This window comes from Anguilla anguilla, chromosome 5, assembly GCF_013347855.1.
Source record: "Anguilla anguilla isolate fAngAng1 chromosome 5, fAngAng1.pri, whole genome shotgun sequence".
NCBI classification, from domain to species: Eukaryota; Metazoa; Chordata; class Actinopteri; order Anguilliformes; family Anguillidae; genus Anguilla; species Anguilla anguilla.
Window position 1 is genome coordinate 21,016,205 of NC_049205.1, and position 144,179 is coordinate 21,160,383.

General features: G+C 42.4%; 2 protein-coding genes across 7 annotated transcripts in view; both read left to right on the plus strand.

Moving 5' to 3' along the window:
• The window catches only part of LOC118227025 (myocyte-specific enhancer factor 2A-like), a 125,073-nt gene extending 107,398 nt beyond the window's left edge, over positions 1 to 17,675 (plus strand). For 3 of the 5 annotated variants that reach the window (XM_035417082.1, XM_035417084.1, XM_035417083.1), the window contains 5 exons: positions 3,754 to 3,938; positions 6,396 to 6,419; positions 13,645 to 13,762; positions 14,786 to 14,912; positions 16,199 to 17,675. In XM_035417082.1, coding sequence (XP_035272973.1) covers positions 3,754 to 3,938; positions 6,396 to 6,419; positions 13,645 to 13,762; positions 14,786 to 14,912; positions 16,199 to 16,565 — 821 coding nt within the window. In that variant the 3' untranslated portion in view covers positions 16,566 to 17,675. The remainder of the gene's footprint in view (positions 1 to 3,753; positions 3,939 to 6,395; positions 6,420 to 13,644; positions 13,763 to 14,785; positions 14,913 to 16,198) is intronic. The other 2 variants (XM_035417085.1, XM_035417086.1) reach the window with 1 other exon arrangement.
• Positions 17,676 to 25,327: 7,652 nt separating this feature from the next.
• Positions 25,328 to 101,321, plus strand: LOC118227815 (multiple C2 and transmembrane domain-containing protein 2-like). 2 transcript variants are annotated; one of them, XM_035418748.1, is made up of 23 exons: positions 25,328 to 25,454; positions 38,573 to 39,086; positions 44,257 to 44,313; positions 45,525 to 45,621; positions 55,428 to 55,570; positions 57,079 to 57,155; positions 58,128 to 58,239; positions 58,588 to 58,620; positions 63,079 to 63,246; positions 64,325 to 64,455; positions 66,635 to 66,821; positions 66,957 to 67,050; positions 67,166 to 67,268; positions 67,383 to 67,485; positions 67,731 to 67,832; positions 71,392 to 71,466; positions 73,198 to 73,317; positions 85,768 to 85,887; positions 86,547 to 86,588; positions 95,930 to 96,039; positions 96,335 to 96,444; positions 98,907 to 99,004; positions 101,231 to 101,321. In XM_035418748.1, the coding sequence occupies exons 2-23, from the start codon at positions 38,628 to 38,630 to the stop codon at positions 101,297 to 101,299; spliced, it is 2,610 nt and encodes an 869-aa protein (XP_035274639.1). In that variant the 5' UTR covers positions 25,328 to 25,454; positions 38,573 to 38,627; the 3' UTR covers positions 101,300 to 101,321. The 2 variants fall into 2 exon arrangements, with proteins under 2 accessions (XP_035274639.1, XP_035274640.1); XM_035418749.1 differs by having other exon boundaries at positions 58,591 to 58,620.
• The last annotated feature ends 42,858 nt before the right edge of the window (positions 101,322 to 144,179 follow it).

Consider the following 144,179-nt stretch of genomic DNA (forward strand, 5'->3'; position numbering starts at 1 on the left):
ATCAAAATCAGGAATGACGCAAAGAACACCAACAACAAACTGTAACAGTCTACTGCTTAATTGTGATATGAAAATCTGCATGTGAGGTTACACTGTAGGTGGAAAAATATTAACCTATCAACATGACGTCCATACAGTGTTTCAACAGTTCAGCCTTAGCTGGAGTTTCACCCTGATGGGGTACCATTGTACAAAAGGAAGTGATTGTCCTCGTGATGTGGCAGTGTCATACGGCTTGTTAATTTCCGACTGGAGGCGGTACAGACTTCAGTAGATGGTCACTTTATCGCTTCGGTTTAGAAATGAGGTCCATCTTGGAGTGAATTGAATGCTTTTGTGTTCTGTGCATTGGAGTTGCAGTGACTAACTGCAGGCTTTCAGTTTGGATTGCTTCCATGCAATGACATCATAGCCCTGTGATCGTTATCCGACACCTGTTTCTCAACCTCTTTACGGTAATCTAAGGCTGACCCCACCCCCAAAACGCAGCTCATGACCATCATTGTTTTTTTCTTGGTTTATTATGTGTTGCAGCTATTCACACTTCCATTGTAAAAAGACATCACTTGTAGGCATTCAGTCTTTTTACTGCTGAGTTTAACTGAGCCTGTTCTTGTAACTTTACTGTTTCTCATGCTTTTGTACAGCCTGAAACTCAGTTGCACTAAAAAAATGCACATATACTAATTTGTATGTCCATAATATAGAAGTTTAACTTTATAGTATGTTCTATAAAGTTTTCTGGTACTCCTGGTTCCTGGTACTAGGGACATATAATTCTTTCAGACTCCAACTGACGAAACCGGGTCAGTATAATGAATATAGACTAAATGGCAGGTTATTGCTGAATTAGAGGTGATATTTCAGTGGGTGCCATATTAAAAAATGAAACATGTATTTGAGCTGCAGTATGGTGATTGAATCTAAATGTGTATATTGAAGAAGGGGGCAAAGCTCAAAGTGCAAGCGCGCAGTAAATCAGAGCTGTAGTCATGTCTCCAGTCCATCAGGATTTAAGCAGTCCAGCGCCTCATTTGTCAGACTGAGAAATGACTGCATGTCTTGATTCTTGCACGGCTCCAGAGTTTTGGGTTAGAACCAACCAACAAAATCTTCATGTGCGGAGGGTGGAGAGAGGGGGAAAAAATCCCCATTATGTCATCAAAACTGTGTGTGCTATCCTTGTTCTTGTCTGGAAATTGTCTGAATCCCCATCAGATTCAGATAAAGCTCAAAATTCTTAGCCCCGAAAATTGAATGCCAGCAATCACTGTAACTGTCCTTGTATTTGAGTTTGAGTTGAGCCTGAGTCCAGTCTGTGCCAGACAATAGCCAAGAGTTCTGCTAGGCGATGCCCAGCTGGCCAGAGCGGGTTGCATTCAGTGAGGTGCTGTACGGCCTTCCTCGTTGCACGAGGTCTGCCCCCCTCTGGCCGATCAAGGACCTGCTAGCCGACTCTGGCAGCTGTTCGTGAAGCGCACTGCGCATCTCAGCAGGTGGACCGCAGAGTCAAAGGAACTGGACGCCGGTGTCGCTAGCGTCAGAAAGCACGCTCGCCGACGCTTCCAAATCGATGGCAGACACTGCATAACTGCCAGCTGAGCGTCGCCATTTCGAAGGAGGGTGTAGTTTTTTTTTTTTTAATTCCTAAAAATAATGTTAAAAACCGTAATACATTTTTAAAGCAAGGGTGCTAAATTATTTTGATTTTGAGAATGCTTTTCGGAGGACCATGTCCTGCCACGCTGGCTGTGACGGAGGACACAAGGCCGCTGTGTTCCGTGTAGCGTAGCGTAGCCCGTCTGACAGAGTGGCAGGCCGGCCTCCTGACTAATGCAGGAATGTTGGCGGGCCCCTGGCAGATGGCACTCGGTCTGAGAGCCGCCATAGGAAATGACTTCGTTGGGCGGAGGCGAAAGAGGAAAAAAAGCCCAGTGAATTTAGCGCATTGTTTCACAAGCATCACAAAGGGAAAACAGGAAAATTATGGAAACTCCCCTCGTTCTCGAGATACATATCAAGAGCAGCACTGACTTTCATTGACGCAGACAAAAGAGGTCTTTTTTAAAAAGCTATCTTTGTTTTTTCCACTTCAGAAAAAAAAACATCTTATTGAGGAGAAACATCTTCAGGTGTAAAGTGCTTAATGTGACCTTGTCACACAATTAGTACTATGCTATTCATTTATTAATTTTCAGTAGTCAGGCGCTTGTATTTCTGTAGTTGTTTATGGAAGGATCATTTTCTGTGCAGTTTAAACGTACTTAAACTATGCAAAAGTATGCAGCTGTGTAGCCTGAAGGAAATTCAAACAATGCAGATTAGCAGTTGGTGTCATGACACCTTTTTAGAAAAGAAACTGCCTGATGCTGGCTTTGTAGCATGCTTATGAAGAAGCCCATTATCACCTGTGCACAAGCGTTTGTGATGAACTCAGAGAGATATCAACACCAGGCATCCAGAAAGCACAGCAACGTACAGAGAAAGTATGGCTCTAGGTAGGAGTTGTGAGAACAACTATGTAATGGCGTACAGTTAAAACCAAAGTTTTTTAAGGAGAGATGACAGTCCACCCTCCTCTTGTATTTTTTTATTTTTGCTTTATTCAGAGAGAGATAAAGCAGAGAGGGTAACAGAGAAGGGACCACAGGTCAGAATCCTATACAGGGAAATCATATTTGGCTGAAGAGTTGGCCATCCTACTGTGACACATCAGCTGAATTGCATAGAAAAAGCAGACTTTTCCTGTTACGTTCCGTATTTGTGGCATGTATACGTTCACAGTATTTTCTTTCATGTCACTTATTCCATTGGAATATCGGTGTTTTGTTCTTCAGATCTGTTTATTCATGATTTTCTAATGCAGAACACAGGCTGAAATGCAGTGTCGAGCGGACGTTTGTTTCGCACGACTAAATTCCAGTGGACGAATGGCGCAAACGACACTTTTCGGCCCTTCGTTTTGCGCTTGCAGAAGAGCGGTTTTTTAGAGCGTCCCAGCTGCGCGCGCTTTCCAAAGCCGCACAAAGGAGGGGAATGGCTCTCGTCGATTCAACGTGACACGGCCGCTGTCAGAAATAGCACAGTGAAGCCTGACAGCTGCATCTGCAATCGCTCGGAGGTCCCGAGTTTGGCGCGATGCGTAAGCGCAAGCTTCACGTGAAAAAGTGACGCGGCGTCTGTGGACAGCAGGGACTGGTCACCTCCGTGGGTGGAGCTCACCTGGTGGAATCATGTTTATTAATCACGATTCTCTCACTTTTTTCAGTACTATTTCATCATAGTAATTTTCACAACAATTTTTTACATTAAATTTTTATTAACATAGTAACAGGTTTTATTTCAAAATGGCTTTTTTTTTTTAAAAGACTACATTTATTTCATAGTGGTTCTTCCAAATAGCATTTTGAGTCACTTTTTTCACTTCATGGCAATACTTTTCATTTCATGACACTTTCATTTTGTGGTGCTGTCATCTATCTGTATTACGAGTGGAGCTGAACCTATTCAGTGATTGGCTAATTCTTTGCGATTCATTACTTTGTCTGGATCTGTCAGTACTTTTTTAGAGCCGGATTACCTGCTAGCAAACTTGTCTGGCAAAGTTATGCTAGCTTTCAGGCTTTTCAACTCATCAGCATTGTTCTGAGATGGATGCAATGCTCAATCAGTGATTCCCAGTTAATCAGGAAAAATCACAGCTGAGCTTTCTCTCAGTCTCTGACCTCACATACTCCTGTTTTGTTTCCACAGGCAACGGCTTCTTAAACCCGCGGGGTTCCCCTGGACTCCTGAGTGTACACAGCGGGAATGGGCTGGGGAAAGGGATCCCCAACAAGTCCCCACCGCCCCCCGGGGGCAACCTGGGCATCGGCAGCCGCAAACCCGACCTGAGGGTGGTCATTCCTCCATCCAGCAAGGGCATGATGCCTCCTCTGGTGAGTCCCCCCCATAATCACCAATATGCAGTGTGGATGCTCTCCACCCCCCCCCCCCCCCCCCATTCTGTTTCCATGGGCAGCGAGCACTTGACCCCGCCTCTTTCCTACTACAATTGCTCATGGGAAAATGGCAGTGCTAGTCCACTGTAGTACGTGTGTGTTGTCACCCCACCTTCACCAACTGCTCCTCACACCCGCCCCTGAAACCTATCCTCCCGCCCCATCTCCAAGAGTGACCAGCAAGTAGCCACGCCTTTTTCCTATGTCTCCGTCACAGTATTTATTTGTTAGTGTTTGCACCCGACCCTCCATACCCACCCAAAAAAAAAGGAACAATAACAAGCCTGTGCCAGGACAGTTCTGATTGTGGAGGATGTATGCAGCCTCTGCGGGTCTGTTGCTGTAGGTCTTCAGGCTTTGTTCTAATCAGCAGCACGCAGCCCAGGAGGAAAGTCCAGAGCTCATTGTTGGTGGGAGAGGCCCTCGAACTGAGCCAAGAAACACAGAAACGCTGGACAAACATGGCGCCGCGGCGGGCCTCTATCTCTGCAGCCCAGGTGTTCTGGCAGCCAATTACTCACATTCAAATTAGAGGGTGTCTCTAATTATTATAATTAAAGCGGGAAAGAGTCCTGACCACACTCTGCACCTGAGGCAACCCGAGACCGTCATCGCCATAAATCAAAAATCAGACAGGGTGGCGAGAGAGAAACATGCGTGCACACACACACGCACCACACACACAAGCATCCACACGTGCATGCACACACACGCAAGCATCCACGCGTGCACGCATGCACAGACACACACACACAAGCGTCCACACGTGCATGCACGCACAGTCAGACGGACTCAAACACACTCATACCACACACACTCACCTTAGCAGATGGTCAGCTTCTTTCAGCTTGCATGCCGCTGCAGCCTAGCTGTACTGTTTTTGGTAAATATTAGCTGCTCCACCGCTGAGTAACCATGGCAAAATTTGAGATCACATCCTGGTCAAAATCGGACAAAAAGGTAAGATCAGACTACTACTAGGCGTGGGTATAACTGTAACTTTGACTGTGAAGCATGCAAACTTGCAGATTCCCAACAATTTCTATGTTAAATATGTTCATGATTCCAAACATGTAAAATAACAATTTTGCCCTGCGTATTGGTAAAGACAGGTGTTTCTTTTAAAATCATCAGTAATCTGTTGGGGAAGTTGTACTGCTCTCTGAAGGGTTGAAGTATAACCAGTGTGACGCAGATCTGGTGTGCACCACCGCAGCCGGCAGCGTCTGATCTCATTCATTCGTCGGGGCCAGACAAATACGGCTGCACGGTACTGTTCGACAGACCAGTGATTGCTCAGCCTGGCCTGTCATTAGGCCGTAGCCCAATAAAATGCAGTCACATCCTGCAGTGACAGGAATGACATGGAAAGTCTGGGTAATCAAGGCCGATAACATCTATCTGCTCGCGCTTGTTTTGGCGGTCTGTCTTTATTCCCGGTCTTGCGCTGGTCTCAGGATATCCTGCATGGGGGGGGGGGGTGATGGGGGATGGCTTGGGGGGGGGGGGGGCACGCCCCTACTGAGTGTTTCTGCCTATGCAGCAGTGTTGATGTCCCACCCCATGTCCGTGTAATCGGGTGGTTCGGTTTTGTCTGATCTCTTTAAGTTGTAGCCCCCCCGCCCCCCCGCCCCCCCATTTCCAATTAAAGTAAGTGGTGTTCCCTACAAATGAGCGGGAGAGACTCCAGGATTAATAACATTATCAGGCTCACTGTTAAATGTATTGACAAACCTCCCGATGAGAAGGGCCTCGGTGTCATCAGTTTATCAGCTCATGCTGTGAGACACACGTGTACATACACACGGGCTTCACACACACACACGCACACACACACACCTGCACACACACATACTACATGCTGTCCAATGTTCTGCGCGGATACATATGCACGCTCATATGCACAAGCATGCATGTAAACACACTCACACACTCACACACACAACACTCTCCCCCACTTGTCCAGGTGCCTGTTTGACCCCTGACCCCATTACCTCATTGTTTGTCTTCAGGTCTAATTATGTGTAATGACCACCCTTATGTGGGCTTATGAGGTCGTGACCTCCAGGATGCAAGTCACTCTACTTGAGTCTCCCCTTGAGTTTCAGTAAAGCTTTTGAGAAGTGATGTCATGGCTACTCATTCAGTCTAAGTGTGAAGGCCAGGTACAGTTATGGTGTGTTCTCAGCCTGTTGCCAAAACGTATGCTTCATTCCTTTCAGAGGAGCAAATTCGCTGCAATGTGGTATCCTAATGTGAGAGCCAATAGGGAAGCAGGGTCCTAAAATAAAAGCCAGTAGGGAAACGGGGTCCTAAAATGAGAGCCAATAGGAAAGTAGAGTAATTACCTTTTTAACATGGCCATCTTCTCTTCTTTTATTTTGTGGTGGGCAGTCAGAGGAGGAGGAGATGGAGCTGGTGAGTCTGGAGGAATGCCTGGACAATTAAAAAAATGCCTGAAAATGCCTGTTTTCAAACACAATATTGTAACACCCACTGACAATGAAAACATTCCTGGATAAAAACAGAGCTTGAACTGGAATGGGTAAAAGTCGTTGAGCTGCTTCTGAAGATAAGCAAGCAAGCAAGAAAGAAAGAAAGAAAGAAAAACCAGAGTTCCAGCACTGTGCTTATCCTCTGCATCACAATGCATGCTGGTTGGCAGCTTCTTGCTGGGTGGAGCCTCATCATGCCACAGCCAATGGCAGTCACACTGACCAGTGCTTCCTCTCACCCCAGCCAATGGCGGTCACACTGACCAGTGCTTCCTCCCACCTCAGTCAATGGCAGCTATGTTTGGTGGCGTCCACTTGCGTGCAAGTTAAATCGAATGCAACCAAAACAACCTCAGGGGCAGTTTGTGGCCTTGAAACAGAATCAATACCCACATCCATCTCACAGTTACAGTCATTTTTTATATTATTAATTTATTATATTATTAATTACAAGCATTGTGTGAATAATTTTGGAAGGCATGGTATACACACACACACAAACATGCATATGTGTGTCAGTGTGTGCATACCATGCTCTCCAAAATGATTTGCACCCTTGGTAAAGATGAGCAAAGAAGGCTTTATGAAATTGTCAAGGCAGGTGATGTCCTATATCATATGTTAATTAAATTGGAAAGTTATAGTGTTTTATATGAATGCAGTTGTTTGGTTTTTTTCCAAAAATATGTTACAATGGATGTATTTGTGTATTAATAAGCAAGTATATGTGGATCCTCCATTCACAATGATAACACCCCTGAGTTATGTTCTATACTGTTTTATGAGATTGGTGAACTTATTAGAGGAGATCTTTGACCATTTCTCTGTGCAGAATTTCTCAAGATCCTTCAGATCCTCTGGTCTATGTTTGTAGCATGTCCTCTTCAATTCGAACCACAAATTTTTGATTGGGTTGAAGCCTAGAGACTGAGATGGCCATTGCTTGGTTGATTTTGAGATGTGCCTCGAATAACTGTCTTACTGAACGATCCATTTGTGGCCAAGTTTGAGCTTCCTGGCTGATGGAACCAGGTTTTTGTTTGAAATGTCTTGGTACTTGGTGGAGTATAAGGCATTTTGGAACTACTACAAGTACCTGGAGTATGACCATGTACATGCTAGAGGTATTGTGTCCTTTTCAACAAAGGCATCCTTCTTCCAGTTCCAAGCCCTCAACTGGTTTGCATGGCCAAAATCTCAGTTTTGGTCTCATCTGCCCAAAACACTCGATTCCAACTGAATTTCCAATGCCATTTTTTTGTTGTTTCCCCTCAATAGAGGTTTTCTTTCTGGAAACCTTTCCAAAAAGCCTATTGGCACAGAGGCACCATCTGATAGACTTTGTGTCATCAAGATGCAACCAAGTTTTGAAGATCTCCATCTGTGTTGCCTTGAACTTTTCTTAGCTTCGTAAACCATCTGTCTCACTGTGTGTGGAGGCAAGATGGACTTGCATCCTTTTAACCGGCATGCTTACTGGAGGTTTACCAGTGGAATAGTGGTTTTGAACTTCTTAGTTATTTATGTGATAGTAGGATCAATATGTTTTTTTGTCTTTCCCATGATGATGGATAACACATGCCTTTTACTTGTGTTACCTTATTTTTATACCCCAGTGAAACAGTACAGTGCCCTAAGACTGAAATGAACATAAAGTAGCATGTCAATGTAGATTTAGTTTTGTTGAATTTTTAAAAAATCATTAGGGGTTTCAATAATTGTGACAGACATTCATGAGAAAAATACTTGTGAAACAAAAATCTGAGCATTGTATTAGTATAATATAATATGATACAGATTATAAGATTTGAGAATACAGTACTCATTATGTGTATTGCTTGTTTTATACATCCTTCTTTGCATATTTTTTTATCAAGGGAGGGCACCATATAACTATATATCATATTATATTTAAAAAAAGATACTTCAGATAGAAATTGTATTGGGCTCTTGCCGATCGGCCTACTTCCTGACGGGTCAGAAGTCTTGCAGGGAGCTTTGTTTACTTACCGCTAGGAAGGGGAGCGCTGACAGCCCACATTTCTCTGCTCTCTCAAGACTCACATAATCATTTCTTTACTGCTTTATGGCCACTTTACGGTTCAGGTATAAATTAATCCGGCCGGAGACAGAGTCCTCTTTCATATTGGCATGTGTGTGAAGAGCGGCATCATTCACCTGCCGTAACGGAGCAAAAACAATACAAATCTTGTGCACAGAGAGTGCTCACGGTTCAGTGAGCTTTACTTAGGATGTAATTCTGCTTTTTAGCACTGGCAGTGTTCTGCTCAGGAACAATCAGTAAAAAGTAGATACAAAAATAAAATAAAATAAAGTGGATGACTTCATTCTGAATGATGTCATCCACGGAGAGACTGGGCTGGATGATGTCATTTGGTTACAGAATGTGAAAACCATGGGGTGGGGGTGGGGGTATTTGTGTGCTTGTGTGTACTTGTGCCTGTGTGTGTGTGTGTGCGTGTGTGTGTGAGAGAGAGTGTGTGTTTCTGTGTTTCTGTGTGAAAGAGCACATGTTCATGAATTCATATGTGTGTGTGTGTGCGTGTGTGTGAGAATGTGTATGCATACCTTTCGTATAACTGAGACGTAGTCAGTCTGATGATCTTTAATACATTCTGGCCACATTAGTGCTGGCAGAGTGACATTTCATGAACCCATAATGGGTTGTCAATCACTCACTTAAACCAATGGAATAATTTTGCTCTCTACAGAATTGTCATAATTGGTCCAAATGAGCGAGCCACTTATAGGACGTGGTGGCTCCACCCATTGTTGATCTCATGAAGCCTCACTCTCCCATCACACCACTGTCTGATCGCTTCTGAGAGGTGAAGAGAGATGAAATGCTGATATATTGATCCTATCTGAATATCAGAATCCGAACAAACACATTAAGGACTGACTTGTTTTAAGCTGAGGTCACTGTAACACAGCCAGAGTCTGAGAAGTTAGCAAATGCCAAGATTGTACTCTATATTGTAGTTAGATAAGTGCTTTCAGTAGTGTCCTGTTTTAGAAGAGAATTCCAGCCCTGCTGCTGCTGCAACAGAACTGTTTTTTTAAAATTATATCTTCTTTTTGTTCAACCAAGTAGGTCAACTGAGAACTCAGTTCTCTTTTGCAGTGATGACCTGGGGAATTACAGTCGGTAGGGAATGCAAAGAATTGTCTACCCAGACAGATGTAGGGTGTTTGTGTGGCTAGACCTTAAGAGCCAGGATTTGTGAGGCTGCAGTGATTCTGCTGGTCTCTGTTGTCTCTGAGAACTCCTCGTTCGGGCCGACCATTCCTCAACTGCGGCCGAAGCTGGTTCGGTGTTGGCACTCTAACCCTCCGCTGCTTGGTCCTGCTCGGTTTTGGTGTGCTGTGACTGACCCCTGACTGACCACTGACTGACCACTGACTGACCGCGTCAGTGCATGTGCGCCTCCCAAGGTAGCAAGCAGTTTAAACCCTCTGTCCAGTCTGAAAATCCGGTCTGTGCTCTATTTTCAGTTTTTATTTCTTTGAAATTTTCTTGGTTTGTCAGTGGGAGTTTTATTACCAGAGAAAGAGTGCTTCTGTTGAAAGTTGTAATCTAAGAATTAACTATCTCTCTAATAGCTCCTGACAGAGACAGAGGTGTCTTTTTTCAGTCATCTAAGTGCACAGACTGGATTTAAACAATCCATATTAAACAGCAGCTACATTTATTATCCAGCTATAATCTCAGCATTGAGATTATTCTCTCTGTTTTGAAATCCCCTCTGTAAACATATCATTCTTTATTCATGCATTGGGGATTTTACTGGACATATCTATTGCATAAAATAGTTGTTTAATTGGGGGTTAAAAAACCCCCTGCTCAAGCATATTTTCAGATTAGTTTTGCTTTCAGTCTTACCTCAGTGTCCCTTAAATCTTTTAGCATTCAAAAGAATTAACCCAGGGAAGAATAGCTTTCTCTCATGAAGCAACAGCACCAGTGAGTGGCAAAGGAGAGGATTGCACTAAAAACAGCCCATCTGCTTTTTTTGTTCCTTCTCCAGGCTGTCTCTGGGAAAAATCAGATGCAAACTGACCTTTAATTTTTACTGGGCCAAGCATGCAGTCTAGTAAATCTGCGCAAGTTTTATTGCATTTTTGAATAACACTCAGGTCATGCAGTTCTAATGTGTTTATTGTCACTTCCATAAATATTATGGATAGCCCTTCATTGTTCTTTGGTCTTTGTTTCTGAGTAATGAACCACATACTTCAGGGGAAACTAAGATCATAGCAACTAACATTTGACTGTTACTAAATTTCTACCATGGTGTCAGCCTTTTTCGTATATATGTGCGCATACACACACACACACACACACAAAAACAACACACACACACACACACACACACACACCACACACACAATGGAGTATGAGGTGATGTCCCTCTGTCGCATTGATTTGTGGGAAGATGCTTTAAGGTGGTGGAAGATCACAGAGCTCAAGAGTTCGAGAGTTTTGCTTTTTAAAACAATTAAAATCAATTATAAACTTAGGCTTTTATTTCCCCACTTTAAACTTAAGTTTTTATCTAAGCTTTTATAAATCTATTTTATTTTATCTAATTATATAACTGCTTTATATTTTTTTGATTTTCTATCTTATTTCTGAGTATGTTTTCGTTTACCCCATTGTGTGCTTTTATTTTTAATTTTTAGTCCTTTTATTTTTTACTTTAAAAACTTTCCCCAACATGGACATTTTATTTATATATGTCTTATTTATCATTAATTTATACTCTTTGTTTTGCTTATTGTTTATTTGTTTATTTATAATTAACTGCTGAAGTCTGAATAGCTTACCCCACAAAGTTTAAGGAGGCTGAGGATATTGAGAAGGAGGCTGCTAGTAGCTGCTCGAGTTGTCTTGGAACTGGAAGGCCAGATGCATCAAACCAGAGAAGATGAACAGCCTGTTGATTCCCTTGTGGTCGAGGCTCATGGCGTTTGCTGAAGCTGGGGGCTACCGCTCCATGGCCCAGTCCTAAGGATGCCCCAGCTCAGGTGGACGCACACGGCGGAGTTAAGCTGGGGTGCGAGGCTCGAGACCCCAGCATGCTCTACACCGCTTGGCGTGCAGCCTTGGACTGTAGGCTAGGGGTGGACTGTAGGGGTGGAAATCGAGCTGGGAGGCGCTCCTCACTTCTCCCTCCAGCCAAGTGATCTTCAGCTTAACAGCCGATATCAGGCACTGGAGAAACGAAATGTTTCCAGACCTCTCTGTCCACCGGCCCTTGGCCAGGGTGAAGCACCCTCTCTTTCTCCTCTTCCCTATTGGGCCAAGGACACTCAGGCTATGGGAGCAAGTCAATCGCTTAAACACTGTACCTCGCTCCTCTAATGGATCCCAGCAGCCTAGGTGGACAACTTGTGAGGACCGTCCCCACCGTGCTTGCGGTGGGCTCATCTGTGGTTTGGGAAATCTTGGTCCCTCCAGCACGTACTTTTTGCTTTCCAGGTGCCTGAGTCCAAAACATTCTGCGTCCACTATAGTTATCCATGTGGGCTCAAACGACATCAGACTTCAGCAATCCGAGAAACTCAAGGAGAATTGTGTTACTCTTGTCGATACTCTCCTGGATTCCGGTAAACAGTGCATCATCTCTGGCCCTCGGCCTGCCCCTTGCTTCGGTGATGTTAAGTTCAGTCGATTATGCCAATGTTACGTCCGACTAAATGGATATTGCGGCCTTCTGTTCTGTATTGTTGTGCTGAATCCGTACCATCTGCTGCCAACAAGTTACAAAATTCTTCCATTACTCTTCAAGAGCATCTTGCTAATCGTAAACTTGTTCTGAACACAGATGAAACAAAATTTTTGTTCTCTGGAGTGAGAAAATTGACTATAGTTTTGTTTCCAAATGTATTCTTTAAATGGAACTACAATCGAGAGAGTCCCCCATTACAAATACATATCTAGGCATTGGATAGATGACAAACTTAACCCAAGCATTCATGTAGATAATCCTGCTAGCAAATTAAGGTCAAAATTGGGCTTTCTTTATAGAAATAAAATATCCTTTCCAATATCCTTTTTCTGAAAGAGAGTAATTGAGGCAGTTTTTCTCTCAGTTTTAGACTATGGACACATTATTTACTGGAGTACATCCATTACTACTCTAAAGCCATTTGATGCCATTTACCACTCTGCTGAAAGATTAGTTACAGGTGATAAATTTGGCTCACATCAGTGTCTTTATGAAAAGGCTGGCTGGCCCTCTGTGAGACTGTGATCACTACTGCTGTTTTAATCTATAAAGCCCTGCTGGGTAGGCTACCATCTTATCTGTCTTCGCTTTTGAATTGGAACACTGGAAGTTATCACACACACTCGCAAGACCGGCTTGTACTCCTGGTCCCCAAGACAAAGACTGTCCTTGGACAGACTGCTTTTTGCTTTTATGCCCCTCATATTTAGAAAAATTTGCAGTGGGGGCTATGTATAAAAAGTGCTGTAATTTCTACATGGTGAAATCAGAACATATAAAAATGCCATTTAATAAAATCTGAGAATGTGCATTTTACCCACCTGTGAATTGTTTACAATTACAAATTAGAAATTGTGGAGGACAGAGAAAGAAAGAAAATATGTCTAGAAGAACTAATCTAGAAAGAAAATATGTCTTTGTCCCCAACATTATGGAGCTCATATTAGCACAACTATATCTTAACACAATTAACAGTTCTCATGGACTGTAATTTCATTATCAAGTAATGCGTTATACAGGCTGTGCTCAAATGGTGTTGGAACACTTTAGCTCTGGAAGCCATTATGCTGTAATCCCATGTTTGGTTGCTCCATTATGTGTATGTGAACGAGAAAGAGACAAAGCCAGAGAGAGAACTAGAAAATTAGTAAGCATGTGTGTATGCATAGCAGTGCGTGTGTGTGTGTGTGTGTGTGCGTGTGCATGTGTGTGCGTGCGCGCGTGTGAGCATGAGTTCATTTTTGTGCATATACGGTATGTGCACATGTGTATGCGCAAATGTATTTATGTATGTACATGTGTGTGAGCGTCTTTGCATGTGCATGTGTGTGCACATGTGTAAGTGCACATGTGTGTGGGCTCACAGTGTTGGACCCTCTCTTCTGTTCATTGCAGAACACCCAGAGGATAAGCAGCTCCCAGTCCCTGGCCACGCCGGTGGTTTCAGTGGCCACGCCCAGCCTGCCCCCGCAAGGCCTGGTATACTCAGCCATGCCCACTGCGTACAACACCGGTGAGTCCTCATTCCGTTACCATACCTCCACTAGCGAGCGCTCATTTCGCCCACCATACCACTGTTCGTGAGCACTCTTTCCACCATACCTGTGAAACTGTGTGCCGACCATGGGGTGACCGCAAGCTGGCCATGAGGAGGCGGCGAAATGACTGCAGGTTGAGCTTTGGGTAACCGCAGAGTGACAGATGATTGTGGAATGACTGTAGGTTGACTGTGAGGTACGGATGTACATTAACATTTAAATATTCAAATACTCACAGAAAATCAAAGCTTGGATAATGCAAACGAACAATGAATATTTCTTAATTTCTTCTTAAATTAAGTTCTTATTGTTATTTCTTATTTTGTAGTTGATGATAAAAATGATGTTTGAAACGCACTAATAATGTGGACATTATACCTCCTGAATACAAGGGGATGACATTAGAAAAAGAAGTGATAGGAGGTTGACAAATCCATGTGAGTGTCCTAGCATTGCTAGCACAGTCACAGAGCTACTGCCATCTCAACAGTAATCTCTGACCTCATTTTTCAGACAGGAACATGTAATCCCCCAGCATTCTGTGGTCATTGCAGAGCGAGTCTGCAATATGGTTTCCAATGATATGTTAAAGCTTTATGTGGTAACAGTCCAAACTGAAAACAAATTAATTGACATCTTAAGTTTAGATTACTGCCATTCCATCTTGGTGAAAAGATGCTTCTACACCCCTATCCAAACACTGTTTGTGTAGAGGACGTAAGTTTTTTGCTGTGAGGTGACCATTGGGCATGGTTAACATTCAGTGACTGTTGAGTGACTGGGATGACCGTGGGCTGACCACTGAGGGATAATGGAGTGAGTTTGGAGTGACCGTGGGGTGACCACTGAGGGATAATGGAGTGAGTTTGGAGTGACCGTGGGCTGACCACTGAGGGATAATGGAGTGAGTTTGGAGTGACCGTGGGCTGACCACTGAGGGATAATGGAGTGAGTTTGGAGTGACCGTGGGGTGACCGTGTTCTGCCTGTGTATTCCAGATTACTCCCTGAGCAGCGCGGAGCTGTCCTCCATCCAGGGCTTCAGCTCTCCCGGCGGCCTCTCTCTGGGCTCAATGTCGGCATGGCAACAGCACCAGCTGGGGCAGGCTGCCCTCAGCTCGCTTGTGTGAGTAGCACCTGCACCCACCCCTCCTCCCACAACTCTATCCACCTGCCGCCCCCAGTGGAAGTCCAGAATTTTGGGGTCTCTGAAACTGTAAAGCATATTGTGAGTGTAAGCATGGTCAGCAGTCTCTGGTGCTCTTTCTATTTCATTTCAGTTCAGTTCAATTCACTTCAGTTTGCTTGTTTGCATTGCGAAATTGTAATACAAAAAGGATGCATAAAACTAGGCGGGTGCATTTCCTGACGTATACTGTAAGTTCCAATGCTGTTTCAGATGACCATAGTGAGTTTTGTAGCAATCGACCACACCCCGTTGGACTTATCCATGTGTAAGCAGCTATGCCCACTTGAACCGATTTCCACAGAACTTGATATTTTGACTAATACATGTCCCACAATCATGTGTAGCTATTTTTGTTTAATTAAATCACTTGGTTTTCAAGACAGTATACATTTGTAGCGTCTTTATTGGCCAATTTCAATAATCCCTTCAGTTGTCGTATGGGGAGTCTTTACATTTACTTCAGGTTTCATAGCACAAACTGTATTACGACCAATATCGCCATGGACTACACCCTTTTTCAAGTGTATTGGTCAATAGCGGCCATTTTTTATTAGATTGGACTGGTTTATATATCATATACTGTATGTATATTGGTCCAGTGAAGCCATGCAGTAAATCTGGTGCTGATTAGTCCTCAAACTTTATACCTTATGCAATACTTTGTAAATTTGTACAGTTCCTTCAAGAGATCATGTGTACCGAGTTCTGTGGAAATAAATCTTATGGTGTGGGAGTTATTGACTTTTAAAGGTGTTAAATTTGGATCTTTAATTATAGGGCCACCTACTGACTGCTTGGGGCACCTAGTGGCCAACTTGACCATACTGCCAAAGCTCATGTCTTTATCATTTACTATCTCAAGGAAATTACTTTCTGAAATTTCTGCCATTCATCCTCTATGGGAAATTTTTTAAATAATTGTTATTTAATAATTTAATAAATATCTCTGAAACTATTAAGAATTCTATACAAACACACTAACTGGGGCCAGGCTGTACAGTGCTTAGTTGATTTGATGCATCTAGCTCGAAATCAGTCCAAGGAGATAGTGGACAAAATTTTGGAAAAATAATAGAAGTTCACTATTAGATAACAATAGTGTGTTGCTTCGCAATCACAGTAAGAACAATCTTACTTAATCTTTCCTTCTGTCTTTCTCTCTTCCCCTCCCACTCTCTCTTGCTTGCTCTCTCATTCTTTCTCTCTCCCTTTCCTCCCTGCAGAGGTGGTGGTCACTTACCTCAGGGTTCCAGCCTCTCCATAAACACCAATCAGAACATCAGCATTAAGTCTGAGCCCATCTCTCCGCCCAGGGAGCGAATCACACCCGCCGGCTTCCTGCACCAGCAGCAGCAGGCCCCGCCCCCTCCGTCCTCCTCCTCCTCCGCCCACCCGTCTCGGCAGGAAGTGGGACGCTCGCCCGCGGACAGCCTGAGCTCGTCCTGCAGCTCGTATGATGGCAGTGACCGCGAGGATCCTCGTACCGATTTCCACTCCCCGCTCGGGCTGGGCCAGCCAGCAGGGGGCGGTACTGAGGGCCGAGACAGCCCATCTGTCAAACGCATGCGCATGGATGCCTGGGTCACATAGAACTGCCCAGGCAACCTTCTGTCACCTGTCACCTGTCACCTGTTACAAGCTAGTCCATTTGAGGAAAGGGAGAAGGTGGGGTGGGGTTTATGGGGGGCGGGAGCATCTAGATCTCATTATTATTATTATTATTATTATTGTTATTATTTAACTTTATTTCATTATGTAAGTAGCAAGAATGGCAGAGGAAGATTAAAGCCTATCTAAATTACGTATATTTCACAAATAAAAACATAACTAAGAAACGGAAAAACAAACAAAAAGTAATAGGACTGAATTATGCTCTGAAACAAATTTCATGAGGTACTCAGATACAAACTGTTCAAGTTTGGAACAGTCCAGTGTATTTTTAAAAGTAAATTCACAAATTCACCCACATGCAAAACAATATCGATTATTTAGTCACTTGTCCAGTCTGGCACTTACACTTATATTTGCTTCTTTTTTCCTGTACGCACATTTCAGACAGAGGAAGTGAAGGCTTGTTCTCCGGTGGAGAGCAGAAGCTCACGATGCCCAGAAGGAGGTTTCATGGTGTAATCAGGGCCACCTCCCAACCTCTAAACCAGCCAGTGTTCTAGAATTCCATTGCTTTCAATTGCCATTAGGGATTGTTAAATCAGAATTAGAATTTTCAAGGACACTGTAATCACATATTTGTGATCTGATACCTTCAAGGGTTAAAAACACAGATTGTGTTGTGACATTTTTAAGAACATAAGAAATGTTCTTGAAGTAGAGTTTGAGTAGTTCTAGAAGCCTTGACCCCTCCTGTTATCTCCTGGGTGAGATTTACATTCAATTACACATTCTGAGTATAAGTCAAAATGGGTGTTTCATCTTTGCTTGAAAGAAAAATAATTTTTTTTTCCCGTCCTAGGCAAAAGAGCTGACCACAAACGTGAAGTTAAGTTAATTAAAAATATACATAGATATTCAATTGAAAAAGAAAAATAGACAATGTATATTTAATATATAATTGGAGATATTAGTAAAAGTTATTCTGTACTCAAAATATACCAATAATTTGTGTTTTGAAAACCAAGCAAAGTATTCGCTGCTGATATATATATTTTTTGTAATAAACCTTTGACCCATTTGAACCATTAATTATGTCAAGGCCAAGTATCTAATATTAGATCAACAATTCCTTTTATTGGAAGCCAAAGCTGTATGTTCAATATTTTTTCTTCAAGCATAGGTTTTTATCATTTCTTTATAAAAGTTTGTTGTTTTAATTTGATTTTTACATTGTGCTTTATCACAAACAATAAAATCACATTCAAGCAACACATTGAAACAATACCTAAAGCCATGAACAGGAGCCCTTCTCTTTATAAATTTAAATTTGAGCCAAACATTTTTTTCTGTTTTGTACATAGCAACTTTAATATATTATACTATATATATATATATATATATATATATATATATATATAATGTCACCTTTGGTGTAAGTATGTATGTATTATACCTTGCACCAGATAAAAGAAACAAAGTATATTTTTGTGGATTACTGCCAAGTTTAAAAGGCAAAGTCCTTACTAAGTAGAGTATTCACTGGTCGATATGGACTATTTTGTTAAATATGCTGTACTTTCTTTAAAAAGGAATAACTATGGTTAGATTTTTCAGAGGATAGCGTCTGGGTCGTCCTCCCTTTAATGGTAGTGAATTTGTGTCCATATGAAATCATAATAGAGGTGCTGTAGGGTTAAGCTTCACTGTATATTTCTGTAAAGGAGAACTGTAACGCTTCGCAAAACACGGCGCCAGTTGGAACAGGAATTCTGTCTCTCAGCCGACAGAATTCCGCAATCCCCCGGCTGCTGACTGCACTGCCATCTTTAAAACCGGTAGGCCACACATCATTTAACGTGCACACAGACACACACGCCCATTCAGAACTGTGTATCAGATACCTCAGTCAAATGGAATTCAAAGCCAGTGGTGCACAGCTTAGTGAGTTGTTTAAGATGTGTGTGAGCCAAGAGTGCACACATGCACATTATTTCAGAAATGCTGTTGCATATGACCACAGGTCTAGGAAGTGCTGAGAGCTTTCCCAGCTTTTAAAAATGGATGGAAATAGACTTTGACAGTGGGACAGGTTGAACCCTTCAGAACAGACACAGGAGGCGGGAAAGTGTTTTGACACTGGACACCAGACGGTGGTGCCCGCAATGCTCTACGGAGTTCAGCTGCACATATTTAATATCAAACCATGCCAAGCCCACAGGGAAGAATATCGTGCCCTTAACATGTGATTCGCATTTTTGGATCGTACCTGCCCTCTCAATTCAGCAGGGCAGTCAGAGGGATCAGCAGCCCAGCAGAATAAAAGAACAGAAGCTTTTTTAAAATGTTCCAGACTTTGTTATTTCCTTGCTAGGCTGTGTGATAAGTTAACACACGGTGCTCAGCCATAACAGAAAAAAACCTCTTTCTTTGCATTTGCTGTCTGTTTCCCCATGTCTTAACCCATGCTATAGGCATCGCTTGCACCCCATTCCTGAAGCCAGTGTAGCTGGTGATTGGCTGATAAAGACCTATGCAGTCTCGGCCTCCTGTCAATGCCACAGAGAGAGAAGCTGCGAAGGTTAACGCTAGAGCCATTGCACAGCGCGCTTGCCTGCTTACGCTCACGGTTACTTACGTAGCCTCTTTTTAAAAGGCCAGCACAGTCTGTGATGAATTCTGCTTATGACTGTTATAACCCCGCTTAGCCCTTAAGTTCTGACACTTGACTCCACTAACTGACAGGACTCTGAGGAACACAAGGACAGGCGTTTGCACTGCACAGCGGAGTTAACACTAACCTCAGCCCCTTTCTGTCACTCAATGACTGTGAGATCACAGACTCACTCACTCACTCACACACACGCACGCACACACACACGTACACACTCACACACATACACACGCACACACACTTACATGCTCACTCACACACACACTCACGCACACACTCACTCACACACGCAGACACACTCACACATACACACACGCACGCACGCACACACGTACACACTCACTCACACACACACTCACACGTACACACTCATGCACACACACACGCACACATACACACACACACACACACAAGCGCATGTACAGGTACGCTCGCGTTCAGGCCCGCCTGCCCCCTGTTTTTGACTGTTGGCTCAGAGCATTTACACCTGGATTGTACCAGCATGTAAATAGTCACCAGACACGTTTTATCATTTTCTTCACCATCTGTTCATAATGAAATAGGCTAATACAAGGGCATTGTGTTTGGTACTTTGTTCCAGGTGGTTCTAAAATAAAATGCAATCACAAGTCATTTAATTTTAGTGAACAGCTAAAAAAAAAAGAGCAATAATAAATAATGTGATAATTAAAATGGTATTAATAAAATATTTAAAATAGTGACAGCAGTAACACAAGCAGAACAGGATAATGTCTCAATCTGGAATCAGGGACTTATTTTTCCTCCTGTTATATGTACAATTCAATAAAATAACATTGTTCCAAAGAGTTACTGGTATATTCTTGTTTCAGGACAAATCGAGCACCTCATATTAACATCTCGATAACCCTATGACCCAGATCTAGCCAATGAAATCACCCTAAGAATGAGTTACGATTCCATCCTCCACCAATCCTCCATGCTGTCCATACTAAGTGGTGTGCACACAAGAAATACATAGTGAATATGAAGAAAATGTGTAGGCTGATAGTCGCTGCTGGAGTTTCGTGCTATTTCTGAGAACTGAACAGGGATACATTTGTTTGAATGTGAAAGAAAGGGATAAATGGAAATAAACAAGAAAAATACCTTTGCAGGAAAAAAAAAAACAAACTTACTCACTTTGCTGTGCAGGAGTACACTGCATTGCGTCATGGCTTTTATAAACAGAACTATGTATTTGGTAATTGTTAGTAGTTAATAGTTTACTCGAGAAGCTGTTTGCGGTTTGGAAGCTCAAATCGTTTGGCGGCACAAGCTGGACTTTGTTGCCATGGAGACGAAACAAAGCGTTTCAGAAATCAAGAGAGAATTTTAAGTTAATCTGAGTTTTGTTTCCCTGAATGTGTTGTTTTATCTTCATTATTCAATAAATATAATAGTGAACTTTTTATTGAATGACTTAAAGAAATATGCTAGAGATTGTTGTACAAATTTGTATTCTGCATTCACAAGTAAAGATATTGGCTTTTACTGTGTGCATTGTAGGCTCTCACTTCTTATACACAAAGCAGATGAACAGATACATACAATATGCATGTTCGTTGACAGTGTTTATGCCATTGTTAGGCAAACATCATGTGGCTGTCATTTACTTTGCGTATGTGCACACACCTCTAGAATGACAGGGAGTTATAGACCTTGCAAAAGCTCATACAGTCAGAAAGTTTGGTAACACTTGAACAATAATAATTCCAACATTACACTAACATTACACATTCATAAGCATAATAAAACACCTGTTATAGTACATACAACACCTTTATATTTGGAATATGCACCAGCACTTCATTAGCTACGAGACCTAATGGGTCAAGCACATCTGGTGAGAATGGCATGGCTTGGCCCCGGAAGTGTGAACTGACACGTGCCCTGATGTGACATGATATGATCCTTGTCATGAGCTGTAATACACTCTCATGGCTGGGAATGAGGTGCTATGTGATTACTATGGCAGAATTATGTAGGCTTCAGGGCATATAGTTTATGAAATTGTTACTGAAATTTTCAGTCCTTGCCTACAGGAATGGAAAAGTTAAGTTACACCACACTGCCACTAGAGGTCACAATGCACAAACGTGATTGCATCAGGATCTCTCACACACGCTAGATATGCAGATTTACATCCTGTCACATTTTGATAACCCATAAACTTGCATTTATGATTTAGCATACAGTAGTTCCTCAATCACTTACAACTTTTTGGTGCGGTTATTATTTGGGCATTACTTCAAAGAAGTTTCACTACTACTACATTGAGAAATGTGTGTGTGTGTGTGTGTGTGTGTGTGAAACAACTCTGAGAGGGAGAGAGAGGAAAGAGATAGAGAGAGAGAGAGAGAGAGAGAGAGAGAGAGAGTGAGAAAGAGCGAGAGAGACGCTCCACACATCTCCTTGCTGCAGTTGAGAAACCCCCAGCGGAGGCGGTGTCTCTCCTGTGCAACTGGCATTTTTTTTGCAGACATCACACTCACCACAGCTCTCTTGCAGGTCTTGACATTCACAGACATTCACAGTTAAAGGGGAGTTGCCCTATGAATGTGCATTGCACGTGAATGTGAAGTGTGTGCACATCAGAGAACGGATAAACTTCTGGAACATTTATTAAAATAAATCAGCACTAGTATAGATACCTCTAGACATGCTGGGAATACTTTTCTATTCAAAATGACAAGATTAAAAAAATAATAATTAAATAAAAATAAAAAAACACATTATACAGTGCCCCGTTGACCTGTACACAAATGTTCTGGGAATAACCTGTGATACATCATTTTAAAAAGAATATGTCAAAGATCCAGTACCATCATTCATGTGTTATTATTTTCAATGACATATTGAACAGTACAGTGCCTAATAGTTCCATTTTAGCACCCTGAAACATATCCCTGGATCTCTCTGTGGAAATGCTAGAATGGAGATATGATACCCTTATATTAAATGAAGCAAGTTTTTTACTGAACCACCTATTGTTGGATGATGCAGATGTAATTTCATAAAAGTCCAAAAAGGAAAACTACTGGGGTCCAGCGGAATATTATAATATTTATATTATCCTTATCTGTCTGACCGAGGAAATCACTGCCAGTCTCCAACATACCTTTCTCTCTTTTGTCATGAAATTAAAAAAGTAAAAAAGAAAGATTGGATGTAGCCCTAGCCTGGTTACTGCCATATAACTCTATCCAACTGCTTGGTCTTTTCAGGGCAATGACCAAATCTTTAAAAAGTTTTGAATTTTTAAAAATCAGCTGAATATCTCACAGTTTCTCCCCTCCAATACTGTTCATTATTTATTAAGAGCTAAAAGGCTAATTTGATGCTCACCAATCAGCACTGCACTATGTATATTCTCTGAGTGCTAATCCCAAGAAGAATGAGACCTGGAGGTATGATGATATATGTGGCTGTGTGTTGTGGATGATGTCTGATTACCCCATTCACCACTGCTACCTGAGTGGATTGAGACGTGTCTATGATTGTGATGGTGTTCCTTCCACCATACCCCCAGTTCTAAATACAGCTGAGAAGTACCTTTCGTCCAACAGGTGGAAGGTGTACAACTGCAACTCATATAAGAGGGCAATACTTTTCCAGGCCATGAGATAGGCCTGTGGTGACATGGCATGAATAAAGTTATTGATCATGACAGTACACATTTGTGGTTGCTTTGTGCAATTTCAATGCTCTACACTGTAGAAATACCTGTGAGGTGTACATAGTTTTGATGCCAGTATTTGTTGTTTATGAAGATATTATCTGAAATGAAAACAATGTTTCATTTTTTCAGTTGAATTGGGCTTTTTTACAAAGAGAAAATCTGTTTAGATGGCTGTTATGATATGTTAAATCTGGCAGACTGAGTAAAACTTGTTTTTTTTGGCAATTAACTATGCTGGATTATACCATCAGCCAGAACAAGGGTTCCCAAGAATTTTACATCTCATGATTTCCTAAAAATCGCCTCCCTATGGCAGAAGAACCCCCGCCTCTATGAAATGGTTTCTTTTCAGACCCTACAAGCTGTACTGCACTGACTATTTAACACACTAATACATGGGAATTTATGATTTTCAGATTTTTCGAAGTTATTTCTATTGTTCTGTCATACATTAAATATGCTGATATAAAATTATATGAATGAAAAGTAGTTTTCCCATTGTAAGGACTACCTGTGACTCCATCACACACCTGTTTGGAAGGGCATAATCAGGCTAGCCCCCTGACCCGATTTAACTTTCCATTTTGCCATTACACCAGCAGGTGGCAGTTAACTCCCATTGCTTATAGTTTTTCTCAATCGTAAACTCACTTCGAATGAAACTGGTCCACATAATCATGACTATAACCTATAGGCACACAATATTTATTTAATTTTTTTTGCAAAACAGCAACAGCTAATATTAAGTACATTTTGTCACAACGGAAACATTTGGACTGAACTGACAGAAATTACTCTCAAAACGATTACTCTCTTCTGCATCTATGCTAAATATCTTTGCTCATTTATTCAATTAGCAACCGATACTCATACATGCATTAAAGAGGACATGTCTAAATTGGCGTTTGCAAGAATGGAGCGAATAGGTTATGGACAGGTTCAAAGAACAGAAAGAGGAAGACGGGACCAGATGTGCAGTGGTACAGCAACTCAAAGAGGAAAACAAGGAAGCAAAACAATATTTTTTTGGATAAGGATGAAGCAGGCTTCAGCATGTCAAAAGTAAAGAGCCATGTAAGGAAGATCATTGGCTAAAGAACCACAGTAAATGTTTCAGACCAAAGAGGGCCAGCATAACCATGTGTGCAGTAATATCCAGTGAGGGCAATCATTCCCTCAACAGGACTACACACTATGAGGCATCTAATTACATTCATCTATGCACTGATGTTTTGGTCTTCGGAAAAAAACTTTTCGAAAGAAAGAATAAAGGCCATACATACTGTGGTTATGTTTAGGACTACTTGCCATTGCATTCTATAATTATTGTATCCAACATTGGAAAAATCAGATAATTGTTTCTGAAAAGAAAACACTTTCTTAAAAAAGACTTCAAGTTGAAAAAAAGAAAGAAATTTTATTTCCTGTTTGAGCACTTTGAGCATACAAAAAAGTGCTATATAAACGCAGTGGTTCATTCATTCATTCATTTTCAAAACAGTCAAGTAATCACACGTTTGGACCTACTATCGTTTATTCGTGATTTTTAAAGTTAAATAGACTAAAATTAACAAAATATTCAAGGTAGGCCCACAATTCATATATTTGCAATCCCATATCTTGCCTTCCATTTGCATAGATTTTCTCTCCACAACAATCTAGATATTCTTCCTGGCCAGCCACCCATATGCAATGACATTTTTATTTGAATACACTTAACTAAATTGCACTTAAATTAATAATTATTTTACAAATCTTAGCTCTTGTGAGATGTAACTTGTTTCTGTAGGGTAGGCTATGCGAACTCACTCCAATGGTTTCACTAATATTGCTGTGCTTAGTTGAAGCGAGTAGGCTACGGTATATACCTACTGAAAAACGTTCCCGACAGCTGAAGTCTAAAACCTGCATAACCGCCGGGGAAAAAATCATTCTTTGTTGTAGATTGTCTTTGCAGTCTGCATTAGACAATATTTCGAAATAATTCAACTCATGACAACATATAGTCATATGTCCCTGAATTAGATGTCAAAAAAAATGAGCGAGAGGGGCTCTGGATATTTATTGTCAGTACTGCTGACAGTACTTGAAGTGTAGGACCTTAACCTTTGGTCATGGCCATTTTCTCTCGCCAGGGGCACATGGCATTATGTTTTCCCTATGATTTTCATCGCCACTGTCCAATGTAAATTAAGATTAAACAAACGTTTTTTTTAAAAAATTTTGTACATGAACTCAAATGAACCATTCAATGATTTGCGTTTTCCAAATGCGACTGTAGCCTATTTGCATACAATATTACTTTTTTATTTTATGTCGTCTCAAACCTGCTCCGCTTGAGCGCGTCCCCTTTAATCGTGTAGTCATCCCACAAGTTTACGAGGAAGTGCCGACGTTTGCAGATGCGTTGCAACTTCGATTGATTAAAACTCGACCCCTCATCTTCATTTGTCTTGGACCTAGCCGATTTGAGCATGTTACTGCCAGCGGAATACAGGTAAATCGATTACAAAAGTGTTTTTAGAAGCACACAGGTTTTTGAAACTCTTCAGGTGTAGCCTAGGCGCGGTATAGGTTACTTTAGATTTTCCAGGTGTGAAAGCTGCATACCTGTTGAATTGCAGAATAGAGTCGTAAAATCCTCGTATCCCTGCTAGTCCATCTAGAGATTCACTTTTTGTCAGCCGAATTGTGGGCATATTTCATACCTTGGTTTTCTTTTGCGTTTAGGCTTCCTTGTTCGGGTGATGGAAGTGACGAGTGCTTTTTCATGTTGTGTTTTTGAAGCTGCTGACGAATCCCCTCATGGCTGTGCTGCTAAAATAAACCGGTTTTCCTTAGATGTTTGGCCCAATACAATTCTTACCAGGGCTGATTCGTAATAAACTAATAGACCTCAACACACGTATTTAACATGCGGAGTTTTACTAAACCTTTTAGTTTAGGTTACTGTTGACACACACAGACCGTTGTCTATTTTCATTTATTTTTTGAGACCCTTTAGAAACTACAGTACTAGTGTTCGCTTGCTTCTTTGTAAAACCCCGTTTTTTGCATATTTTAAAAAAAGTTTCTGCCATCGGATTAATTTTTTGTTACAGCATCATTCGCGGTCCAATTGACTACACATGGCGCTTCCCTGCTGTACAAACCTTACTGCAATATTTTGTTACAGTGTTGCTGTAAGGTTATTGTTTCGCTTGGTTGAATAACACCGTTGTAGCAACGTTTTTATAACCCCCAATCACTAGCCTTCAATCTGTGTTGTAAATTGATCACTCCCAGCTGGTAAGAAAACGTTTAAAAAGGACGCGTATGCAACCAAAAACAAGCCGGGTTGAGACATGCGGACACGCACACATCTGTAAACAAGATATTGCTTTCGCATTGGACTATGAGGAACTTTAGGTGTTGTGATATGTTGCCCGGGGCTATTAATTCCACAGTTTGATTCCCTAACCTCTTGAAGTAAAACGTATTAAGACCCCATTTGATACAAATCTAATGAAGGGTTCCAAATTATGTTTAAGTTCAACTTTTTTGTTTCCTTCTAGGAACTTCTAATTTAGTGACTATGTATACTATATAGATGGGATGATAAGAATGTGTCTTAAGACATGGTGTTTTTCTGTTGTATGGATATTCTTTGGTGAAGAAGCTAATTTGTAAAGAAGGTGGGCCTATTGCTAAGCTTGTAGGTGCTAGTTAATTTTTCCTCAAGAGACTCTCAACATGTCTGAACATTTTAATCCTTTTTTTTTTTTTTTACGTCCAGTTTTCCGAAGAGAAAGGTGTGGTTACCAGAGAACCGTGTGTATGCTTTACCACGGGAATCACTTTTAACACAGTTGTGGAAAGGACAAGCTTTTTGTTTAGCTTGTCTGTGCCGTTCCTGTTGTTTATGTAAAAAAAAAATGTGTGTTCCCTTAAATATGTTTGACACTTGTGTCATCCAGTGTTTACTGTAGACATATTGTGCAACAGACAGGTGGTCTCCTTGACCTGTGCTGTCGATGGGGTGCAGTATGGGAAAGTATGCAGAAAAGCTGTGTGTCTGCATTGAGTCACAGCTGATGAAAGAAAGGCAAACACTCGTCCCAAAATGGGTGTGTCCTCTGCGATAAAGCCAAGGCTGCAGTAGACTGCAGTGGAGGACGTGACCAGGATGCGAAGGACGAGCTCCGCCTCTTGATGCACTGGCCTTCTTCGCCCAGGATTCGTGCTGTGAGGTGTGTTTGGGGTCTTGTTGTGTGGGTAATGGGTCCCCAAAGTTGGATCCAGGAACTCTGTGGTTCTGCACAGGGGTTCTAGAGGGTTCTCCGCAAAACCGAGGTATTACCTAAATATTTTTTCAATTTTAAAGAATATGTATTTTATTGATATTTATGTATTTACAAAATCACATATTTTGGACTTTCTAAAAAAGGCAAATCATGGTTGATATACACATCCACTGTGATACTCTAATTGTTATATAGTTACATTGCACAATACTGTGTATCCATGTGACTTCTATTGATCCTTTATGTAATGACATGACAGTGTTGTCATGCTTCCATGTACTAGTGCTTAAACAAAGTTTAAAAGGCAGTGTCTGTTTCTGGTTTTCATACCAACTACTGGCCTTAATTAGTTAATTAGCCCTAACATTTGCGTCATTTGATATTTTAGCTACATTTCTTGATAAGCACATGCATGACCACCAAAGACTGTTCTTGTGTCCCTGTTTGAATGGTTTTACTGTGATCTAATCAACAAGTGAGCCAGTGTTAGTGTATACAGCCAATTAGCTCTTTTAGCCAGGATAATTGGTGGAAAAAACCTGCATACACATGGGCCCTCCAGGACTGGAACTGCCCACCCCTGGTTTAAAGTAATCACTGCATTGCAGCCCATCGTGAGTGGCTGGATACATTTGCCAGGTGGAGGGTCCACACCTGTAGGCTGTCCATTTTTCAGTGCCTGAGACAAAATGGTTTGAGAATCCCTGGTGTTAGAATGCTGGCCTCTCGGTTCCTCCTAATCCTGCTCCAGTCCTGACAGGATTGGGTTATCATCTCTCTTGAGTGAGGACAGGGTAAAAACTGCATGAGCGTTCACAGTGAGTTATGAGTCACTTTTACCAGTATTAACTGAGATGTATGTGGTGCTCTTTTCTGATATCTACTCTCTGTGGGAGAACAGTGGTCCATGGGCAGCTTGTGGATGGTTTAGTGACCCCTCCATTTGTATTTGGGGGTGCAAGGGAGGGGGTGGCTTCAAATCCAGCTGCGCCTGAATGCTGACTGGATCTCTATATTTTTTCATTGGATTACGGTGGTACTGCACTTGCACTGTATAATCTGTGTGCACACGTGTGTTTGTGTGTGTGAAGGAGGATAGTAGGTTGGAGGAGAAATGAAAAGGAGAGGGGGGTTGTGTAGTTTTTAATAATATCATGAAATGTAAAAAATATACTGATATGCAAAATGACATTTTGCACATCAACTGATATGCAAAACGTCATTTTGAGAAAGAGGTTTGTTCATGAGAAGTTTTCCTCAATGGAAAATCCCATTGTTTCAAATGACTTCCTAGGTGCAGAACTGTCACTTTTTTTTGCTGTGGGTGGGACTTTATGGCCAGGAATATATATTTATAATTTTTATATGTACATTTTATTTTATTTATTTATTTATTTTGGGGGGGAAGGGGGGGTGGTACCATGCCGTGCTGTGCCTGTGCCACGCTTTCTCTCAGTCCCCTGTACCTCTGTATTTGGGTGCTGTAGTAGGGATTCCTTGCCTACGGAAAGATGGTTTCTGAACCAAAGGCATTCCGTCAATTCTCTAGCGTCCCCTCCTCTTGCTGCACTGACTTGCAACACAGAGGCTTTGGATGCCGATAGCGTCTATTAATGACATCAGCGTTAATTAAGTACAATGGTTTTGTTGTGCTGAGTAGAGGTGCGATGATGTCAAAGGGTGGTGGGGGCCTTTTATACCTTATACCATGCTCTGACCACATGTTGGTTATTCAAGTGCAGCCTTTCTGAATAAGAACTTCCTGGTAGACATTAATGGAGGCTAAATTTTCATTTAAATGTCCACACAGCACACAACAGATCTATTTTTGCTATATAGTTCAGTATGTTTTCATTCTTGAATTGAAATTTATTGTGAGAATGGGTGATATTTTTAAATGCACATGCCAAGGCTTAATATTGACATTTATTTACAAAATGAAGTGTTATGTGCAATATTTAATAATTTGTATAGAGAAACAGAATAATATAAATTTATAGAAATATATTGCAATATACACAAATTATTGTCACCTTTGTCTCAAGACATCTGGATATAACCTAAAGAAAGTATTTGTTTTTTAGAATGCCAATATAATTTCACTTATTGGAAAATGTATTTGCACTAGAATACATATATTAATCAGTATAATATAGTATATGTTCAATATATGGGAATATATTTTAGGGGTAATGGGTGTAGTGGTTAGGGCATCACTTTGTGCATTTTGCGTGGCTGGAAAAGGGGGGGGGGGGGGCATCCCATAAAAAGGTCATGCAGCCAGCCAGCATTCTTGCTCCTGGTTCAGTGACATTTTTGCCAAAGACAAAACTACTGAGCCCGTAATATTCTGGTGAGTGACACAGCGTTTTCTCCAGCTGAAGTCTATGATTCATCTGCACCCCCACAAGTGACAAGTGAATTCCTGACATTCCCCTAAAATTGTTGTGTAAAAGTGCTGTGGTCTCATTTCCAGTTTGCGAGTTCCCCGGTTTGCACCTTTAATATTTTACCCTGAGGCCAAATAAAAGTCTCAAATTAGCAATGTTGCAGTCAGCTTGGACAAGAGTTATGATTAGTGGCAGGATTTGTTAATGTGACAAGGTAATAGTTTGGAATTCATAGCTCACAGGGGGGCATATCTACCTTGACGGTGTCTCTGAGGTAATAGGAAGCCTTATGCACCCCAATTAAAAACTCACTTGGATGCAGAGAGTGCGGACTGATCATTTCAAGAGAAAGGTCATGACCTCAGAGGGCGTTTTCCTTTCCTATGAGATCTTTCTGTAAGCCCCAACTTTTGTCTGATCCTGCACTAGGAGTGTTTTGTTCCAGGTTAATCCTCTGCTCTGTTCTCAGGAAAACCTTAAACAGAGATTTTTGTTGAATTGCCTAGCTGAATATCTGCCCCAGTACCAAAAGCCTCTTGATGTCTTAGTCAGTCTGAAAGGTTACAGATTGTGTATGTCATGACTCATATGAGCAGTTCATTCAAAAGCGTTAATGTTTTACTTCAATCCGGCATTCCCTAGGTGTGTGATTATTTATGCTAATATTTCCACACCTTTTCCATTTAATTCGGCAATCCGAAGGAGTGACATGTCCCCACCCAAAGACTTTCAGTTAAGCAAATGGAGTTATATGAAATCAAGTTGTGTTGTGTTTTCCAGCCTGTTAAAGTCACAAAGTCTTCAATATATGTGCTGTAAATCATTGGCCTTATAGTGCAGGCCACCATTGTGAGAAATGAATAAACAATATCACACTCGTAAGAGGCTTACGGCCTTAATGCATTTTGAAATTGTGTTTGTTGCCATGGTGATCTGGCATACTGTGCCACGGTTTTTTGGGGCGGGGGCTACGATTCTACCCAGATAGAAGCATGGAGACCCAACCTCTCGCTCGGCCTTTCAGCTTAAAAGATTACGCCTCATAATCCCCCCCCCCCCCCCGCGCCTCTCTCATCTCTGTCCCCTATCCCTCCATTCGTCTGTCCCTCTGTCTCCCTGTTTACCCGGCCCCAGTTCATCCCATTGCCTCCGCATATCGTGTGCGCTTCCGTGTCTAATGGGAGACGCAGTGATGTAGAGAACGCATCGTTACCCATCCCTGATGTGTCCGTGTCACGCATCGCTCTTGCGTAAGTGTCGTACGACCCAGAATATCCCTCGTCTTCTCTCATCTGGTTCCTGCAGCACAGATGTTGGTGCGTTCGTTCAAATTCACAAATGGCTTTTTCATAGCAACGGTGCTTATATAATCACGTCGTTTACTTCATGTAATCGTGGGAATCAGAAAGCATAGATGGGTTTGATGTGAAATGGGCTGCTACACTGTGGGACATTATGGTAAACGACACCACCCAGCCCCCATTGCAATACATAGCAATGAATATGAACCCTGGATTTCTTGAGAGATATTGTTTTGAAAAAAAAAAAAAAAAAGTTAAACAAACCTCCAGCATGTTGTGGGCACTGAGCTCTATTCAAACCCAAAATGGTCTCCCTTGGTTTGGTACTCGGCCATGCTCGGAGTGGAGCACATTCCAACTGAGGCCACTGTTGTTTTTGACAGACCTTCATGATAAGATGTTTTATGTAGTTTTACTTTGATATTGCTGAAAAGGTAGCCAATGTTTTTTTTTTTTTTTTCCGACCCACAATGAAAAGGCAGTCTCTTCCTACAGAACCTCCTAATTTTAGCCTCTTGCAGACACAACTGCTCATAATATAGTCAAATGTCAGTAATTTGTTTTGCTTGCTTTAAAACTAACTGCTGCTGATTGTCACCTCGATATGATCTTCAAATTGACATAACCCGTGACTGATACAGTGAATGTAGGTCAACATTGTGTTTAGGAGCTGCAATTATGTTGTTTCCAGTGACTGATTGCTCCAAGGTATCCTCTGTATATGGGGCTAATTAGCCTACAGTGTGTTCTTATGCTCATGCTTATATTTGTTCATAGCACCCATCTTGGCTCATCGTTTATGTACAAACTGGAGGGAAGCCAGCACTGCCTCAAGTCTGGACTGGCAAGCTGTTACACAACTGTGTGAAGAGACGCCTCCTGATATGTGTCTGGAATTTACCTATTTATCCACGGCAGAATTTCTATCTGGGTCTACTAATGCAGCTCAACCTGAAAATATATTGTAGTTAATGTTGTTAATGCTGTTCCTTTTATGAGTTTAAAAGCCTCAGTCAAATCTCCCTTAGTCTCTTTCTGTTAAATGTGAAGAAATGAAGTATCTTTCCTCTAAACTTTTACATCTGGACCAAATGAAGTTGACCTTCTTTGTATTTTCTCAGAGCCTCTTGGCGTGTATCTTTGTGGTGCCCAGAACTGCGGATCGTACTGTTTTGTGTGATCTGGCATAAGTGTTGTGTAACATCAATTTAAATTCACATCATAGCGTGATTCACAGGAAATGAATCTGATGTGCTAGGTTTTCTGGGGTCCTTCGGGTTTATTCATTCAAGCCTCACAACAAGGCCATAACCTTGGTGTAAAGAGTTGTGGAGACACTTGTATAGTGTGTATATTTTGCAGCTAGCATTATAGCTGCCTTCTGACAAATTGAAGAAAATTAACATTTATGTAGCATTACTATACTGTTTGTACACACAGCTAATGTGCACCATTTACAAAGGACTAGCTGGATATTAGCTTGACTTACAGTTTTAAGCTTATAGTGTGTCCCGGATTGTCAGTTGATTTCCTTTTCATTATTTGTTTTTCCAGTCAATTTTCATTTTCATTATATCTTTCTATTTTTAATCAAGTAAAGTATCACTGGTGGGCCACTGGCTTTCCAACTCTGGACAATGCGATGCTACTGGGAAAAACGGGCTGCATGGAGGTGGGAAGGCTATTGTATATGACACAGCATTACCAAATAAACTGTTGTTATTTCAGTTGATCAACAGGTACATTATAACTAAGGGTTGTGATGTGAATGTGAAGGGGCCACTTTTTAAATGAGCCCTCGAGACTGGAGCATTTCTCAATGAGGGGAGCATGACTGGCCCCAGTCCCAGAAAGAGGAAATTTGACGGAAGTGTTCTTTGCATATTGGAGGGGACACTTTCCCTGTCAAAGGTGCTCCAATGCACCCATGCCTCAAGAGGTAATTAAGGAGAAAATGGCTCATTTGCTCTTTAATGCTAGAATGTTCTTTAAGTAAGCAAGTGGCATTTTGACAGTGCTTTGTGTTAACTTGTGGGAGGAATTTTCTCTGTGTTTCCTGTTTTTAACCTTTAAAATTATATATTATTTGTTTGTGCTTGGAACACGAGTTGTCATGATGGGCAGACTGCCGACAAACAAGGATTTTCTTCAGGCGCTCTCGGTTTTTATTACTTCCTTAACAAATGTTCTGGCTGCCAACAAAACAAGCGTAGATCGCACTGCGGGCTGAGCAAACAATGGTCAGGTGCCTTGTTTTCCTCAGCGGCGACTGCAGGCTGACTTAGCCACTCCCCTGTCTCCTGTCTGCAGCCTGCAGCCGACCCTGTAGCCACGCCCTCCTCCACAATGCTGTGTGTATTGACCCACTGCCGCCGCTGATTCAATGGCGCTGTCGCCTTGCAACTAGAAGGAGTTTGAAGGTGTGGAGTTTGCATGTTCTCCCTGTGTCCACGTGGGTATTTCTGCCAGTACTCCGGCTTCCTCCCACAGTCCAAGGATCTAGGCTGTATTGACAACCGGTATTTCTGCCCACTGCATGCTGGGATCAGCTCCAGCACCTCCCGCAATGCTGACTAGTAGTAAGTGGTTAAGAAAATGGATGGATGGATTGATACCACTGATTCATTATATACTAAGTTCAGTGTCCTGGTTTCAGGAACTATGCTCTTTATCATAAGTGTGTTGATGAGGAATGAATCAGTGGGCCATTGCCAGATAACGATTCCTTACAATAATGCAGGCATTTCAAAGGAGGAATTTTGAATGTTCCCTAACAGCAGTTATAGCCACAATACTATCTGGATCCTGTATCATTTGTGACTGCAGTTAATGTAATGTGGTCATGTAACATACCATATGTCAGTAGTAACAGCTGTGTTGTAGTTTGATCATGTAATTTATGAATAATGAGATTGCTGCAGGTGAGATCATATGTTGTATGTGACTGTATTGATGTATTAAGTAGAGACAGAAACTCTGTGGGTTTTCATGACCAGGCTTGATATAGTGCTAGATATTATTTGGTTTAGAGGTAGGAAAAAGGCCAGCGTTGTTGGGCTGAATGTCTTGTTCTCGTCATTATGTTTATGTCGTGTCATGTCAATGACTATGTTACAGTCCAGATCCATGAATGCAGCCAGGTTATGGGATAGATCAAAGTGTGTCTGCATTAACACCTAGGGTACAGGCTGCATTACGACTTGCTTCATTTCTTTTTTTTTTCCCTCTTCGCTTGCATTACTTTCACAAAGTCAAGCAATGACACTCAGGAACCAAGAGGAAGTTAAGAAACATCCAGCAGTATATATTTTCGTAAGAGTGGTGTTTAATTTACTTGAAGCCAGAACACTTTATATTCTTTTAAACATTTGTCTTAGAAGATATAATATGTAAAATAAATAATACAAGTACTAAAATGTATTTTAGCCCTGAGATATATAGAAAGCTTTCTACTTATCTCTTAGACCTCATTAAAAAAAATGTCAACAAATTTGCACATCCTTTTTTCAGAACTTTATGTACCCACCCTTTGCAAGCATAGTATTACTAGACTTATTTTCTATAGTGTTTTATGAGATTGGGGTACATATTGGGGGGATCTTTGATCATTCCTCTATGCAGAATTTTTAAATACAGTACAGGCCAAAAGTATTAGTATTATTATTATTTTTTTAAAACCTTAGGCTGAGAAGAATTAGGTATTCAGTTAATACTGTATATGCACAATTATTAAAAGGTCTGTAAAATTTCTACCTACAATAACACAAAAAGATGAGTATTACTTAAAATAATCTTAGACATGACTTTTCTCAAAATAGCGTCCTTTGGGCAATGGGGGGAGGGGGAGGGTTAGCTAAAATGACAGAAATCTTATCTATCATCTTATTCTTTAGAACTACATGTTGCCTAATACCATTGTCCTGTAGTGTAAGTAAAATAGGCACTAAAGCTGCAAGCTATATGGCAAAGAAGAAGGCATTAGGCTTAGGTGTGCGGGCCAAGTAAACATATTTGTGGCAAGGTTATTTCCCCTGTGGAAAATTGCAAGGAAGCTTAAGATTTCCAGGTGCAGTGTTCTGTACACACAAAGAAGTGTCCAGCTGAAGGGCAGTAATGTTAACATGAGAAGACCAGGAAGATCAAGAGGCAGTAGGCAAATATCTTGTGGTCTCGAGCAAAAGAAACCATTGTAAAATGGTACCATAACTACAGGAAGAACTTGATGCAGCTGGAGAGAAACCAGTTCCCCTGACTACAATGAAATGGAAACTGATTTGCTGGTCTAAAAGGATGTGCAACTGATGTGCAATATTTTTGGTCCAGTGTTGATGGTGCTTGGCCCACTGGAGTCTTCTTGTTAACAGAACATAGCAAGGGCTTTTTCGCAGATACACATTTTTTTTTTTATAACTGAATACTTCTCTACCTGAAGTTTAAAAAAATAAAAATGACTTTGGCATGTGCTGAACTTCTCCACTTCTGGAGTGCTGTCTTCAAAACACATTTTCAATCGGGTTCAAGTCTGGAAACTGAGATGGCCAAAACAGTAATTTTATGGTCAGTTAAGCATTTCTCACTTTAACTTTGTGGTGTGCTTGGGATCATTGCATTGCTATGAAGCCCCAATTGTGACATAGTTTGAGTTCCTTGGTAGAGGAAAAAATGGCCTGGCATTTTCTGGAGTTCATAGCCGCGTTTCCCCAGGAACTAGGAACCTTTTGAGGAACTCAGTGCGTTTCCACCACAGGAACCAGGGTTCCGGGGACTTTATTTTACCCCTCAAAAAGTCCCTGCTCAGGGGGTAGTACTTTCGAAAAGTACAGGAACTTTTGGGGTGGGCTCAACGCTGAACATTTCTGATTGGTCGGGTACTCGCAGAATTTTATTTCAACCGCCATTTTTAAAAATCTGCAGCCGCAAATAACTTGAATTCAGAAATTATGTTATGCGGCGCAGTAGCCTACTTTTGGTTATAGCCTGCCAACGTCTACAGATAAGAAATGAAGATTGAGGATTATTTTGTGTGCTCTTCTGTTCTTTTCTTGCTTTAGCATTAAGTCTGTTTTATAAAATATTAAGCATTCGTGCTGGGACAGCATATTACGTACCAAAACATTCAAACGATTTAATTCGGTTGCTGAATATTTTCATCCGGATTTATTTTTGTTAGCCCGTTATAATTGACTCAAAACGCTTGACACAGTTATGTGAGGTATGCGGTAGTTCTGCGTAATTTACGTACAGTAAATACAGTAAAAGCAAATAACCTTCCTCACTTTTTTTCAGGGTAAAATAACAGGTTAATTCTAGTAGGCTAATTGTCCCTTTTGCTTTTTCAAACTGCCACAATTTTACTCTGCGATTGTTCAATTCCACAAAAAGACCAGGAAGACTAGACATACAGACTCTAATTTATGGTGCATCGTTCGCATCTGGTGGGCACGCTTCAAGTATTTAGCTGCTCCGCTAGCAGTAACTTTAAAAGATGAAAGCAAATGCTATTAATTTAAATTTTCACGCAAGTCCGAGTTTTCATTCTATTTATTCTTGTCATTTTGCGATTCTGTGGAAATGACGATGTCAGCCGAATTAATCAATTCAACAGCCAATTGTTTATGACTTGTGCATGTTTTCTGCTATGTTGTTACCAGTTATTTGTGGAATGTCTCCACTGAACTATGATAGCCCCAGGCCTAGCAGATGCAAAGCAACCCCATAACCTCAAAGATCCCCCACCATATTTCATATTTGTAGGTATGACATTCTTTTAAATTCTAGCATCCTTCTTCACATGCCAAACCCAGCGCAGGTGTGTGTGCCCAAAAAGCTTCATTTAGGTGTCATCTGACCATAAGACTCTAGTCAAAGTTCCAATGCTGTTTGGCAAACTCTGCATGCTTGTTTTTGTTTATTGCCCTCAGTAGAATTTTTTTCTGGAAATGCTTCCAAAATGACTAGAGATTATGTAAAACAGGCTGTGTCTGGCTACATGCTAACATTGCCTTTAATATTTGGGGGTAATTTAATGATTAGAATTGAAAATGAAAAGGCTTAACTATTAATGAATGCTGGGTGCTTAATCCCACACAAAATACAGTGAATGAACAAAACGGACAGCACTCATTAAATAATTATACTTTGTAATCAATAAGTTTGTAGTAAATAAGTTTATAAAAGTAATTTAATGATTGACACGCCAGGAGAAATGTACCATCCTGGTCAATGAATTCGTTCTCATATCTTAAAGGCAATGTTTGTGTGTACCCAGCATTTTACATTTTTTATACGCTTCAGTCCTTGTATCTCTTTCGACTGAAATCTGATGCTGTTTAACTCTACATTTGATTTGAATTACCACAACCCTTGACATCAAACGATCGAGCGCTTCCAGTCCCCGAATGACTGGGAAGGTGTATTGTTGCGCATTGTGATGTCATGTGGATGAGCGCTGCAGCCAGATATTGGTCTACAATATATTAATAAACACATATAAAATTAATTTTAATACCACCATTGGCTTCAATAGAAGCAAGCATGTTTTTTTTTTTATTAAATCCTCGAAACACAGTCCTGTTTTGGCACAGCATGGCTGAGTATTTGTGTGTGCATGTGTGTATAGTGATATTATCAATGTTTTTCCACTATATGTTAGAATCTATTTATTGGAATCTTGTTGTTCAGGATCAACAAACCGACATAGCTCAGGAGGTAAGACCGATTGTCTGGCAGTCGGAGGGTTGCCGGTTCAAACCCCGCCCTGGGCATGTCTAAGTATCCTTGAGCAAGACACCTAACCCCTAACTGCTCTGGCGAATGAGAGGCATCAATTGTAAAGCGCTTTGGATAAAAGCGCTATATAAATGCAGTCCATTTACCATTCAACAGCTGAGGAGATGTACTTGTACTAGTCTATTGCATGTGCTGATTTGTGCTTGGGAAATTTGTCTAATTTAAAACAAACTTATGAAAAAGAATGTTGGTGCCTGTGAACTTCCAATAACAAGAGTCTCTGTGTCATTCACCCACTGGTTGGTTGCTGGAAAAGAACATTTATATCTTCTGTACACCTGTGTAAAAGCTTGGTCATTTCCCTACGAGACTTCAAAATGGTGACTGGAAAAAGGCTTGGTATAAGTAGAATGAAATGTTTGTGCCTTAAATTAGATGTTTAAAATAGTATTGTCATGGCAGTGTTACTACATCTTTTATAATGGGCTACAGTGAGAAATGTTGTGAGTTAAAATACCACATTAGTAGTGAGTGAGGTAGTGAGCTTCATACTTTATTGACCCTTCATTTAAACATGTGACACATGCTGCTTTAAAAAATCAATGTGTGCCAATGCTTTCTTACACAAGTGGTCATGAATGAAATTGTAATTAATGCTTAATGGTCAGGGAACTGGGCACGGAGGTTCAAATCCCAGCTAATGTTGTTGTTGTGCCCTTAAGAATCCTACTTAACCTGAATTGTTAATATCAAGCTGTATAAATGGCTTGTATGTTAAAGATATTAGCTACTGTATGTAAGTTGCCCTGGACCAGAACATCTGCTGCATATCTAAATGTAGCTAAATTGTGTAACAAAGCTTTAACTCAGTGGCTGAATGCCTGATTCTCATTTCCTTTTTGACCCTTACAGCATTCAGAGAAAGTGAGTCATTGCGGGTTTTGGGTGTTGCCCCACCCCACTCGATATGGAGCCAAAGAAATCCTCAGTTTGGGGGAACCTGCGCCAGAGGGCCAAGCCTCTGTTCCAGGGCACGCTGAGGTCCAAGAAGGGCTCAGACAAGCAGTCGATGAGGAAGAAGGGCTTACTGCGTCACAGGCTGAGCTCGTCCGTGCCCGACGTGAGGGACCCGCCCACGTCTTTGGCCACGCCCCCGGCCGAACCGGACTCGGCGCTCCCCGGCGGGAGCGGTTTGCAGGTGGGCTCCGCCCACGCGCACAGACTGAGCATGCCCTCTCCAGACGCTGCGGACAGGGTCTCCTTGGATTCCGTGGGCAGCGGCCCCTCGGACAAGTCAGCCCTCTCACGCGGGAGGCCCGAACCCGGGCCCGGGGAGCGGGACGAGGGACCGGACCCCGGCGAAATGTCGCTCCCGCTGCCGTCGTGGGATATACCTACTGTGGAAATACAGGAGGACAGGAGTGAGGTCAGTGCATAAATAATGATGAAAACCTGCATTCTCAAAGTGACAAGCCCAGTTCCCTTACAGCTACATTACACTGCCAGTCCTTGTGGGAAGCACGATCAGCGTCCGAGACACGTTGGTTTCTTTTAAGGGAGTTTAAGGGAATCCGATGCGTTGTTAAAACAGAGTGATTTGTTTGGTGGGTTCCTTCAAGAACGGCTTCATTAAACGGCCTTGATCAATGAACAGGCACAACTCTTGCTCTTGGTAAAAAATATTTTGATTTGGTTTAATCAATTTTTATAAAAAGAATTGACATTTCAGCCATAGCATTAGGCCTGCATCAGAATGCCTCACTAATTGGCCAAACTTGGATAATTAAAATCAGTACTTCCTCAGGAACTTTGTAATAATCATTTCTGAAAATCACACACCAGAAAGTGGTGCTGTCTTTTGTGACCATATGACATAATTTTCATATAGATACTCTTGTCATCACTGAGCCGATACATGTCAGAGATAGCAGTTCCCTATACTGCTATTGGTCAGATTATGTAGCCCTCGATAATTGATAACGGCATTCTTATTCTCTACTTCCTTTCTGTTTTACTGTACCAGGTTCCCTTTTGAATTTCCCTGGGAATACATAGAAATGAACTAATGTCTGAAAACAGGAAAAAAGGAAGTGGTGGGAAGCTTCTGGGAAGCGCCTCTCCTCACTTTCCCTTGCAGTACATGCACGTGGCTTTTGTGTTTTCAGTATTTTCAGTATTAGTGTTGCACAATTACCCGCGTCACTGTGCATTACAGTGAGTAGTTTTGACATTGCATTCTGGGTAACAACACTTTCTCATACAGAATACAATGGATGCCCATTAGCAGGTGATTTGCTTTCCAGTTTGATAGAAAATCGTCGATCCGGGCTCCCGCCTTGGGTCCTTTGGGACACGGTGGGGTGGAGCATAGAGACATGTATGTTAAACAGAGGACCTACCATAGAGACTACATAGAAACTAGAGAGGTAGGAGGGGCCAGGCAAAGAAGCCTAGGAAGTAACAGGAAACAGCTTGTACTGTGCATGTTGAGGGCAAATTGAATTCAATGTAGAAAGCCAAGGTGATTTAACTACCAAAGAAAGCGTCATCGGTCAATTTTTTGTGATCATAAATTTCATTATATGTAGTTTGTGAGACAATGGTTGTTTTTGTCCTGATGTCCTGAATTATTAGAATTTGCATGTTTTATCTGCTTTTCCTATGAAACATATTGACTATTTATCGAGTTTCAGAATACCATTTTTGATGTTTTATTTTGCCAGAAGTCTGATATCCCCCATTAATTTTAATGGGAGCTCCAATGTTTTGCCCTCAAGCATGTGCAGTACAGCCCTACTTCCGGGACATCAGGAGCTTAGGTTAGCTGAAGGCGTGCTTGCCTGTCTAGTTAAATATGTTTTGTCTGTGGGACTAACCTCATTTCACACCCGTCAGATGCTGTTGTCCTCTGCTTTCTGCCATTTGATCAAGAAAAAACCACATTGTCCACAGTGTGCAGAAACACTTGTATGTCAATCTTTTTCTCATTGAAATTTTTTAAATGTATTTTTTGTGTTCAAAATTTATGCCCAGCTCTGTGCACTGTAATTGTTACTTAACTGAACACTTCGATTCAAAATCAGCGGAGGATGGGCTCCCCCTCTATAGCTGAGTTCCTCTCGAGATTTCTCCCTATCGGGGAGTTTTTTTCTCGCCACCGTTTGATGTTTTTCTCCCTACTGGGAGATTTTTTTTTTTTTTAATCCCATGTGCTTGCTATTTAGGGGTTCGGGCCTGGTTTTTGCTCTTTTTGCTCTGTTTCTTGCACTTTTTCTGCTAATTTGAAAAGCATCTTTGTGACAGTTTTCTGTAAAAAGCACTATACAAATAAAATGCATTTGATTTTATGAACAACTAAATGCAACTAAACCATAGTGGGTGTGGCTTTGATGTCAGGCCACAATCTGTGGAGTGGGAGGGGTCAGGACGGGGAACTTTCCCCCCTTTAGACCAGGTTTTATTTATAGTGTGATCCTTCTCCTCCAGGCGGCTCCCCCCAACTCACAGTGCTCCCTATGTGTGGGAACAGGGAGCGATCAATTCGCACGGTAGTTTTGCACCCTATAGGCCACAAATAATACAGATGTATCAGTGACTAGTATACACCCTGTAATGCATGTTTTTGGAGTGGGGGCCAAAGACATTACAACTACTTTTAGCATATTAAAAGTTGTCTTGCATGTCCTACTGCTCATAGGCTTTAGACTGATGGTGTTTACATGATGCAGTCTGAGTGGACTTCATTTAACCTTTGACCTTTCTGCAACAACCAATCACTTTATCTGTGTGAGCACTGTGTGGTGCTCATCTCCGTTATAGTGGTCCACACCGCTTTGTGTCTCTAGCAGGCACGCAATGTAACAGTAATGATGTTTAGGGGAGTCATGTCAGAGGTTAACTAGAGCTGTTTATAATAATTATATTAATTAACCTTATTATTTTGAATGCTGTCAAACCAACTGCATGGGGATTATCAATGACTCTTGAAAATACAGTTTTGTAAATGCTTGGTGCATGGGCATAGCATGTGAACCATATGCTTTTCTGTTGCTCTTCCCAAAATAACTTTGTTGCTTTACATAAAAATGTATACATTTTTGCTGCCATTACTTTTACTGTTGCTGCTACTAATAACTACACAACAATAATATTGCCACATTTTATTTATGATATGCTTTTCATATGCCCAAAGTGCTAAAAGCTGAGGTCAGTTTCCATTCAGAGTGGTCTGTGCGATCAGTTTTCTCGTATCGAAGTACTAATACTGTGTACACACAGCTTGGAGCTGGACACATAGGCTGTATTTGTTGTCTTATCCGCGTGAATTGAGCTTGCACCACAAAACGTTTTAAGCCTCATCTTTGTACGACGAACCAGCGGTGCATTTCAGATGGTAAGGTAAACAGCATCTCATTCGCACAGACAGTGGATTCATGTACACCTCTTCTCTATGATCGAAGCTCTCCAGTTCCCAAATGGGAAGCCTGCCAGCTGCCGGCCACCATTCGATACGGGTCTGCTTAAGTAAAGATGCACCTCGTTTGAAACAAATGAGACTGCACCCCTAGCATTATTCGACTTTTTTGCGGAGCACGGTGCGATACAACAATAGAAGTGAATTGGATCTCGTTGCGCTAAATTACTAAAAAAAGAAAAAAAAATTCACACCAGGAAAAGACGCGAGTTCAGTGCGCGCGCGTTTCTCTGGTCCGGCCAGCATTCCAAATCGCTGAAGCGCTTTAATTCTGTATTCTTTCCTGCCCAGAACGCGATTCAGCCCTCTTCTCTCACAGTCATTGTGGTAGTGTATTAAAATCACATGGATCCGTAGCAGACGCGGCTATTTAGTAAAATGTGCACATTGAATAAATAGGAAGTATTGTCAAAACTATTTAAACAAAATAGTTTAATGAATCTAAAATCCTAAAATACAAAATTAACGTGGATTTGAAGAAAATGTTCTAACTGGGAAATCTTGTTTAGAGTTTAGATCCCATGGGACTGCCTCTGGTGTGCTGCTGTAGTCCAGACACCCCCAGGTTTCGGACCCCTGAACTGTCGCTGTATTTTAGAGTAATACATTTTGCATGGGGACATTCCACGTGAACTTGGACTCAAACTTTGCCTCAGATTTTCCTGAAATTTTCAAAAAAGAAACTTTCTTGAGGGAGGATAATTAACTATTTAGATTTGGGTCATAAATACTTTTATAAGTGCCCATTTTGGGGATTTTTGGTGTTACTGCTTTAAGTCCCTGTAATTTTAGAACCATTCATTAAATCTACCAACAGTCTCCTGACATCATCATAATCAATGTTCAAATTTTAACAGTGATAACAATTCTGTACATTTGAACAGTGATTTTGAAGATTATGAATATGTTTCAAAAATACCTTTTTAATTTTGTTCATTAAGTTTTAATATGTTGTTATGAATACTGTGTTGTATGAACATAGCACATAAAACATCATCTTCTGCCATAAATAGCCAGCAGAGCTTTCCCCACATTATGAAAAGTTTGATTTGTCTCTTTATATTGACACTTACATGTATTAATATTGCTCAACCCAATATAACTAAATGGAGAAGAAGAAAAAAAAACATTGTGACAATCAGTACAATAATAGATGCTAATTTTATTATAGGCTACATGCTGTGTTTTTTTTCTCTTTACAATTGTTTTTATTTGTCTTTTGTATACATACAGTATCCAAACAGAGAAAAAAAGAAAGTAATAATCTATTTCCTGACATTGCATAATGGCATTGGGTGTATTTTTAAATGACATGTACACTTGTTTCTTAGGGTAAAATCAATGGCCCAGTTTAATTACACAAACTTCAGTGAAATCCTGTGTTTATTAGAGAAGAAGAGAAATGGAAGACTGAATGGCAGTCGTATCAGGTCACATCCTCCAAATGTGCTTATTTTTTATTACATGTTGATGGCATGCTTAAAGTCAATGAGTCAGTCTAAATTCCACCCAGTGTTCAAAAACAAGAATTAAACAAGCATATAACAGAAATCATAAGAACAATATAACCCATTTCAGAAAATGGACGTTTCCCTTGAAAAACTGTAGCTTTTTCTGGTCCAAAGCAGAAGTTTAAACCATAACACATTCCTGAGCTCATTAATTTCCCTGTGGATTAGTGGCGCTTAGTGGAGTGGAATTTAATTCATAATTTTATTTATAGAAAGAAAGAAGGATAGATATGTGGAAGTAAAAAGCTCTAAAGGAGACAGGGTTGTGCCCTGTGTTGATTTTAGAAGTCATTTTGAAGACATGTCAGACACTCGCTGCTTACAAATTTGGCAGTGGTGGAGGTGATGTGGGAGGTCTTACCATTAGATGACCTTTTTTCTTAAGTTTCTTAGGTAAATTAGCATAAATGCACACCAGTTAGTCATTGCACATTATTCTTAATTAGAAGCACATGACTATTCTGACTAGAAAGCCACTGATAGGATTCTGCTCTATACACAAGCTGGATTCCTTACTGTAATATGGAATGGCTCACACGCACACTGCTATGCTATGCTGGGAGTGTGATTTACATTTATGTACTAATGCCCTGTGTTTGTTTCCATGGCAGTATGTTGACAATAATGAGCTGGACAGCCATTCAGTGCAGGACATGGGGGAGAGCAATGTAAGTATTGTACAGTGTGTGGCTCTGCTTTTCCTGTTATTCTGTGCCAGTAGCTTTGATATTAGTGAAGGTGGATCTGTTCTGTACCCCCTGCAGAAAAAACCTAAAAAACTTGTTTGAGTTGTCTCCATCAACCTGTAGCTGATGCTCAATTCAATGAATGAACAGTTTTTCTGCAGACCTGCAGAATTTTCAGGGAAAAGAAAGTAAAATGACGAAATGAAAGAGTGAACATGAAAGAGTGAACGTCAGGCCAGTAACAGAAAAAGAGAGGGAAGGTGTGGCCAGAGATGGTAATAATAATGATGCTGAGACGGAATTAAATTTTTTTTTTTTTAAAGCACCTTTAATTGAAATGGTCCTCCTTGTGTACAGGACAGACTCATGTGAACATAGAGAAATTACATTACACCTGATCTTTCAGACTATGAATAAAACCAATATGAACATATATGGGGGCAGGGGGGAGAAAGTTAAGTGACTGAATGAAAGTAGAAAGTAGAAATGAGTTCAGTAGAAAAGAGAAAAAGAGAGGGAAGGTGGATGGTGAGAGATGATAATGATAAGACGGAGACACAGACACACAGAGACACACAAAGACACGGACACACACGGACACACACAGAGACACACAGAGAGACACAGAGACACACATACACACACAGAGACACACACACACACACACACACACACACAAATACATTACATTACATTATAGGCATTTAGCAGACGCTCTTATCCAGAGCGACGTACAACAAGTGCATAGGTTCATGATGTAGAGGTGCAAAAGAAACAGTAGAGTGAAGTAAGGATCGTAGTGCCAGAAGTGACCACATCGATCAGGACTCCAACACACATACACACACAGAGACACACACACACACACACACACACACAAATACATTACATTACATTATAGGCATTTAGCAGACGCTCTTATCCAGAGCGACGTACAACAAGTGCATAGGTTCATGATGTAGAGGTGCAAAAGAAACACTAGAGTGAAGTAAGGATCGTAGTGCCAGAAGTGACCACATCGATCAGGACTCCAACCCTGTAGAGTAAGCTTGTTCAGCAAGCAAGAATCCTACCAAGTACAAACTAGCACTGGAATCACAAATACACAGAGATTACACAGACACACACACACAGAGACACACAGGTGCACATTCTCAGGTCTCACCACGGTCCCGGTTCCTGTTTCCCTGCAGGCCTTGGATGTGGGAGTTGCTGTGACTCAGAGGAGCTTCTACTTGCTCACCATCACCTTGAGGGAGGGCCGAAAGCTGGTGATCAGGGACCGCTGCGGTAACGCCCACACATCAGACGCATGCACACACACGCTCAGCACGCACATGTACTGTGTGCACAGCAAACAAGAAAGGTCGCCAGTTTTAGAGTGGTTCAAATTATCACAGTCCTGGAAATTCTAAGCTTTCTGACTAGCGACAAAATCAATATTTAAAGGCAAATATACACTCACCGGCCACTTTATTAGGTACTCCTTGCTAGTACCGGGTTGGCTTCTGCTGCTGTAGCCCATCTGCTTCAAGGTTCGGCGTGTTGTGCATTCACAGATGCTCTTCTGCATACCTTGGTTGTAACAAGTGGTTATTTGACTTACTGTTACCTTTCTATCAGCTCAAACCAGTCTGGCCATTCTCCTCTGACCTCTGCCATCAACAAGGCATTTTCACCCAGAGAACTGCCGCTCACTGGATATTTTCTCTTTTTCGGACCGTTCTCTGTAACCCCTAGAGATGGTTGTGTGTGAAAATCCCAGTAGATCAGCAGTTTCTGAAATACTCAAACCAGCTCGTCTGGCACCAACAACCATGCCACATTCAAAGTCACTTAAATCACCTTTCTTCCCCATTCTGATGCTTGGTTTGAACTTCAGCAAATGGTCTTGACCATGTCTACGTGCCTAAATCCATTGAGTTGCTGCCACGTGATTGGCTGATTAGATATTTGCGTTAACGTGCAGTTGAAGATGTGTACCTAATAAAGTGGCCGGTGAGTGTACATTTCACTTATTTTGCACAGCAGCAAATCATTATCACCCAAAAAGTCACTGCAGTAAGCAACAATTTATCAGTTTATGAAAACCACACTGAGAAGCTGCGTGCCTGAGCATGTCACATGGCTAACGTGAATCTCCAGATGAAACTTATAAGACATCGATTCAAGTCAGAATCTGCCCACTTCCATGACATCATGTGTCACCACAAATGAAAAGTTGATAGGATCAACAAAACTGTGTTCTTATTGTCTTGATGTTAGATAGATTATTCTACAGGCTATAGGCTGATGCCAATTAACGTGTAGTTTATGAAAATATGTGTAACGTGTAGTTTATGAAATCCTTCTGGACACATTTGCTGGCAAAAAACCTCTGACACACTTATATGCATTTTATTGTTTTTGAAACTGCAATTAAAAAGTCTCACACCAACATGAACAGTCGCACATGCACATTTTAGTACCTTCAATACAGCTGGCGTATAGATATAAAAAAATATCTTACGTAGACTTTCTCCCGTAACAATACATCCTTGTATACACAAGATGCATTGTCCCCAGGGTATTCCTTGTTTTCAGTACTAATTGAACTGTAGAGGCTTTGAGTGCAAACAAAACTAATTGTCCAATGACACCATCCTATAGATTTGCTTAAAGCGATATTTGACTTTCTGGGTTTTTAAATATTATTATCTCAGTTTTCATGTGCTTTCAATCAGCTGAGACAGTTTGTTCTTGATGAAGAATATTTTCAATATTTGCCGAAGTTCCTTATGACCTGCTGGCTTTACAAACGCTTGGATATGCAACCGCTGCTCTCAAGGAAAGAAAGTGTGTATTGACAATATAAGATATTTACGCTTAGAATTCTATGCTTAGAAGTCCAAAATTAACCGGTTATTATTTGAAACCTCTCGAAACGTAATGTTACTGTCATTGGAGAACTATCAGGAACTTCTGTGAGTATTTAAAATATCCTTCAGTGCACATAAAAACTGTCGCTCAAAAACACGCTAAAACTTACATTTTTTAAAAAGCAAATTTAAATCAATTTAAAGTGTCATTTGTAGTTTTTGCACCGAGAGGATGTGACAAGTGAAAGTTTTTTTGGCCATCCTGTTTTGTTTCTGGGGTGGAGGATGGGGGCTGGGGAGTTATTTGATGTAGAACTGGGGTTAGTGAGGCTTGGGGTGCCCCAGTTTCAGTGAACAACATCAGAACCACTCAATGCTGCATAACATCCGGTGGCATTTTCGCCGTGGAGACAGAAGAACAGTGCAGCAGCCTACAGCCCAACCTGCATTCAGTGCAAGCCCTTGTAACCTCTCATCTGACCCACTGTAATGCCTTGCTGGCCAGCTAGCCTCCCCGTGCCATCAGTCCACTCTGTGACGGGTACAGAATGCTGCTGCTGCTACTCACGTGTTCTGCAGCCTGTTCTCACACGTCATGCCACTTTTGAACAAGCTTTACTGGCTTCCTTCGGCTGCCCACAATCGATTCACAAATCCCACAGCATTGTACTACCCTGGAAATGGCACAGCTCCTACCTGTCTTCAAACAGTGATCACGGCATACACTATAACTGCACTGTGCTTGCACACTTGCAAGTCGCTTTGGCTAAAAGTGTCTGCTAAGTGAGAAAATTGTACATCGTAATTGTACTACAGTGAAGCTTTGACAACTGTTCCTGGGTTAGCCGTCTCGGCCAGATGTTGTCACCCATTATTGTGACATCAACAGAGGATGATATCACAAGTTTAGACTATTTTTTTTTACTGTATTAAGTAGTCCAAATAGTATTAGTCTTTAGGTTAATCGGGCTTAGAGATAATCATTAAAAGCTCATGTGTAGAGAATCTGTGTGAATGTGTGAAATGTGCAGGATATTGACACTGGTGCTGTCCCCATTGCCTCCATTTTACAACAATAAGGACAGTGATCAAAGACAGTGCACATGAAACCTTCATACTGCAACATTACATTTTACAGGGTGGAGTGTAGGTCGCTGAAGGGATGTTTGTTTTAATGATTTGGGTGGGTGCTTCCTAATTTAAAGCTGTGACCCATCAGAGACTGATTGGCCTTTGTGGTTCTCTGGTTGGCTGCTGTTTACTCCAGTATGTGAATCTCCTTACAGGATACAGTTACCACAGAAATCAAGGCCTGGCATGTGTTAATCTTCTCATCTGGGGCACAGAACAGGGTTATGAATTCCTTTTCATTTTCAGTAAATACTTTGTATAAAATGACAAATAGCGTTGGATTTCTTTCAGGTCATGTATCAGCTTTCAGTTATTTTTCTGAATTAATTCCTTACAGTGAATTATTCCTACACAGTATGTACGGTTGTATATTCGTGACTTCATTTCCTGTACAAATGGTCGCTGGCACCTCACCAAGGTTATGGTATTTGCCGTGGAAACAGAGGCACGACATGCGGGGCTCAGCCAAACCTTCAACCGCCGGTATGTTTGGAGACACCCGAGCCTTATGGCAAACCTTCCTCTCTGTTGCATAATAACACAGACTCCCAGACTGAATGATGACTGTAAATTGCAGACATGTAGCCACTTGACTACAGGTCAAACTGCGACCAGGTCTAAGCGGCAATATGCACTACATTTCCAAAAGGATGTGACACCTGAACATCACACCCATATGTACTTACTGAACACCTCATTCCAAAACATTGGGAATTAATATCGAGTTGGACCTCCCTTTGCTACTGTAACAACCTCCACTGTTCTGGGAAGGCTTTCCAGTAGATTCTGGAACATGGCTACAGGGATTCGATTTCATTCAGCCAGAAGAGCATTAGTGAGGGTGGGCACTGATGTTGGGCATAAGACCTGTCTCGCAGTCAGCATTCCAGATGTTTGATGGGGTACAGATCAGGTCTCTGTGCAGGCCAGTCAAGTTCTTCCCTACCCAACTCAGCAAACTATTTCTTTATGGACATTGCCCCAAAAATGTTTCAACAAAGTTGGCCGTCAGACTTCCAGATAGTGAAGTTTTTTCCAGAGAATGCTTTTCCACTGCTCCAGAGTACAATGGCGGTCCAATGGCAGTGTCCTTCACTCATATCTTAGGCTTGTGTATGGCTGCTTGGCCATGGAAACCATTTCATGAAGCTCTTGACAAACAGTTCTTGTGCTGATGTTGTTTCCAGAGGTAGTGTGGAACTCTGTAGAGAGGGATGCAACCGAGGCCAAATTATTTAACGTACTACATGCTTCAGCACTCGGCGGTCCTGTTCTGTGAGCTTGTGTGCCCTGCTGCTTCGTAGCTGAGCTGTTGTTGCTGGGGCCGTGAAGTTTTCACTTCACAGTAATAGCACTAACAGTTGACCGGGGCAGCTCTAGCAGGGCACAGATTTGATGAACTGACTTGTTGGAAAGGTGGCATCCTGTTACAGTGCCACGTTGAAAGTCACTGACCTCTTCAGTATGACCCATTCTACTGCCAGTGTTTTTCTATGGAGATTGCATGGCTGTGTGCTTGATTTTATGCACCTGTTAGCAATGGGTGTGGCAGAAATAGCCAAAATCACTAATTGGAAAAGGAGTGTCCACATACTTTTGGAAATGTAGTGTGGTCACCTCCTCACAGGTGAGTGCACCAGCTGCAGAGCTCCTGGTGTGCAGGTGTAGGTGGTGTGAATGGTGCTTTCAAATTTGGGGGGGAAAAAAAAGGAGCAAGGATTTGGTACAAAGAAGTTGTGGATCCCTGAAAAAATAGGATTGAATAACATACAGATCATTCAAATTGCAAAATAAATTGATTTATATCGAATTAAACATGGAGGTTTGCCAGCAATTCCCTCCTGTTGTAAAGTCTTTTTTGTTTTTCAAGAGAGGCCAAAATACTTTTTTTCTCATTTTCTTACTGCAGTGCTGTAATCTAAGACTGTACAAATATGAAAAAAGATAAACTGATTTAAAATATTGACAGTGCAACCCAAGTAATAATTCATTTAATTTACCAAATAACAGTGATGATGCAATTCCTCTTATGGAAATGAAATGTACAGAAATATAGTGTAAGTATTTGATTTTCTAAACCTGCATTTTGCTAAAAAGGACAAGGACAATTTGTCATATCCAAACATGTACACACATATATACTTCTTCCAGTTTGCTTGTAGATGCAAATTTGGTGGTGTGGAACTGCAATTTGTAACCATTGCAAATGGGGCACAGCCCGCATGACTGCGCTTACATCAGATCTGAGATAACAGGAAGTAAAAGCTTCTGCATTCTGACAGGATCGAGCCCAGGGAAACGGATCCATATCCTATCGCACATTCTTGTCCCAGCACGATAATTGCAGGCGTCAAACCTGCAAAAATGTGTTATTGAAATGATTATTGGCAATAGTGGTATTACATCTGTGTGCTGCTGCAGCGGCTAATTTTAGAGATCTCCGAGGACACATAATGAAAGATGGGATCAGAGGTACGGATTTTTATCTTGCGTTACTATAATGTTATATTTATATTCAATTCAATTCAATTCATTGTCATTATACCATTCCAGTATACAAAAAGTCTTCACCAGTCTCTCTTTTTATGGTGCAACATAAAAGCATAGTGCAGACACTGACACAATTTAAAAAAAAAACACTTTCAAGACAGTTTTAGACATAAAAACACAAAAACAAAATGAAATAAGTAAATAAAAATAAGTAATCAGTGTGTGGGGTGGGTGGGGGTGGGGGACACTAGCTTTACAGCTCTTGGAAAGAAACTGTTCTTCAGTCTGCTGGTCCGTGACTGTATGGTCTGGTATCTCCTACCAGATGGCAGGGGGTCAAACAGGTGGTGGCTGGGGTGTGATGGGTCCCTGGTGATGCAAGGGGTGCTCCTCAGACATCTCTTTTCAAAGATGTCCTGTATGGGTGGTAGTACAGTTCCAGTGATACGCTGGGCTGTTTTCACCACTCACAAGGTGGGTGGCTGTGGAGATCTTTAGTGGAGCGGTTAGTCCGGTAGGCTAACTGGAGCGGATCTATGGTGTCTGGGATGCTGGCTTTGATGCGTGCCATGACCAGCCTCTCAAAGCACTTCAGTGCGATGGGGCGGTAGTCGTTCAGACATGTGATAACAGGTGACTTTGGGACAGGAATGATTGTGGTGGTCTTGAAGCAGGTGGGTACTCTAGCTTGTGCCAAGGACACATTGAAAATGTCGGCAAGGACCCTGGCTACCTGGTGCACACACACTTATATGATACTATTTATATGATACTACTAAGTTATTTAAGTGAATGTCTAGTAATGTTCCTTGTGTTGTAGTCATTGTTATGCTTGTGTCATTATTGTGTTAGGTAGTTGGAGGGTGACCACCCCTCCCACCCCTTTTGCCCCCACCACCACCACCGCCACTCCCCTTCAAAATGCAGGAATGTTAGTATTAGCCCTTCCATTTTCCAAGAATTGTGCTCTACTTTATGCTAGTGTCATTATTCTGTTCAGCTGTTGGAGGGTGACCAACAGCCCCCCCCCCCTTCATAATGATAATATTAGCCCTAAATTTCACAAGGGTTCCATTGAATATCTTATGATTTTATCACTATTGTGTTCAGTGTGTGACCAGGCACTAGACCCCCCTTCCCCCTGAAAGCCCCCCTCCCAATCCCCCACCCCCCCACTAGAGTCATAGCCCTATTACAAGTATTGCAGTACTGGATATAGATTCAGTAGCTACAGATAGGATGTCTGCTTCTGCTTACAGCTTGGTGGGGTGGCATGCCATATACCTATACAGCTTAGAGAGTTTGGCACTTTTCAGGGTTCCCAACAGAAATAATCACAATGACCACAGACTCGGCATTCATTTCTGTACCTTCTGTCAACAGACATATTTCACAAACAACTTAACACGTCCACAGAAAAATCCCCAAGCTTAGGGGATTTTGAGTTTTTGTTCTTTCTTTCTTCTTTTTCTTCCTGCCGATTACATCATCACAAATATCACAAATGCACAAAGTTTCCCCATTGGACATTTAGCTACATCTGTCAATAAAAATAGACACACGCAAAATGGACATATTTAGAAGTTCTACACTAGTGGCTCACTGGATAGCTTGTAGCCCACACTTTAGATAGTTTCACTTTCACTATTTTGACCGAGTTTAAGGTTAGCTACCTTGCTAACAAGTCCAAAGACCGAGTGTGTAACGTCTCCAAAATTAATCACCGAAATCTGCATTGTAATTCAGTCCAGTTGGTAACGTTACCAATCATACGGAAACTGATGACTACTTCATGGCAAGTATTTCAGTTCTCTTCAAATGACAACACTCAAATGCTCCCCTGTGCCATTTTTACTTGTTACCTACATACTTTTAACCAGGCTACTGTAGCTACCCTGAAATGCCACGTTTCTAAATGAATGTTAGCTAGCTCTATAGATTCTCTACACACAGACTACAAACAACGTTCATTTGTCTTAATTTGTTTAATTTGCGTCAGCTAAGATAGTCGGTATTGTTTCTTGTAACTTGGCCTAATTTTGATATCAGTAATGGCAGGCCTATATTTAGCAAGTTTGAATTAATGACTTTTAGACAGCGTTTTGTATGTGTGAGTAATTTGCCATTTTTATATATTGAAAACGTGTTTTTCTTCAGATACAGATCCCAAGAACTGCTTCCTTTTGTATCACAGGGTACAGGTAGAAATGGACACATGAAAAAAATAAAAAAGATTATTTGAGGAGTTAAAGAATAATAAGTTCAACGTGTGTGATTATTATCACAACTGAACCATCAAGTTTGAGTTTTAAAACTAGTGCAATATTCTTGCTGAGAATTCTTGCTGGGAAGTGTAATAACTATTTCTGCTACCACTCAAGCCCAATGGTGCATTTTTACACGTGAGAAAGTTGCACCAAAATGTAAAAATACTAATTTTTCAACATATTTCTTATCAGAGGCCTCCTACAAAATTCAGTTCAATTACATCAATGTCTGGGTCTCACAGGGTTAAACTGTGAAATTACTACCACTGAAATACTGGCACACGAAGGTCCCAAGTCTAGCCTTCATATGGAAGTAAGTGCCACCCCCGGTTGTAATGCCAAGAAGTGGTGAAAAAATTACTGTAGGGTTATTATTTGGTGGTTCAGTCTGTGGATCTATTTGTCTTGGTCCAGGCTCGTTTGATTTATGAAGACCCTAAGAGACCATTTTTAATGTGCAGTGATATTACAGCCGACAGACTACGGGCCTGCATAGCTTTTGCCAGCTCATGCAGCTTGCTGCATGGAGTCTTGTGGTGCGGAAGTGCAGATTTCATTCTTTAAGTTCCAGGAAGCTGTGGCGCTCACAGTAGCCACTATGCTAGGGACGTGTGAACCTCATCACTGTTGATCGCAGATTAGTGAATAGCGTAGGCATAGAAACACAGTGTAAGACTTGTTCTGTACTTTAAAGAAAATGGTGGAATGTACAGCTTCTCAATCTTCAGGGCTGTCCATAGGAGCCATTGAGAATCCAGGACTACTGGCCCTTGAGGGGGCTGTAGTGTCTCTAGGCCTAAATCCCAGCCTCATGTAAGAACCTGGTTATGCTAATCATGATCTTTACTGACCCAAATCTCTTTGTATTGAATTAGATCAAATTAAATGAGCACTGGCATTGAGGATGGTTTTCAGGCCACACGTGTTTATCTTAATTTTTTTTCAATCTCAGTTAAAAAATTAAAAAATACTGAAAGAAGAAACTGAGTGTTTGTTTCCTGTCAGGAATGTCCTGTCCATTGTGGGGGGCTGTTGTACACTGATAAAACCTTTTTCAGTGTAAGATTGCATTTTAATTACTGTCAGAGGAGTGGTAGAACCTGCCAGACGGGACCCCCCGAGGGACTTCAGCAGACATTTTGTGTAGTACTGGCTGTTTGTTTAGCCTTTCCAGACCATGGTTTCGAAGTCTATTTGTACATATTTGCAACAATAAGCTTGTTTGTTCTTTGTTTGCAGGAATCAGTGTTTAACCAGAGTTTCAAAGTACTTTTTTTAAATCAAAGATATGATCTTTGAACAGTGAACAGTTGGTCACTTGAGATTACATGTGTATTTATGTTTGCCTGCATTCATTTCTCAACTGAAATGGTGCTGATGATATTTTATAATGATATTTTTATATCTTTTCAAGATACACACAACACAGAGATAATGGATTGCAGAAGGGAGTGATACAGGGTGGTTGGTGGAAGTCAGTTTGTATTGAAGTGTTACTTCTCTGTGCAATGCAGGGAATTACTGCGATTTGCATGGTGGTCTCTCATAACTAAATGAATATTATTGCTATGAGTGAACCTGCAGGGATATAGGTACTCATGAGTTCCAGGTAATGTTCGCACAGTCACATTAATTGTGTCAATGGTGGTGTGTCTCTCCTGACGTTAATGCGTTGTTCCCTGGCCATTCTCATTCTACTCCTGCTTGGCCCGTCTCACCCAATCACGGCTTCTTTTCCCTCCATTTCTCAAGATCCTCTTTTCAGTCATGCTCGATTTCTTCTCACCATGGAGCTGCTCAGACATGGTCTTCCTGTCAGACGGTCTGGGGATTTAAGCTGTGTAGGCGGGGCTGGGGCTCACCCCACCCCCTGCCCCTGGGGGATGTGTATCTTTTGTCCTCTGTTTATATAGTTCTGAAAAAGTATTCTTCCCCCATCAGCCTAAGCAACACAGTGCTGGTCATTGTAGTTAACAGCCGATCTGCAGTAGAGATTCAGCAATAGCACTGCTGGACTGGGGGACCAACGTCAGCCACCTTTGTTTTCTGTGGCCTTCATCAAGTGTGTGTATCTGGCAGGCAAGAGCTCTGATGCTTCGCATTTATCTGGAAGTTCTGTAGCGTCTTCAGGAAATGCACTGCGGTCAGTGCAGGAAGGGGTTTTGCAAGTAAGCCTGACACAGCAATGAAAGCTGAACAAACTGTTCAGTGTATGGCCAGCAGGGGGCAGCGTGGCTTTGCTTTGGGAGAAAGTGTAAAATATTGTGAAACGAGACATTGCTTCTGTAAGCCAGCTGACAAATAAAAAAAGCAAGTAACACATTTTATTTATATGTTTTTCTTTTAATAGGAACGAGTGACCCATATGTCAAATTCAAATTAGAAGGAAAGACTGTTTACAAAAGCAAAGTGATCTCGAAAAACCTGAACCCCATCTGGAATGAGTCCTTCTCCCTTCCCATGCGCAGTCTGGAGCAGAAGCTGCTGGTAAAGGTAAGACTTAGGCACTCAGAGTAGCTGATCTAGGATCAGGTCTCCTCTGTCTCTGTCCTAACTCATCCATTATAACCCAGAAAGCAAAACTGACTCTAGATCAGAGCCCGTATGCATAAAACATCTCAGAGTTGGAGTGCTGATCAAGGATCTGGTTTCCTTGTTCGTATCCTAACCTTACCTTTGACTTTGTCTTTCCTTCGATGGGAATGTTGCTGAGATCCACTACTCCCTTGTTAAACCAACTCAATGCTCCTACCCTTTCTTTGTATTCTGTCCTCTTACAGATGCTGATCTGTCAACTCCTGCTGTCCCACTGTCCAGCTACCTGCTTCCTGAATCCCATCCCCTCACCCCTCCTCCATCTGTCCTGACATCCTTCCATTCACCTCCTCTCTGGTGAACTCCTCCCTGTCTGCTTGATGTGTACCTGCTGTCTTCAAACAAGCTTGTTTTAGTCTTCCGCTCAAGAAATCCACTCTTGACCCCTCTGTCATTCACAACTGCTCTTTCCCTTTCTCACTCAAGGTGACCTCCTAGACCCCTGTTACTGAAATCACAGTTCTCGAGAGCTGAGAACTGCTGGTCTTCCACCCTCCCTTTACCTGAGAGTCAGGTGTGAAGACAGTCTGGCCAATCAGTAGCACTGATTGTTCAGTTAATTGCCTGGGGAAACAGAAAACTAGGGCTGGATTTGTATTTGAGTGTCCATGTCCTAGACCTCTGTTACTCAGACGAACACCCTTGAGGTAAAAGAACCGATCCAAACCACTGCTACTCACTTAGTCTGCTGCCTTCCCAGGTTCAGCCATCTCACTCCCTTCCTCATCTCCCTCCACTGGCTACCTATACCGCTTTGCATCAGATTCAAAACCTAAAGGGCCGCTGTGTTATATCTTTAAAAGTTCACCAGGCCCTACATGGCAGCAAGACCTCTCAAATGCTGTAACATCTGGGTACCTGCAGTCAGGACAACAGGAACCCTTTCCCTCTTCTAGTGCAGTCTGTAGACCCACTTCTCCCCATGTCTCCCCTGATGGTCTTTCGCTATCCTCTTTACTTTTGGATTTCCTTTAAGCATACTAATGTTATCGGTATCACTGTGTAGTAGTGTTTACTTTTGTTTACAACATAAATTTGTGGTTTGTTAGGTTTACACTTACTGATTATTCTTTTCTTGGTGATATCGTTCTTTTGTATTCCTGGGAGTAACACTGATGCAGAAACTGAGCAGTGGATAAGGGTATGTGCTAAGTGATTGAAATAATAATAATTATATACTGTGAGCTGAAAGGCCAAACTCATGCTGCATCAGCAGTTTTTGGCAAATTTATGAAAACAGGCCCTGGGCTACCTTTGCTGTTGGTGTGTGTTTACTTGTTAGTATTGCTTGCGTTCTGTAAGTCTGTTTTGCAAACAGAAGCTACTAAGTTAATTCAGTAAGAGATTTGGAAAAGTTGTGCAACGGTCACAATTAAACTGGGTCATTTGTCTTTGCATCGTTGAAGGTGTACGACCGCGACCTGACCAAAGATGACTTTATGGGGTCCGCATGTATGAACCTGAGCGACCTTGAGCTGGACAAGTAAGTAACGCTGCGTCTGCATTCACGAGTGGAACTTCTGATAATAGGCAATCAGAATCTGATGTTTTATGGCAGTACACATTATCTTATATTGTACAATATATTGTCCAAAAGCCTGTGTTACCAACACTGAGGATGGAGTACTCAGTACTTTTATACTCATTCCTAATTAATAAATAATATACTGTATATATATAATAAATAATATATTTTTGCAGTGTCTTCCCAGTTTCTCCTGAAGTGGATTTTTGCACTATTCAGGTGTTTCTGTATAATCTAAACATTATCTTGTGATGTACGGCCTGGTAGCAACATTTTAAAGTCTGATTAACTTCCTGAATTTACAACTGACAAATTGTGCTCTGTTCTCCAAACTAAATTTTTTTTCACTAATTACATTACTACTTTTATGTTTTCTAAACTTCAAACTTATAATTTGTTGTCCACAGAACCTTTGACCTTGAAAGTTGAGAACTTACCTTACAGGTGGTAATTTAATTGGTTACTTGGAGAACCAACATTTTTTTTACAGCATGACGTATTTTATACACCATGGTGGCTCTTTTCCCTTCATTTCTAGGCCACATAAATTGATCAACATTTCTGTTGCATGATTTTGACATTGCCCCACCCCCTCTGCAAAATCTGATGGAGACGCTGCTGCCTTTTTCCCCTGAAGATTTTATTGTATTTTATTCTGCGACAATGTGAAAATGAAATGGCTTGCTTTTCAGTATTTTAGATTTTTCTAATTTTATGAAGGAATTCTGAATCTGTGTTTATGTGGTTCCCTGCTGTTTGCCTAAGAAATTTTACAGTTAGCTACTTATGAAAATTGAAAAGAAATGCTAATGAATTTGGCTGTTAGCTTGCAAATTGGTGAGAAGCACTTTTGAACAGTTCTATGATGTTCTAATTAGATTTACTGCAGTTTTATGAATGTGTATAGTTTAGACTGGCCTCTCTTTACAGAACCTGCGAGATGGTGCTCCAGCTGGATGATCCAAACAGCCTGGAGGAAGACATGGGCGTGGTGGTGATTGACACCTGCCTGTCACTCAGAGACGGGGAAAGCGGGCATCTTGTGAGGACCATTGGCTTCCATTAGTGTTGGACTGAAGCCTTTGATTATTTGATTATTCTTCTCTTTTTTGGCAATGTGCATCTTAGCACTTTTTTCTCTCACTCTCTGTCCTAATTAAAAAATAACAGATTTTTTCACTCTCATCCCAAAGTTATCTTCAAGTGGATTTTGCCTGATGTTTCAGCAGTATGCAGGATTCTCTTTAAAGTTTACAATTTTTCCAGAATTGCTGTACTCTCCCCACTTCACTCATGCAGCCTGTACCCTTACTGAAAGAGCGATCTGTTGCATTGGATTGCCATTAATCAACGTTCTTTTTCTTTTGTGTTCTTCCTTTTTCTCCCGGAGCAGAAGTCATCCAAACTGAAGAAGAGCATAAGGGTAAGAGATACATACGGACTTTAGATGGGCGACCAACTAGTCGATTTTAGTCAGACGGTTGTATTCCTTTATTGTACAGAAGCTTTCATTATACAGAGTGGCTTACAGGACATAGGCCATTGCGGCAAACAAGCTCTAGTGTGGAAGACGATGTTAACTACCAGCACCCGAACGGAATAGCCTTTATAATTGTACATATTAAGAACAACGCTGATGAGACTCTTCACAAGTGAATGACATTTGACATCCGCACGGACAGTTGACATCATGGTCTCCACGCCAATCTATTACAACAGTGTCATTTTGTTCTGATAAGTATGCTGTTACTGTAACTTTCTTGCAAATTATTGTCTGCTTGATCTCTTGCTGTAATGTTGATATACTGTCACACTGTTGGCATCACAGAGAATGACATTTTAAAGAGTTCCAGCAAACCTTTTGGCCCCATTTACACTTGTTCTGTTATACATTAACATATATTCAATTAACAAATCCGATATGCGTGACATTTGGCGATTGCAGTTTACATGCAACAAGTCTGACATGGAATTGGATTTTTCTGAATTACATTTCAAATTAATCTGGGACGGAAACTAAACACACAGGAAGTATTGTGCAGTACATTAAAAATCAAGTGTATAATCGGACGACAACATATGCTGTTTATCAGATTTACAGATTAGATTGCTTGCGAGTGTAAATGGGGCCTTCGTTTGAATATTCTTAAGGTTGCGATTTAAAGATTCCAGGGTGCTGCAAGCTTGCTAATGCCTAGCAGTCTCACCATGTTGAAGTTTGACAGAAGCAAAGCTACCACTCAGCTGTAACTTTACAGTAGTACTGTGAGAGAAAAGTGCTATGTAACCAATAATTGACTACCTTCATACCTACCTTAGTCCTCTCAGAAGTGCCTTTCCTGTCCTCTAAAGCACAGTGCTTAACTTACAAAGGGTACTGTTACACACCAAAGCCAGCGTTGAGGCATTATATGTATAATTTTCTTTTTCAGCACAAGGGGGCAGTAGATCGTAAGAGCTGGAGACAATTTTCAGAAACCCATGTGAAGTTTTCCTCAGGAAAAGGAAATAATGTGCACCAATGAGTTTACAGTTTTCTCCTCTGTTATTGGCACACCAGGCTGTCTGTTTAAAGGATGTATTTTTGGGGTGTAAACTTGCCACATGGTGTTGTTTGCATTTTAGTTTAGTACAAATAAGAGAAAATGGTTGAGCTTGTAAGATGCTGCTTAATCTCTGTTTAAAGCAGTAAACTGTAAATATAATGGGAGGCAGTGAATGTATTTTCAGTTGATTATCTTTGCTGGGGTTATTCTGCAGCATCTCTGACTGATTGTGCATCTGCTTCACTCCCCTCAGGCTGGTAGATGAATTTGAATTTGATTTTAATTAGATAGATTGGAAAAAAATCAGCACAGTCAACAGACAGAAGGATGGGTGTGTTCAGAAAGGCATGGGCACAATGCGAGATCCCGCCCACCCCTGGAATGAGCGCTGTAGCGCTTTGCCATCATGCTGCAGGCTGTGATTCTTCTGTATGACGGCCAGGAGAGGCACCTCAAGCTCTGGGCCTGCCTCCATAAGGCCTTTCAATGAAACTAAGGGCCCTTTTTACTACACTGAAAGAGGGGCCAATTCTTTACAACGAGCACCATTTTAAAGCACTTAAATGTTGTTGTTGTGGTTGTCTAGACACAGTGTAGATCTTACCATTTATGTATATATGTCCTTTGTCTTTAGTCATCGGTACTTTGTCTTGTTGGAGATGTTTCACTGTTCCCAACACTGCACAGGAGTTTAAAAGTAAATACGAAGCACGTCAGGCCTAATGGAGCCCCTCTTCAGTGTGCAGCAGTAGCAAGGCTATAGCGCCTTGCAGCTGGAGTAGCCAGTAGCCCTGGTGGAACAGGGGCGTGAGAATCGTATGCTTCATTGTTTGAATACTTCTGTATGGCCGTTTTACCTGAAAGGCGAGTTCCGCCTGTAGAAACAGAAGCCCAAAGGCAGCTGAAGGCACTGATTTTAGCTGCTCCCATTTCTTAACCTTTCCCCTCTGTGAATACCTTCCTCTTTTACTACAGTTCCAGTCCAGAGATGGTGCTTAGCAGCTGTCTGTGTAAAAATTAACGTTTTTTTTTTTTTGCTGTTTGTGTGTGTGCGCGTGCATTTGTGTGTGTGCATACCTCGGTTGTAACGAGTGGTTATTTGAGTTACTGTTGCCTTTCTATCAGCTCGAACCAGTCTGGCCATTCTCCTCTGACCTCTGCCATCAACAAGGCATTTTCGCCCAGAGAACTGCCGCTCACTTGATATTTTCTCTTTTTTGGACCATTCTCTGTAAACCCTAGAGATGGTTGTCCGTGAAAATCCCAGTAGATCAGCAGTTTCTGAAATACTCAAACCAGCCCGTCTGGCACCAACAACCATGCCACATTCAAAGTCACTTAAATCACCTTTCTTCCCCATTCTGATGCTTGGTTTGAACTTCAGCAGATCGTCTTGACCATGTCTACATGCCTAAATGCGTTGAGTTGCTGCCACGTGATTGACTGATTAGATATTTGCGTTAACGTGCAGTTGAACAGGTGTACCTAATAAAGTGGCCGGTGAGTGTATATGTGCGTGTATATGTAGGAGAGGGAGAGAAGAGCATGTAGTTTTTCAGGTGTATTTTTTATTTGATTCATTTTAAATTTTTTGAAGCGGCGTAGTACAGATATGACAGTCTGATAATTCCCAAGCCATCATCCAGATGCTGGGTTATAGTATCGCAGCTGTTGAGCGGACAGGGCTTCAGGGGCGGGCGGGGCCCCTGTTTGTGGGGCTCATCCAGCGCGCCCCATGCTGTTCCTCCATATGGAACCAATCCTGTCCCCCTTTCACTGCTAAGAATAGCCTATCTTTCGGGGGCCCCGGCACTTTAAGTGGAACTGTTTTATTAGCCGACAAGATAGAAGCACATCCAAGATAAACACTTTGCATGATATGACATGGCTTGGCTGGGCATTAGATCCTTCTCTCTCCTTCCCTCTCCCCCTCGCCCACGCTCTCTTTATCTCTGTCCCTCCCTCTATCTGGTTTTCCCCCTCATTTATCAGGGATGGGTATTTGTAGAGGTGGAATAATTTATTTCTTGCTAATGCGAGTCCTTCTGATGTGCTTTGATCCCTGCTGGAGTGAGTGGACTCCCACATTTGTGTAACCTAACAGGAAGTGGGGATGGCGGGGTGGCGGGGGTTGTGTGTGTGTGTGTGTGTGTGTGTGTGTGTGTGTGTCTATGTGTGGGGGGGTGGGCTTTTTGAAGCCACCATTGAGAAGCCGAGCGCATTGCGGAATCAAAGCGCCTGGGAAAGTATTACTGCCCCGTCCCTTGATTACGGATGGCTTCCTATCGCCTGGGCCGCCGCCATGTTCCCATAATTAGAAGACCAGCTTTGTGATTTCACTGGCCTCCTTTTCTTTCCTCTCCTTCTCTTCGTCTTCCTCTCTTGCTCCCTGTCTCTTCTCTCTCTTTCTCTTACAGACAGATTCAGCGTGCATGTAAAAACGGTTCTTTTACTTGTAGTGCCTTCTGGAGTCTGATTTGTTCTGCTCTCCCTCCCAGGGCCACGCCCTCACACCTAGTGTCTCTCTGCTGTGGGCCTGCTCTCCCTCCCAGGGCCACACCCTCACACCTAGTGTCCCTCTGCTGTGGGCCTGCTCTCCCTCCCAGGGCCACGCCCTCACACCTAGTGTCCCTCTGCTATGGGCCTGCTCTCCCCCCCAGGGCCACGCCCTCACACCTAGTGTCCCTCTGCTGTGGGCCTGCTCCCCCCCCAGGGTCACGCCCTCACACCTAGTGTCCCTCTGCTGTGGGCCTGCTCCCCCCCCCAGGGCCACCCCCACCAGGGCCACGCCCTCACACCTAGTGTCCCTCTGCTGTGGGCCTGCTCTCCCCCCCAGGGCCACGCCCTCACACCTAGTGCCCCTCTGCTGTGGGCCTGCCCCCCCCCCCCCCCCCAGGGCCACGCCCTCACACCTAGTGTCCCTCTGCTGTGGGCCTGCTCCCCCCCCCCCCCCCCCCCCCCCAGGGCCACGCCCTCACACCTAGTGTCCCTCTGCTGTGGGCCTGCTACCCCCCCCCCCCCACCAGGGCCACACCCTCACACCTAGTTTCCCCTCTGCGGTGGGCCCGCTCTCCCCCCCAGGGCCACACCCTCACACCTAGTGTCCCTCTGCTGTGGGCCTGCTCTCCTCCCCCAGGGCCACGCCCTCACACCTAGTTTCCCCTCTGCTGTGGGCCACCGGAGTAGTGGCTCCCTGTCCTTACAGTGTAGAGAGCAGGCATTAGCTGGCAGAGCCTGTGGAGTTTGGGTAAAGAGGGAGGGAGGGCTCCCCCGGGTGGGGCGGGGCCTCATGCCCGTAAGCTCCGCCTCACGCCCCTGTCGCGGTCTGTTCCCAGGCGGGGGCGTCGCCGCAGAGCCGGCGTCTGTTCGAGGCGCACAGGAAGAGCCAGCTGTGGAGCGCGGTGGTGGGAGTGACCCTGGTGGAGGGGCGGGACCTGCCCGAGGATGGCCCGGGGGAAGTGTTTGTGCGCTGCAGGCTGGGCGACCAGAAGTACAAGAGCAAGGTACCGGCCCCCGACTGTGCCCCCACCCCCTACACGGACGGTCTGAGCTCTGCCCCAGGCTCTCCCTTGTGTTCCAGTCTTGCAGCATAGCCTGCACATCCACCCAGCTGCAGTGTCAGTCTCCTCTTACAGACACACAGTCTCTCTCTGACAAAGTGTAGCCTTTGCTCCACTCTGGACCCCTACAATGCAATGAAGTAACAAGCCTGATTATTTAGAGTAGCCATGCATTACCCTTGTTGGTTAGCTCAATTATTGTTTGTTTACTTTCATCCTGCGTTCTCCCAGATTTAAGCACCATGCATCTGAACCCAAAAGCCCAATCAGTTTTAGCTAATACCTTACATTTCACCATAAAACATGCTACATACAGTGAGCTCCATGTTTGGGAGACAGATGTAATTTTTTTCTTGGTTTGGCTCTGTAGAATTTTATATTTGTTATCAAACGATTTACATGTGGTTAAAGTGCAAATTCTCAGTTTTTATTATGTAGAAATTCCGGTAATTTTTTAAATACATAACCCCTACATGCCCTCAGGGCATCCTGATATTTGAGATAAATGGCTTCACAAGCATTTCTGATTTGTCAGGTGCGTTCAGTTGCTTCCTTGGTTCAGGTATAAGAGAGCTTTAAGTATCTAGTCTTGATTCTAGGAGTCTTGGCATTTGTCAACATGAGGATCAGAGTTGTGCTAATGAAAGTCGAGGAAGCAATTATGAGGCTGAGAAATAAAATTAATCAAGCAGTCATTGCAAAGGATATGCTACAAAGAACTAGGACTTCTTTTGTTTATGTAACATTAATATGTCCCAAACATTATGGTGCCCTGAAATAGGGGAGGCTATGTGTAAAAAGTGCTATAATTCCTACACAGTGAAAGAAAAATATATAAAAATCTGAAATTGAAGGGTACAGTGCCACATTAAGAAAATATGGCTGCATAGTGGGTGCTTAATCACACTCCTATCCCTGTCCCTACATGATGGCGGTTCTGGCTCTCCCCAGGCGAGGCGGAGTTTAGCGGTAAACAGCACTCAGTCCCAGTCTAACTCGCCTGTCCTCTTATCCCCCTCAGGCCCTGTGCAAAAAGGCCAACCCTCAGTGGAGAGAGAGGTTTGACTTCAACCACTTCCAGAACGGGCCGGACATCCTGGAGTTTGAGGTGTGCACCAAGGAGGGGCGCAAATATGAGCACTGTTTTGGAATGTGAGTCCCGCCCATCGCCTTGAGTTACACTGCTCTCACACACATCCGAGGAGGATTAAGGGAACGTGAGCTCCTGCCAATCACATGGCCTGAGATTGCTCTGCGTGCGTGTGTGTGTGTGTGTGTGTGCACGCGCGTGTGTGTGTATGTGTGCGTGTGTAGATGTGTGTGTGTACGCGTGTGTATGTGTGCACGTGTAAGTGTTTGTGCCTGTGTGTGCGTGGGTGTGTGTTTATCATATCTCAAGGCCATCAATCCCCCTCTGCTTTGCTGGGATTTGATGACTGGGTGTGTGACCCTCTGTGCTTAAGTGTGAAGTTGATCTCTGTGTGTTACTTGTGCTCAGGTGTGAGATGCTATTTCTCCGTGTTACCTGTGTACAGGCATGCAATGATATCTGGGGTCAGTGAGGTCGATGTGCAGGTGTGAGGTGGATTTCTCTGTGTATGACCTGTGTCCTGGTGTGAGGTGCATCTCTGTGTTACCTGTGTACAGATCTGGGCTGCGTTTCCGAGTTTCGATGTACCTGAACGTTTTACGAAGGCTCCTAAGGTATACCTTTCAAAGGGAAACCACTTTTTTACGAGCGTTTCCCAGACTATACCTTAACAGTTGCCTTAAGGGACACCTCAAAGGTACATCGTAAATTGGAGCTGGCCTCACTGTGGTGCTGAAAAGTGTATCAATCGATGCCAAGCGAATCGATTGTCTTACTTGTAAAGGCTTGTGAATGACGTTTTAATATAACAAGTGTTGTCATAATCATTTTACATCAATCTAATATTGCAGAAGAGGAAGCTATGCCTACTAGAGATCATCTGCTAATCTCTTTAAGAGTCAGTTGAGATGAGACCTTGTGATAGTTTCAATAAATACGTACATATAGGCTACAAAGGATAAAATAAAAAGCATCAATCGGGACATATAAGCCATAGGCTGGGACTTTGTGGAAGCCCAGGGAAAAGGATATAGGCTACATATGGGTGAATTAAGTTGTTTTTGTCACACAATATATAGGCAACTGTAGCAGCATATTGACTGATTCCCGCGAACTTTTCTCTGCAATGCAAAAATGATCGTAGATGAAAGGCAAAAGCGCGTCTGTGGAAATTGATCATGATGAATTCTATACTAGGTGCCTTATGAATAGGTCTACCTGTTAAAGTGATTTGTTCATCCACCGTAATTTGCTGTTGGATAATCTTAAGTTTAACCAAGAATATCATTATTGGGTTGGGTTGAAAATCGTAAAACAACATGGTAAGAAAAATGTTCCGTAATGTTGATATTTACCCAGTGCTATTTTGTTTTATATAGGAGGTGTGAGCTAAAGGAAGGGGATGTAGATCATTTGGCTATGTTTGTTCATTATGAGCCACCGTACCTGTATGTGTGTTTATGGCCAGGCCAATCAACGTGCTCTAGTTCGGTCATGCAAGTAGACTCACTCAACGTTGGCTTTGCACACACAGGTTTTATATTCTTAATAAATCGGCGGTTTGTTCCAAGTCAGTGTGATCATTGACTCACACACAAACAAACTAATGTCTACAGGGTATGCAGTCAGAAAAGCCATATCCTCAGTTAGCGCCACTACGTATATATTAAACTTTTTTTTTTTTTTTTCACAAATTGGATTAGTATCATGGATAGGCCCTATACTTAATTACCATCACGATGGGGATAGACAGGTAAAACGACAACATTCTCATGACGTGCTATGCACAGAAACGTTGATTGGATAATTACTTTTCGTAAAGTTAATATTAAACTATGTCATTTTCGCATGCCGATGTGCTACTAGATGTGCACTGTAGTACAACTGTCGATTTGAAAAGCAAAATGTTGGCATAATAAGGCAAAAGGATTACCGGAGCGCAGCGCTAAGGGGCAGCTTACGAGTGCCTCAGACCACCCTTTTAAAGGTATACCTTTCATAAGGTATACCTTAGCTAAGGAGACGCTGGGAAACAGCTTGAGACCTAAAGGAAGACCTTAAGGTATACCTTACGACGCACATAGCGCTAAGGAGACTCTGGGAAACGCAGCCCTGAGGTGAATCCTTGTATTACCTGTGGATCTCTCTGTGTTACCTGTGTACAGGTGTGAGGTGGATCTCTCTGTGTGTTACCTGTGTACAGGTGTGAGGTGGATCTCTCTCTGTGTTACCTGTGTACAGGTGTGAGGTGGATCTCTCGCAGGTCCCTGCAAACAAGCAGAAGCTCTTCACTCCAGTGCTGGATCATGGGTGTGCCAAACTGGTGTTCCTTATTACCGTGTCACCCTGCAGCGGGGTGTCCATCTCCGACATGTGCGCCCCCCCGCTAGAGGAACCCGAGGAGAGAGAAAACACACTGAACAGATACGTAAGTATCCCCCCCCCCCCCCCCCCCCCCCCCCGCCCCAAACTGAAAATGCCCGTCTCTGAATGGTTGTACCTGATTTTTGAATTCAGATGATACTAAATGGCCTTCTCTCATTCATGTTCCCCCCCCCCTCAGTGTTGGAAGAACTCCTTTAAAAATGTCCGGGATGTGGGATTCCTCCAGGCCAAGGTCATCCGGGCCGCCGACCTCATTGCGGCCGATCTTAACGGTACTCTCAAAACATGATCTGGTCCAAAAAAAGCTCCGATCGCGTCGAAAGCCAGCTCTGGTTAATTTGGAGAGATTTTACCTTCCCGACACGCCGTGTGTTTTAATCCGCACAGGGAAGAGTGACCCTTTCTGCGTCTTGGAGTTGGGGAACGACAGACTGCAGACCCACACCATCTACAAAACTCGCCACCCGGAGTGGAACAAAGTCTTTACCTTGTCAGTGAGAGTCTCCCACACATAAAATTGAACTCCATATAAATGAAATTCACATATTTTTCTTATGAAATATGCCTTCGATAGTAGTGTAATGTCTATAATTATGTTCATTAGCCCACTTAAAGACATCCATGATGTGCTGGAGGTGACTGTTTTTGATGAAGATGGAGACAAAGCACCAGATTTCCTAGGGAAGGTGGCCATTCCTTTGCTCTCTGTGAGTGTGATCTTGCATTAACTTTGTGTCGTTTGATAATGATAAATTCTCAATAGTACTTGAATGTGTAATTACTTGAATGGATTTATATAGACTCACACATACATGTACACACAGACCATTCACACTTATGTTTGCTGTGGAATTTATGCAAGAAAGCTATGTTAGTTTTCACAGAGTGCATGTGTTTAATAATACTAACAGATTGCTGGCTTTGTTCTGCTGTGGTGTTCACCTTACTCCAGGTGCATAATGGCCAGCAGGTGTCATACATGCTGAGAAAGGAGGACCTTCAGGGACTGTCCAAAGGGACCATATCCCTGGAGCTGGAGGTCGTTTTTAACCCAGTACGTAAGACACTCTATAATAACACTAAAATAATAATAATAATAATAATAATAATAATAATAATAATAATGTTTGCAACTGCAAGAAGCAAGAGGTCCAAGTCCAAATGTAGCACCGAATATTGCATGTCATTTTGAGCTCAAATGAGAAAGGCTAACAACTGAGACCATTTCCAGAATTGATTTCACTTGTATGCAAAGTGTTACCTTTGCAGACCATAGACTCTTATTGTACTGTTACTTCATAATATGTATAATGTTTTGCTGGTAATGTTGAAGGGGAGAATTAAAAAAAAAAATATGGCATATGTGAAGTGGTTTTATGGTCAAAGTCATCATCCATAAACCTATGCACTCAAGCTATAATTTACTTGGCCTGTCAGTTGTCAAATAAACCACCTTTTGACCATGTCCATGTAACAAAAGGCCATGAATGATTGTTATTGATATGTGCAACCTCTTCTCAAACAACTGTTCAAAAATTAATTAATTAGTCAAGCAATTGCCTGATTGTAAGCCAAAACTGACCCATTTTGGGCATGATTATTGGACAAATTAGCATAATTTTTAACTGAACCAACTGGCTTGAACCAATATGATGAATTTAATTGAACCATGAACATTTAGTCAAGTCATCAGTTTTTAAAGAAAGCGCTAGTTTACAACAGGGGTAACCAACAGGTCGATCGTGATCGACTGGTCGATCTTCAAAGCCTTCACTGTCGATCCCTAGCATTTTTGCATTTTTGCATTTTCTAAAAAAAAAAAAAGGTTTTCTCATGCTCTGGTTGGTTGGTTGTTTTAACAAGCTTTTTAGACCTGGCTCTGGCTCGTTGATTTGAATCACGCATAGGTCATATGTTATCTTACAATCTCTAATTGGTTATTTGATACGCTGAGGTCTATGAAGGGCAGCGTGCAATTGTGGGTGGGAGTAAAAAAAAAAATCACGTGACGAGGGTTGAGGAAGTAATAACGTTTATGCTAACGGTTTGTACAGCGGGAGTTGCGAACGGTACCAACCTTAACTAACATAACATCGATAAGGCTGAGGGTTCGGTGAAAAAGAAATCCAAAACATATTATTTCCACCCGGAATGGGAGCATGAATTTCTTTTCACGTCAGCGAATGAGAAGACTAAATGCCTCATATGCCAACAGGCGGTAGCCTTGCCAAAATGTGGCAACCTGGAGCATCATCATGCTGTCACCCATGCTAAATTCAAAGACTCGTATCCACTCAACAGCGCATTAAGATCAAAAAGAATCGATGAACTGAAAAGAGGGCTAACAGCACAGCAGTCGACTTTCATCACGCCTATAGCTGTAAGCAAGGCAGTTACAGAAACGTCCAAGTTGCCACGTCTTTTGCCACGTTATGCTCCCAATTCCGGGTGGAAATAATACGTTTTGGATTTCTTTTTCACCGAACCCTCAGCCATGTTGATGTTGTTATGTTAGTTAAGGTGCATTCCGTGTCAATATGTGTATTTTGGCTTCCAAAAGTAAAAATAAAACTACAGGACTAACATGACAAGGTATCTGTAAATGTGAATATTATTCATTGAATTGAGAAACTAAATATCGTGCATTGACCAGATACTGTAAATATGAATAGTGTGCATTGAACAGATAACTGTGCATAACTGTGTCTTTCTTTGTGTGTATGTATGCATGTACATAGAGCCTGTCGTAACAGAAATAAGTATGACAGTGAACAGTTACTCGTGGTAAGTGGGTTTTAATTGGAAGATATCGGAGTGGTAGATCTCGGCTTACATTTTGGAATAAAAAGTAATCTTGGGCTTGAAAAGGTTGTTTGCCACTGGTTTCACGAGGAGATGTTCTTAAGCTTTTAAAAAATCCAGTATGGTGTACATTTTGGGTCTTTGAAGCAAATCTATTCCTTGAGGCGTACCACGTTTTGTGACTATTCGTCAAAGGGTCGAGAGTTCTGTCCTTTGAAAATTTGCATTTTCAAGTGGTTTCTATAGCACCACCAGCTGGGCCCATATGGTCATTGCATGTGGTTGTCCCAGTCCTTTTCAAATTTGCCAATTTTTATTTTATTTTAGCATCCCTGTGGATTTTATAGCCATTTTACAAAGGTGGCAGAGAGGAAAAAATTAAACCAGTAGAAATACAATAGGGTTCCCTTTTGGACCCTAATAATAGTAATATTACTAATAATAATACTTTCATTTATGTTGCTTTCTTTACTTCGTGATCACAGTCCAATAAAATTACAGTTACAGAAGAGAGAGTGAAATTAATTGAATAAAAACTGGTAAAACTGCAATTGAGACACACTAGAAGAGTGTCATAAAACCACTAAAAAAAGCATTAAAACAAGGACCATTAAAAATGAACAATTTCAAGTTAAAAGGTGTTACGCGCCATATAAAAAGCAAGTTTGAAAAAGATGAAAATGGAATCATTTTCCACAGCCCTGAGTCCATAGACATAAAGCATCACAGTGTTGGAGTGCTGATCTAGGATCAGTTTTGCCCAGCGTGATCGGCACTCCTAATGCAACACACTTTATTGAAACGGGCTCAGCCTAATTCTGAAGGTTCCTTTTGCTCTGAGAGTAGAGCTTGTGTGAGTAGGCCTGTAGAAGATAGTGATGCCATCTGTAGAGCAGAGAAGACTGCGGCAAACTGTACGCATATGATTCATAAATGAGCCGGTTCACCCAAGGCAATAATTGTCATTCTACTGCACAGGAGTCAAAGTCCAGTACTGGAGGGCCACAGTATATGCCGGTTTTTGGGGTGTTCTCGACACAAGTGTTTCATTTAAGTGATTGATTGGCTAAGTACACACCTTGTTCTCAGGGCCTTAATTGGCAGCTGATTGATCCGCCTTGAGATTCAGATTGACACCCCTGTTCTACAGTGGTAGTGTTTGCCATTGGCATAAATTATCCACAAAATTTAATCCAATGCCGCAGTAAGTTTGAAATGTTAATACGTATATTCTTTTTAAAGATTTTATTTCTGTAGAAATTCATTGTCCGAGCTAAACAGTGCATAGAGATAAATGAGCAAATAAAAATCAGCAGACGTTTAACTCATTTATACCGCTGTCTGGGTGTGGTGGAAAGTGGAGACTCGGCTGAAGATCTTCCTCAAGCAAACACTGAATTTTCCAGTATGTTCTCAACCTTTCAAGTGAAGGCACTGCTCTGTAGCCTAAATGAACGCTGTGCTACAGTGATACAGTAGCCCTTGTGTTTATAGTGGCCTTACAGCACTGTTTGACAGGCTGAATTGACTGCATGTTTTTCTTTATTCAATGAAAATGTTACTTTAGAGCAGGGATCAGCAACTCACAGTCCTCGAGGGCTGAGAGCTGCTGGTTTTCCACCCTCCCTTTGCCTGGAAGTCAGGTGTGAAGACAGTCTGGCCAATCAGTAGCACTGATTACCCGGGAGAAAAGGAAATCCAGGGCTGGATTTGGATTCGAGGGCCAGAGTTGATGATCCCTGCTTTAGCGGGTTCATAAGCTTGTTAATAACAGACTGCCCCCCGACCCCCCATCCCTCCGCCTGTTCCAGGTCAGAGCCAGCATCAGGACCTTCAAACCAAAGGAGATGAAATTCATCGAGGACAACCCCAAGTTTTCCAAAAAGGTTTGTTCCCTTGTTTTTTATATAAATATATGGCAGATTTTGCAGTGAAATGCATTGACTCGGCCTAGGCATGGGAATATACGGTACTTTGCTAAAAACCAATAGAGAGTTAATATTTCTGGCGAATTAAAATCCGGTGTGAACAGAAGTCCAATTGGAGGTGGTGACTTAAAGCTGGTGTGCCATTATTTTTTCATAAACTGTTATATCTTCCTACCTTAGCAATATACAACATATATGTGAGTTTGAAAATGATCAAATTGGTTTTGATTCTAATAGAAACACCTGAAACCTCTAACAAGGTTAAGCATTTTTGTAAACAAGCGGTTTGCATTACATTTTGCTTCACAGATATACTTGAAACATCTGACTGGGTGGTAGCCACATAGTCCGTTGTGTAGCACGCTAAAATATATAATGGTCAGGCAAGGTTTGGGACAGTGAAAGTAGATAGTTATTTCAACAAAGTTTAAGCTAGTGTACATCAAAGTAAATGTTACTTATGTATCTGGCTAGTAGCATCATCTAACATCTAATTAAAATTAAATGATTTAAATTTAAATGAGCAATTTACTTGGGGAGATTGAGCTTGCACAGACATGAATCGAAGGATGACAATTTGTGTGGAGCTTGACAGGTGCACTTCTGGCCTCCTAATTGATTGGCAGGGGTGCCTTGTGCACAATATCATCCTTGCTGACTGAAACCCTGTCATCTGCGGACAAATCCAGTGCCAACCGCCTCGCCCAAAATCTGTCATGTTTAAACATGTTCAGCACTCACTTCCATTCGACAAGTTTCAACAAACTTTGGACATGGTGTAAACGCCAGCTAGTGGAGGCAGTGGTGCTGTGTGAAAGTGTGGGACCTGTATCTCTGTTCCTGTGTGTCCTGCTCTTGGGTATTGCTAGGAAACGGAATCATGAGAGGGGGCAGGGTAATGGGTGCGGGGCATACCTGGTCCAATCATGGCACAGACAGCAGATTGGGGTGTACCTCTGGCGTTTGGCACTGCTGAACTCAGGAGCCACGCTGTCCTGCACTTTAAAAATGAGATGTGATGCAGTGACCTCCGTCAAATAATATTTTAGAAATACATTAACCTTTTGCAAACCTGATAAATTCCTGAGGATTACTGACCATTTTAAAAGAAACATATTTTCACCAGAAAAAATGTGCAGAAAAAATATATCTTATTTAATGATATGTTGTGGGTAGTAGTAACATATTTCATGACAAATTCCGGGGATGCCAATTTTTCCAGAATTTACCAGCATCTAGTAGTTATATTAAATGTGAAATATATTTCAGTAGTTATGTTAAAAGTGAGATTTGTTGTGTTAAAACATGAGATGAGTCGTATGTTGAAAAAGTGTTATTATGTTAACAATGAGATGTGATGTGTGTTCATATATTATATTGTATATTTCTTGTCTTCTCCTCCACAGTAAAATGTCCAGTGTTAATTAGACTCTACCAGAGCACCTTTGAGTCCAGTTGGGACCATATGTACTCTGTGAGAGTTGATATAACACTGGGCATTTTACAGTGTGTGCACTGTTCTATGCCTGCAGCGGTGGTAACCGTAGAGTAAGGCACTTGCGCAGTTGGCTTGCTTTAATGGTAACTGGCAATGTCGTAAAGACAAAAGCTCCCAGTAAAAGTGGCGAACGTTGAAAGGGTGAACATTATCTCGCTTACTGCCTGCTCTCCTCCATTACCTCCCTTCAGATCTTAGCGCGCAATGTGCTTCGCGTCCGGGCGATCACCAGAGCGCTGCTGTATACTTTACAGTACATTAAAAGCTGCTTTCAATGGGAGAGCACGCAGAGGACAGTCATCGCCTTCTCGGTAAGTCGTTTCCCCTCCGTAATGAATTTGCGTCACCCCCTTTCACGGGTCCTGTTTTATGAAGTTGGGATTTTATGAAAGCGGTGATTTTTTTTTTCTTCTTTTAACTCCTTCCTGTCTTGTCTGAATGAGAACCATCTCCACGGTGTTCTCTGGTTCCCCTCAACTAACTGTAGATAGGACCACTATACTGTAAGATGTTTCATGTTGGGACACTGTAATGTAATATACAGTCATTCATTGACTTATAAAAAAATATAGCTAAATTACCAATCGCTAAATGATTGGGCTAATTAAATAATTAAGAGCAGAAGTTGGCATAAAATTCTGAAATCCAGGGCCCTCCTTGCCCTCCCCCGTTGTATGGGCTTTATCTGTGGGCTTCACACATGCGAATATCCCCCAGCCCTGTCCTTCTCTTGCCTGGTGATGGAAGAGTTCTCTCGGCCCTTCCATTCTGTGTGTTTGTCTCAGAGGATTTCACACGTGTGAGTCATCAGAAACTACTGGCAGCATCAGCGCTAAATAACTGGCTCTTCCAGTGAGTCAAAGCATTTCCTCAGGTGCAAATCTGACCACAGCACTGGCTTGTAGACATTGTCATTTGGTAAAAAAAACCCTTGTTATTTGTACTCCGGAGTTGTTTGCTTTGATGTCCTTGCAAGTTCCTTGGGATAAAAGCTCTTCTAGCAGATAAGCACCGTAAATGGTAAACGTGATCGACATGGGAAGTTCCGGTCTCAGACAGTATCTTTGAAAATGTGCGTGTATTATTATTATTTTTTTATTCTCCCTGCGCACTGACCCCTTGGGGTGGTGAGCCTCTCAGAGCCCCTATCACCTGTAATTAGACCTTCCACGGGTAACAGTAGCACTGTACGTTTCATTTTAGTTTGATTTCTTTTCATTTATACCCAATCTCCAGGCTCTTGAAATGGTACCGCTGCCGCATGTGATCTCTTTCAAAACTAAGATAAAAATAAAATAAAAATGAGCAAAAAGCATTGTTCAGAGTAATAGTATTTTTCGGCTCTGTATATAAAAAGGAATGGTGTTCTCCCGCGCCTCATTTGATGTTTAGGCGATGGAAACATTTTTTTTTTCTTTTCTAACTTCGTGGGTTTCCCCCCCCCCCCCCCCCACTATAACAGCGGCTTTATTAATCCAAGCCCGTAAAAAGCCATGCAGCAGAAAAGCCTGGGTTTCACTAGCAACCCTTAGGGACCTTTTCCATAAAGGCCACGCTATCTGTCGCCTTTAAAAAAGGCTCCAGCAAAATCCCTTTTCCCCTCTGATCTGCATATTAAATTTGAAATTTTACTGCTGCGTGGGGGGAGGCCGGCCGGTGGAGGTTTATGGGGCTTAAGCCCCGCTTCCAAGCGCCGCGTTCGGGTGACTAGGGTTCGATCACCGGCGAGGAATGCCGTGAAACGAATATGCCGGCGTGCGGCGGAGGGGCGGGTGACCCGGGGGGTTGCGTTTAGGCGGGCCGAACGCGCGGGGCTCGTGGGTTCAAAGGGCGAGCCCCCGTCCGGCTCCTTCCGAACGGCCGCCTCTCATCTTCTGCCAGCCGGGCCTACGCTAACAGAAGCGTTAGCGCTCAGCGGGGTTTCTGCGTTCTAGCTGGGAAGGATCCGTGGCTCTGCGGTGTCTAATTACTTAGTATAATACCCCATTCGAACATGTGTGAGGAAAGAGCTGGGAGTTCGAGGGATCTACGCTGTTAAGTTGTGATTGCGATGAGGGGAAGTGATGAATTTGCTTGTAGAAAAACTTTGTGTTCTAAGCATGTTGACTGCAGAGTGTGGGAAAGGTGAACAGATGGACGGACAGAAAGATGCGGAGGTGGAACGAATGACAAAATAGCACCTCTTTTTTTGTCCAGACCACAGAAACGCCATTTCCTTTCTTCTTCAGGCTATTAAAATATCACCTTAAATTTTTTTTTTGTTTGAAAGCAACCAAGAATAATATCTCAGACGTTCAGCCAGTTTGTAGCAGACCGTTCTCATGTTATGAACAGTGGCGAAAAACGCCACCTCAGTTCTGACAGGAAGTCCCTCCGGCGTAGTCATTATGTGAGGTGTTGTGGGGTTTGCATTTTGATTGTAAAATCTACAGCCTGACATTCCCTTCAGAAGTGTCACTGGATGATACTGGTCTTTAAATATAGGGCTACCTAATGAGGCAACATTATACTACTGACAAAAAAAAATAAAAAATCTGAAACCATCCATGGGAATGCAAACAAACTTAAAAAAAGAAGATTTTTATTGCTTGTTTATACTACGGTAATGAGTCTAGAATTTGTGCTTCTAAAGCCTGACAACAGCATTATTCCTCCTGTGTGGGGGAATGTGACAGTTAAAAGCCTAATAAAATACTGGCCTTTTAAATGTGCTTCTCACTGACTGAGTGAGATGAATATTGTATATATCAACAGTCGCTCTGCAGAGGGGTCAAATAAAGTTCTTTCCTGCAATGCACGTTTTGTCCTCTAGATGGAGGTAAAGCACTGTAAAACCGAGCAGAGAGGCGCCAAAAGCTGGTGCAGGTATTCAGAGCCGATCTGAACACTGGGGCAGTCTCTGGGAAAGTTAAATCTCTCATTCTGTTACTGTGAGTGTGCAAAACAAACTTTAAAATGTGAGATAATGCCCTTTAACACATTTAAACCCTTCCCGTCAGATCTTGCAGAATCCCTCAAGTGTGAGGTTGCAAGCCCTGTTTTGTACCAGGTGCTTTGATGTCTAAGGAGTGATTTCCATTTTGGAAGAAGGAAGAGGAGGAGGAAAAGGAATGAAAACATGGGGGGAAAGCATGAGGAGGTGGAGAGGAAGAAAGACATCGTTTACACATGAAAGGCCATTTTGCCTGCGTGTTATTAGAGCGCTTTAAGTATTTGAGTAGAATTAATGTTTGAGTCGGAAGAAAGACTCGACTGTCAGGAACGAGGCCCGTGTGTGTATGCGTACACTTTTTAAATTTTTATTTCCCTTTTTGACGTTGCCAGGCAGCGACCGGTTTAGACGTGGTTTGACAGCCTGCGAGATGCTGATTGCTTCACATCACAGACGGTAATGATGGCGTCTGATTGGCCGTTTGATGTGTCGCCGCAGCGATGCAGTGCTTTTCGGGTGGATGGAATCACATTGTAGCTGACAGGATCGGGGCAGGGCCAACGCTGTCATTGAGACCAACTGTGATGGGAGGAGGGTTGGGGGGGGTCAAAGGTCGAACTCACGCACAAACTTCTTGTCCAGTTTGGGATGCCCATGAAAAGCAGAAGTATCAAAGTTATAATAATTGTGATTGTTTTAATGTGATTGTACCTGCTCTTGGTAACGATATGTTCTGCGAGCCTCCCACACAGAGCAATTCTGTTTGCTGCAGCGCAGGCAGTTCCAGTGCAGGGGTGTAAGAAACATGTGTTGACAGATGATTTTGTGATTTTTAAAAAAGTCCCATTCGGGCTCACGTTTGTCTTAAGAATAACATTTCCTTAGGTTCTGCTCTTTATTCCTTGACGATTTCTCTGCATTCGAAATGAGAATGCAGTCCTCAGTTTGGCTGTGTGGATGTTACTGAAGTTACTGCGCTAGGCCTACCTTTAAACAAATGAGATTTTATAATTGAAAAGAACACCAGCCCTGCACTGTTCGACACCCGACAAAGTTAGCGTTTCCCTCAGAGTTTCATTAGCAAAGAATTCCTTCAGGAAAAAAAGAAAAGGGTGTCTCTGCGGGGGAAAAAAATGATGCTGAATATCGTGCACCTCCTCTGCAGTCAACATGTACCAGAACCACTGTGCAAGCGCTTCAGGAATAGAAAAAAAACCTCAGGATTGTATGTACGTAATCCGGACCACCCTGCCCCCCCCCCCCGCTAAACTCTTCCCTAAATGTTCCATCTACCAGAAAACGAACACATGTGGCTAGCGTGGGAACATCTATTAATTGAGAATGGCAGAGGGCTTCACGGGTGCGAGTGCAATTGGGCAAATATGGCCTGTATATCTATGAGCCAGAAGAGGAACCTCAACAAATTTCAAGAATTTGGCCAAGCCAAGAAGTCTCTGGTTATAACTTTTAATTAAATTTGTATACAAGTGTGTGTCTGTGTATATGTACAAGCATATATGTTTTTAAGTATGTATGTATGTATGTATGTATTTTGTTTAGGGACCTGCTTTAGAGGTTACAGATTTAAATGTCAGGTGGCCTGCTGTGAATAATGAATAGGACACACAATAGGACAGGTCATTTTGCTGTATGATTAGCAGTGATGCTGCTGCAGCAGGTCAACACCTTAAACATGTAGCAATACTGTGGTGTGTTTGATTAGCAGTGATAGTGCTTCTCAAGGCTTAGCATGGTGCAGTATTTCAGCGTGTATCATCAGCAGTGATGGTGCTGCAGCAGGCTAATGGCATGAGCATGGTGTAATGTCACAGTGTTCATGATTAGCAGTAATGGTGCCGCAGCAGGCTAAGCATGGCTAAGCATGAGCAGGGTGTAATGTCAGTGTTTATGATTAGCAGTTATGATACTGCCGCAGGCTAACAGTGTTAGCACGATGTTGTGTTGCGGCCTTCATGAATAGTAGTGATGGTGCCGCAGCAGGCTAACAGCATTAGCATGGCGTAACGCTACAGCAGCTCTACAGGTCTCCTGTTGAGCGTTATTCAGGGCACAGGTGAAGGCCGCTGCGTTTAACCTCGATGCCTCCGGGAGGCTCGCCACCTCTGTCGGACGCCAGTCGTCTCCTGAGCGATTGTGCGTGTGACCCGGCCGCCGCAGGTGAGCCGAAGGGGGGTGGGGAGGGGGTGGTGTCGGGCTCCGGCGCGGCAGTGCGTCTGAGCTGAGGTGACAGGGGGGAGGCTGTGCTGCGGCCCCCTCCGGCTGGAATCGCACGCCTGATTCGCTGCCGCTCCTCCGGTGCGGATTAAACTCCCTCATCGCCGGTGGGGGGTTGCTGAAGAACAGAGGTGTCCAGTGCTGACGGGCACACCCCCGCCGCCACCCCAGAATGCTCCCGTCCCACTTTCAGTGTGACAGGGAGGAGGCGACGCAATCTGCCTCATAGCCGTACCCCCCCCAGCACACACGTACGTACACACACATAAACACACACAAACACGCACACACACACATGCACAAACACACACACCACCACCTCCCAGCCTGAGGGGGGACATTGTCTGACAGGAGAGCAGTGCTGATCCAGGGAGTAAACTCTGCTGCTCGAGCCAAACTCTCACTGTCACAAAATAATGAATGCAGTCTCTGGCCCTTCAGCAGCTGGGATGACTTACAGTAGCTCCATGGCTCTCCGTGTCTCACCGCGTCCTTTTAATTAGGCTTAAGATGAAAGCCGCTTTATTTAAAAGGGGTACAGAGGTGAGGCCAGGTGTTTCAGGAACAGCGATTTGATTTATTCTTTAATTCAAAAATGTTTTTTGCTGCGTTTTTGGAGCCCGTTTATTACTGACATCCATTGTGTATGAACATGTGTGTGTGTGTGTCAGTGTGTGTGTGTGTGTGTGTGTGCACGCGTGCGTACTTGTAAGAACGAGCGTGTGAGTCCTTGTGCATGTACTGTTATGTCTGTATACTTTTAAACGTGCACGTGTGTGTGCACACGTATGTGTGTATGTATTGGTATGAGTGGGTTTGTGCACTGTGTGCGCGTGTGCATACGTATGTGCTTTTAGATGCAGCAGTTACCCTGCTTGGAGGTCTGTTCCCCTTTCTGTAAAGCATGGTGTCTGTCTTTCTGTCCCCTCCATGAGAATCGAACTGAGCATTTGTGAAGTATTTATTCAGCGTGAGCTGTGTGACTGCCACCCCCCCCCCCCCACACAAACACACGCACACTACCTGCCTGCAGAGAAATCTTCCCACCCTCCAAAAACATGTCTCCACATGAGCTTTTAACTGGCCTACGCTCCCCACAAATTACATGTCTCATTACCTTGAATTTACAGCTGTGTTAAAGCCCCTTCCTGCCAGCATCACATCGTCTGCCCGCTGCTGGCCCTCACGCTCGCCGTAGCCTCTTCCTCATTGGCTGAAGAGTAGCCACATGGGGCCTTTGATATATTATTCATTATTTAACACTTGGAGGGCCGCAGCAAGTCGTGTGGTTAGGGTATCGTGTAGGAAAATGGATTTCATTTTCTTACATGAATTAGATAATGCAATTTGCTTATTAATTCTGTGTTTTCAAAATTTGAAAAATTACCTTACCTTGTGCTTTACATATGTTGACTTATTTTGCATGTATTGCACATGCTATACTTTGTCTTGTTTCTCTGTTTCATTCTTCCTTCTTGCTGTGTGACATGCTGTGCGTTTTTCCTGTGTACATTTGCACAGATATAATTATTATATTCAGCAGAAACACATTCAGAAATATGGCGTTTGTAGGTAGCCATTATATTTAAGTTTTATACAATTGCATAGTGGCATAACATATATATAAGTACGAAATCATGTGTTGCGTCATTATGTCGCTTACTTTCAGAGCTTCATCAATTTCATCTTGCTACACATCCAACAATCCTTAGGGTTAGGCCAGATAAAAAAAGTTGGCAACTTTAGTTAGGGCTGTTACATCAGTTATCTTATTAAAACTTTCAGGCACTGAGTAATTCGTCAGGATGATTTTCCAGCAAGTGGGCCTATGAGAGACATACATAAGGCAGCCAGTGGAGTTATGTCAATAGTACTATAAAACAATCCTGCCAGCTTCTGTTTCACGAGGTCAACAGCGCTGTTGTGCCTAGGGTTCGCTCGTCTCCGTGCTCGAAATGGTAGCTAAGGAGAGTGCATCTCCATGGCCTACTTCAGCACACGCGCTAATAGTTTTATTAATTCATTCATTATTTTCCCCCAGACACTCCGCGCATAATCACGCAGGCATTTTTCAGCTAAATGGCTTTGTCAAGGGACGCTTGTACATTACGGCTTCTTCTCCAGCGCATGAATAAGTGTTTCACATCTGCTATTCTGGGCAGCGGAGCTGGGGCTGTGTTTTATGAAGACGTTCGTTGAGACTGGCTCCGTAATTCACTCTTTTTTTTTTTTTTTGGCAATTTAAAAACTGCACTAACATTTTGCTATTTTCAGTTTTTGGCTGCACTTTATTAGTTCAACAGTTTACTAGCCTATTTGCTGGTTCTAAAAACTTTGGGTTAATAAAAAAGACCCGTATTGCGTTTCAATTACTGTGTAAAGAGATGTATAGATGTTGCTTCGTTGAGTGTTAATAAAAAGACGTCCCTTGGTAGATTTTTTTTTTTTTTTTGCATGTCTGAAACAGAGTCCAACTTTAAAGGCTAATTAAAGTTATATTATTTTCTATATAAATTTACACTTAAGCATGACGAGGTGCCGTTCCTTCCTTCCTGTGATCACTCACAAACACGGACGTTTAGCGGGGGTAGTAAGTTCGGTTTCGGTTTCGCGGAGGAATGTCGAGGAGGGGACAGGGCGGGCGGGTCCCTCCTTCCCCGTGCGCATTAACGAGGGATGCGTGGCCCGCGTTTCCCGGAGCTGCTGGTTCCTGAAAAGGGAGCCGCAATGGCTTCCCCAGATGTTGCTCAGAAGCGGCATTTTTATTAGCGCATAAAACCGCGTAAATCCTCTTCACGCGGTAGGCCCGACGAGCGGCGGGTAGGGGAGACGCAGCGGCGCGGGTTTCTGACAGGTTTAGTTTATAGCCCCCATTTAGGCACACAGTTTAGACACTACAAATTATAACCGTGCGTGCTTTTATCTGTACCCCTAAAGCCGGGCGCTGTTGGCGGAATCTGCATTAGCTGGCGATTATGAATACCTGTGACAGATCCTCTCTGCCGGCTCCCTGGGTAGAAATGAATTGCTTCCCTCTGTTAACGCTTGCGGAAGACAGGGACGAGGCAATTAGACTTCAGTGGTTAATGTAGCAGGTTTTTGCTGGGGGGTGGGGCTGAGGGATGGGGGGAAGGTGGAGGACCGTGCTTGAAGCTCCAGCTGGGTGGTTGTTCAGGTTTACAGACACTAAAAAGCGTCGCTGTGGAAACAACAGGCTACCTGTCCGAAAGCTAGCTGAATTCCATCTTCGGAGAGTGGTGGTCACGTCCTCTTGAAGGTTCTCCTCCCCAGGGGGAGCAGCGGTAATAACTTAAAGTGACCGTAACGGGGTTGAAAATAGTAAAAATAACCATAAATTATCACAGAGGGATGTATCCAGAAAATAGTAAAAATAACCATAAATTGTCACAGAGAGATCTATCCAATACACATCCACAAAATATTTGTTCAATGTCTGTAACTATAACAATACATATCTCAGGTCTGACACAAAATCTATGTAGAAAAAAAACCTTAGGATTGTATGTACGTAGTCCGGACCACCCTGCCACCCCCCCTCCCCGCTAAACTCTTCCCTAAATGTTCCACCTACCAGAAAACGAACACATGTGGCTAGCGTGGGCACTTCTATTAATTAAGAATGGCAGAGTGCTTCACGGCTGTGAGTGCAATTGGGCAAATGGCCTGTATATCTATGAGCCAGAAGAGGAACCTCAAGTTTCAGGAATTTGGCCAAGCCAGGAAGTCTCTGGTTATAACTTTTAAAGCTGTCTGGTTTTGTGAAATGGTCACTGCACAAGCAGGTGTTTGCTCTGATTGTGTCAGTGTAGCCATAGCTTTTTCAAAAACTCCACCCATTTCTTCAGATTTGCATCATTCCTAGAAAACTTCTAGCAGGACAGAATACATTAATTTGCCTCAAATTATAGGAGGAGATATGCATTGAAGTTTTATTGGCCATTACACCAGGTCCTTCATGGAGGACTTTGACCCAATAGCTCAGAGCTTGGTATTAAATTGAACTCCACTAATTTAATTCCTTCATAGGTATAGATGGAAATATTTAGACTGATATAGGTGGATATTGTAATGCAATTGATTTCTCGTACTGTTGGTGATGCTTAATACATACCATAATAGCTCCATACAATGTAGCTGAAAGCTGTTCACAGATTGAGCTTTACAATCTTTTTAAAACTAGGTTATTCATACCTGAATACCATAAGAAGACAACCTGCATGCAGTTGAGGCCAAAAGTTTACATACGCCTAGGCTAAAAACACTTAAACTCAATTTTTCACAACTTCATACATTACATGCTACCATACATTTCCTGTGTTAAGTCAATTAGGGTGTCTACTTTATTTCCATAAGAGGTCATTTCAAAATAATAGCTAAGAGACAGATTTATTTCAGCTTTTATGTACTATATCAGATTTTCAGTGGGTCAAAAGTTTACATACGCTTTGTTAGTATTTGGTGGCATTGCCTTTTAATAGCTTAACTTGAATCAAACACTTGGGGTAGCCTTCCACAAGCTTCTCACATTACTTTTTTCCCATTCCTCCTTGTAGAACTGGTGTAACTTAGTCAGGTTTGTGGGCCTCCTTGCTCGGACACGCTTTTTCAGTTCAGTCCACAAATCTTTTATGGGATTCAGATCAGGGCTTTGTGATGGCCACTCCAATACTTTCACTTTGTTGTCTTTAAGCCATTTTGTAACAACTTTGGAGGTATTCTTAGGATCATTGTCCTGCTGGAAGACCCAGTTGCGACCAAGTTTGAACTCTCTAGCTGATGTCTTGAGGTGTTGCTTCAGTATTTCTAGATAATCCTCCTTCCTCATAATGCCATCTATTTTCTGAAGTGCACCAGTCCCTTTTCCAGCAAAACACCCCCAGAACATGATGCTTCACAGTTGGGATGGTGTTCTTCGGATTAAAAGCCTCACCCTTTCTCCTCCATACATAGCGCTGATCATTATGGACAAACAGTTCAATTTTGGTTTCATTTGACCAGAGAACAGTCCTCCAAAAGGCTAGGTCTTTGTCCTGGTGATCACCTGCAACCTTCATTCTGGCTTTTTTATGCCGGTCTTAGGAGTAGAGGCTTCATCCTTGCATGACAGCCTTTCAGGGCATGGTGATGTAGGATTCTCTTAATGGTGGATGTAGATACTTTGGTACCTGATGCCTCCAACTCCTTCACCAGTACCTTTGTTGTTGTTTTGTGGTTCAGTTGAAACTTTCAGGTTTTGTTCAGCCTTTGTGCCTCCTTCCTGAACGATGCAGTGTCTGTGTGGTCCCAAGTTTTTTATATTTGAATAAAATTGTTTGTACAGATGCTCGTGATACCTTCAGTTGTTTGGAAATTGCTCCTAAGGAGGAACAGGACTTGTGGAGTTCCACAATTTTTCTGAGGTCTTGGCTGAGTTGCTTGGATTTTCTCATGGTATCAAGGGCAAAAAGGCAGTGGCTCTAAAGGTAGACCCTTAAATGCAGTCACAAATGCCAATTAACTCCCAATTAACTCCTAATTATGACAATTGGCCCATCAGAAGCTTCTAAAAAGTCATTACATCAATTTCGGGAATCTTCCAGACTGTTTAAAGAGACAGTCAACTTGGTGTATGTAAACTTTTGACCCACTGGTATAGTGAATTTAAGCAGAAATAAATCTGTCTCTAATCAATTGATTTAAAATTACCTCTGATGTGAACAAAGTCACACTTGCCAAAAAAATGTATGGTAACATGAAATGTTGTGAAAAACTGAGTTTGAATATCTTTAGCTTAGGTGTATGTAAATTTTTGGCCTCAACTGTAGATAATATATATGGATATTATCTACTCCCACCCACAAGTTCAGTGTTAATAATATTTAAGTTTTAATTATGACCACTGTTATTCACTAGTGCTGGATACTCTCTAGTCTGATGGAAAATGCCATGCCTGGATAGGCTGAATGGTCTTTTCTCATTATTACACACATTTGTATTCTTATGTTCTTATTTATATTGAATCGTATAAAAGAAAATAGTTTGACAAGAACACACGAGGCATAGGAAAATGTTATTTGTGTGGAAGGTGTGTGAAGCATCAGTCCTAGGGGTCTGGTGGGGTAGGAGGTGGGGGGGATGTGGTTGTGAACACAGTGGGGGGTTAAGAAGAGAGCCTTGGAGTTCAGGGCTGGACACTGGCACATCACATGTACTGGCTCGTTTTAACAGCCTGCAGCCACAGCCCAAAGGCTCTAACACTCCGATTCCTGTCTGGGGCTAAAGCCTGACAGACCCCTGGCGCACTATGTGAGATGATGGCGTTACCGTGGGTACGAGCATCAGAGAGTTAGGATGGGGAAGCCCTCCTGCGATTCATCTCAAAACGGCTCTGTGAAAAAACAGCACTTTCCAGACCTGAGTGAGAGCCCTCTCTCCTATGACGTACCCGCACTGGAAACTTCTGCAATGCCACACAAGTTATTTTTCAAGCCTAGCTGATACGATCTCTGTGCCCGACTTCATGCACCTTAACCCATTCAAGCACTTTGTGTGTGTGGGTGTGAAGAGTGAAAATGTTTTCTGATTTTGAAAAGTAGTCTTGTTTTAAGACAAAATGCCTGAAAGGTAAATGCCTGAATGCACATCCTCCCCTTGTCACGGATGTTAACCATCAGCAGACCGTTGAAGGGCATGTTATTTTGTTTTACTTTTGAATCTTGGTGTTTCCTGTTCTGTGGTTACCACGGTGATGTGATGCATCCGTGTGATTGGATTCTCTGGGCTGCTATCCCAGCCTGTCTCTGACGGTATGGGTTTAATCCTGACTCATTAGGCTGCCAGTAAATGGGTGTACAGGTTCTGTTCCAGTTAGCTGTGGGAAAAGCTGTGGTGGTGTGCTTATTGACAGTCCGTTCTCCCAGTCAGGAGAGGTCTATGGGCAGAAATTAATGCCAGCAGAATGTATGGTAGTTAAACCTCAGCCACTATTCCTAGGGCAACTTTTAAACTAGACGTTTAAAAAATTCACCATACGCCTTTTCATTTAGTTCATTTATTTGAATGAATGTGTATGTGTAACAAAGCCTGAATGTAAATATTTATATTTATTGTATTGCGTGTGATGACTGAATAAAAAATACTACTACTACTACTACTACTAAATAAAGCATGAGTTTATTATATTCATTATACCCATAGGGGTCCTTCACCCTGTACCATTGATCTCGCATCTCTTGCTGTCACAGCAGTGAGGGAAGTGCAGATGGGGACGAGCGTTTCTTTGCCGTGCTGTTCTGTTGCAGTCCATACAGACCCATTCACGGTTCCAGCAGAATAGGCCTGTCCCGTTCTTGAAGCATTGGATTTGCGACATTACGCCATTTTTTAAAATGTATTTTTTGTTTTGTGTTGCAAATCACCAGACAGTTTGGGGGGGAGGGGAGGTATGAGTGTGTGTGTTTCTGTGTGCCTGTGTGCTTGCATGTGCATATGCTTAGGCGTGTGCATGCATGCGTGTATGTGTTTGTGTTCCTGCGTCTGTGTGTCCGGTGGGTGTGTATCCACTCTTATTCCGTCTCTCTCACCGGGGTTCCAGATCTTCGTCTTCACGGTGTGGCACTGGGAGTTGTACATGCTGCCACTGCTGCTCCTCTTCCTCATGGCCTGGAACTATGTGAAGGTGGTCTATGGGAAGGACAGCCAAAGTCAAGACCTGGTGAGTGCTGAAAAACAGACCTAACCCCCCCCCCCCCCAGACAATCCCTCTCTCTCTGCCAAGCTCTTAACCAAACCGTACATGACCTCCATTTTACACCTGTACCATACATCTCTGCTGTAGCCCCACCTATACTGTACATCACCACAGTGCTTGTAACCATGCTTGTACACCTGTTCTGTACGTCATAGCAGTAACCATACCTGTATACCTGCTTGGTACATCATCACAGTAGCCACACCTGCTTTGTACATTGCTGCAGAAAACACGTTCCATCCGTCACTGACATAACCATATTTATTCTGTACTGTACTTGACCACCACCCCTGTACCTTAATATTCCTGTGTAGTCGTTTTTTAATCTCATTTGTATCACATTCATAATGGGCTTCGTTGTGGAAAAAAAGATGCACAGTTTTGCTTTAACACACAGTCTGCTACCTCCATGTCAACACTGAAGCAGGTTCTATGTGCACAGTAAACAGATTTATTTTATATTTTTATCATATTAACTTTATATTTTAAATTTTAAAGACAAAATAATATGATGGAATCTGCACCTGCTCTGAACAAATACTGAACTGATTCCATAATATTTTATAACCAACACTATATTCCCATAACACAATATTCCAACCGTATTCCTTGTTATTTTTTAGGATAACATAGGTTATGATGAAGATGAAGACGAAGATGAGAAGGTAATTATCCTTTTGTTATTTATCTGAATAAATAAATGTATCTGTTTTACAGTAAAAGAAAAATACATTCAGTAGTGGAATTGCATTACGTCCAGTAGGGATGACATTATAATTCTCACTTAGACTTGAACACTTGCAAAGATTACTAAGAGAATCCAAAAATATATTTGGTGGTCTATTTCTGTAGTGTTGCAGATCAGCAGGTAAGGTGCTGGAGCAGCAAAGGTGCTGGCTGAAATCCTGTTTTGACAAATGTGAAGTTCCAACAGAGATCTAATTGACACTTTGAGACTTTGGCTGTTCCTGCAGACTAACACAAATCACACAATCAGCTGATCACTTACATCAGCATGCATTGCTAGAAAAATATTTTAAGTTCAAATTTAAGACAACACTTACTTGACTGCTGTAGCTGTGTCAGACACCAAGGGGATTTGTGGCCATCCTGATCTTGTTCTAGATGAAAGGCAGCTCGTAGCCCCAGATTGTTGTGTTTTAACTAATCTACCTTATCAAAGTGTTTTTATCAAACATTTCTTTTAATATTTTTACATGAGATATCTCATTCAGAGTGTTGGCATTTCTTCCTTCAGTTAATAAAATTCTATTGCATTTCGGGATAGGGGGAAACAGTGGGAGGACTTCTATACCTCTGAGCAATGACCTTTTCGTGAAGGCCCAAGCAGGGCTGGGCACAAGGCTTATATCTATAATCCAGTCAGTATATTCAGATCCAAGACCCCCTCTATGCTACTGGAGGCTCTTGGCTAAAATTTTTTGAGGCCTCCTTTGCGTTATTTTGAGATTGCCAGGGGGGGTGTGGTTGGCGAGGTAGGTGATTGCCTATGTCTCCTATTCGCCTATGACGCAATCACCGCGAGTAACTTTCCCCCGCAACGACAATCTCAGGGTTCACAAAATGGGTCCCGCCTTCGGTATCGCGTCTGTCACAAGCCGCTAATTCATGTGCGTCATGATATATGTGCCTGTGCGGTCGAGCGTACGCCTTCAGCGGCACCGCGCCCGTAACCGCAATACGTGCTGAAGAGGGGGGGAGAGAGAAGTGGAGCAGAGTCTGCTGAACTTCAATGATATGGTAATTATTCCTCCCCGTCGGCTCGGCGAATGAAGACGTAGCCACACGGGGAGATGAGGCGTGCAGTTTTTTCGTCGCCAGCCCTATCCATAGGCTCGCCTCAGCTGATTGATTTGCCTGAATATTTCTCATTTATTTAACGTAAAACTACATTGTTTTTTTTTTCACCTTCTTACACCCTCGGCCCTTATAAGTGTGCAGAACCACCTGACGAGTGTCCTTTTTATTGTTCGCAATGGCCCGTCTATGGTTTGGCTATTCTGCAGTATACTCTTCAGTGACTTTGTAGGACTACTGTGTTCCTTCTGTAAAGCACCTTGTGTAACTGACGTGTGCTATATTGGTGCCATATTGATAATAGAGATATATCAAAACCTGAATACCATGTTTGAAAATGCACAGATAATGCATTGTATGTTTACCAATGATACTCAGAAAACATTCAGGCAAGATTAGCAGGGAAATGAGCATTATACGGAAAATGAAACCTTCGTAATCTCAACATGTGTTGATTCATTTATTAAATAACCGTGCAAGATATACAGATAGACCCCTCTCCCCTGACAGTCGTCGGTGTCCCAAAATGGATCATTTTGATAATATGTTGGGCACATAGTGTTGTTTGTACACACCCCTAGGAATAAGATATTATTATTATTATTATTATTATTATTATTGTTTGAAGGTGTGGTGTAAGGTTTCTTGAATGCGTTTCTCACAACATCTCCTGCCTGCTGTTTGTGTCAGCACCACCTGTGAGGTAGTCAGATTCCTTTAGTCCCCCCCAGTGAAATGCACGCTTTCTGTCAATTACCTCCTTTCCAGTTCCTCATGCTTTTTAAAGCTCCCAGCTTTATTTTGAAGTGCTTAATTGAAACGCAGTGTGTGTTTGGGTGACTGTTAAATTACACACTGTGAAAGCTTATCACACTGTAAAGCTTTTTAGATTTTGTAGCTTTGTGGTAAAAAGAATGAGTATGTCTTAAATTTGACAACTACATGGATTTTTTTTATAATTTTATAAAAGATTTAAGACAGGTTTCCTAATAGATTTATGGTTATCATTTCCTGTACGTTTGTGAACAGAACTGGCACGGCACCAGCCATGTAAAATGTATTATATGTGTGTATTGTATGCAAAGAAAAGACAAAAAGAAAAGGGAGAGACGTAATAAAGAACAGATCCACCCTCTAAGAATCATAATCCCTCCACAGAGAGAAATTTGCTTACAAATGATGTGCTGTCAAAGTGAGTTCCCTTTGGCCCGAGCTATCAGACTGTGGCTGACAGTGTTTAATTGGCAGTAAAGAATATGGTGAGTTAGGAATCCTCTCATTTGTGTAGAGAGTGACATCAAGAGATGAAGCGGCTCTGACTCCCCCACCAAACACTCACCCCCCCCCCCCCCAGTCTGGCATGGGCCCCTTTCCCAGCAATGCTGCTGATCTTGGACAGGTTGTGGAATTCCAGGGGGGAGTACTGAAGACATGCGCGCGCGCACACACACACACACACACACACACCACCACGCTACACCATACCACACCACATATACACATGCACATACACACTATAGCTCACACTCTCATACGGTGTGTACCCCACATGGATATCCATGCCATATATACATTTCGATGCAAACGTATTGGGACAGTTGTCAAATTGGTTGTTTTTTCTCTGTACTAATCAATCTGTATTTCAAATTGATGCCTATGAGGCAAAATTCACAATGTCTGCATTTTTTAAATGTTTTTTTTTTTTTTTAAAAACAGACACTCAACTATACTACAACAGTGCCTTTCAATGAGTCATGCTCCCCTATTGCAAGTCAGCTTAAGTACTGGGACAGATGACCATCAGATGTTTCAAATTTCTCACGTTTACAATGTTACTCTATTTATAAATGGAAAACCATGAGTATCCTTTTGAAGCATTTGTAAGCTAAAAAGATAAAGTCAAGAAAACTGCAGATGAGGGCAAGAGAACTGAGTATGACAGCCAATTACTCATGCAGACTCATTGTGAGGATGAAAGACAAGAAAAATCAATGAGAACTAGCGCAGAATGTTTTTTTTATTCCAAAGTTTTTTAGGAATGTCCTGAAGATGAAGCTAACTACTTGAGGATTTAGGAATCACCAGCAATCAGGCCGTCCACGGACAAAATGAGAAAGTGATGACAGGATGATTATAAGATGTGAAAAAAATCCTAAACTGTCTGCATGAGTAACTGCTGATGATCTTCATACATCGGGAGTGAAAGTATCATTGTGTGCAGAAGACTGAGGGAGGCAAATTGCAGAGGCTACACTTCCAGATCTAAACCTCTCATCTGCACCCAGAACAGAAAGACAAGACTGGAATTATTTTTTAAAAATACAAAGATGAACTTGATGAGTCGGACGAAGATAGACCTTTACCAGAGGGATGGATGAAAGTGTGGAGAAAGAGAGGGGCTGCTCTGAACCCTCGGCATGCGATTTTATCTGTCAAGCATGGTGGAGACAGTATCATGGCTTGGACTTGTATGGCTGCATCTGGAACCAGTTCAATGGTCTTTATTGATGATATAACAAGCGATGGCAGCTGAAGTGTACAGAGACATATTGTCCACCAATAGTTTGAGAAATGCCACCAAACTCATTGGACGGAAGTGCATCATATAATAAGACACTGAGACAAAACAATCAGCAAACATAATTAATGAAAAAGGAAGAAAAGGTCCAAGTGTTTCAGGTAGCCTAGTTAGTAACCGTATTTAAACCCCATTGAACATGCTTTTCACTTGCTCATGAAGAAACTGATATTCTCTTGTGGATTATCTACATTCAAGTTGAGCTGTAATGGTTTTTCGTGCCACAATACAATGCACATGAGTATGTTCAGGCTCAACAAATACCAGTGGGTCCCGAAAGCCCTCCACTATGCTTTGGGAACATGTCTTTCATTCTTGCTTATTTGCTGCGGTCCCTTGGCTGTGAATGTTTGGTTCTTAGGTGGGTTCACATTTAGATGTCGACATGGTATATGGATTTGGCGGCACTGCACTGAACAGTGTTTTCCTTGAGCTTTTCATTTCACATGGCACTTTTTTGCGTGCTGGCCGTTTTCAACTGACAGTCCAGTGGACGACAGAAAGCCATACCAGCCCTGTCTATTACCCGTATACATCAGTAGCTTAGGTAACATTTTGATCTTTTATTTTGAACAGTTTGAAAATAAAAAAATTGATTTAAAAAAACGAACTTTTTTCTATAATTTAATTTAACATTCGACATATGTGCTCGCGACTGACAATTAACAAAACACAAATTGTTCACATTCCTAATCTGCAAGACCTTTTTTAAACAAATTCTAATGACTCTTTTAGGTACTTTTTAGGAAATTAGAACCTGACCACCCTGTTTTTGTGGCTACGTAGTGGTTTTCATCTTGCAGTGTAACCCCTAGTTCTGTTGATGAAGTCTTCTACGAACAGTACGAACCAACACATCCACTCCTGCCTCCTGGAGATTGTTTCTGATCTGTCAGACAGGCGTTTGGGTTTTTTTTTCTTTATTATGATCAGAATTATTTGGTCATCAACTGTAGAGGTCTTCCTTAGTCTACCAGATTCTTTGTGATTACTGAACTCACCAGTGCTCTCTTTCTTCTTAATGATGCTCCGCACAGTTGATTGTGGTAAGCCTAATGTTTGGTGTATGACTGACTGTTTTTTTTCTTCTTACTTTTTGCTTCATAATGATTTCCTTGCCTTTCATTGGCTCAACCTTGGTCCTCATGTTGACAAACACCAATAACAGACACCAAAGACTAGATACTGAAAGCTCTCTTATACCTACAGTAAGGAAGCAATTGAACACACCTGACTACCTGAAACACCTGCCAAGCAATTTTTTCCCAAACACCCTGAACTGTACCCTGAACTAGGGTGGAATGTACAAAAAGTGTAGTCAATTGTGCATGGTGAAATCAAAATGTATAAAAATAAAACCTAAAATTCTAAATTTTATAAAACTGTGGAGTATAGAGCCAAATCAAGAAAAAATATGTTGTTGTCCGAAACGTTATGGAGATCACTATATGTTAAACAAAAGTTATGAAATAAGTGTAGATGTGAAATTTTCCTCATAGTCATTATTTGATCTGAGATACGAATATGATTAGTACAGAGAAAAAACAACCAATTTTGCCCAACTGGCCCAATGCATTTGCATTTAACTGTGTATTTACGCACAGTGGTGCCTGTGCATTTCTAGCTCCTGTGAAATAAAGCAGCATATTAACTGTGTGTTCTGTATTACTGCAGGTAACCAGATTTGATGTGATTTGCTCTAATGAAAGAGATGCAAAATGAGTCTTTACACTGCATTTGGCGATGTAGATCTGCTCCTTAAAATCCCCCACAAAACACTGTTTTCTACCTTTGTACCACAGATCAAACCTGTTTGCTGTAATGCTGTCTTTAAAGGGGATGCATCCCGCAATCTGTCTGAAACAGGAAGGTGATCTGACGCACATTTCCTAATCACAAGACATTCGCGATTTTTGTTGTCTGTTTCCAGTAAAAACCGTCCCTTTAACTTCTGAGGGACCTGTTTTGTAGTTTTTTATTTTTTCTGGAGGGGGGTGTGTGGAGTGCTCAGGAAAAGGAGCACACAGAGACTAAGATCATCAAATGACTTTATCGTCAGGTTGTTTTTTCCCCGGCGAGCCTTAGCAGAAGATGGAGTGCTTCAAAGGTGTTTTAAGGGACATAAATGGAAATAATCCTGAAAGCTCATTGATGCGGGGACAGAAGCCTGCCTGGGCCTGCATTCTTTTGGTCTTTATTAACATGAAAGCACTGTGATGTTGTGTTTCATGTAGCCTGGATCGCAATCTCAGACGCAAATTCTCCGTGTTCGTAGTGGTGTGTGTATGTGTGTGTATGTGTTTCCCCAAGTACAGACACGCATTTCCACACAGACACACACACACACACACACACACACACACACCTCTTCTAGTGTGGGCCTTGAATAAGTTTAAATAGTCAGTGTCTTCTTTTCATTTGGCATGCTTCCCTCTCTCCTTCCCCAGATTTTTCGGATGTTCGCGCTAGTGAGCGAGCGAACGCCCTCCAGTTCTGCCTGCGGTTCAAGCTGTCCCGGTAGATAAGAAACAGAGGACGAGCCGGCTGACAGCTTTATCCCTAAGATCACCCTAAACTAAGAGCTCTATTCAATCTAAACCACTGTAACACTTTGGCCATAAGTCTGTGTAAAATTCAGAGGTCAAAAGCTTTTTAGTAATGTCTGGAACATGAGCCTGGAGCTCTGTGCAAGAGGACTCTGATGTGGCTGCGGTCAGTTCCGTGTGAATTGCCATGCCTGCTGTTTATTTGCTATCTTGAAAGAACAGAACAGTACTAAACTGTACAAATCTGTTTCCAGGGAGACCAAAAAGCTCATTCTTTTCTCTTGTGTTTTTAGAGTTTGTCATAGCTAGGTCTCAAACAAATGGACAGACCCTGTTCCGGTTTCTTTTCTGCTGTGTTTGTCAGTCTCGCCCATGTTAGATGGCAAAATTGCATTCGTTTTTTCCCCCTCCAGTGAGACAGGAGATGATTGCTTGTCTTGGTGGGTAGGTCTCAGATGGCTGGACAAAGCCTTGGTGTTCTCCCCACAGCCTGACAACATATTTCCCATCCTTCTATGCTGTCCAGTGCATGTGTTTGCCATGGTGATAGTGGTCTGATGCCATCTTGGCTCTTGGCCTTCACTGCTGAAGGTCTCTCTAACTTTGCATTGCTGAATGTGCTTGGTTTTGACTGACTGTTGTCGGTTTCTCTCTCATGACTTCCTCATAAAATTTAGACCACAGTTTGATTTTGAGCTTCCCTGAAATTCAGACCTCACAGCCTGTATGTGCCTAAGAGTGTAAGAGCCTGAGAAATTGAGATTTGTCGAATTAGACTGATGGAAATTTGTGACTGATATTTTTAACATGAAATGAATAATCTCTCTGTTCTGCCTTTATCAATTTAGATGTCTACAGTGAAGTTGGGTTTAAAGTGACCATTTAGAAGGAATTTAATTATGTATAGTCCTGTTATATTTCTGTGATATTGGTTTATTTCTGTAAAGCACTTCATAAATAATCAAAGTTTAAGTGCCATATCTGTTTCTCTTTTTAAATCAGCGTGAGTAACTAAGGCCGTGATCTGACTGTTTGTCCCATAACAGAATCTTTGAACAGTTAATATACACTTGTGAAGGAGACACAAGGTGTAGTTCACATCGTGGCAGTTTATCTCTTCCTGTGGCGCGCATGCGTGCATGTGTGCCATGCTTGGGTTCCTTAATTAATTGAAAATACAGTCCATTAATTGAAAAATCCCCATAGAACAGGCGTGTGTGCAGGATATGGTGTGTGTTTTTGTGTTTGGTTTAGGGTTTACTTGAGGTTACCATGCTGCCCATCATTTCACTGGCCCCGCCCTCTTCCTGGGGGCTCCCAGGGGCCAGGTGATGGGGCCCAGATAACAGGCTCTGTCTGGCTGCTGTCATGCCGTGCTGTCTGGGTCACTTTCAGACCCAAACATACACACGTCCTCGAGCCCCTAATGACAAAGACCATCAGACCAGTTTTCCTCCCTATCCCTCTATCATCATTCCTCTCTTCATTTCCTCCTTTTGATGTGAAGATTCTCAGGCCTCTTTAGAGGGAATTACAGGCCGATATCTCCATCTTTGCTCCTCTCTGGAGAGCATCACCGGGTCTCTCCATCACTGTTTACTGTACTCCCCGAGTGATCACATCTCTCTGGGCTTTGGGCTTCAGAACCAGCATTTTCCCAGGCTGAAGGCACCATTTATCATGTAAAAAAATGAAAATGGGGGAAAAGTATGAGTGCCTGGTCTAGTCTGTGTAAGAAACAGCTGCTCACTTTAGTGTAATTTATCTGTATATGACACACAAAGACTAAATAATAGTTGTCACCCTAATGCTCAATCCTTTCACCATCCAGCTCTGGCGAGATAACAGGATTACATGAAAGGGATGCACATAATAATGATAAATAATCGCAGGGTATTGCATTTATGTGTATATGGTACCTTACATCTTAGGATCTCCGTATAGTATATGACGAAAGGGAGGAGGTGGTGAGATGACCTATATGCAGCTGCCACCTATGACAGCACCGTCTGTTGGGGGTGGGGGGGGGAGTGAGAAGCTAACTTGTTATAATTCGGAATTGCATCCCTTTCTCCCATTCCTCAGTGTAATCACATTACCTCATCGCCAAATCACCAGGCCTCTTGATGAGGCTGAACGTTGCTACGTAGCTCTTCCTAATGACATCACAGTTCCTGCCAGGCTTTGATGGTACAACTTTTACTGAATGGTGGGACTTGTTTCATGTAGGGTATGTGAAGGGAGAACACGTTGAGGTCTGTGCGATGCACTGGCAGCCTCAGCCTGTCCCTGATACCAACGCTACGTGCTCAGTACATGCCTGCGGGTTCTTTGGATCGTTCCCGAATTGCCTGCACTTGAGAGTGCACCTGTGGCACTCGGTCTGGGGTGGTCCTGCCTGGATGTCGGTTTTTTGTCCTTGGTCCCTGGGTCCCGTCTGCTCTGTTTCCCCGTGTGTGTTAAAATACCTTTGCCTGTGGCTGAACCCTGGAGTTGCAGTGTGGGTGACTGGCACGTGTATCTGAGCTCACAGCTGGTGGGGGCAGGTATCTACCTGTTCTTCATCTCTCTGGGATGTGGGCACGGAACGGGCTCTCAGTTTCGAGATTGCTTCGTTTCGTGAGCAAGACCCAACTTGCCGTGTTGAGACTTCCCGATTAGTATCCTGTCATGTTATATTGGCTCTGAACACCATTTTACCAGGATCCCACAGAATCTGATTGCCAATGACAATATTTATACCTACATCTCAGTATAGTGTTGTTGTTGATCGTATTATTCTTGTTTTTCCGTTGTTTTTTCCCATCCAGTTAATGCTTCATATCTGCCTTATTGTTAAAACCTGACCATATGTGGAATCTTATCCGTCTCTCCTGTTGCCTTTTTTTAGTAGGTAAATGTGTGAGATAAAATAACCGGCTTTGGCCAGTTTTCGGCGCTGGAGCCCTGAGACAGCCAGAGAGATGTGAGCTGGTTACAGGCCTGAGGGAGGACAAGCTGGTTCTGATCACAGCTCTCCTCTGGCCTGGCTGTCTTCCTCACCGCCACTTTCTTTATTTCCCAGGAGTCTGAGAAAAAAGGGCTGATGGAAAAGATCCACATGGTCCAAGAAATTGTCATCACCGTTCAGAACATTCTGGAAGAAATTGCATGCTTTGGGGAAAGAGTTAAGAAGTGAGTTGATTATTTGTTTATTATATCTTCTTTCATCTTTATTTAACTTGTCATTTTTCAATTTGTCATCCACATTTGATCAAGTCGCATGACATGAAGTATCCATGCTAAATGAATTGGGTATTTTGGGGACATGTTGGTGACCTGCTTCTGTGTTTATGAAACTGCATGCTTCAGATGTTTAAATTGTTATTTCACTGATTTGTTAAAGTGTTTACAATAAATTGTGTTGCTCCTTATCTGGTAGGCTGTGATTTAGTTTTAATCAGGTGTCCATTTATTAATGTTTCCACAGCACATTTAACTGGTCAGTGCCCTTCCTGTCCACCCTCGCCTGCTTGATTTTCACTGTGGCCACAGTATTGAGTTACTTCATCCCACTACGCTACATTGTCCTAATATGGGGTAAGTATAGCCAGCCCGTTAGCTCTGTGCTATATTATCTTTATATGGGGTACTGTAAGTGTAGCCAGCCTGTTCGCTCTGTGATATGAGGTAAGAGTAGCCAGTCTGAACTTAGCTTGGTGCTACATTGTTTTAATATGGTGTAGCAGTAGCCAGTGTGAACTTAACTCTGTGCTACACTGGTTTATTATGGAGAACGAGTAGCCAGTCTGAATTTAGCCCTGTGCTACATTGTTTTAATATTGGGTAAGTTTAGCCAGTCTGAACTTAGCTCTGTGCTACACTGTTTGAATATGGGGTAAGTGTAGCCAGTCTGAACTTAGCTCTGTGCTACACTGTTTTTATATGGGTAAGAGTAGCCAGTCTGAACGTAGCTCTGTGCTACACTGTTTTAATTTGGGGGTAAGAATAGCCAGCCCGTGTGTGCTGTGAGCCTCTCTCTGTTGCTCACTTGCTGCTTGATTTGCACCCCGCCATCGCTGCGGTTCTGACACTTTAGCGAAGAGGCTTGCCAGAGCCATGCTACTCCCACAGCTTCCTGTGGACAGATTGCAGGGGGCGGAGGAGGGATTAAAAGACTCTCAGAAGTGCCCTGCGGCCTCCCGCCCGTTACGCTCCGCACATCGATCGTACAGCGTGCGTCCTCTTTGTTTAATCGTGCTTCCGGTGCTCACCTTTCCCCGCTTTCCCCAGCCTATCCGGAGCGGAGAGAGATGCGCCCTTCCTTGGCCCACTTCTGCCTTTCGCACATTTCTGCACGGAACGGCGTTATCGTTTCCGGCACCTGCTGCAGGACAGCAAATCTTGGCCCGGCTTTATTTCCTGTTTTACACATTTTTTTTTTTTTTTTGCGCACTCGTTTATTTTTCCCACTTAAGTCCCTGTGGTGTTTGTGCGATCTGTTAACAAACATCTGATCAAAGCCAGGGGAAATGCCGTCTCAGAGCTTTTGCTCAGACTTCGCGCAACACATGCAAAGCCGTCAGCAAATTGTCACCATGAGGAAGGAAATTTTATATGTACATTATATTTAGGCACTTGTGATGCTCTTATACGGTGACTGCTTAGCTTAATTCGTTTTTTACATGCATTCATGCAGCTCATTGTAACTGGCCTCATACCAATGCAAACGCACGGGCTCGCCCACACACAAACTCTCGCGCATGAACTCACACTGACACGCTCATGCGTGCAGAGTGTGTGTGTTTTGTATGTATTGTTGTATGTACTGTCAGACTTTAATTAATAGCCAAGGTGTTTCATTGCTTATAATGCAGGTAAGCCACTGCATTTGTTGGAGACCAGCTGTTCTAGGAGGCTGGCATCAATAGGTGTTTCTCACTTATGCAGATAGACTACACCTCATTCTAAAACTTAACTACTAGTATTAAAACTTTCACATTTTTGCAAGAATCATTAAATTAGATGATGAATATGATAAAATTCTCTGTTTTTGCTCTTTACATTCGCACACTCTCTAGGGGTCTGAGTGCCTCGCTGTTGTGCTCCACTAAATTTAATATGGAATTATTTCTGTTACAACACCGGTAGCTACAGCACGTTAATTCTGCTGCAGTGGGACTTTGACGAACCGCTTCCCTGTTACCAGGGTGATGTATTTTTGGAGGCTATTAGTGGAGAGCTGTGTTTATTTGCATTTTTGTTTTATTAAAGTGCTCTTTACTGCTCTTGTTAGACTTGGTGTCTAAATGGAAGTTTTACAGCGCACAGTTTCTCCAGGTTTTAAACAAGCTTGTAAGAGTCGGTAGGTACTGGTGTCTGTACTGCCACTGAAATTCTGAAATTAAGGACGGGACCCCAAGCCCCGCCTTAGGCTGTGTGGATTATGCAGAGCATCACTCCCCTGCTTTACATTACAAAGGCAGCGAGTCAGTCATCTCAGGGGGTCAAGGAGGGGTCAGGCTGGGATTGGGGGGGGGTGGTTCTTACCTGCTCCTCCTCCCGTCTTGCACCTGCATTATGAGAACTGGGTGCTGCTGGAACACCACAGAGGCAGGTGTCCCCAGACAAATAAAAATTGTGGCTGTGGCTATGGGGCGGGGCAAGGCAGGGTGGGCGCAGTGGGGCCAGGTAGTGTGGGATTTTCATTTGCATTCATCTGGGCCTAAGGTTCATATGCATCTGAGAGAAAGAGATAGAGAGAATGACATGGTGTGAGAGGAATTAGATATTGGGGGGAAATGGAGAGAAGCTAGAGAAGCTGAAGAATGGGTGGGAATGGGGAGCATCGATTCTAGACAGCGTTGTGGGGCGTCAGGGTAGGGGTCATCAGGAAGTTTCCGCTTCTTGCCCTGGGCATGGAGGGGGCTCCACACGCCTCTGTATGTAAATGGTCTGTAGCACACACACAGCTGTCTTTAGAGGTGGGGAGTGTCGAAAACATGCTCACATGGTCTTGGGTTGACTTCCACTGAACACAAATATGTTCTAATTTCTCACAGGCATCAACAAGTTTACCAAGAAGCTGCGCAATCCGTACGCCATCGACAACAACGAGGTTATGGACTTCCTCGGGAGGGTTCCCTCCGATGTCCAGAAGGTAACAGAAGGTTCTGGAAGTTGTAAAATGGGGTGTGGAGGGGGTTTCCTTCTGCCTGAGCAATATTTGATGTGAACTCTCTGTTTTCCCTCCTTGCTCTGTTCCCTTTTGAAGGCCCGTCTCCGCGGTTACCAGTATTGACTATGTCTCCTAGGTGAACATGCCACCCCCTTTGTGCCCTGATCTGTCCCAAACCGCATTGTCTCTCTGTGATAAATTTTTACATAAAGACCGCACATCAGAGATCCCAGATTAGCCGCAAGGTGGGGCCCCATGGAAGCCTTGGCCGTCCCAGACTTATCTCTGGGGTTTGAACTTGGGCCCCAAAAGGCGGGGCGCCATCAGGTTCGATCGGAGGAAGTGGATTAAGGAAGTTGAGAGGTTGGGGACAGTGGGACAGATTTGTCAGTTTTGACCCCACAAAGCGCAGTCCTGGATCAAAACTGAGCGATGTGTCTGTTCCAGTAGCACCACATGCCCCCAGGGTGTATTTCACAAAGCAGGATTACTGAGTTAGCTGAAGAACTGCGCTGAGTAAAACCTGGAACAGTTCTTTTTACTTCAGTCCATGTTCCAGATTTTGGACGGTCCCGGGTTTCACTTAGTGCAGTTATCCAGCGAACTCAGCAATCCCGCTTTGTGAAACCGGGCCCTGGTGAGCCCAAGAAGTGATTTGGTTCTTAGAACAGCTTGTTTTGGCCTTCTCTCGCTTGCTCTCTCTCTCTCTCTCTCTCTCTCTCTCTCTCTCTCTCTCTCTCTCTCTATCTTTCTGTCTCTTTTTATGTCTCTGTGTCTTTATCTCTTTTTGGCGGAAGAATTTGGGCTGTGTCGCAGCCGTATGTGACAGGGCCAGCCCACCCCCGAGCTGCTTGCCAAATCAAAGAAGGGCTTCCTGCAGCAGCGCCATGGTTGGGTTCAGTTTCAGTATGGGAATTTTTCAAATCATGAACTGAGCTTCAGCTCATGTTGCAGAATTGGCTAAATTGAAATAGAAATGGCCCCAACCCTGGTGCTTGGTGGCATTGTATGAACCAGTAATGCAGTCTTCCATTTACCTTTGTGCTTCATGTGCTCTTCCTGTGGGCCTCAATAATGAGGAAAAGCAAAGGCCAATACACATGTAACTGAGTCCAGTTGGGCTGTCACAGGGGCTTGGTAATTATAGTCACTCCTCAAATTAAGCTTCTGGGCTTCTCTGCTCAACAGTGAGCAGCATCTGCCTGTTCAGGAGGTTCTTCAGGTGCAGCTGCCTTTTGTCTTGAGTCTTAATCAGGCCCAGATAATTTGAGTAGAATTTCCATGTTAACACCACATAATGATGTAATTGTAGTGTTCGAAATTGAAACAGGAAAATGGGACACGATTCCCCTGGGAGAAATCATCCAGAGTAGGCTTTTTCTAAAACATGTAAAAATAAAAAGTTTTCCTCAAAGTAAAGTTGACCATCTCATGCCAGAATCTGTGAATGGGGTCTGAATCTGTCCATTCTAACACCGGTTTGTTTTTGTTTTAATTCATTTTTTGTCTTTTATGGTAAATTATATAAGGGCTGCACACCAAATTTATGCGGGTACAAAAAGTTTGGAGGGTCATTTCATTTCAAGTTTCACTAGACTTCTATTTTTCCATTTTCCTACGGGTATTTGGAAGAAACTGGAGAAAAATGTGTGGCCTTTTGTCCTCCCAGGTGTTTTGTTCCTGAATCTGTGAAGGAAATGACAACCCAGTAAAACATTACTTACATGAGATGGGTGCGAAAGTCTTTTGGTCAAAGTTGCGGGTCTGTTTTTTACTGCAAGTGAACCCCAGGTGGAATAGAAGGAAGACAGGACTGAAGGCTGCCAAGTCCAGACACAAGAGTATTTCTCTAGTCACTGGTGGTCTACGGCAGCTTTGATTCGGTTTTTGGAAGAAAAGAAAGGAACGTTTTACTTGGAAGAGCACAACTTCTCACTGAATGATTGTACATTTTGAAAAGCTGCTTCTCTCAGGCAGCGGAAAATCTGCTTTTAATATGGTGAGTTTGGAGGAGTCGGGGAGGGTCGTGTGGCTGGTGAAATCCTCGCTCGCTCTGATTAATCCCCTCTGTTCTTGTGCTTATAGAGTGATTCATTACCTGAGAGCCCTCCCCCAGGTCTCCCCCCCCCCACTCCAGGGAGCCGTTTCTGTATGCTCCACTGAGCTCGGATTACCTGTCTCTGACTGCGCTCATGTTTGTTTTCACAGGTGCAGTACGGCGAACTGAGGGTGGCCAGCGGCCAGACGCCACTCAGGAGGAAGCCTCGCGCTCCATAGGTGGGGTCGGGTGGGGGGGGGGGGGGGGGGGGGCGGGAGTATCTGCTGACCGTCTGTATCCCCTGAATGCTGCATTTTGCACCCGTTATACTCATGTGAGACTGTCACCTCGATGATGCTGGCCGGTGGTGAAGGAGGAGGAGGCATTTTGGAACAGCAAGCCCACCCGCCACGCCGAAGACCTATCAGTCATAAAAATGAACGCACAAACAGGAGGCTGCACATTTCGGGCCTTATAAGTAGTTTAGGAGCCAGAGGGCCAGGCGAACTGCTGACCGTTCTACCCCTCTCATAAGCGCCACTGTAGATGCCCATACCTTCCACGTGAGCTGACCCGACCCATCATTTATAAATGAGAAGCCACATATTGGAGGCAACCAAAATGGGGCCCTGCGGAACCGACAGCAATGCTGTCAAAGCAAAGCCTGTAGTTTACAGCAGTAACCACTCACACTGCTTCCCTCTGGTAGTTTTATTGGTTTTATGAAATACTGATTGCTTTGACATAATGGAATGAATGTCTTATTTTTTTCTGCCAAACAGAAAAAGAAATAACTGCCACGACACAAGTTTATGTATAATTTATTGAAGAGTTTAGAAACTGTCCTTTCTATTGAGTAGCTACAGTATGTTAGCATACTTGATTAAACTGCTATTTCACTGTGTTTAGTGGGAGTTTTCTTATTTAGTTTATCTATTTATTAAGCCAAAAGCATATCAGTTGGTGGCACAACAAGAAACTGAATCTTGTCCAAAAGTAGCATGGTGGAACTGTCATTGATTTCCATAAAATTTTACTTTAAAGACTCTTGAATATATATCATTTTAATCAAAGTGTACTATTGGTTTTCTGTGGTTTTTTGAATGGGAGGATATTTTATATCAATGTCAAAATGAATACATTTCTTGCACAACTCCGTTTTTATGGAAAGCAGTGGAGGTGCTTAACATCCAAGATTTTACTGATTTCTATTCACAGTTCTATAATTCATGTAACGTTTGTAATTTTCTGGTTTTAAGATGGTGGAGACAGTAAAATAGCAGTAATTTAATGATGATAACTGTAATTATCATCATTATATTATGTTTCCAGTGGTATGATTGTGTTTCCCAACAGTCATTGGATGTTACACTCTTTATCATTTCAGGTCAAACACCATTTAAAGAGACTTGTACACTCATCTTAAGGGTTAAGATTGTTGTGTATTTTCTCTGCTCAACACAAAATAAATGTATTTATTTTTAACTTTGTCCCAGCAGCTTTTGTGATTGTCTGAGTGTTCTGTATAATCAGTCATCAATGATCTCTCAGTTTTATATGCTCCCCCCCCCCCCCCATTTTATTTTTAGTAATTTGGAATTACAAATTGTGCTGCTATATCCATATCATTTACATGCATTTTTGGTATATAAACTAAACTTTGCAATTATGATTACAAGCAGTCAATAGGAGTTGCAGGCAAAATTATTTAATCTATTATTAAAACTATTCTGAATTTATTAAACAGTTATCTCGGTTATATTTTCAGTTTCAATTTGCTACATTGACACGATACATCCATATTGCCAAATCATTCTCTCTCACTCACTCTTTCTTTCCCCTCGCTCTCTCGTTTTTCTCCATCACTCCAGACAGTAAACATATCTGATTACACAACCCCCTGTGCTCCCAACACTGGCAGGTTTCACGTGGATGCTCCATCCTAGAAATGACCCTGGTCGCCACTTCGCCGTGGTAACGGAGTACATCAAAGCTCTGTTTATCTAGATCAGTGGCTGCAGTGGGCTTTGTTGTGTTTCTCACAATAGTAGAGTCCAGATAAGAGCCATTTCGCGGACAGCACTCTCGATTCTTTGCACTTAGCGGCTTTTGAATTTCCATTCAAATATGACTGGGCCTAATGTCTCCATAGCCCAATTCGCACTGCTGTACTGGGTGCAATGCCTGGGCTTCTAATTAAGGGAAATGATGCCTTCAATTGTGGCCTCCCACTCAGTTTTCTTACTTACTCATATTGTATCATAAGCCTTTTGTAACCAATGTTAAGCAATCCTTGATCATTTCAAAAAGTACAGAGTGGGTCCACCTTCCATGCATACATTTTAATTTGTGTGTGTGTGTGTGTGTGTGTGTATACTGGATATATATATATATACACACAGTGAGTGCTATGTTTGAGACACAGACATATATATGTTTTTTATTTGGCTCTGTACTCCACAATTTCAGATCTGTAATAAAACAATTGTGGTTAAAGTGCACATTCTCAGCTTTTACGGACATTTTGGTTTCACCATGTAGAATACTTACCCTGAAATCAGGGGACTATGTATAAAAAGTGTATCATAACGTTTGGGACATATGGCATCACAGGTGTTTCTAATTAGTCAGGTATGTTCAGTGCAGGTATAAGAGAGCTTTCAGTATCTAGTTTTGATTATAGCCTTTTCATTGCTTTTGTAATCTGTTATCGGCCATTATGAGGCTGAGAAGAGAAAAAAAAGAGAGACATAGGCCTAAACTTAGGCTAACCAAAATCAACTGTTTGGAACATTATTAGGAAGACACCACTGGTGAGCTCTGAAATCCTGGTAAGCCTAAGGATGTGTCATTCAGCACTATGAGGACAGGCGGAGCACTTTGGAACTGGGTGTTACAGTAAGATTAGACCAAATTTGCAGCATACACTAGCAGTGAGTTTTATGGCTGAAGGAGCCTGGTGTTGCCAGAATGTCATACCTATGGTGAAATATGGTGGTGTTTCTTTGATGTTATGGGGTAGTTTAGTATCACTGGTTATGGGGCTCAATTTCAGAAAGTCCAAAGACATGGTACAGAACCCTGGTTACTTCCGCTGAGAATCTAATACTTATTTACAAGTGGAACTTTCAGCAAGAATATGATCCCAAGCATACTACAAGATCGACCAAGAAATGACCTCAGAATTTTGTATTGCATTGGCAGTCTCAGTTTACCTGATTGAAAAAAATGATTTGAATGGAAAAAGGCAATCCACAATCAAAGACCAAATGATCGGGAAGATTCTGCATCAAGAAATTGTTAAAGATCCCCCACTATGTTCACCAATCTTATTAAACATTATATAAGACGACTCAGTAGTGTTGTCCTTGAAAAGTGAGGGTGCACAAAGTGCTGAAAACGGGTGTGAATATTGGTGACAATTTGAGAAGTTTTTTTTGTTTGATTCATTGAATAATTGTTAAAGTATATTTTCTACATTTGACAATTAAAATATATATCATTTTTTACATTAAAATATTTTTATCATCAAGGGTGTGAAGAATTTTCGAGGGCACTGTATATATAAAACATGTTTAGTCACCATTAGTGGAAATCATTAATATGTGCCACATTATTACATCACATTCCTCCATTTTGCATAGAGTTAAGATACAAACATCCTGCTTTGTGAGAGTTGAGCCAAGAAGGGGAATTAACCGATGGCAATCTCACTGCAAACTGTTCCCTGGGCTAACACAGCTGAGATCCTTTGATCAAATAAAATCTCAATAAATCTTTTACATACATGCACTTTTGTCTTTAATGAAATGTTACAGGTTATTTATCAGTTGATGACTGAGCCTATGAATGTGAATTTGTATGGAGAATCAAATCTCAGGGGTCACAAAGGGTTGATATTGAATAAGCACCAACAGCAAACCTCAGTTTACACAAGCTTTTTTTTTTAACTTTCTTTTCTAAGAACCGCTGTGCGACAATAGTTGAGCTCATGTTGGTCATAGAGGCAATGTACCACACCATGAGTTGGACATAAAAGGTGCAGAAAGTGATGGTTTCCCCTACTTTTTCATTTATATGCACAACGGCATCCCTCAGCAGGAAAAAAAATACCAAAGAGAAAACTTTGTGTAAAGGTGATGTGTCTTTGTTTGGTGTCGAATAATGAATACATAATGCTGCTGCAAAAATAGACTTGCTGTGCATGAGCGCTGTCTCAGTCTGGCTGCTGGTGGTGCATAGAGCTTTTGGCCTGAGAGAAAGAGGGGGTCTTTCTGACTATTTCGAGTCTGAATAGCTCCAAGGTCATTGGCTTGCCCTTCCTCCTCCTCAGCACAGGTGCAGGCCGGTGAAAGAGCACTCCCTGAGGCAAGGCTGAATTTTGATTGGCTCAAGGGCACACTGCTGAGGTGATACTGAAGTTTTTTACTGGCTCACGGGTGACCGTGCAGAGGTATTGTTGACGTTTGATTGACTCATTGGGACCCTGCTGAAGCGTGATTGGCTCACTGGGACTCTGTTGAAGTATGATTGGCTCACTGGGACCTTTCGAAGCCCGGAGATATTGCTCTGACAGAATGATAGACACATCAGCTCGAGCTTTTGCTTGGCTTGCCGACAGAAGGTTTGCTTCAAAGTGAGGGGGAGTCAAAATGACCCTGCCCCCTCAGCCTCTGACAAAACGAGCACCCACAAAGGCTAGTGCTTTTAGCGCCTTTACGCTTTCATTGTTTCAGTCTGGGGTGGGAGTGCACAACTGGGGTGTTACGACCTCTGTCATAAGTTTCATGTTTACATCTCTCTCTGCTGCATGTTTGTCTCTGTTTTCTGGTTCATCATCAAATTGAATAACCAGAGACAGAATGACCAGTTTGAAAAAGCTGCCATTTGCCATTCACCAGTGAAAATGAACTCTTCGAATTCTGAGCTTGGTACTTGGGGACTTTGTTTGACTTTGTGTGTTCAACCTTATTTTGTTTGATTCTGATTCTTGTCTAGAATCAGACAGGAATCAGAATCTGTTTTGTTTGTTAATTGGATTTTGTGCTTGACCACTGATGTGTTCTATTTGACTCCAATTCTTGCCTTAGCCCTCCTAGTTTGTTTGCCCAGTAGAATTTATGTGTTTGACTCTGTTCGCTCAACTCGACTGTGACTCTCATTTTGCCCCTCTGCTTGTCGTATAGTGACTCCTATCAGCTGGATTACAAATCCTTCCGTTGGGACAGTATTTAGTTATTTTTCTTTGCTATTTTCATAATTTTTGAAGGGTGGAAATTAAAATCTCCGCTGGGGGTGCACTATTAGGACTCTTGGTCTCAGCCTGCAGATTAAGAGTCCTGAAGCTCAGCGTACAAAGCCACCCTGTACTCGGCAAACCTTCAAGGACTAGCCTGGTTAGTTAGTTCTAGATAGGCGGATAGCGATCAGAGTTGCTTGCCGGTCCACAGTTTTCAATCTCATTTCCCATTCCCTACTCAGTTCCCTTATCATTTTTCCTGTTATGGTCTTACCTAGACTGAGTTGTAACAGTGGGTCTTAGAGTGAGGGACCAATTAATTGCATGGTTTGAGTATACTGTTAATCTCGCAGTTACTCCACAGTATGTCCAAAACTCCTCTAATGGGATTGGAAACAGTGCAAAATCCCCACTGTAGGGGGGTGGGGAGTGGTTGGGGGGAATTAATAAAATCCCCCTAACAGCGTCAGATTTATTTAATTTCAGCTAAGAACCAGCCACAGTCTGCCAACTCCATCACAACGTTTTGAAATCCTTATTAATATTTTATGTCTGAGAGAGAGAGAGAGAGAGGCAGAGAGAGAGACAGAGAGAGAGCCACAAAGCAACTCGGAAACAAATTTAGTCTGGGATTTTCTCAAGAGTTGGCTCTGAGATACAAAGACAGACAAAAGAAGGTTTTAAAAAGAATGGAGAAAATAAAAATCTCTAAAGTTTTATTTTATGCTTTGACTGGCAAAATCTCATGCAGTACTCTACGGGGTGGGGGGACGCATCGTTAAATAACTGCTTATAAAATGATAGGGGACAGGAGGTCTGTCAGTGGGAACAGTGTCTGTGGCCACTTCCACTCCAGTGTTCCTGCACCTGTTTATATACATAATGCTAAAGGCAAACAGATAGCTTATCAGTGACATATAGCATTAAGTTACATGTCAGAGAAGGAGGCTGTCAGCAGTTTAAATATTATTAAGATAAATGACCATGTTGGCATTAACAGGTCCCAGGGGCGAATGCGTGTCTCTGCTCTGCAGCCCTCATGCATGCTGCGCCACATTCCAGCACTGGATTCCACCACCCTGTAACTTGGGCAAATAAATGGAACAAATACAGGAGAGAAAATGATGTTTAAAAATGATGACAAAATCCAAATGTTCCGGCCACACGTGAGCCATGGCAATTATATTACATCCGAGCTGTTACGTAATATTTTGTGTTATTGTTGTGTTTATCATATTAAACGGATTTTCATTAAAAGTGCTTGATCCTCCAGGGGAGAAAGAAACATTAAATAAAAACAAAACCAAGCTACATGCGTTATTGTTTCGTATGTGTGTGCGTGTAGTTCTGCTAATTCACGTTTCAGCTACAAAGCAGTTAACGGCGCTGGGATGTTTTTCGCAGTGGTTCGTGGTTCCACTGCGCCGCGTGATGTCTTCATCTAGCTGTCAGGGCGGAAGCGCCTGCAGCTGGCGCGTATCCCCCAGAGCCTGTCGCCAGTCCTTGTTTCCATGGTAGTCATTCAGGCGGCACCGTGGGCAGGCCGAACGCGAGGACCCCTCTGCAACCTGTTTTTTTTTTCGGCAGGCCCTGCACTGACGTGCGGAAGTCCCAAAGCAGGCGGCAAACTAGCGAACTTGAACACAGGAGATGCCTTTCCCCCTCCTCCGCTCGCAGGTGTCCGGCCTCTTCCCCGAAACGGAAAACAAAGAAATGCATCTATGCATTTTAATAAGTCTCTCCTTCCTGGCTCAAAACACTGCAAACTCACTCCGTCCCCACCTCTTCCATCCTCCGTGATTTATACTATGATTTCAGCATCTTAGCCTAAGTCTTCCGACCTGTGTGGAAGAGGGTTAGGGTTAGGGTTAGGCAGAGAGGCAGAGAGTTCCCTTTTTACGTCCCGCTAACTTGTTTCTCAGGCGGGGCACCAAGTTTTCTGTTATTCAGTCTAATTGCGTGGATTTGGAAGAAGGACACAAAGACACGAACACCGGTGTCTCCGATTCATAAATAAAATACCGTTGAACGCCCTAAGACAGCGCTAGTGTGCAAATTAAGCCCCGGTAAAGTAGCCGTCCTCATAAAAGTGTCAAAGATATTCAAGTGTTAAGATTTATTTCTGCTGTAAAAAAATGTATTTGATGCAATCCTTGGGGGAGGGGGGGTGTTATTTAAAAATATATTATTTTATTATTTTACATTTTAAATAAATAATTTGTTTAATAAATAACGATGGCAAAAATGCTTCGAGTAATCCCAGTCCCCAACTGGGAATGTGATCACCCCTCAAAAATCATCTGTAGCCTACTGTACTGTACAGTTCATATTTAGACTAAGGTTGACATTCTGTGTAATGTGTGCAGTTTATAACACAATTCCTGCTGTAATAGGTCCTTGAAGGGCCTAAATTTGAGCAGTAGCCTTTAAACTCATGTCTCAATGGGGCGGATCACGTTAATGAATTCCACTGATTCTGCTTTCATAATGTTCAGAGCGCATTAAAATGAAGCAAACAGCTGAGATTGCGGGGTGTCTCTGGAGAGCTGGTTGGGCCGGGTAGCAGTGGGGCTTGACAGCCCCAGGTTTTGGAATTGGGTTGGGGGAATATTTGCTGCCTAGTGTTTTTGATACTAATTACCACAACTAGACATATTTGTGTTAGTATTCCATATTTAATAGAGGTTGAGTGCCTCTTTTTCATTTTGTATCATTCCACTAGAGTGATACAAAATGTCTCCTGCACCTCTGTGTTGATTCTAGTTTACTGATGGATTTATTTGGTAGGTATTTTGCAACAACTCATTTTTGTGTTTTTTTGCCTTTTTCAATTTGGTACATATTCAGAGCGGCTGGAGTCAATTGCCTCTTGACATTCCAAAACAGCTCAAGCACAACCTGCACCATGTCCAAAATGAAGGAGGGAAGGGGACGTTTATGAATATGACAGGGTTTTTATGTGGAACTCAGCTCGCTATACACTAAGCCTCTTCAGCTAATTATAAGTCTGATGCAGTCTGATATGTCAGCTGGTTCCATTTAGTCAAAATGTGTCCTAGGCGTGACAATTTTGTATCACTATTCATGCTGAAATGCCTGTCAACTGAAACTGCTGAAACCATAAGTTTCATATCAATTAAAACACATTTAAAAACAGGGTGTGTTGTAAGTACGTTTCAGTGATTTCTCTCTCTAGCCATTAGAAATGCTCCACTTTTTTTCCGTGGTTATCTTCTGTGAGAATCCTTGAGAAAGGATCGTCCTTGGGTATCTTTGTTTCTGAAACCGTTGGAGATAGATGGAGAAAAACACAGAAGAAGGGAGAGGGAGAGAGCGTGAAAAAGCAGGAGGCCTTTGTTATCGGTTACCTCACTTGGCCCTTGGTGCACGTGCAAGCCTGCGTTCTAAAGCGCGGTCTCTCATCAGGCAACAATACACACAGAATAATTTAAGCACGTATTTCGTTTTAATTAACAGTGATATACCGCAATGTGACTCACATTCTCAGGAGGAAAAGGGCTACGATATTGGGTTTGATGAATCTGCCAAAGCCCTGTTAGTCCCAGCAGCCACCCCAGGGAATCAGGTATCATTAAAGATAAGCGCACATTTGCTTTTTGTTTCCAAGAGAGAATTTTTAAAAAAAGAAGCGAATTTCCACAGAGCTAGCGCCAGGGCGACTGCGAAGTGTTCAATATTAATAGCCTTTCATCAAGGACACAATTAGGGCACCTCTATGTGACACAATCTATGGTATCTGTATGAATATGTATAAGGGAGACGAACGGAATGAGATGTTGCGAAATTACAAAGTAAAATCGCGGGGCAGCTGGGAAGAAAGGGAGTAAACGCGAAGAAATGACAATGTGAAGGACTGATGCAGCTTGATCCGTTGTGAATTAAGCGCGTGATGAGTTCTCTGAAGACGAACAGAGACTGATTAAAACTAAAAGAAACCTTCTTAATTCACGGCCTAGGGCAAACTGTATACATAAACATAAGGATGTACACCCGCACTTACACACATGCACATATGTATCCTGAGTATATACTGTATTATATATATATATATATATATATATATATATATATATATATTTTTTTTTTTTATCTTTAAAACAGCATATACTCAAAAAATACATACAAATATATTTTTACCTTTCCACTGGTCCTCATTTTCCACCACTCAGTTTGTAAAAATGTTACATTGCAGAACCTAATTGGTTGGGCAACAGTCCTTCAATGAAAAGAAGCAAATAAAACAGATTCACATGGCCACATAGAAGGAGAAGTAATTCGTTGATCGATTCACAGCAAAATCCGTACTGTTAAATCAACTCATTTAACACCATGAGAGTACATTTTGTGGTCTCGTACTAAACACTGCGTACTTGCCAACCCTCCTGATTTTCCAGGGAGAATCATGCATTCCATTGCCCTCTCCCGGTGTCCTCCTGGGTTCACAATTCTCCTGGATTTGTCTAATTTTATGACACATTTTCACTTACATTTTGTCTGTCAGTGCAACATATAAGCCCTCTGATTCAAGAATTACACCAGGATGTCAATACAGCTACACTATGTGTCATTTGGATGGTTTTTCCCCATTACGTTTGATATACTGTAGGTGATATGGGTGTTTGATAACTTTTTTCATGAAATAATTTTAAAAATGTGTTTTGTGTTTACTCAGTTTCCCTTGTTTAATATTACTTTTTGTCTAAAGATAAGAAGCCATTCAGTATGACAAATAAGGAAGACATAGAGGAAATCAGGAAGGGGGCAAATAGTTTTTCACAGCACTGTTGGTTCATGGAAACCCTAAAATCACCTTGAAAAACGAGTAGCTAATGAACTGTTAACATGAATTAATTTATAATGTTATTTGAAGAGGGTCTGAGCACAACAACAGTAGCATTAGCCAACATCTGCCATTTCCCATTGGTGAGCTAATTTATGTTTTATCATGAAGTAGCTTCAAAGTAACAACTTTCAAAAAGTGGCTTCAGCTTAGTCAACTACCTTCCTCTTATTGGTAGCTGTGCTGCTTTACCTACTTCCAGTGTTGAGTAATTTGTAACTTAGTTAACTGCATTTTCTGAGGAGCTTCCCCAATACCTCATTATTTCACTGTATTTCAGCAGTATATTAAGATGGTAAATGGACTGCATTTATATAGCGCTTTTATCCAAAGCGCTTTACAATTTATGCCTCTCATTCGCCAGAGCAGTTAGGGGTTAGGTGTCTTGCTCAAGGACACTTCGACACGCCCAGGCCGGGGTTTGAACCGGCAACCCTCCGACTGCCAGACAATCGCTCTTACCTCCTGAGCCATGTCGATGGATTGTAAAACTTGAACGGGCATTCTTAAATTGGATTTTTGTTGAAACTTGCTTTAAATTGAAAAGTAGGTCCATTTCACATAAGCGTGTAGTTGCAGTGTGCTTTTTTTGCTGTTGTTATTTTCATACTTAAAAATCAAAGTCCTTGAAAGTACTTTTTTGGGGGAGAGGACTCCCAGACCCCCCACCTTTATTTGCTGAGTCTCCCGATTTCTCAGGTCACAGGTTGGCAGGTATCAAACACTGCTAATATTGAATTAACACTGAATCTTTATTTTATGTACTTAGATATGTGCAGACATGCTGTGTGGCCCAAAACATTACTGTATGTACTCTTCTGAGGGTGAGGGGCGTTTTTTTTTCTTTTCTTTTTTTCCGCAGATGACAGAATTACTTTGAACATGCAAATTTTAATTACCTCACATTCGACTCTCAAATTAGAAATAATTCTGCATGCTAATCCTTTGTCCCCAAAGGCAGACTGCTAGTAACCAACACTCCTCAAATGGAACTTCACGTCTAGCCTGTCAATCAATGTCTCATCACCTAAACAAATAAATACCAGGGTGCCAGCTACCACAGTGAGCTAATCACAGCTCTCTCACCTCGACCTCTCCAGTTCCTGACAGAGCTCAGTGTACAGCGCTGGTCTTATAGGCTGACCTCACTACGCTCTGTGAGTGAAACGGACAGCAAACCAAGGGAACTTGTTTGGATGGACGTGAGAAAGGTATTTATAAATCACACCACCATGGCTTCTGACTTGGGTGTGTTGCTTAATGGCTCCAAGATAAATAACGTCATATGGTTTCCTTTTCTGATGGTTGACGGCTTTGTTCTACACAAAAAACTATAAAAAGTCTAATTAGTTCGTTTTTGATCGTGCTGGATTCTACTGGTTGTGTTGTACAGTATTCATCATAGACCTTAGGCTAGCCCTTTGCAACCACATCCCATTACATTTGAGCATTTAGCTACTTCTACCCAAAGTGACTTAGAAAAGCACACACGTAGAGATTTAGGCAACATGTTGCCAAGTCACCGGGAACTATTAAACAGAGTCTATTTAGTGGTGTGTATCTACAGAGTTTGTGTAGTTGTGTAGTGTGTGTACTGACAACCACTATAAGAGGCGAGCAGAGCACAGATCTCCCAACAGTCATTACACCAGACCTGCTTTGCAGGACCTGAGGCCCCATTAAGAAGACAGTAATTACTAATTACCAAGTTCTGAAATGTCCTTCGGCTGATAGAAAAATTACGTTTTTTATATCTGATTAAAAACAACACGGAGTAAAAAATAATCACTAATTACAAGCGCACAAAAAATAAGAAGGAATAACCCCTTCAGACTTGCAGTAATTAGCCAGGTCTTTTATGGCGAGGAAGCTCTCTGTGATCAAGGTTGAGAAAGAGCAGTGGTACAGATGCCGGGTCCTGTTTGTTTTAATTACCGTGCTGCAACGTTACTCACTGGAGCCCAATTAGCTCGCTGTTAAACCTGCCGGTCTTAGATACCAAACGAAAACCCTGCTCACCACGCACGTCAGATGTGTGTCATTAGTTCTGATTCCCGTTGCCCGACCTGTGCATCGCCGATACCATCCCACGCGTCACACCGTTTCAAAAGCCGAACGGGCGTCTCTCCTGGCGCTGAGCAGCTGAGCGACGCAGTGCGCCTTTCCGTTTCGAGCACAACTCCAAGCGCGTTGCGACGCAAATCGGGCGTGTCGAATTTGTTAGCAGTGCTTTTCAGCCGATGCTCCTTCCTTTTCGTTTTGTTGAGGAGCTCAGAGCCGCGTAACGTGGAAAGCGATATCGGAGAGGGACAGAGGAGCACGCTCTTACGGGTAAAGAGGGTTTATCTGCATCGCGGTTCCGATGTCTTACCGTCCTGCTGACGGACGCTTGAGAAACGCAGCGGAAGCCTGGAGCAGCTGGAGAGTGCTCTTTGTTTGCATGGATGTTACCGGCCATGTGCACAAGCACAAACAAGTGTCACTGTTTCACAAAGCCACGCTAACAAACCGGGCAGTGGCAGAAACCAAGGGCCTGGCTGCTACCCAGGTTTACTTACCGCTTTTCCCCTTTCTCCAGACAATGCTGTCAGAGCAGTTCCATTTGAATAATTGAGATGTGCCGTGATTAAGCCGAAATCAACTGATTTGCCTGCACTCGAACGCTGGCTCAGTGTTTCTGATGGTCTTCCAGAGAACGTCTTGAGAACGTGTGCTTCGGTTTTCACACTGCGGTTTATGGAAGCAAAATTTACACAAAAGACCAGAAAACAATTTCCTCTATTGTGATTTTTTTGGCTGGACCGCAACAGCGGGGCCAGCCCTACAAACACGAATGCCTGTGACTGAGTGACTGAGTGAGTCATGAAGTTACACCATTGGTCGGCTGGATCACGTGTGTTAGGTCCAGCCATATTCTAGGTTTTAACCCGGTCTTGTTTTCTTATGTCTTCATACTATGAACTGTAAGTTCTGTTCTGAACACTGTTCTTATTTCTGGAATAGCCTGTCGTCCAAAATAGGGGTTTACACTATTTGGCTTATGGAGATGTGTGAAACCTTTTAAAGTATACTTATTAAACCTCTAGAAAAGATACTGCGTAGGCCTATACCAGCCATTTCTCTAGCACCAGCTACCAACACTGTGCTGCATCTGCATGTAATAACCTTTTGTATAAAGAAGGCCATGTACTGCTTAACATAATACATACAACTCAAGGCAATCAGTTTGCTGCGTTTAAGTAAAAAAAAAGAAGAAAAACAAGTTTTAAATGAATTGTTTAAACCTGAATGCACACAAATCTATAAGCAACCAGCAAGAGACCAATTAGCAAGTGTCTCTTTTTAGTGAGTATGAGGAGGAGGGAGGGAGAGAAGGAGGGAGAGAAGCACAGAGGGGGAGGAGAAGAAAGTGAGAGAAAACAAAGCCTGTGGCCCCAGTTTGCTGGCCCCCTCTACCCTTTCCAGCACTGCTCCAATTACTGCCCCATGGCTTCGGCATCAGTATGCAGCATACTGCACCTCCCCCATGCCCCTCCCGTTCTACCCCGGGGCCCCTGTACTCCCTACCTCTGCTGTGGGGCCCAGGGGCCCAGGGTTACTCCCACCCTTACCCCCCAGACCATTTGGGATTCTGCCAGCCGCCTCGGAAAACAGAAAACAAATAAACACCCAAATAAATAAAGAAGTGGGGGTGCAGCCTGCCCAGTCCCCCAGCTCTGCTGATTTATTGATTCCCACATTCTTTCATTTATTGTTGTCTGTAAATAGTTATTAAGTGGCCTCCTCTTCCTGCCAGAGAGTAATGTATGTGCATACACACACACACACACACACACACACACACACATGCACAGGGGGCACACACAAGCACAAACATGCAAGTGTGCACACACACACGCACATACACACAAATGTACGCACACAAACACATGCGCACACATACACACACACAGACAAATGGACATGCATACGTAAATACATGCACATACAGAGGCACGCATACTCATGCATTAACACCTGCACGCATGCTCACGTGCACACACAAACAAATGTACTGATGTGCACAAACATGGAAATATTTATACACATGAACGGGTAAGCACACTTCCACTCGCATGCATGCTTACTTGTAAACTTGCATGCACACTCATACACACTGCATGGATGCACACTCACTTCCATGGTATGAGTGCATGTTGTAAAGGCTGCCAAACAATGTTTTCTTCATGGTGGAAACTATGTGGTGGATGACATTACAAGACCCTTGAATTCATGCAGAAAACAAGCGGCACTTGCAGGCAAACATACATAAATAAACGTACATATATACATCAGTCTCAGTCTGTATGTAAGTGAACTGATCATGCTAACCTGAGTTCTGCATAGTGTAATGCCCACTATTATATATATGGTGGTGTGGCATTTATCAAAACGGCATTATTGAAATCACTTGTGAAATTATCAATGCGTGATATTGCACAATGGACTTCAGGCAAATACAAACCACCCCTGTCTGAGCCTGCGGACTTATCACCCCTCTTACAGCTAGCTTTTCAGCTAGCTCACTGAACTGCACGGACCACACGGTTCTTGTGAAGGTACTTGAGCTGGCTTAAAAGATAACTCGGGTATACTTTGTTTGAATTCAATTACAGAAAGGAAAATATGGTGACAAATTACAGGAAATCCCTGAAGCTGTAGCTTCTCTTTGCACCAACAGCTTTGGGGATTTACACACTATAGCCTTTAAAAGAATATACATGAAAAATCAAACTCTGAGAACAAAACCATAATTTTAGAGTATTTACAATAGAAAGGCTGCTGACGGAACTTGGACATACAGCAACAATAAAGAAATGTTTCTGTAAAATCTTTCTTTGCGATAGAACTAGGCCTTTTATCTCTGTGTGGCTCCCACACACTAAATCTGATCTGTTTTTTTTTCCACGGTTCACATGCTAAAGCACAGCAGGTCATCCTACTCAGGGGCAAGTAGAAACACAGCACTCTGGGTAAGTTTACACTTAAGTTTAAACACTTTATGTTTGCAGCTGAATCTGTTCAAAGAAGTGAAATCTCTAGGGATGCAGTTTGCTTAAATTTTGAGAGCCAAAAAGGAGGGCCTTCCAGCATTCACTTTGTTGGTTGGCTAAGTTACAGTATATAACAAACAGAGCATGAAAAATTTAAAATATGGATAAAGCTCAGATTGCACAAAGACGGATGTGCTACTAACATTAATGCATCTGTAATATGTTCTTACACCCAGCCTGCCCCTGGCCCTGCACCCCCTAAACCCCCCCCCCCCCAAAAAAAAAATAGAAGAAAACCAGACTAATTGATTTGCAGATTACTTAATGTCACAGTGAATCATCCAAATCTCAGACACATCCATCCCATCTGCCCTAGCAGTGAGAGAGATTGGGTGCGAGACATCGGATGTGATAAAGCCCGGGGGAATTACAGAGCTATCAACACAATGCTGGACTCCTGCGGTCTTCTGGCGTTGCATGTGGCCCTCTGTAAACTTCCATCCCACCCCCCCCCCCCCCCCCCCCATTACTCATGAGCACATTCAATCAAGGTGTCACTGAATAATAACCCCAAGCTAAACTGGCATGCAACCGGTTATCAATTTTTGGTAATTTAACCTTTATTTTGAAATGAGAAAATGTACTCCTGTTTTTGTCATTTTTTAGGACTAAAAAGCAAACCAGAGCTCATAGGAAACATTTTGCCTGGATTCACTAATTCAGTACAAGGTGTTTTTTTCTACAACTTTCTCTGAAAGTTAAAAGATTTTTGCTAAGCAGAAAAGTTTAATTGTTGGGGGTATTGCTGAAACTCATTCCTGGCACAAGGTTGTCCTGATTCTCAGTTTATTAGCAGGAATCTCACCGTGATGAGACATCTCCCCAGGAGAGTGATGTGTGAGATTATTTGCCACTGGGTGTCCTTCTCCCTGTCCAATCTATCCATGTGAACAGATGCATACTTAATCACAACAGTACCTTTAGAGCCATAATGGCACTCACAGCTACTTCAGAATCTGAGTAGCCTGCAGCACTAATGCATATCAAAAGCTGAGTAATTAGTTCTCCGTAAAAGTTGTCTATGGTGATTAGATGATCATCAAAGCTGTCTATTTGACATTTCTAAGTATGGCTGTATTATATTCCATTTGTTTAAATAATTGTTAGGCAACTTATTTTAAACACCATGTTTATATTTTGAGCTAAAATGAACTATGATGCCACCTTAATTAAAAGGACTGATTACTAGTCATTACATGGACTTCATCACTTTCCACTGATACCACACAGCCATGCTAATGCAGGAAATTCAATTTTTGTATTCGTGGGCAGTTTGCAAATTGTTATTTGAGAAAGGAGGAAAGGGCAAACAGAATGTGTTACATGATGCACGCAAGACATAATTAATGAGTGCAAAGCGATAATGAAGGAATGCTGATGCTAAACTTATGTTGAATAAGATGTACGAGTGTATAGATGGATGTATATCTGAGCACACAGGCCAGTTCTGAGCTGATAGGGGCATATCTAAGCACACGGGGTAGTTATGAGCTGATGGAGGTATATCTGAGCACATGGAGCAGTTCTGAGCTGATGGAGGTATATCTGAGCACACGGAGCAGTTCTGAGCACATGGAGCAGTTCTGAGCACATGGAGCAGTTCTGAGCACACAGAGCAGATCTGAGCACACAGGGCAGTTTTGATCACCCGGGGCAGTTCTGAGAACACAGGGAAGGTCTGAGCACACAGAGCAGTTCTGAGCACACTGGGCAGTTTTGATCACCGGGGGCAGTTCTGAGCACACGGGTCAGTTCTGAGCACACAGGGAAGTTCTGAGTACATGGGACAGTTCTGGTTTGTTTCAGACCCCAGAGACACCTGTCAATCGACCCACTTTAATCAATGTCTTCTGATCCCTCCTGCTGGTGCTCTGATCTTGGGTTTTTTGGAACAGGAGATCTGCAATGGCCTTTTCTTGGGGGGGGGGGGGGGGGGGGGGGTTATGAGGGTTGGGCCTGTGGATTACTGCTCTAAATCAGCCCAGATGTGCTTTCTCACCTTTGCACTCACCCCAGGCATTTAGCCTCATTAATAAAAAATAATGTAAAGGCCTTTTCTTTTGTTTGTTGGAAGCCCTGCTTGCTGAACGCTCTGCGGTTGGCCTGTATGAAAGGCAGCTCAGGAAATTGGCACTTTTCCACTCAGCTGAATCCTCCATCTCATACAGCTGTTCCTTCTACATGTTAATTACAACCGCCAAGACCACAGCCCCTACCAGAGCCCCCAACTGCAACCTCAACGTAACTTTATCCGCTACCTCTAAAGGACTCGACCTGTGAACCCTATAGGACTCCGCCCACAACCAAAAGCAGGAATCTGACCACAACCCCATACAGGAGTCCCACAGCCCCCACGAGATTCTGACTTTAGCTTGAGGAAGAATACACCCTACAGTCCATTAATGTTTTCTATGTAAAATAGTATTTTCTTAGTTGGCTGAGTCTATAAGGGTCTATGTGGATGGATCTATTTGAAGAAAGTGATATGGAGCTGTGTTCAGTGTCATATCATAGATAGTGCTGTGTGCCAGCATCCCCTTAGCTGAGCCTTTATTCAGTCAAGATCTTCTAATATAAAAACTTTAACAGACTAATAAGGTGCCCTTGATTGTAGCATGCGTTGGCATACATGAGGGGGTACATATAGAGCATTGCTTCCTGTACCACTGAACAAATGCAGGGTGCCGCTGCTCTAGGACTCGGCAGCACAGCCACATGGTATACTGCACCTGGCCCCCGTATTAACCACGGCATGCATGTTCTCTTCTGGGACTCTCTTTTGATTCAGTTTCTGCACCGCTTCGAGCTGTGTTGTCAAGTGCTGTTGCGATCAAGTCCAATGGGAATGGGAATATCTTGGGTGCACACTCGATCAATACAGACAGACAGTCAGTGCGCACTGAGAGGGGAAGGACATTTGTGATCACTGACAAGAAAGGATTCTGAAGAAATATTCTGAAGTATTTTGAGGCACCACTCTCTGTGAGTGTAGTTTTCTTGTTTAAATTAGGTGAACATAGATCATTTATGGAATAATCATAATTCAGCGTAACCATTAGTTAACTTAAGGTATTAAGTTAGCTTTTTAAGGGTTATCACCTTTTAATTTCCATCCTGGATGTACTGCTTGCTAAGTAGTTAGCAAAATAATGTCAGCCAACTTCCTAAGTGAACACGTTATTTAGCTAGCTACTGTAGGTAAATTAATTTATTCAATGTTAATTCCTGATTCATAATTTAATTTAATTTAATTATGAAATTTGAGAATTCACTTCAAATTTAAATGTCCTTGGCAGTTAATTATTTGGGTTTTTTTATATGAAGAGTACATGTTTAATCAATGTGAACTTTTAGGAACGTTAGAGCTTTAGTGATTAAGTAGGGTAGGCTTTCATGATCAAAAATTTGATGGTTAATTTACCTTGCAATAGGCACAGAAATTTGGCCCCGGACCAACACTTTACAAGCCACCTGCACAGAAAAAAACTGCTATGACTATATTCAGATGGTTATGATCCACCAAATCTTTTATCATCCAACACACTTTGAATGATGAATTCCTATGATCAGGACAACAGTGCTTAGTGTCTTGCAATATCGTAACTGCTTTTTGTATTTGGCACACAGAGTCAAAGTCAGTCCTAAAGATGGCATTATTTGATGGTGAGCAGAAGTAGAGAGGCAGAGAGAGGGAGAGAGAGAGTGAGTCTCTGGTGGTCCCTCCTCAGTAAATAATCTTTTTACTGTTAATTGTGTTTAGTTTTTTTTTTCTTCAGCATAATTAAAATAAAGCCTCCTCCTCCCCCTCCTCCTCTTTGCGTCTTGCCAGGCCCAGAGCAGGTGGTTCCGATGGAGGGATGACTCGTGGAACAGGGAGCCTGTCAATCAAGCCTAAAGAGCTCTGTGCTTCCTGCTCGCTCTAAGCGGCTATATTCCCTTTTGACAGTTTAGAACCGAAACGCAATTTGAAGAAGGCAGGGATTAACTAGACGGAGAACAACAGCGGTCTGTCACAGGAAATCAGCGCCCGCTCCCTCTACCTAGCCTGTTCTCATCAGCCAGGCTGCCTGATAACGCCAGGCTACTCTCCACACAGCAGATGGGCTGCTATTAACGGACCTGCCGATGGTTAAGAGTCCCTGGCTGCTAATGCCTGCTTTTTTGTTGCAATAAAAAAATAAGTGTGCAGGCCCACAGCACTCGAGCTCAGGCTATCAATGACCAAGGATCGCTTTGTGTGCGATCACCTTTCATAGAGTATTAGGGCTCTCACAAACATGGAAAAAACTTGCCCAGAAAATAGGAGAATTGAGGATTTCTGGGATTTTTGAGGAATGAGGCTGAGAATGCTGAGGAATTAGGCTGGAAATATTGAGGAATGGGCTGAGAATGCTAAGGAATGAGACTACAGAGGAATGGCATTTGGAAGGCTGAGGAATAGGTCTGGGAATGCTAAGGAATGGGGCTGGAAATGTTTGGGAAAGGGGTTAGAAATGCTGAGAAATGGAAAACAGAATTCTTAGGATTGGGGCCTGGAATGCTCAGAAATGAGTCTGGGAATGTGAACTCCATTCTGACATCACTGTCTTTGATTGTCATTTAAATTTTACTTGAGCAATACAAAGTCAACTCCTGGGAGGACACAATGAATGGCCATTTGTATGTTTGAATTTGGGCAACTAAAACTGAAATACTTGACATGACCTTTTGGGTGTAATTCCTCATTGCTGTGTCCACATCTGACTCACTCACAATGCAATTGAAAGCCCAACAGCATACCAACAGCATGCCTCTAGCAGCCTGTTTTACTCACCAGAGTCTCCTTCAAATTCACTAACAGAAATAGGAACATGTTTTTCCATTCAAGGAGCCTCTTTATTTAGTGATTTTCATTCACAAGATCGTATCACTGTTCCTCTTGCTCCATTATGCTAGCAGAGGGGATGAGAATGAAGGAATGGCTGGATAGCAGGGAAAAGCCTTTGAGGAACACAGAGGGGAATGGCTTTGATATTCCAATACAATCAGGATGCCCATGGTGGACGCCAGACACGTCAGCCACCGCCATAATTCCCCCCCCCCCCCCCCCCCCCGTCCATTCTGGTTCTGATCTGGTGCACATGGTTCAAGGGATCCATTCAGATTGGACTCACTGAATTGGGGGAGGGGACAGCGGGTCAGGAAGTCACAGCCACCAAAAAAAAGGCAGGCTACAAAGCATCAGTGATAGGCCAGTGTGTATGGGGGGCGGGGGGGGGGGGTAGCAGACACCGAGCTCTTCGACACTTCTAACCCCTGCAGAGTTTCCAAATCTGAGCTAAAGAAAGTTGCTCTTCTCTCACATTGTGTTTTTTTGGTGGGTCGTCATTCTTCACACTGAAAGACCAAGACCATTAAGCCATTGAAGGAACCCCACCAAAAATTAAAACAATAAATCATAAATAACATTTTGGAAATAAAATAACAACTTTTTCCTAGTTACATTTGTTTAACAATTGTATGGAGAAAAACTTCAGAAGGGTTACGTACAATAGAGCCCGTGCTAAAGAGCTTGTGCTCTCTGTTAAAAAATGACTTTATCAGTGGATAGATAAAAAAGAGAAAAAAAGCAAGCACCCTACAATAAAACGAATGCACACTCTCACTGTGCATTTCATGTCAGCATGCTGTCAAATATCAAGGCAAACACTGGAAATTTGCAAACTAACTATTTCTATGAAGGGTTAGCAGGACTTTTATATTGTTTATGACTCAGGAACAGCACTTTCAGAGTTTCACAGTTCCTATGTGATTCATTTAAAATACAAGTATCATAGAAGCTAATATTAGTTTGAAGGAGTCTTAATTATATAGCACCAAAATGATTACCTGTGTAGTTACTTCCAATTCTTCTATTTTCTTACTTAGAAAATGACCACATTCAGCCTTATTACTGTTAAATCTTCCAAATATTCATTACAATGTAAACACTGTTCTAGAATTTTACATCCTTAAAAACCAGCAGTTTTTTTCCTCCCCAGCTTTCCCCCCCTAATTTGGACTCATTAATGTCTAATTTCACTCATGTTCACAATAATTATTATAAATAGGCATTTGTTCAAATTTTATTGTTTTCAACATATACAGAGAAGATCATTGAGCCCATTACAAAAACCAGAACATGAGAAAATGCATCAAACCAACAATTTGTCAAGGGGATTTAATAAAATGTAATACTGTATCTGTTAAATGAAAATATGAAAAATTGTGAAGGATTTTAAAAAATTTCACGGGATCCTTTCGGTTAAATTTAAAAACCCTTGTTTAGTAAAGTGGACTGATTTGCAGCACATTCTATGCACAGACAGTGATAATGTTTTTGGAACTTGTTAAAAACCCATACTCAAACAATTCCTCGCTCTTGGTAGAAAGCTGTTAAGAATTTAACTTCTCTGTATACAGCCATCAAGAGAGCCGTTAGCCAAACAGTCTCCCCTTGCAGCAATGATCACAAAATACAAGCCATCATAAACACACTTTGGAGACATGAAAAAAGACACCCTCAACAGATCCTAAACTGTCTGCTTTTACGGTCCAAGAGTTCCTCTGCTTCTCATGACATTGAGGCGCACTTGAAAAGCCCTGCTCTTTCTCAGACCAGATCACATCAAAGAAAACAAGAAAATTACTGCCTCAGACAAGCCTGAAACATGCTGTAAATTATCTTATCTAAGCAGTAATGCTGTTACTAGTGATAATGCTGTTACAAATGGTTTTCACAGTTTTGCCCTTAATGCTTTCGACAAAAAAAAAAAGAAAAAAAGAAAAGAAAAAAGTAGTCTTCAGGGATTCCAGCATTTGTGCTGGACAGGCTGCCAGACTGTGAAAGCAATCTCGGGTCAGATCCAGATACAATAGTACGGGAATGAATTTGAGGTTTCATAGAAATCTGGCGACCCATCAGCGAGTCACACCGCCACGTTTTTGAGGGTCCACTGTCCATTTGTCCACATACACTGCTGTGTATGTGGTTTAGTCACTCATACATCTGATCATTTAATTCTATCAACAAACCATATGGTATAACTGCAATCACACATAAAAATATGCTGTTATCAATGTAGTCTAAAACCAAACTGGAGAAATAACAGTTTTTTTTTTGTCGAGTCCTGGATAAACTGGGCAGACGAGTAATTCTATTGCACTCAAATATCAATACACAGTGTACTCCAATGTGCAGTACATACTGTACCTGATATTTTAAAAGATCATGCACATGATGGTGAGTGTGGAATATTGTACTTCATGGAAATTACACTTATCCAGTAGGCTACTGAACGGGCAGCACTGTATTTGTGTCCCAATGACATTGTTCAAGAAGATGTTAAATAATATTAATAGAAAGACATGCATCTATTCAAAAACTCATACCATAAATAAAAAAGACAGAATGTTTGCTTTTGAAATAGTGCCCATTAGACACAATCATGTGGTACTTCTGTTGGTGTGGTATTACACAGAAAGTGAAGTGGGGTTTGGCAATTCAAATTTTATTCTAATGAAAAAATAAAGAAAACAAACCTTAAGGTTTTGAAATGGCAAACAAAGGGAAATAATCAAGGGCTGAACAACTCCATATTGCATTCAAATCCTCAAATCTGAATAAAAAGGACAAAGAAAGCTCTGCATCTTTAGACATTTCAGTTCATGACTACAGGGGGCACTATTCTACCATAAAACGACGGGAGTGGAGTCTGAAGGAAAGAGAGCTCCAGTTAGGAACAGGTTTCTGGGTTTAATTAGACAGAAACAGATACAACTCCTCAGCTGCCTCCCTGACGTTTCTTAACAGTCTGTTGGAGAGGGATTATTGTCCCATTGCAACTTTTCAACCAATCAAAGCAGGGCCTTAGCTGTCACTGAAAACCCATAGACTTCCAGCAACTAATTATAAAACCAGTTCACTGCAGCTTGTAATTGTGTAGTATATATATATTTTTAAATTATTAAATAAAAAGAAGCACAGTGAATGGATGGATCACTGGGGGTATTTAAAATTCCCTGAAACATCTGTAAAAAAAGAAACACAGTGAAACACCCCTTGTAATCCCTATTCATACGTGTAACTGCTGCTGTGTTTGCATGCTATCAAAACTAGTACACAACATAAGTAATGCTAGCTGTCCAGTACGGATTGCATGGGAAGACAGTAAAAAGTGTAAAAGAAAGACAGAATTATAGGCTATATATGAGCTTTAGAAACAGCCTCCCTGTCGTTCTGTCTTACCCACACAGACCTAAGTTACAGGCTTCGCTCTGAAGTTTCAGAAAATGAAGGAGCTTAGGCCTCAGGTGAATCAAACAGTGATCATTACAGCCGTACATTACATACCACTTACACCTGAGTTGGAAAATGGCTACAAAAAAGCAAAAATTAGCTGGAAATCAAACATTATTATTACAAAATTAACAAAAGAAATTATTGATTTTTAAACAGGTACACATTCGTCTTTAGGCTTTTGGGGGGTGGCTAAAATTATAGATGGCTCGGGATGAGAAATAAAAATGTTTGTGCTGTAATAAAGTATTTTCCTTCTGTTATACGTGAGAACTATATTGCAAATGTGGAGAGATGCACATCTTGCTAAGTAGCTTGCAAGGCTTTCTACTTGCGCTGTTATCAAAGCAATGACTTAAAGTGGAACACTGCTGACACAGCGCGGTGGTGCTCCGGGTTCATAGGTACAATAGTTCTAAATAAACGCGGTGAAAAACGGTTCGGCGGTGTGCCACTACGAGGAACATACAAGGAACGTTATAACTTTACGGTTGCACGGAACAGACCGAGAGATATGACTTCCTCCCGTCAAATTTAATTAAAGAAACAACCCATTAGCGATGATGAAAACCACAATGACACACTGACTAATATGAGCGCCTGAAATGCGGAACAGATACTGCTCTTTGACTTAAAAAAAAAAAATCTCTCCAGCGAGTTTCTATGAAAAGCGACGTGATCAAAGTGATGGTTTGAAATTAGAATTGTGTGCAAGTATTTACGCTGTGGATGAGAGTTCGCTCGTCTGCCTCTTCTTGCCCGTGCGACTCTTCAGTCTGTGTGGAGCCGGCTGAGAGCAAAGCGCCAAGAGAATCGGAGCTCAGAGATTCTCCGTTCATTCCAACACTCTATCTTTGTGGTCATTCTTCCTCTCAGTGTCTCCGTACACGCCCTAGAGAGACAACTAACCCAACGTATGTTAATAGTTCTTATTTTATTTTATTATTTTTTGGCCGAGAAAATTTTTGCGTATTTTTAATTCTACTTCTTTACGTGAGAATGCTAGGTGTACAAGCCAAAAAAACGTGGGAATGCATTTTTATATTAGGCCATATGTATAAATTTTTTCTGGAATTCAGATGAAGTAAAGACAGTGTAAAATTTCGAATCAAACTGATACAAAATACAATGCATATAAATAAATACCTATAGAAAGCATACTACATATGCAGACGCACACACACAGGCAGGGCTGTCTGTAGCCTTTGTGCAGCCGTAGTCCCTTCGTTTGCTGCCCCCCAGATGGTTAGCGCCCCCCATACAGATGGCGCCCTAGGCGGCCGCCTATATTGCTTATGCCTACAACCAACCCTGCACACACACACACACACACACACACACATACCAGTCATTGCCAGTTTGAAAATATAATATTTTATGGTCACAGACATGTATTACTAAAAAGGGCTCTATGAAAATGCAACATTAGTTGTGATTTGTAATAGTCGCTATGGAATGATGTTTAAAAAACCTGACCCTGTCATACTCAAATGCTTCTTGCACAATTAAACAGATAAAACACAGGACACTGAGAATGGCCTTTCACACTTAAACTCTTGTATATAAAACAAGGAGAAAGCTTCGTTCATGTTAAAGAGGAAAAGGAATCTGATTGGACACAAGGTGCTGAGAGGTTTTCACAGGCTCAACCTGCTTGTATGGACCCACTGATGCCTGCTGGGTAAAGAGTAAAGCACGACCAGCCTCCCAATGTACATGGCCACATTTACCATTATTAATCTAAGAGAGAGGGAGAGACTGCCTGAGAAGCCCTCTTTACATTGGTGGTCTCCATAATGTAGTCCTGCTAGCTTGTTTTTAATAATTTATCCAGTTATTACAACAATATTAGCTAAGATTAAACTCTGCGTCGCTCATTACCTTGGGAACGCGCCGCACCGAAAAGCTCATTTCCTGCAGTGGAACACACACGAACCCTGATTGACCTTAAGATATTGCTATTACCCCCTCCTCTGCTGTTTAAGACACAGCTTATTTAGCTACTCTGACTGCAGCCTGAGCATGTGATTCGTGCTCCAGAGAGGAGAGAGTATTTTAATTACCAGTATTTATTTATGAAATCACATTAGCGGCATGGCTTTGCTATCTCCTATCACCCATATAGATGTATATGAAAATCTCTATGCATAAACCAACATGCGGCTTATGTACTGGAGTGTGTCCCCTGACAGTGTCGAGACACTGTTGTCCTTCTCTGTCAATTACTGCGTGGTAGTGGAGATAGTGAGATCACAGTGGAAGCGACTCACATAGACTAAGGTGTCCGCTTTAATTCTGAAGCTTATTTCCTAGCAATTACACATCATTGTACTCTAGAAGGCTGGGGGAAAGCTTGTTCAGGGGAGATTTCATCACTCTGGTGGCATCTGGAAGATGGTTTGCTTGGCTTGTGCTGTCGGGTTTACATACTGAGATTTACGGAGATGCATCTTTTTAGGCTACTCAGGTTGAAAGGATCTGCTGCCAGCTAATATTAATAACAAGGGTTGTGACATCATCAAAGTATATTTTGCAAGTTAACTAGGCCTATGTTTTGGTGTTTATTTTCTACAGCTGCTTATTTCCAATTGTGTCTAAGCAAAATTTTTATATGAGATATTGAGGTACGGGTCACATTTTGAAACCTTTAAAAACCTTTGAAAACAAGAAAAAAAAGGGAGTTGGATTTCACTATTGGGTGGTCTGAACCAGTGATCTGAACCACGAGGTCTTTCTAATATCTAGCAGCCATGTTCAGACACATCTTTACAGTGTAAATACCAATTCTATGAATCACACAATTCTATGAATCAAGGATCATAACTGATTCTCGCTCTCGAAGTGACACATATTGATCCCTTTGCCTACAAAAATGGTCAGGATTACAGTATTAATGGTTGGGGGAAGCAAGTCACCTGCATCTTTGTAACAATGCAGGTCATTTTCAATTTCCAGTTAACAATGCTGGTCATTTTCAATTTTCAGTTCTTTTGAAGCACTCTATTTTAAAGCCATAAAGAAAATTTGATCTCATAAGATCAGCAAAATGTGTGCGAAATGTCTGTAATTCACCTCATCATATATTGATAAACATTGCTGGAAATGAACACTTCTATTTTTAAAAAGTTAAAGATGCAAAAATCCTCCCAATTTCTTGATTACCTTATCCTGGTCAGCGAATTCAAAACCCTAGTGTCCAACTTTAATTAGGTCACAATGACTCACACACACACAACCACACACACACACACACACACACAGGCGACAATCACGCGTCTGATCCTCTTCAACTGGCTGCTTTAATTGAAGTTTGTCAGAACCTGTCGCAGACAGGCATACCATGGCAAACAGAGTGAAGTATAATCGTAATGCGTTTGTGCATACCCTTCTGTGGTTAAGTGGAGCCAGCCCGCAGTCATTTGTCTCCAAATGGCACCATAATGCAATAATGTTTTGGAGGCTGCTGTTTTGATTAGGAAGGGATACCCACTAAATCTGCAGTTACAATGTGAGAACATAATATTAGTGTCCATCATTTTAAGCCGCTAACAGGGTCTCAGTTTCACTGTTTCGGAAATCAAATTAGTCTGCTAGACATCCAATTTGCGTTTTCTTTAGTCAAATGTAGCTGCTGCTGTGTTGAGTGGTGTCAGACTCAGGGGGCGGAAAATTCAACACTGTCCCCTCGATCTTACCCCCACCCTACCACCCCCCCATTCTGCTACAAAGACATCACACTGACACTTAGTACCTTTTTAAATGAAATAAAATAGCACTACCCACCTTGTGGTAAATGCTATTGAAGGCCTGAGAACTGCATTAAGGAACAAAGTTAAAGAGGGGACCAGCATTGCTGTAGGATTTTCCTGATCACTCTTTATCATGGCTGGCTTTTGGTCTTGAACCTCCGGAGTGGTCAGTAATGATCAGAGAGAAAGGAGCTGCCATGCCTTACAGGATTCCTGAGGCCCTGAATGACCTCAAGCCATTGCTGTTAAATCATATCTGATTGGCTATTGGCACCTCCCTGTTGATAGCGTACCACTGGGTAGATCAGCCATTTGCATGCTGACTGATTGACTGCTTTTTAATAGACATGTAATTGGTTGTGGAGACCTTCTAAGGGAGTGTCATCTGCCTGAACATCTGAAATCATTCACGGCCTGCCTAATTCCTCTTCGGCTTTAGACGCTGTGCTGAATAAGACACTGTGCACAGGAATGCATTTCCATTAAGTATGAGAAAGCTATGCAAAGAAAAGATTCATCTTTAAACATGAATCACCGAATGCTGATGCATGTTAAAAAATATAATTAAAACACAGCCAGTAATTCATTTTTTTGCTGAAAAAAGTAATAGGTATGTATAATGTACCACCTAGTTATGAATAATTTCAATATGAAATTGTGTGCATAGCCAAGAGCAGGAGATGCAAAATGCAGCCAAATTATTTATGAGTTTTAACACTGCATACTGTTTTATTTTACACCGGGTATGGAAACATTTGGTTAGTGAAAATGCTAACGCAGCATATGCATGGTGTCCAGTCTATCCCTTTTTAGGGATGTGTGGGTCCTCCACACAGTCTGGCTCTCCTTTCAGAAGGGCAGCGCCCATGCCAGACGCTGCTGCGGCAGGCAGAAAGACTAGAGAGAAGCGCTCATGCGATCCGCTCCCCGTTTGATAAATGCTTTCTTTTTAAAAACCTGCTGCTGGGAGGATTTAAAAAAAAAAAATCAAAACTGTTAATGCAGAATTACTCCAATTACAAGCTTTCCTCGCACCGCGGCCCCTTTCAGCGGGCCAAGCTGCGATAGCGCACACCCGCGGGAGCCAATCGCTGCCCTCCAACGCCTGCCTGCAGCAGATGCAAGCAATTTACTTGTGATTTCTTCATATTCAGTGAGAGACGGGGCTCCTGGTGACCTCCGACCCTGGAGCCTGCAGGATTCTAACCCTATCAAATTAAAAGCTCTCTGCTCGCTTATTCCCCAGTCGCTCCGCCCGGGCGCTAAGCAGCCAGCTTGCTGCATAGCAACGGCGCTGGGGCGTGATCGCTCATACGGCTAGCCTCCTCAGCCACTATTAGGGAGAGGCACAGGCACACTAATTGGATGAGATTCGACTAAGAAAGTGCGGTTGAGAGGTCGCTCAGCGCCATGCGGCTCCTGCTCTCTGTTCTTGGGGAGGCCTTTAAAAAGTAAGGCCCTAGCTACATTCCTGGGTATGATGGGAGAGACGGGTGTGGTGAGAGGGGATGTGCGGGGATCACACAGCCACAGCAGGGGGGAACCCTGTTGACTGCACAGCTTCATTGACTTGTGTGGCTTCAGCCTGTTTTAACATGTAAATATATGGCAGTCCTCTCTTCTACCCTTCCTTTGCCGCATGCATTTTGTTATTCTGAAAAGGTGAGATTTTCTTGTATTTTCATATTTCTCAGGCTTTGATTATAAGGAGCTATATGTAATTCAGGTGCTGAACGTGGAGATGATCATGAAGAGGAAAAGACAAATGCATGCATGCATATGCATACTCACACACACACGCAAACGCACACACACACACACACACACATTCATAGACAAGTACACAAATTACACAGGCAGACACATGCACACACAGACACACACACACACACAGAAGCATGCACACAAATATACAAACACACACACATATACATAGGCATGTACACAAATACACAGGCACACACTTACACACACACACAGATGCACATAGGCATGTACACATGCACAACCACATGGATGATGGTCCAAATTCATTTTTCTCAAGGTCCTGACATCTCGGGCAGCAGAAAGTAAAAGCTTACTCTTAAGCTGTATAATAGGTAGCTGGCTGCTGAGTCATCAGGGACTGTAATATTGATTTTCTCTCCTCACTCTCGCTTCTTCATTTTGATAATAGCACATCCCAATGGTTTTAGAAAGATAAACATTTTCATTTTGTTCAGTTCTAACAGAAAAGGTAAAATCAATATACTTCTCACTGTGCCGTGGAGGCGGGAAAATATATTATATAAAATATATTAACTTGAATAATTTAAAGAATGTTTTCTCACATTACAAAGGCAAACTTCCCCCTCTGTCTTTATCACTGAAATTCAATTAAAAGAAGAAATCATCTCTTAATTTTCTGAATGAAAGGCCAGGGTTGTTTTAATTTGAAATGTGAAACTCAAAACTGACGGTAGGGAATATTATACAGGGGGGAGTGAGTCATATAGAACGAATAAAAAAATGAACGGCGAACTGAATTGCATTCCCTGTTTAATAGTTAAATGTCCCTCCATAGTGAGAGGTTGGATTTTGGGTGAGATGGTTGCCACTCCAGGAACCAGACAGCATTTCTGGAGGTGTGAGCTCATTTCAGGAGCTCTGTTTGGAATCTCATGTTCTGCCAATTTTACAGCTGGACCTTGACCACTGAACTTTTTTTTTTGCGATCGATAATTTTTATTGAAAGATCAGTACAAAAGACAGGAAGCTGTTGCATGGTCTAAACTGAAGAGTACACACAGCCTGACACCCCTGGCTTGATGTCCGCTGTTTGCAGGTGGGAAAGGCCTGATTAATGCGTGTGATCCCCGAGGCCCCAGGGCCCGCCTTGATTCAGGGCTCTGAGGTATTCGCCCTCCCTGAGAATGCGGCCGCCTGCTGGCTAGCGCTTAATGACGCTCCCCGCGCGCCGCACACACACACCTCCGCGCCCCGCTTTCCCCGCCCCCGCCTCCCTCACCCCGCTCCAGGGCTTGAGGGAGATCGCCGAGGCTACGCTAATGCGCAGCGCCGCCGCGCTAGTCACGGCCTTCGCGGGACCCCCGGTCCCGAGCGCCGCGCGCTTCGCCGAGCGCCAGGCGCCGCAGACTTGGCGGACCCGCTGCGCGCCCACGTTCCGCCGCGGCCCAGGCCGCTCCTGCGAGGCGTTCGGCACAGACGCCGCGCCGGCAAGATCAATGAAAACAAGGGATTAAAAGGCACAAAACACGAAACCAAATTCCCACGTGGTGCCGGAGTGAAACGGTCGGGTTTTTTTCTCATAAACCTTTGCCAGAAGCCATTAAATGTTCTACATCAGTTCTACTGCACGCAGGCAGGTAAAATGTACAAACAACACTTTCTTTTTTTTTCTTCGCTTGCTCCCTGTTTTATTGACAAAATTACTCAAGTTTGAGGTATCTGAGACCTGCTGCCAGAGCAGAGAGAGGTCTGCAGGCAAATATAGATCTTTCTTCCTTTCACCTTTCACATCTTTGTGCTGGCTGGCCTGACCTCACAATACCTTTAAGATGGGTATCAGCACCAGCACAATCAAACACATGCTGGGCCAAGGGGTGGGGTCAAGTGGTGCTGGCAACACTGTGTCCCTGCCCACACAGAGGCCAGGACCTCCATTGACCCCTGGCACCTGAACTGTGACCCTCATTTACAGGCAGGTCACCTTAGCAACAACTGCCATTTACACAAGGTCAGCTTGCATTTCTTCCCCAACAAACGCTGCCAAAAAGCCAAAGCGACGTCTTTATCGTAAAAGTGTTTCCTGAGAATGGATTCATCGGGTCAGCCTGCCAGTGAGAGGCACTGACCGGGACCTGTTTGACTGCAAATTCTGTCAACATCATCGAAAAAGAGAAAGGGAGAAAAAAAAGCCACATACAACACTTAAAGAAACATTAGTTCTTGGAAAAATAAATATTTGAAAGATTCATAATTTGGAAAGAAAAGTGTGTGTATGTGTGTGTGTTTAAACTGAATTTGGATTGGCCAGTTTGTGTTTATTTATGCTTCTCTATTTGTGAAAACAACAGCAAAAAAAACCCCAACAATTCCATATTATATATATTTTTTTTTACTGAATGCATTACACATTCATAGCACATTATAATATTATTCACTTTTCTCATTCCCCTTTAAATTTTATCAAATCGGAAAGCAGCTTGGCTTCAACTTTCAGCTACACAGGTACTGTGACCCACCCTCCCTCCACCATCACCAAAAAAATAATAAAATGCAGCACTGCTACAAATGTGGTCCCTAAAATCTAATTAAATATAAATTATTACCCCCCTCCCCCCACCGCCCACCCCATTCAGTACACCAAAAGCCCATCTGTTTGAGCTGCGGGATCATATTTTCTTTGAAAAATGCTGAATATGTCCAAATTATGACAATCAACAGAAGCCCATTGTTGCCGGGGGCTCTTGCCGTGCGGCATATGTCTGGCTCTGAAACAGAGCCATTATTGCAGAGACGCCTCAATAAAACTGAGAAAGGCCTTTCTTTCCTTTCTCTTCTTCTTTTTTTTTTTTTAAAAACGCTGACCTTCTGGTAATTCTAAATGCCCCTTAATAGGAATGAAATAACGCGCCGTTTTATGGCTAATCAAATTCCCACGGAGCTAAAGAGCTGAAGAGTGGAATCCTGACAGATGTTGGCCCACGTCAGCCCTGCTTCACGTTTACGGACATTAGCCGGGAAAGTGGAGGAATTCCTCTTCTTTTTGGATACATGGCTATAATGAAGAGAGAGAGACTCTTCCACACTGACCATTGTGTTTGCTTTATTATTTGTACTTTGTTTTATGACAAGGCGCCCATCCATGTCCTTAAAAAATGCTTGGTTATATTGGAAAGCCATGGTGTAACTGTAAGTGAATACTTGCTCAGCCAAGTAGAATTGGTACAGTCAGATTTCAGATTTTTCCCACCTTCAATATTTTCATTATAAATCCAGTTAGAGATCAAATTAACTAAACAATGATCAATATAATTAATTATTAGTCAAATTTACAAAGTATATTGCGGTTCGACTGAAGCTAAACCTACAAGTATAAGCTTATAGTTATGAGGATGCACCTTATAAATACTGGCTAAACAAAACAAAATTAAAACTAACAACGTGATTCAAGGCACCAAAAGCTCTTTTAAAACATCAAAGAATGTCTTACTGTGAGTTCAGCTTGGTCCAAACAGGAAAAGAACAGGTCATGCGGCAACAAAAACATGCCCCGATCTTTTGATACAGCTTACCATGACCTGTACTGTGTGGTTGACCACACGTTAAAATGACACATAAACGACACCTGTCTAACGTGAGCACCATAACTGCACAGCTAATGTCATCACCTGCTACCAAAAACAATAGCATAAGGACGAATATATTCTCTCCTGCGCCATCTTGGCTCAAAAACCAGCATTTATTCTGAGTTGAATATCCCTGCTTATTCTCCAAAACTATACCCTTAAAACCCTTGATCTTCAATTTACCTCTCGCACCAACAATACTATGGCACTTAATGGTATGATGTAGATTTTTCATGATGTCATAATTAAAATTCTAAATTTGAAATGATCTTAGATTATTTATATTTTTAACTGGATAAATCAAAACTGCCAATATATATTAAATAATTACGATTAAAACTATGAGTTGTGATGCTGTTAACCTGGTATCAACGTTGCTCTTAGCCCAGACCTTTTTGGTGCGCACTTATTTATATTTGTCTGGGTAAGGAGGGTCTGCTAAATGGCTAATTGTAAATGTTAAATTTATTGTCTTACAGAGCATCACTGAGACTTGGGAGCTGGTACCAGTCCTCGTCACCCTTGTTTTTTATTTTCGGGAGACGGGAGATGGCGTAAAAGAGAAAGGGGGAATGGGAAGATGGAAGAGTGGGTGGGCGAGACGCTGACACTGGGGTGCGAGGCTCTGTACGCAGGTGCCCCGTCTCTGCCCCGCTCGCTTTCATCCCCCCGCCCAATCCCACGCCGGCCCTCGCTGACCTTGCCCGTCATCCACCAATCAGGGCCCAGCGGGGCCACATCAAAGAGCTTGTTCCTCAGCGAGAGGCTCAGGGTTAATGCTGGCACAACAGAGAGGAGAGGAGAGCACTGGGGGAGGGGGAGGGGGATGGGGGGGGGCACAAAAAAGAAGTGAACGAACCCCCTTTTCTTGCAGGAGGGCAGAGGCTGAACAAAACCCCTTCATTCTCCTCACAATCGCGCTTTATGCCAGCCTCGCTCACAACAACACCGAAAAAGATGAGATCTAGCCACCCCAACCCACCCCACCCCCCCTGCCCAAAAGCCCCCCTCCAGAGCACCCACAAGAGGGATAATTTAATAAAAAGAAAATCCAATCTTCCAGCTTGGTGAACAAAGATGGTTCTGAATGAGTTCCTATATGTACCTCCTTTCTTGTTCAAATTATAATTTCATAGCTGAAATCAAAGCATTTCTTTCTTTCTTTTTAAAGAAAACTCCTTCAAACCTCATATCACTGTCCCAGCAACTATTTCCTACAGACAGAACAAGCAGACCAGGAGGACTGGAAACACCATGCAAGTTAAGCTGCCCCTGAGCAAGAATGGATTTGTCAGTCTAGACATGTTGGCCATATTTAGTATCACAGCAATAAATATGAGCCAATTCATTCATAACCTGTAGCATTGATGATGTTAGTAGTGTTGATAATAAGAATTAGTAATGTTGATTATACATTACACTTACAGTACACTCCCCCTGTTCTCACATGTAAAATTCTGGTTAAAAAAGGCATGTATACCTGAAAATACAAAAGAGTATTATGTATTTTTATGTTTTGGTTCATAATATATACTTAAAAGTCCAACATATCCTAATGCAAACATTCTAAAGACACACATTGTACAGTAGTACTCACACAGCTTTAAATAAGTCACAAGCATTACATTTCAAAAGACTAATGTCACAGCTACAAACCATGGAACCAATGAGGCAGAGCCTAGATTTTTATGTTTATGGAAATATCAACATCAGGAACTGATTAACCTATTCTACATGAGAGAAATAATGACAAGAATTTAACCACAGTGGCAGAATGCATTGAATACATGTTCTGTCTCAAAACCGCAGAGAACAATCTGCTTCTTCTTCCTTGTCTTCTTCGGCTCTTTGAAAGGCGAAGCAAATTCACTTTAAAGGCGTTAAAGAAAAAAGAAAAAAAAACATGTACACACAGACGGCCTGTTCAGAATGTGTGGGCACTACGCAGTAAGTGTGTCAGGTCCCTCAGTGAGTGTGGTGTAGGATCCAGTGAGCTTTTTGCATATGTTAAAGGCAATAATGGGACCCAGTGGGATCGCGGGCTCCCAGAGGGCGAGAGTGTGACGAGAGAGGGGCCGGGAAAGGACTCCTCTCCTGAGCTTAGCCCGCCCGGGGGCCCCGACCTGCCAAGAGCAGCCGCGCAGCCCCGCTCGCCCCTCTCACGGAAAACGCGAACGCGAAAATGTGAAAATGCCATTTATGTTTACAACCACCAACCGCGTAAGGATCATACCGCGCGGTTCCCATCTCTGCTGCGCGTATGCTGTCTTTTCAGCGAGCGTGGGCGGCGCTCTCACAGAACACGCCGCTCTAGCCAAGAAAAAAAGAAAAAAAAAAAGCCTTTTTTCGATTTTCACCATGAATGCCGCAACTCGACAAGCTCATGCGATTAAGCACGGAACCCACAAAATGAATAAAATCATGACAAAGCAAAAGTAATTTGGCCACAAATGACAAAGCACGAATTATATACTGCAGCAGCGTTTATGAAATTTCACGCAATATTTCAGGTTTTCACATTTAAAAAAATATATAAATATATCAATGAGGGGGATTGTATCTTCACACAAAGTGAATATCTGAAGTCAAATCCTGCTGATTGTCACCTGCCGAGGAGTTCACTGCAGCCATTGTGAACATTGACCCTTTGAAGAGTAGGTAAATTGAGGACAATGTTAAGAACAAAGGTTGATTGAATCCAGGCCTGTTGTGATTGTATGCAATCATTTAATAATTTTAATCGTATTAACCCAACTTTTTAAGGTTGTAAGAGTTTATGACAGGAGTCTGTGTGCAAAAGTCTGTATAACAGACAGTAGCTTCCGGACTGCAGTGAGAATTGGAACTCTCCCTCCATATCTTAATCATTACACTTTTTCCCTCCATGCCCCAATTTTTTTATTTTTTTATTTCTGCAATATTAGCCTGGGCCAGAAGTCTTGAGGCTATGAGGTTTCAAGGATAAAAGCTGTTACAATCCATTTATACAGGAAGATATTTTTTACAGAAGCAATTCAGATTAAGTGCCTTGCTCATGTGCACAACGGCTGTGCCACACCTGGTATTTGAGCTCGAAACCTTTGAATTGGAAGCTCGCTACCATACACAGCTGGCCCACCGTGAATATATGTTTTTGGGACTCAAAGTACCCAGCCAGGAGGGTGCCGGTGTGAAGTTTGGTACACCTGTCACACCAGCACTGCAGGTGCTGCACGTGCATTAGCAAAAAAGCGAGGCGTTATTGACGAGAAGCACAGTGATCAATGGCACAGAGGAATCAGTGTCGCAGGAGCTCGATCTTTCGCCTTGGTGCGGGCACGCGCCCCTGCTGCCGGGCCATTTGGAGGTGGCGATATGCGCAGGGCCGACGGCGGTAACAGAGGCTTATCGACGGCCGACGGCGTTCTCACCCCGCGGATTGATTACATGCATGGCCCGTTATTGGGAATGGAACCTGACGTATTTATGACAGGACTTGCTACCGTTTGGAGTTCTGCTTGAAAGGTATCAATCATAATGTGGAGCAGTCATGCGAAACCCAGCCTGGGGGTCCTTTTTATCTGTGAACCAGGAGACATTTCTTTTGCATGAATACACACACACACACACGCACACACACACACACACACATATGCCGTGCACACACAGGCACAGGTTCTTGCTTTTGCATTTTAATAATTTTTCTCTTTTTTACCCCAATTTTAATTTTTTTTCCCAGGTTGGAGAGGCAGGCCCAACTGGATACCAGAACATAAAGCACATCCATGCACTGGAACAATGTATGAATGAGCCACCAGCATGGCTCAAATGAGGTAATAAAGAAACATTGTTTTGAGTTTACATTCATTTAGCAGACACACTTACCCAGAGTGACAATATATGAGAAACCTAAGTGTATTAATTAGGCAATGCACTTATGTTTCTCCTGCATTGTAAGTCACTCTGGCTAACAGCTAAATAAATCTAATATAATAAAGTGAAAACGTACTTCATTTGAGAACATGCTGTTGGCTCATTCTGTTAAGACACTGTGTATGGATGTCTCACTCTCTGGTGTCTAATCAGACCTTTTTCTCCAGTACTTTGTGTCTGTGTGTGTGTGCATATGCGTGGGTGTGAGTGTATGCTTGTGCTTGTGTGTGTGTGTGTGTGTGAGTGCGTGCATGTGCATGTGTTTGCATGTGTATGTGTGTGCGCATGGGTGTGTGTGTGTGCATGTGTGTGTGCATGAGCATGTGTCCTACCTTAATGAGGAAAAGGACAATGCACAGGTCAGATGTATTAGGAAACACACGTTTCTTACTCATGCTGTGTATGCACAGAATACAAAATAACCATCTCCATGACAATAAGGATAAGAGGTTTATCAATGAATGCAAGGATGTAAGAATAAAATAATGAAAAAGGGTCATCTAGGGTAATCATTTACTGACAGTCTAGAAAGTATCCAGAAGAGTGTCAAGTCAGGATTTGAACATTGAGGATCTCTCCCTCTGCTACATGATCTTTCAAGCTGTTCTAGTCATTGACAACTTTGACAAGATACATCCTGATATCAGGGAAGTCTGTAGCATGTGATGATCCTGTTGGAGGTTTTTGCAGTGTGTATATGTGTCAGCGTTGTGGGCGGGGCTTACGGTGATGCCCTGTCAGTACGGGGGCCGTGACCGGTCTGGCTGTGGCAACAGCTGGCGCTCAGCTGCTTCTAAAACCGGGCCTTTAAGAAACAAGTCCTCGGCTGCAACACAGTAATTAGGTGCAAAGGCCTGGATCCCTCCTCCTCCTCTAAAATCCGCCATCCTCCTCCCCGCTCCACCCCTGACGAACCCCGGCAAGACGGCAGAGGGGAGGGGGCGTCCTGCTTGACACATCTGGGCACGGGAGAGTGATGGAAACAGCTGCTTCTGCACATATGGTGCCCGAAGGCTGGCAGCGTGGCGGCGGCTGCCGTGCCAACCGCAGGCAAATTATCCATCATTAATCCCAGGATCGGACCGGCGTATGAAACACAGCTAATCAAAACATCTGGGCGTGGTGGGGAGGAGACAGGAGGGCAGGGGTGGCAGGAGGTGTTGGTTTGAAAGGGCCACGCCTCCCCATTAATAGAGATGGCCCCTGAGGCATGTGCAAAAAGGTGTGAACTGTTTCTGAAACCATTATGTTCCGTCAGTTTTGCAGATGCTTTCATGCCGAGCAGCTTACCTGAGCGGGAGTACTGGACTCAGCTAACAACTTTCCCAGACTAGCTAGCGCAAATTGAACATCACTAAAGTGCTTATGCAAGTTAGCCATGCCAACCAAGAACCAAAGTACTAATCCTGAAGGCATGCAGATAACATTCATAACAAGCTATAAATAAACAAAAACAGAGGAGTTGGGAGAGGAGAGAGAGAGAGAGACGTTTCCTGATTGGGGACTGTGAATGATGTGATGTCTGACAGCGATGGAGGGGAGTTGGGGGGGGGGGGCAGATGGAGGGCAGGGGAGGAGTTTAAACATTCTACTGGTGGCCTTACGGCTTAGCTCAGCCATTCAGGCATGTTACGCTTCAGCTCTGGAGGGTCGCAGTGTCTGCTGGTTTTTGGGGTGTTTCAGTGCCCACAGTACGTGCTTAATTAAAATCAATGAACAGTCTGCACACCTTATTTCCAAGGCCTAAATTGGCGACCGATTGTCTTCACATGATGAAATGTTGAAGGTTAAATATGTGTCATTTTCTCCATTGTGATCTGAAACAACACCACTGAGGGATCTTAATATATACTGTACATCCATCATCCACATCTGCTTATCCTGGGCAGGGTCGGTGTAACTAGAGGAAACCCACACGAAGAGAATGTGCAGACTCCACACAGAAAGGCCCGAGTCAACACTCAATTCCTTAAAATATTACATTTTTAAAAATCCAAGTTGGTAAATTGGGAGCTTAATTTTGCAGCACAAAATCAACATGATAAAAATAAATTCTAAAAATTGACTGGTGTGGATGCAATCTGAAATAAACAACATTCATCTCTGCATCTTAACAAGTTCATGGAACTCATTAGCATTTCAAACCAATGCCACCTGTACACTGCAATGCTCCTACAAACCAGCAAAATTTACACAATAGCCTTACTTATCCACAGCAGTTTATGAACAAGGTCAAGAAAGAGAACTCTCTAGGGCTAACAATGGAAACCCCATATTTGACTTTTAAACGTTGGCGGATACCTTAAACATGGTAAACTATTTTTCTTTTTTGAGGGAAAAGAGAAAATCGATGCATGGACACGCGTTCGTTTTCTCGCCTGTCTGTCAGAGGCTGTGTCCTTTTCACTCATAGGCTAGGCCTGTTTAAAAAAAAAAAAAAAAACAGGCCTACAAATTCCCTCAGAAAGACGATGACATTAAAATGTCCTTTGATGTGCCATCGCTCGGCAGGGAATATTATCAGCAATAGTGGCTCCTTTCCTTAATGCCTTTCCGGAGGATCAATGAGCGCTTAAATGCTACAGTGGGACAATTAAGAATAAAAGGAGGGTAGTTTCTGTGTAAATCAGATTAGCTATAGTCTCCCCTAACAGGTTCTCAAAAGCACAGTGTGAGCCCAACAGCTGCCCCTGCCAAGCGCTCCTACCCTGAGTGCGGTGTCTGCATATGCAAACACAGAGATGCTCTTATTATGGCCCCCGACAATGCACCCACGTACAATGCATACATTGGTGGGGGGGGGGGGGGGGGGGGGGTTTAAAATTAACATGACATGGCTCACACAGCTGACAGGTTGTTTGACATGTGCATGTGAGCGTCATCGAGTCTCCACAGAAGTACTATGGTGAAGACAATACAAGTAAAAAATGGACGTGTGTACGTACACACACATGCGTACACAGACACGCCCACACAAACCTCTACATACACACACACCCACTAACTTTAAATACAACCCAAAAACAGCCTTTTCATATTATAATTTCAAACGGTCCCTAAAACACAAAGCATAGCATACTAGCATTCATCGTTTCCTCTTAATCATATTGGGAATCATGCTGGATGAAGCTGTCCTGCTAAAGAAACCCCTTGACATAATAATAAAAAAATAAGGTAAATTTGATATTGCCAAGCTGACAAGCTTGTGACTGGGAACAATTTCTAACCTTCACCATTTCCAGAAGCGCACGAGTCTGGGAGCCAGTGGCGAATTGCAGGCGTCCCCTGAGGCTTCGCACTAATGTCAGCAGCGGTAATAATGTGGATGTAACTGCGGGCTGACGCCATTGTACGCTTGCACAGCTCCAGACAGATATGCCAGCTCCGACACAATTAGCTAGCGACAGCAGGTATCGCCTGGCTCCGGCATGCTCATGCTTTCCTACTGTAATGGCCACGGAGTGAATCTAACTCTCATTTAACCAATTAGCATGTCTCTCCTGTAATGGCCACGGAGTGAGTCTAACTCTCATTTAACCAATTAGCATGTCTCTCCTGTAATGGCCACGGAGTGAGTCTAACTCTCATTTAACCAATTAGCATGTCTCTCCTGTAATGGCCACAGGGTGAGTCGAACTCTCATTTAACCAATTAGCATGTCTCTCCTGTAATGGCCACAGAGTGAATCTAACTTTCATTCAACCAATTAGCATGTGTACCAGGTAATGGTCACAGAGTGAGTCTGGACTTTCCATTACTCGATTAACATGTCTGCCCTGTTACGGCCACACAGTGAGTCTGAACTTTCAATTAATTGATTAATGGTAAATGGTAAATGGACTACATTTATATAGCGCTTTTATCCATAGCGCTTTTCAATTGATGCTCATTCACCAGAGCAATTAGGGGTTAGATGTCTTGCTCAGGGACATCTCGACACACCGGCAACCATCCGACTGCCAGACAACCACTCTTACCTCCTGAGCTATGTCGCCCATAATAATAATCAATATGTCTCCTCGGTAGTGGCAACAGAGTGAATCTCACTTTCAATTAACCAATTACCATGTCTCCCTTGTAATGGCCACAGAGAGAGGCTAACTTTCGATTAAATAATAAAAATGTCCTCTCCTGTAAAGATCAGTAAAAGTCCAGCTTTAAATTCAACCAAAGAGCAGAGAGCAGAGCATCTTGGCCATACCAGCTCCAACCGTAGCTGTCAGCCTCGCAAGACAATGCACAGTTAGCCCTAGCATTGACCGGGGTGGGGGATTTCAGTCAGCAGTGATGACATCATCTCAAAGCACACCAGAGCTGATCAATTGTCAAGTTGCACATGAAGTGTCCTTTGACTCATATCTGTGTGAGCCTGCCTTGTGAATGTGACATTGTTCAGAGAGAGCACCTGTTTTTCTCTGTGCTCCTGAACGAACAGTGGAGGTTGTGTTGAGTTTTGCATGATTGGGGATTACAAATTGGGGAGAATAATTGGAAAAATACACACACATACACACACAGACCACACACACACACGTGTTTTTAAAAAATTATATTCATCATGGATGAAAATACCATAGATATGAGTTGACAAAGTGGCACGTCCAGTGTGATTCCATTTTGATGCACCTCAGCTATTTACTACTAATCTAGAGATGCATCCGATAAGAAACATATGGCAGGCTCAGATAAATAAAAAAAGTGTTGGGGAACTGGAATTATTGGAAGACAAGACTAATTTAGGGTAATTATCCTGATTTTCATGTCGGCTTCAAAATCCAGTGTTCTACCCTGAAGGTGGTAATTATAAGACATGTCATTTAACACGTTGTTAAAGATAGAAAACGTCTATTAAAATGACTTGTGGTGCATATGATGTGTAGCCTAATTGTACAGGCTGTCAGAGGACATAGTGTTCTGTTGCACACATGTCAAAAAGGGTTGTTTGTAACTGATCGATTCCATATATTACAGAAACACAGACAATTCATCAGAGTCCAGTTAGACAATGACAATTTGTGTATAAACAGCGCATAGCACCGAGCTCTCTTGTGCTTTACAATGGTCGTACCTCATACTCTAAAGGCACTGTACGCAGGGAAAGATGCCAAGTTAATACTGTGTGGAAGTGGAAGAATTGCTAATCAGACAGTAGACAGGAGACGAGACTGTATATGTGTGTGTGTGTGTATATGTGCGTGTGTGCGCGCCTGTGTGTGTGTGTGTATGTGTGTGTGGGTGTGTGCAACGTTTAGCTCATTTACGATTTCCCAATTTCTTTTCAGAATTTGATTCCTGTTTTAATGTAAGCTTCTAAAATAAGTTGTTCCGTATTCCTCATCCAATCTGAAGCAGGTGCCGTGTGGGAGATCACATCGTGCCATGTTCTCAGGGAAAGCTAACACACAGCCGCTTGCACTACCTTTGACAATATGACCTTGTTCTGAGGGACAATGAAACCCTAACGCTAGCTTCCTACCTTCCCTGGGAATACAAGGAATGACAAGTCCCAAAAGGACTCCCGATAAACAGGCTCTTTAATGAAAGTTGTGCGTAATTTGCTCTTTGCCATCTTAACTGTGGTTATTACTATTTTAAATGGGTACATCTGTCAGTGTGAATTCTTCCATTACCTCCACTCATTACCGCAGAACAGCACAGCTCCCCAAGGAAGCGCGTTTTATGTGATCATCTGTCCAAATACGCGTTAATGTTCCAGATTTGACGCTCGTCTCAAAACAAATTTGTCGAAAGCAATTAAAAAATATCACTGCAAAAACAACCCATCATAAAGTTTTTTTTATTTATTTTTTATTTTTTTACATTTTTTATTCATGATATTGCCCACTACCTTTGGATCCAGAATGAAACTGTACTGTTCTTCCATTTGAACAGATGTGGGAAGGTAGGAGGTAGGCAGGTATAGTATAGGTATGATGTGTTCCATCTCCTGCTGCTGTTGATGATGAATGTGGCTGTATTTGTCTGTAGACAAAAATACACAAGGAAAGTAAAATAATTACAAGTAAAGAATGGGGGGAAAAAATGGGATTTCAAGCAATATTTTAGATCAAATTAACGTCTTTCATTTTAACACAAATAAATATACAAATTGCCACTTTGCCAGGGAATGTAAAAACACAAAACCCCCACAACTTAATATTAAGGCAATGGATAGTTTAGTTAGTGGTGGGGTAGAATGTGATTAGATTCATGGCCTGACTGGTTACTGCAGTGGTCATTGTGACAAGGCAAGGTCAGTGTAACTAGGACAGTGGTTAAAATGGGGTTAGAACAAAGGGAATGAGTGGTAACAGTGTTGTTAAAGCGCATTTATCGCAGTGGGCAGAGCGTTCAAGTCAGTGTTCAAGTGTGGCTTGGGTATTGGTCAGCATGGTTCGGACATATTGTTCAGTGTGCTTAGTGCAGTGGTCAGGTCTGTTTGGGGCAGACTTGTGGGGAAGATGCTTGGTTAGATAATGGTTAGAATGTTGGGGAAAGTGGTAAAGTGCATTAAAGATGTGGTTAAAGTATTGAGTGTGGTTAGGGTATTGGTCAATGCAGCTTGTGAAGTGTTCATTGTGATAAGGGCAGTAGGCA

What these genes read in the sequence shown, in the direction of transcription:
- LOC118227815 (XM_035418748.1), top strand. Translation starts at nt 38,628, where the DNA reads ATGGAGCCAAAGAAATCCTCAGTTTGGGGGAACCTGCGCCAGAGGGCC. An exon ending in GGTGATCAGGGACCGCTGCG is followed by an intron (nt 45,622 to 55,427) that starts GTAACGCCCACA and finishes TTCTTTTAATAG; the next exon opens with GAACGAGTGACCCATATGTC. An exon ending in TGGCCATTCCTTTGCTCTCT is followed by an intron (nt 67,486 to 67,730) that starts GTGAGTGTGATC and finishes ACCTTACTCCAG; the next exon opens with GTGCATAATGGCCAGCAGGT.